The sequence below is a fragment of the Abramis brama genome (genome assembly GCF_963993115.1).
Source record: "Abramis brama genome assembly, chromosome: 8".
NCBI classification, from domain to species: domain Eukaryota; kingdom Metazoa; phylum Chordata; class Actinopteri; order Cypriniformes; family Leuciscidae; genus Abramis; species Abramis brama.
This window is the reverse complement of record NC_139970.1, coordinates 25,754,846-25,860,167: the sequence shown is the minus strand read 5'-3', so window position 1 is coordinate 25,860,167 and position 105,322 is coordinate 25,754,846. Positions and strand designations below refer to the sequence as shown.

General features: G+C 36.7%; 2 protein-coding genes across 2 annotated transcripts; both read right to left on the bottom strand.

Annotated features, from left to right (window-relative positions):
- Nucleotides 1-3,300: 3,300 nt before the first annotated feature.
- On the bottom strand, nucleotides 3,301-4,239 carry tas2r203 (taste receptor, type 2, member 203; the record flags this gene model as incomplete). Its single annotated transcript, XM_084121333.1, has 1 exon — nucleotides 3,301-4,239. The coding sequence occupies one exon, from the start codon at nucleotides 4,237-4,239 to the stop codon at nucleotides 3,301-3,303; it is 939 nt and encodes a 312-aa protein (XP_083977459.1).
- A 1,775-nt stretch (nucleotides 4,240-6,014) lies between these two features.
- On the bottom strand, nucleotides 6,015-90,145 carry cntnap5a (contactin associated protein family member 5a). The gene is made up of 24 exons (XM_084121396.1): nucleotides 89,979-90,145; nucleotides 69,413-69,523; nucleotides 67,980-68,173; nucleotides 58,332-58,479; nucleotides 49,123-49,326; nucleotides 48,599-48,783; nucleotides 46,491-46,634; nucleotides 41,693-41,966; nucleotides 39,544-39,687; nucleotides 38,682-38,853; nucleotides 30,464-30,570; nucleotides 29,917-30,036; nucleotides 24,262-24,462; nucleotides 19,338-19,494; nucleotides 18,203-18,330; nucleotides 17,850-18,020; nucleotides 15,321-15,539; nucleotides 14,902-15,141; nucleotides 13,138-13,362; nucleotides 11,211-11,344; nucleotides 10,864-10,948; nucleotides 10,183-10,386; nucleotides 9,422-9,496; nucleotides 6,015-8,293 (listed from the first exon to the last, which is right to left on the bottom strand). The coding sequence occupies exons 1-24, from the start codon at nucleotides 90,058-90,060 to the stop codon at nucleotides 8,097-8,099; spliced, it is 3,921 nt and encodes a 1,306-aa protein (XP_083977522.1). The 5' UTR covers nucleotides 90,061-90,145; the 3' UTR covers nucleotides 6,015-8,096.
- Nucleotides 90,146-105,322: the final 15,177 nt, after the last annotated feature.

Sequence of the window (105,322 nt, the reverse complement as noted above, 5' to 3'; positions counted from 1 at the left end):
AAAACCGCCCAAAATTGTACTGCCAAAATAATGTGATATAATTTCATTACCATGTCATTCAAGGTTGATAAGCACAATTTGTATCTCCTTAAAACAAAATAACGATGATAAAATAAAATAAAAAATAAATAAATTTTCCAGGAAAACAGATCAAAACAGGCCAATAATTAAGTAGAATTAGCCAATATGACTAAAATGTCCAGGTGGACACTGTCAAAACGGCAATCAAGAAATGAACCGATGACTTTAACCCTCGGAAGTACACATTGCAGAACATAACGCAGCAGTCAAAACAGATTCCTCGTTGATTCAAACCTTTTTCAGCAGCTGTCAGGGTCGAGTGCATGCAGTCTGGATGGTGTAAAAGTTGCAGATGTCTGGTTAGGCTAGTGTCAGAGGTGTAAAGTCCAGGTTCAGAAAGTAAAAGTCCTCCTCAGTATTTTGTTCCAATCACCTGGATTTGCTAATTCAGACAGGAGAGAGAACTAATTAGTGAAATCAGCTGACTGAGTTCATGGGTGGAATAAACACATGGCAGGACTTTTACTTTCTGACCCCTGGACTATACAACTCTGGCTAGTGTGCACATGACCATGGACAGGAGTTGTCCCATATTTGATTTCAAGTCATTCAACTGTGCTCTCCTCTCAGAGTTAGTCACCATCGATATCTCCCACCACGTGTATGTTTTTAGAGTTGCTCACTATCTCACTCTTTACTGCAGATACAACTTACTGTATAGTAGGCTATATCACTTTGGCATTAGCGATCACTTTGAATATACAGCTACAACTTATCACGTTCAATCGCATCTGCCTGCGGATTGCTGATTGGCTAAAAGTGCGTGCTCGTCGGTGATGTCAACACCAATGCCAGCTGACTCTGCATGGGTGTGTGTACAGTAATGTCATGATGACTGAGTTTAAAGACTACATGCACACTTTAGTTTAGTTTTTTAACCAATTAGACTTTAAAATGTAGATGTTTGAAAACCGCCGAACTGACCCCAAACCAGCCCAAATTTTGTCCACCCGCCCAAACCCTTTTTTACCCGCACAATCAAATTCAAAACCACCCAATTGGGCGGGAACCCGCCCAATCTGACAATAGCGGAAGTGGCTTACTGGAAATCTAACACATAATATAAAAAACTGCGGCGCCCGCTCTTACATGAAAAATAAGGTGAATACCCTCATGCTTCCCACTTTCACCAAACGAATCCAAACCCTGCTGATCTAACATCGGTTGAGCCTAATTCATTAAAAGCAGATTACTAAAAACAACTTTCCGCATCTCCCCTTGATCTACATTCAGAGTTACAGTAATTACCTGCTGTGTTTGTGCACTCCTTAGTGGCCACTGACTCATGTGAAATTAGATAAAGATATTCTTCAGGAGAGAGAAAAGTAATCATTGTCACTGACAGTTTTATTGTCGAGTGCTTGGCTGCACTGCATTATTGGTCTCAAAGGACAGATCATGATAAAGCCAAATGTGCTCTTCAGCTGTTTCATAATCAGGTGTGGAAATATTTTTTCTCCATAAAACCATTTATTTTATTTTATTTTATTTTTTTTTTTTTTTTTTTTTTTATTAACCAATCATGAAAAGCAGATTACTTAAAGATTAAAGATTACTTCTTTAATTCTTCAAGCATTCTAAAGCAGACTGAATGAGAGACTGTAGTATTTCCTGTTTCCCAAGTTATATTTGGAGTTTAAATGGTTTACTGAGTGTTAGGACCCAGAGGGAATAATTATAGAGTTTTATTGGATCGTCACTGGGAAGGGATAAGGCAGATAATTAGATAAAATGCCAAAATTGTCCTTCAAGCTACAGTATTTAACCAGGGGTTTATAAAATGAAGACGTCTTCATCAGCCATCCCTGCATAATTAGCTTCAAGAGAAATGTTGGTCATCACTTATTTAACAGATAAGTTTAAATGTTTTTTTGTTTTTTTTAGACAAGGTACATTTTTGGAATTCGCAAAAATGGGACCAGTTAGATATACAGACATATAAAACAAAAATAAAAACAATGAGATTTATCAATATTTGCAATCAATGCCTTCACCATTTTAATTGTTAAATTAAATGATTAAAGGATTTGAGAATCTGAAGCCGTCAGCCAGAAAACAATATGCCCAGCCAAGTGCAATGAATTTTATAGTTCACTATAAATTCAATAATGGCTGCACACTATTGTAACAAACTCCTGAGGAAATTGGTGAAACTTCTGATCTTAGATTATCCTTAATAACGAGTCATGTGTACAGTAGTGGTTTAGAAAACATAAAATATTCCATTGTAAAATAACAATGTGAATCTTCATGAGTGATGAGTTGTCTGGAATAGCTCAAATCAAACATGCATGAAAACAAGACACTTCCACATTTCGTCATGCTATAGTACACTGAACATCTTTAGACATATACATTATTATGGAGGTTTAATGGTTAATTTAACCCTAAACTCTCTCCCTCGACTGAAATAAAGCTATACAGGCTAAATCACAGGCTGTTCAGCAAAACATGTGCTACACACACCCCCATCACAGTTAATGAGGCATAAAGCAGGTGTAGTGAATGCAAATTCTTCTCTCTTTGAAGGGGCAGTCATGGATTTCACTATACATTTCAATCAAATTGAATGGTTAGATTGAATTCAGAGGTTACCGTGTGCAGGATCTGATACACAGTAAATGTTCCATAAAGGACATTTTGCAGATGCAAATAAAGGGGCGTCAGCGCTTTCCTGGCAATCCTGACCATTCAGAGAGAACAGCAGTATTTTCCAAGATAGGTAAACATATGCTGCAATTGTACGACATGCCACATACATTGTCTGTATTTGTTGCTTGCTTTCAGTGGTTGTTCAATGAAAATGTTATTTTATTTAATTAAAATTAAAATTAAATAGAAGGTTGCTTATCACAATATATTTTATGCACAACATTTAAAACATCCCCATTTTCTAGTGTTACAAAACAAAAACACTAAAGCTAATGGTTACCACTGTAGGTTACAACAACAGCTCTTAATCTTGACATTAAGATTTTTAAACTAATTTGAAGCAGACAGATATGGGAATATTATATAAAATCTTGATATATATAGCACAAAAAACACAGCTAGACATTTAAATGAAATCTGTTCTAACAATATTTTCACACATTTCTTATTTTTACCTTACTAGCATATGATTATAAGGGTAGAGTCTGCATGCTTGAAGCATATATTTGTTTACATCAGATATAATATAATGATATCAAAATATACTGATTATAAACAGCAAGAATCCTAACACAAGGCATTCATCTTTATTCCCCTGAGTTTGTTAATCACACTTACAATTCCATGGCGAAACACAGACTGGGAGAATCCAAAACAAAGTATATTTCCCAAGCTGGATGCTGAGCAAAATGACATTGTGATAAATCTATGAGGATCCACTTTTTGGAAGTGGTCTGTTAAGTATAAGACAGAAACTGCTACAGTCCACAGGCTGCTGGGCAGGAACAGGGTGGCCTGTACCATGCCTGTTACTGTGACCCGCATCTGGCTCTTCTGCTGGGGCTGGGAATAAGATTCACTGCTCTGTCCCATCTTCTTCATATGTTCACGCAGATAAACAAAGGTTTTGCCCCAAGAGATTAATAACGTGATCATTGGACAGGTGCAATATAGCAAATACAAAAAGTTTGCCAAATTAAATAAATACAGGTCTGCCTCGAAGCTTTCTGCTAGTGATGTTGTGTTCAGTTCATGTGAGGTAAAATTATCTGGGAAGGGCTCAAGCAAAAAATATGCTACTGTTCCCAAAGACAAAGAAAATAGAAGCACTATCTGATTCAGAACGAAGCCGACATATAATATGGCTCTAATATTCCTCTTAATCCAGATAAAGATGGCACGATGTTGAGGAACAATTGACATGTAGTAGAAAATGCTGATCCAGGCATTGCATGAGAAGTTGCCGCAGAAAAATTGATAAATCAAAGCTCTGCATAGCGTTTGAAGCCAGAAAGGTGATTCAAAAAACAGCGTAATAATGGTAATTGCAGTGACCAGTTGCTGAAACGTTGAATTGATTAACACAACAATTAACAGAAAGCGCAGTGGATTGCGAAGCGTCACTCCAGAGACTGGTCGCATTAGGCAAAAAAAGAAGATGATGCTGAAAACGGTGGCTGTGAGGCAAAGGGGACTGGAGATCAAAACAAATAGCCATGGCTCCATCTTCAATGTTGCCTCCAATCAGTTGTGTGCAGCAAATGTCCTGCTCTTCCTGATACACCAAGGCTTTTATTACGACATTGCCAACAAATAAGGTGAAATTAAAATATGTTGGTAGATTTAATGTGGCTCAACGGCCAGCCATAAGCAAATCACACTCTTCTTGGAGTGTTACGTAATCAGTGCAATTGCAAAAATTATTGTTTGAACTCTCAATACTTTATATATAAAACTGGCTTTCACTTTATTTTGATGGTCCCTTTAACACATTCTGTTGACTGTAAGTGATGTTGTTCCTACATGTCTACTAACTCTCATTAGAGTGTTATTAGAGTATTAGTAGACTGGTAGGGTTAGGGTTAGAATAAGTTGATGTAGTTGCAAAGTTACTTATAGTCAGTGGAATGTCTGTTGGAGGACCATCACAATAAAGAGTTAGCAGATATTAAGCAGATACTCTAAGTTAGTTGACATGTAGTTGCAAAGTTACACTGTAATTTTTTTGTTTTCTTTTGTCAAATCAACTTAGATAATTTATGTGGTTCAGATAACAATATTTTGAGTTTCTGTTGATCTCCATTGTATTAACAATTTTTTTTAAATTTCAATGAACTCTACATTTTAAGGCAACCAGGTTACTTAAAGTTAAACTAACAATATATTTTTTACAGTATACTTAGTCAACAGAATGTTCAAAAGGGACCATCAAAATAAAATGTTACCTAAAACAGCTTATAAATATTGTATACTGCAGATTGAATCTTGTCCCATAGTTACCGAAGAATGACCGATTTTATCTCCAAAATGTCATCTGATGATCTGACATTCTGTGATATTCTGATAACCAGATGTTGAGATTGCATTATTTAATTAGTGGTGTTTATAATAACTGCAGTTACAACAGGTATAGGGATTTGAACAAGTCTCTAAAATAAAATACTAGGTCAATATACATATGATTTCTGCCTGGTGGACAAAATACATTTACATTGAAAAAGGGACCTAAGCCATACTGTACCTTAGATGGATTACAGCATCTTGTGGGTTGGCTCTGGCCAATTAGTAACCACATAGCAAGCAGCTTATAGTAGTGGTAAGTTTTGCTCAGGTAAGCACAACAATGTCCACCACTGTAAAACCTTAAGTAAATGTTCATTATTGTAACTCACTGTTCACTTTTGCATATGTATGATGCAGCCGGGCTCCTGTATTAAAGTGTTTAATTAACCATGACAAGATTATGCAAACCTTTATGTGATATTTACATTAGTTAGGATGTTGCATGCTATGTGAAAGACAATAATGACTTTAATAAAAGGTCTACATTGGCACAAAGGCCCATTGAAGTTAAACATGGAAAAAATGCTGAACCATTGTCTAATCTGGCAATTCTTTTGATAAACTATTTAGTTTATTCTGTGATATTAAAAGGGGGGGGGGGGGGGGGGGGGGTACATTATCTCTCCTCGTGTGAATGAAGGAAATTAATAGTGAATAAATAAAGCAATCGAAATAATTATAATTAAAATAATACAGTGACAGCCATAATGTGAAATGAGACTAAACTACATTACCGACTAGAGGTTTTAAAACCATTATTTTCACATCAAGTGTTTCACTTAATGCTCTTGGACTTATCCTCTTCTTAAATTTCACAAGTAATACTGTAATTGTAAAGTACTTATATCTGTTGAATAAAAAAATAAAAATAAATTCTAAACATCTGACTTAATAAATAAAACTATAGTAATGAGTACTTGCACAAAAATGTGGCTCAATTATGAAAAAAGTCTTTTTTTTTATTAAACATGTATTTACAATATAGCTGTACATTTACATTCATACAAAACAGCCCCTAAAATAATTAATATCAATAGAAGTACAAAAGAGTTTAAGATAAATATTTCAAAGGACACTTCAGTTTCCAAAGAGAAAGATAAAGATCTGTCAGACCAGTCCAACATAATACAACCACTTTTTGTGTTAGCTGGGAAGAAAGAATAATTATCTAAAAAAAAAAAAAAAAATGCCACTTACATTACAATGGTTATCTTGTGTATTGGAGTAGAGAACATATAATATCTGTTGTGTTCATTTAATAGACTTTTAAGGAAGTGGTTAACCACAGGTAAAAATGTATAAGCATGACAAAATCTTTTATTCAGAGTCAATACTGATTTTGTATCACAGGCAAATATTAAAGGACTAACTGCTACCGTTACGACCTACTCAGAATTGTCTGTGAAGATTCTCAGTTATCCAGATCATTGAAGGATGTCTAGAGTTATTCTTGTCATTTAGACACTGTGAACTGATCATGAAATTCAGTGATACGACACCTGATATTATTCTCCGTCTCAGGTGATCTGATGTCCCAACATATGATTCAATTTCAAAGGAATGTTCTCTGATTTTTAGAGTAGAGCTCAAAGTTATTTTAGTCAAACTTCAGATGTACTTCTGTGTCACTGCATGCTAATGTTGGACCTTCAGAAACAGATGTAAATGGGGTCAGATTGTCTCAGGGAGGGGTGGATGGCCTGTGAAACCGGTTTTGCCCCAATTCACATCTGTGATCGTGATTAACATCGTTAGTGTAATACAGAAATTCACACGTCCTGTAACGTTACTGTGTGCGATGAGGTTAAATGCTGGGGAATTTCCATCATCAGTTCACATATTCATAATGTCAAGAGAGAAACATGTCAAGGTAACCTAGAACAACTCAGCCAATCCAGAATCACACTACTGTTCAAAAGCTTGGGGTTGGTACGATTTTTTTTTTTTTTTTTATGTTTTTGAAAGAAGTCTCATATGCTCTCAAGGCTGCATTTATTTGATAAAAAAAAAGACAGTCAGAACAGTAATATTGTGAGATATTATTAGAAACTAAAATAACTGTTTTCTATTTTAATTTATTTTCAGCAGCAAGGATTCTTTGATGAATAGAAAATTCAAAAGAAGAGCATTTATTTGAAATAAAAAAAAAATTTTTTTACTGTCTTTACTGTAGCTTTTGGATAATTGAATGCATTCTTGCTGAATAAAAACATTAATTAAAAAAATCTTACTGACCCATTAGGATTTATCCATTATCAATATGGCAGATATTTCACATCATAACACAGATGGGTAATGTTACATTAGACAGCATCATGTTTTAACCTACAATATTTCTGCGCATCTTTTCAATTTATAAATTAAGTCACTTTACTGAATGAGTTTGGTCTCTGTTAGCAGGTTCTTTGTGAAACAAAAATAATTTCCTAAGGACCGTTTTTAATTGCCCAGCATGTTTACACAAACTCCTTTCCTCCTTAACAATGCTAAGGCAAAATAATGTAAAATTGTTAGCCAGGTTTGGATAAGCTACTGTCCTCAACTTGAAGCACTGTACTATTCAAACAGTGAACCAGGACTTCCTCTCACAATGTTGCCACTTCAAAGATATTTCTGGCAACCTTAAAAAATTCTCTGTGACTTATATGTGTTTAGTTTGTCATTTTGTTTAGAGTATAATTAACACTTCAGAATCTGCATTCATGCACTAAAAATGACAGTGTCATTCTCCATTCCAGTTTCTATCCAGAGGGCATATTATTAAATGAATGCAAACACCTCCTAACACACCACTCACATCCCATAAATGACCTAATGTTGATTGATCCAACACTTGGGGCAAGCACTGTTAAAACTACAAGCTACTACTTACACAGATCAGAAGATTCCGCTGTTCCCAAAGCAAGGAAATCTCCAACTAACGATCCTTACTGGATAGAAAGCGCCTCACGACACGTTTGCTGAAGGAGACACTGGAGGAACTGATAGCTGAACTGAAAACTACAGGGTCGGATTGTCCATCAGATGTAGTACTCTTGCATGCTGTCTCTCATGGAGTTGTGAAGGTGGAACTCTGCCCTGTAAGCAGCTTCAAGGCTACGTTGGTGCTCCTTTTCTTGGAGACTTGCAGTTCTTTGAGCTTGTCGATGTTGGTAAAGGAAACGGGTCATCACTGCCAGCACACAGAGTGTACTAAAAACTGCAGCTGTCACCACACCTGCGAATCAGATCGGACACTCAGCTTATTTGTGTTTTGAATTGGAAAAGGGGCTGTTCACATATAGGACTCGTTCTTGAATTCATAAAAAAAGATAAATGAGACCAATGGAACAGAAGAAAAGGCAGGTTTCTCATGGCACAATTTTCAATTAAAAAAATAAATATTAAAAGGGTTGCATCCTTTGTGAAAGGCCACGAAATACTTCAAGCGAAATCGAAGAATGAACTGATGTGACGTCATTTCAAACAAAATCAGGCCAAAATGAAGTTCTTTTGGAGTTCGTTTTGGGAGTTCGAAACAGCTTTCCAAAGTGAACTTTCCGGAAAAGTTCGCTTCGGCTGGTAAACACCTTTGTACTACCATTGGTCTGTCATGATTCTTTAATAGGTAAGTTCATTTCTCCTCACGAGTCCTTCAACATCAGACGCCCGAGAGTAAAAACTTGAACACACTGGAGAGCCACTTTACAAGAGAAAATGAAGTTGTACTTCAGATGAAACGAGACACTGATACCATTTTTCATGTTTAATACAGTAAAGCTGCTTGATTTTAAGATATCTATTGCATAATGCATAGATGTTCACAAACAGTATATCGCTGCTCACATATTTTGAAATTTGTTTTATCCCTAAACGAAGAATGAAAAAGAACTTCGCCGTGAGTACTGTATATCGGGGCCTTTACCCGTTAAAAGAACATTCCATGTTTAAGTTCATCTTAATAGGCAGCATAATGTCCATTACAGCAGAAATTAAGTAGGATAATTATATAAATATAATATAAAATAAAATAAAATAATAAAATAAATTGCAATGACAATAAATGTGCAAGTGAATGAATACTCACACATTCTACAAATTCTCTTTCTCCTTTAATGGAACATTTATGTTGCCGAGAAATATCTAACAGTCAACAATCCCCTGTGACAATTTTAATGGAGATTTTATCACCATAAGTTACTGCGCACAACAAATTACCAATACAAAGTCATTACCCGTTTCTGAAATAAAGACAGCAAAAAGAAAAGATGAACATAAACAATACGTGTGATAGTGAAAGCTCATTTCATACTTCACTGACTGTTACAAATGAAACAATGAAGCAGACTGAGGTGGTAAAACAAACCTCCGATTACAGCTGAATCAGGCTGGCTGTTGTCTTCACGAAGCTCGTTATCTTTTCCCACCTCCTCTCCATGATCTACAGGAAGCATCACACAGAAATACAGCACAGACTGAACTCTAAAGAGATCTGTTTTCTCTGATAGTGCAACATGTGTGCAAGATGCAGTTGCTTTACCTTTTAAGGGTTCAACCCTTTTGTTTTTCATAGTGCCCAATTAGACCTCCTTTTCATTATATTATTTCTTCTTTTAAAAATATCTAACATTCAATGGTGAAAAGTTATTTTTGTGTCTAAATTCATCTCAGTTACGACAGATTAGTGATTTTGTTGCTTGGCAACTCCATATAAAAATGTTTTAAAAATTCTGCACAGTTCTCTTCTAACATCACATTAGTTTTTATATGAAATGGGACAATGCTCATTGCTTCTTGCAACGGTTTTTAAGTGTTCGCATTTTAAATCGCATCTATTTTCTCCTAACTAACCCAGCCACGAGAAGTCTTTATCATGCCAATTGTACAGTAACTAAAGCCAGGTGACCCACTGTCATCACAATTACCATGGTGAATTAGGAGATGTTTCCCACCAAACACATCCTTTTTATTTGTTATTTAAGTGATGGATATGATGTCAGACAACATTCAATACCAAAAAAATTCCTTCAATTGCATTGCAACGAAATGCTACACATATGATTTGTCCACAAGAATTGTCCATTCTCAAACAGCAAGATCATTTCGTATTGATGTCTACGAACTTACCTAAACGAGATACAGAAGTTGAAAGGTCAGCTAATGCTCCGCAATTTGATTCCAGTAAATGTCCTCGTATGCTGACCAGAGAGCTACCTCTGTTCAATAACGCTGCCTTCAGTGGAGCAACGTGGTTATACTGGACAGATGAGAAGCAGCCGATGAATCCTTTGGACCCAGCATGAGCTACCTCATCATCCATTACATCACTTCCTGTTTGGAAAAAGTAAATAATAAATGTATAAACGTCAGAGATTGTTTCTGTCTCACACGTTTACAGTAATTATTCATTAAAAACGCTGCTTGCAGGTTTTGTGAGTGTTTATTTTAAAAGTTACAATTACAGACAGCCATGAACATATGAAGTTTCACTGTTTTCAAATCCCTGAATATTCCAGACACAATCACACTTCTGCTCATGTGTTTCATGATTGTTAGAAACCTTGAGTGACTGAAGGCTGACTTCAGTTTGAAACCTTTTTTATTTTTTCATTGTTGAATCACCCTTGTTTAAATGTCAGGAAAGGGGAAAATTCAAACCCATCAAGCATCATGACAGGTTCTTAATAGTCATGGCACTATGTAGCGGGAGGACTTCGGCTTGTATCAAAATACTTTTTTATCCATATTACAGATAATGTAAAGGATTTAATAAGTGTCTTTTTAAATAGGATCAATTAGATTCATTACCTGTGACTTTTCCCAGAGTCAGTGACTTCATAGTATTAAACGCTGCATCATATGAAAGTGTGTACTTCTTATTTTCATGGTCAACCTATAAAGAAAAACAAGGGCAGTTGAGTGAATACATGAGAATCATTTTCTAAGAGCTACAGTATAGATTAATCAAAAAGCAATATCCTAGAGAACTATTGTATATTGACTGCATTTCACCTGTACAGCTTTGTGTATTGATCTCACATCCAACAAAAACAAATTCAATGTAAAAAAGCAATTCAATCAACCATATTCCAGTTATGCAAAGTCTTTTGTGTTCCTACATTTGCTAACCATAGGTATGCAGCGAAATATAACACCTGAACAAACACGTCCTTTCCCTCCCGCTGGATGTGAACTCTATGCAGTCGTCCGTCTGCCAGGCTGCTCAGGATGGGGCTGAACACATCCGGTCTCTTCTCCTTATGCAGTTGGTACCAGATTTGTAAACTCCCTAAGAGGAACAGATGCATTAGCATATTTGGCAAAAGTTACTTATAGCTCTAGTCAGAGATGAATGATTTTGTTGTGAGCATGTTGTAAATCATTGTAAAAATCCATTTTATTATCCAGTTGGTACTTGGATTAGTCAAGCAAAAATTTAAACCATGTAACTCCAGTCATGGTGAATTATGTATGTTCCAATATAATAGTGAGTCATCCTGTAGCGTTCTTACAGAGCTCAGCATATGGACTTTACAGCTCCAGCTCCAGAGAAGAGTCTTGCATAAGTCTATAAGTCAATGTATTTATATATAGACTACGCAGGCAGCTACCTTAGCAGATGCTCTTTAAGCTTTATAAATATTAATTCCCTGGCAGCCTCTAGCCCTTTTTACTCTGTATTGAATTTGTCAATACACATTTATTTGTCCCTCCTACACACATATAGTGCAGATAAAGGGTCAGGATGCAGGTCGGTGCTGAGATTCCCTCACAAAGTTGGTACAGTTATATCTGAGACATCTCTTGACTTTCTTTATGTGCCAAAGATTACTGCACTTAACACTTTCATGTCAATATTTCTAAAAAGCATTGTGATTGGATTTAGCACAAAAAGAATGTGGGTGGTACTATTATGTAGGAATGAGTGTTGCACAATAAAAATTCACATTTTGGTAAGCTGGGTCAAGGCATGACTGATCTTAAAATAATAGCTCTTTAGGCATTTTACTGCCTCTTCCATGGAACACACAACTTAGTTTAGTGGGATTCTGCTCTTTTCCACACAATGAAAATTAATGGTGACCAAAAGGACAAAAAAAGTCTCATAAAAGCATTGCAAATCATAAATCGTCTCATATCATAAAATTTTTGAAATTTAAATATTTAGTTTCATGTTAGTTATGTTTCATGTTTTTATATATTCAAATATGGAGCATCAAGGTATCATTGATGACAAATGTTCTCATAATTTATCTATAAAACTATTATATGACTTAGGAAGACTTGGAATATAAAATAAGTAATTTGGACTACTGTTATGATATATTTGAGTTTTATATTATAGAGTTTATTAATGTTTTGAACAAGCTTTTAAATTTATATTTTCAGTTTTCATTTATTAAAATTATGGTTTCAAAAGTTTTAGTTTAATTTGTCATTTTATTCTATGATTAGCTTTAATTTAGTTTTATTTCAGTTTTAGTAATTTCAGTATTTCAGCTTTATTTTCATCTAATATTTTGTATAGTTTTATATTTAGTTAACAATAAAAACATATAGTTATGGTGCTTTTGTCATTGCTGGAGCTTGACGAAAGAATGACATATGGGTTTGAAACGACATGAGAACGAATAAATGACGACAGACTTTGCATTGTGATAGATGAGTGAACTATCTTGTTAGGACTTTTAATGTGACCTTGAAGGACAGCATGAAATTAGAAGCTTTGGTTATGTGAAAAAGCCTGATCAAGTTAGGCTGTTAATGTTTTGCTAGTTAATTGTGATTTACTGTTAATACGATTCGTACACCTTCCAGTGATCTACAAGGCTGTAAAACTGACAGTTAAAGAACCAATTCAGCAGGATTAATCAACAGCCGTGTGGCCTAAATCTAATTAGAGAAGAACACAATCAGAGAACTATAAATTTTTATGTTTCTTTAAATTCAATCTCGTAGTACAGTACCCAGATAATAGGGGACGCGAGTAATTAATTTAATACTGCAATATCCCTATTATAGACATATAAACCTTTCATAAACTAATATGATGTATGATAAAGGTTTGCACAGCCGTCTCACCGTTGCGTGCTAAGATGATGGCTACATACTGCTGACTGAGAGTGTTGACTGTGAGCAGCAGGGCAGGACTCTGAGTGGTCTGGAAACTCAGTGCCATGTTGTCTCTGGTCTTGCTATACTGAGAGGGGACAGGCAACACTGTGGCCGACCTGTTCTGAATGACAGAGAATGGCTCCTGAAATATGTAGGTGACCGACGCTCCTCTTTCAAAGGACATGGACACCTCTGTGGACACAAAAACACCAGATGGATATTGTCACTGGCTATAAATCAGACTACACCTGATTTCCTTCAAGTTTTGTTTAAACACATCAAACAGGGGGTATGTCAAGAAAAACTGTACAGCTTCAAACTCAACATGAAAGGCCATTTACAACTCACTTTTTTTCCCATAGTATGATGACACACAGAGACAGAAAGAAAAAGAGAAAGAAAGAAAGAAAAAAAAGAAAGACAGAAAGAAATAAAAGAAAGAAAAAGAAAAAAACAAAGAAGAAGAGAAAAAGAAAAAAAGAGAGACAGAAAAAGAAAAGAAAAAAGAGAAAGAAAGAAAAAAAGAACATAAAAGAAAGAAAGTAGGACTCAAAGTATATTTAACACAAAATTAAATATTCCAGATATTAAATATTCCGGATATCATAAAATGACTATGGCAGCAAGAATCAGAAGAAATACTTTGGCATTAATAACCATGTTTTCTTCTCTGTCTGTATTTGAACAATGTGCATCATCACAGTGACGAGCACTATTAGACACAGACTATCAGACAAGAGAACAGAACAGTCAGACTTTCTCATCTCGTCCTCGGCGCCTTTGATCAGATCCAACTAAAGAACGCACATCCGACTTTCTGATGTCTTCATGAATACAAATGTGTGGATTTTCTCCTCTTATTTACTGACAGATATTATACAACCAAGATTACATTATAAAACCTTGTATAACTACATTTCTGAAAAGGTATGTTTTCAAGTACGTCTGCCAGTATATCATAACTTTAATTAACAAGAAGCTAGAACATTCCACCCACACTAGAACAATGGCCAATTCAAACCTAGCAAGGTTATGATAAGCCAATATTGCTTTGTTGTTCTGTACTAATGGAAGGGCAGCTTTTCTGTGAACTGTTGGATACTTATGTAAAAAATAGCTTCGTTTCAAATTCTGTACATCAAGATGTTCAAAAATCCCACTCAACACGTACGCCTCCAAGACTTCTGTGCTTCACTGCTCATACAGGCAACATCAGAGCTCTTCAATCCAGCATCACACAGCCGTCGATAGAGCCCAGTTATTCAGTGACTGGCAGCGCTTTTGCCCACTGACATATGGAGCAATTATTTTTACAGTATTTTATGCAAATACATAGACGTCACTAAGTCATCCATGAATTCATGTTTCATATTACATGGCAGTTTCATCATGTCTGAGATAAAGATTATGCTGTTGGAAGTATTCATTATTGCATAATGACTGTCTGCAAAAACAATTCCAGGGTTTTAATTGTTAGATTGCATCTGATTATTAAAAAGGAAATGCATTTCATATTTCATTCATTTATTTATTTGATTATGTTTATTTGGTACTCACCAAGTCATAGCAAAAAGTAGATTCTATCAAATTAAGCATGTTATTAGTTATTTTGAAAAGTCTTTTTAAGTGCTTTCCTTTTTTCTTCTAGCTAATTGTCATTTTCTGTGTTTTGATTTAACGGTTATGAAAGGTTTCATTTATTGACATCACTAGTTCAATTTGGAATATTACCTTCTGTGCAAGAGGGTCCGCCGTAAGCGGAGTGAGTGCAGTCGCACATGTAACCGCTGCTCTTCTCGATGCATTTCCCCCGATTGTGGCAGAGCCGAGCTGAGCTGCTGCAGTGTCCCGCACACCCTGAACTCACTCCTGGTGTCACTTTGGCCCGTTCCTCCATGTCAAAATTCACTCCATTCATGTTTAATGCCCGAATACATCCAAGAAAGCCCCTTTGTCTTGTGGCTGTGCCCCCTGAGAGATGAGAGAGGAAATTATGAAGAAAAAAAAATCAGACATTTCAGTCTGACTAATCAGACATTTTTTTCAGAGGCAGATGCATGAAATGACAACTACTACTGGACTGAATGAAGAGTAACAAACGAATACAGCTCCTTTCTTTCTGTAATGCACTTTCAAAAGGTCAGTTTTACCAACAAACAGCTGGTTTCCAAGCTGAAGGCGAAGGTGTCCGTCAGGTGGTGTTTCTGTGATCCGCAGGGGCAGCTGGTCGACCTGCAGGCAGGACTCTTTCACATTGCGTTCGGCTCGAACCCAATGCCACTGCCTGTCGTTCAGCGGGACAGGAGATTTGACGGTCAGGACTACTGGCCCGTCGCCCGTATTAAAGGAGAAAGTCACAGCTGAGGGAGCTGGGTGCACAGGAACATGAGGATTTGAAAGCAGTCTGAACAAATAGAATAAATAACACTTCTAAAATGAGCCGGGATTCTCAACCCTGGCCCTCGAGATCCGCTTTCCTGCAGAGTTTAGCACCAACATTGATCACACTGACCTTCCTGTAACTTTAGTAATCCTGAAGACCTTGGTTAGCTTGATTTTAATTAACACTTATTAAGCAAAAATGCATTAAATTTATCAAAAGATTTTTAATATTACACAGAATTTCTATTTTAAATTCTGTTCTTTTGAAATAATAAGTATAAATATTTCTTGAAAAATTTTACCAACCTCAAACCTTTGAATAACAGTACATTAATACATTTTTAACATTTTAATTTGAATAAATTAACATTATTTTATGCATTATGGATAAAATCAGCCAATAATAGTTCAAGGCCCTGCTTCCTCTCAAATTTCTGTCCCCCCACTGACAGCTATGCAACTACCACTTTGACATCAAGTTCATAAAGAGATCGGAAAACTAATCCATTTGTATTGAGCGGTTAAGTCCAAATTTTCTGAAAAAACACTATACGCTGAACAGATTTTATTTAGGATTTTATTTACAGATAAACATTCAACACACACATCATTAATGATGAAAGGAAGCTCAAGCATGTTTACTTGACGTGCGAGAACCAATGAGGTTCATTCTCGTGTGTTATGCAGCACGTTTGAGCTTCTGCAAGAACCAATGAGGTTGTATGTCAAGCAGGTTCAGATGAGCTTGTTTATGTTCGCTGATCAATGCTTATATGTAAATAAAAGCCTACATTTAATCTGTTCATCATATAAAGTGATCATGTCTCTTCAGAAAATTTGGACTAAACTACTCAATTCATATGAATTACTTTTACGATCTTTTTATGCACTTTTTGAAGCGTCAAAGTGTCAGTTGTATAGCTGTCAATGGAGAGTACAGAACTGCTCAGATCTTTTTCAAAATATTTTAATTTGTGTTCCAAAGATGAATGCAAGTCTAACGGGTGTGGAATAACATAAGGGTGAGTAAATGATGACAGAATTTTATTTTTGTGGTGAACTAACCCTTTAATCTAAATTTGTGTTATATTAAAGGGAATGAATTGAGAAATCCAATTTTCAAGAAGATCAACACCTACTTCATCATCTCAACTTTCGTGTTAGTGAGATGACGAGGAGGGAAGAGCGATCAGGGGATCACTGGACTAAAAATCCAATTAGGACCTAAAGGATCCTAATGCTAGGAATGTGGTTATTTACTTTCAACAATGTGAATGTCTCAGTTGAGCATTATTTATTTTTATTCAGTACATTTCACTGTGTACTCTCAGTCGTAATTGTGGCACAGGCTTTTCAAACAGACTTTTACGATATGGACTCGACAGTAATGCCACAATATGCAAGTAACCGAGTTAATTCTAATATCTGAACAGTGACCAGTGATTTCTGATACATGTACAGTCAGATGTTCTTTGTCTCAAAATCGTTTGTAAAACCAGTGACTAAACGGTCAACTTTACATTGTTTCTCTTAGTAGGATGAAAATAATCTGTTATTTAAACTGTTATTAAATAATATATAGAAAATGATCAAAGAAACACTCCTGTTACAATCGCTGGAGCTGTCAATCAAACAGCGCGAGTTTATCAGTGACTGAGTTCTGGACTCCCGCCAAAACTCCCGTTACATTCAACGAATATTTTATTTACATCGTGTTTGCACTTAGTTATGATGAAAGCATTAGTTAGTGTGCAGAAATCGACTTGCAAAGACGAGATCACTGCATTCATGCGCTCAACATGTCTGTGATGGGCTACATGCTCATCACTGCAACCTTTCATGCCATGAACTAAATATAATGCTATAGATCTAAATATAATGCTGTAATCAACACTTTTCTTGATTAGTTAACTTTGAGAGCTGTAATAGTAAAAATGTGCCTAAAGTTTTCAAGAGTTCCACATGTACTAACACAGATCACAGCAGTGGGCGTTTACACTGAAGTCTCAGTGACAGACACGCACCTTCAAACAGAGTGTTTAAATCAAAGGCTAAAATCAGGGTAGGAAAAATACCTTTTATTTCTAAATTATGTCAATTTTTGATTTTTCTAAATTATGACAATTTTTTATTTAAAAATCATACTAACATTATAAGTGCACCCAAGGAAACATTATAAAATAATCAAATAATGCAGTTCATGACCCCTTTAAATTATTTGTGCAATTAGATTTCTAAAACAGAAACCTTAGTATGATATTTCTACAGTCTTAAAGATGTATGATAATGGGACTCACAGCTCAGCTCAACCCTGATAAAGTCTTGAATGCCCATGTTTTCCAGGAAGACCCCAGAGGGGGAAGCAGTCTTGAAGTAGAAGGAGACATCGAGGGAAAGCTCTGCCTGAAGAGCTGGGAACTGCAGACTTGAAGCCGCTTGATAAAAAGATACAGCATTCCACAAGGACTCTAACAGGGAGGAAGATAGATATGTGTCATATATTTGATAGTCTGTTCCTTTACCTGTTCCTTTTATACATAGCATTATCTGCTATCTGTCGTCTTTTTTCTTTTTCTTTTTCTTTTCTCTTTCAAACATCAAACCCTGTCATGTTTGACAACAGCAGAACAGATCATTTCAGTTCACGTACTGTCACCAGAGCACTGCAGGGGTCCTACGACATACATGGCTTCAGAGCCTAGTCTGTAAGTATCGCCAATCACAATCTCCTGCACTGGCAAGTGCTCCTTATATGAGAGGACACCAGTGTCATTCTCCCTGTAAACAAAAGCACAAATTCAAAACAGTCCTATCAATAAATGTATAAGGCAACAAAGAGACAGCATTTTGAAAAAAAAAAAAAAGACTGCACACAAATAGTCAATGGTTCGCATTCACTTATCCTTCATACGGTAGCCTATGCATATACTTGTGGGTAAAATGTTTAATGAAGAAAGCATGCAAAAATCATCAATCTACTCTATATTTATGATGCATTTTAGAATAAACTAATATGAATCATGGATATATTAGATATACACTACTGTACAAAATTTTGGGGTAGGTAAGATTTTATTTTTTGAGAGAAATTAATACTTTTATTTAGCAAGGATGCATTAAATTGATCAAACGTGTCAGTAAAGAATGTATACAAATTTTAAATAAATGCTGTTCTTTTGAATCTTCTAGTCATCAAAGAATCCTGAAAAAACGTATCACAGTGTCTACAAAAATATTTAGCAGTACAACTGCTAAATTTTCAAATGAGATAATAAAAATAAAAATGTTTCTTGAGCATCAAATCAGCATATTATAATGATTTCTGAAGGATCATGTGACACTGAAGACTGGAGTAATGCTGCTGAAAATTAAGCTTTGCATCACATAAATAACATTTTAAAATATATTAAAATTGAAAACAACATTTCCCAATATTACTGTTTTACTATAGTTTAAACAAATAAGTAAAACTTAAAAAATAAATATTTAAAATATAATATTTATATAATAATGAATAAATGTAATAAATTAGTGACCCAAAAATAAGTCTTATTTCAGAGTAAAAAAACCAAAACAAAACGGATCTGGCATCAATTCTAAATAAAAGTATTCTAGGCTTATATAAAAGGTGTTTACTGTTTTTCCATCAGGTTTTGAGCTTTGTCTGTGCACATAATTACGCATCTTGTGCGCAATTATCAGTGAATGAGACCTAGTGTTAGTAAAAGTAAGGTCCATCATCTCTGTAATCTAACAGACATAATGAGTTGCATTTGCCTTGTTACCATGACACTCTGTCTGCATCACAGTTGCAAAAGTAGTTGATGTCGACACAGTTCTCTTCCAGACCGCAGGAGCACTGCTGCACCCCTGGCTGGAATCCACCCCAGTAGGTCCTCTTCTCTCCTCTGCGGTCCACCCACCAGGACAGAGGGGTGCCATCTGCAACAACACCAGATTCAATCAAGTAATGGAGAACCTATATAAATGTAAGGCTCAAAAATGTAACATCGATATTGAATTAATGCACAACAAACTCATTGTTTCCATTTAAGACCTGTACAATTCAGTCCTCTACCTCCTCCCAAAATAATAGACAGTTTCAGGCATATTTTCGGTAATAGGCACAAATATTAAAAAACAAGGACAAAACAAAACCTTTTTTTAGCGTGTTAAATAATAATGTGGGCTATAGAGACATAATTTCATATGCAACTGACCAATTCACACATTGACATTAGTGTTTTTTACTTACTGTTACCCCACTTACAACTAGCCTATGCAGCCTAGGCATTATAAATGTAGCATCACATGACTTTATTTATTTATTTAATTATTTAATTTATTTAATAGGGACACGTGTGAACAATAAACCTGTACCACACTACAACATTTATAGCCAAGGCTAATTTGCAATGTCCGTCCCTAGAAGGGCTTTTCACATGCATACAGAGAGTACAAAAAATACATTTACATTTACAGTAACATTACTTAATTCTGACATTACATAAAGAATGTGCATTTGAGCGCAAACTAAAAATGATTGCACACTTGATCTCTTTTTAAAATACGCTTTAGTTCATTTTTAAAAGCCCCCAGATCTAAGTCCTGTTTCAGCTCGGTAGACAAGGAGTTCCAGAGTTTAGCACCCTGGACAGTAAAGGCCGACTGTCCGAAGGTCTTTTTTCTAACGGGCACTTTCACATTTCCATTAGCAGCTCCTCGTGTGATGGAGCCCACTGATCGAAGTGGGACTATGTGACGTCTGAGAACATCAGGGGCTTGATTGTGCAGACATTTATACATTAATTTCAAGTTACAAAATTTAATAAAATTTTCAAAGTTAAAAAAGTTTAACCTCTGCAATACTCCACAATGGTGTGTTCTGACAGATGTTTTATCTAATATTTTTAGTGCTCTGTTGTAAATCAGTCTTAAAGGCCTGATTGTTGTGGCAGTTGCCTGTGACCAGGAGGTTATACAATAACTGAGGTGAGAGAAAATTATTGCATGCATAAATGTATTTGCTGCATGAAATGGTAAACAGTCTCGTATGATTCTGAAACTATACAAGTTTGCCCTGGCTGTTCTAGTGATCTTTTTGACATGACTTTCAAATGATAAATGGGAGTCCAGGATTAGTCCCAGATATTTTACTTCTTTACCCTGGGCAATATTTTGACCATTAATTGTCAGATGCAGTTCTTCCAAGGGGTGTGATCTGGAAGCAAAACAAACTGACACAGTCTTACTCAGATTTAGGGTTAGTCCTGAGTTTTGAAACCATACTGACACAGAGTTAATGTGTTGCTGCAGCTGTGCAGTGATGGCCTCAACACTTTTGCCACTCACAAAAACAACTGTATCGTCTGCATACATTTGGAAACCTGCGCCCGGACAGATGTTTGGTAAATCATTTATGTACAATGTGAAAAGCAGAGGCCCAAGAATTGATCCTTGGGGGACACCTGTTTTCAGTGTTGTAAAGGATGACTTTTCATTGTTAATTATTACACATTGTTGTCTATGTTCCAAATATGTCTTGAACCACTGTAAAGTTGTTTTGTCAAAGTTCAACTGGGATAATTTCTGTAAAAGTACATTATGATTAAGTACGTCGAAGGCTTTTTTTATATCCCTGAAAACTGCTCCAACTATTTGACCTTTGTCAATTGCTAGTTTAAGTTGTTCAATAAAATAGCAATTGGCCGTTTCCGTCAAATATTGGGGCCGGAATCCAAATTGTAGAGGATGCAGTATGTCATTGAACTGTAAGAACATATAGCATGTAGACATATAGACTTAATTATGTTATACATTTTATTGACATAGGTAGTGATATATCAAAGATGTTAAGGTAAAATTTCAATAAGCAAATCAAAAATATGCCAAAAAATCTAAAACAATTATGTATGATCTTCCCTACTGTGGTCCATTTTGAACACGTGCAGAAATTAAAATAGAAACAAATTTGTTCAAACAGAGAGGAAAGGTGGCAGTAAAAGTGACAATAATTACTTGATAACAGTGACTGGGAAATATGATACCCCATTTGTGTTTGAAAAAAAAAGAAGAGTTTGCAGTCTCAAGTATAGACTTGGAAGAACTGACAGATCTTTAAACTGACAGTTTAATTTAGCACACTAAATCTGAACACTTGTGATAAGGTGTGGTACTGTAATAATGACTTCCAATAAATCTTTGGTCTGCACTGCATATTAACGCCAAGTGGAATTTAATCTGGGCAATAATTATAGTTTCAGACTGGGATGACTGCCAGACTGAAAATAAATATATGGATATTCTTTCATTCTCTGCTAGCTTATGAACTACAAGACATCTGTTACTTAAATAAAACTACTTTTGGGCTATATACATTTCAGCATTTGATCAAATCTATTGAGACCTGCCTCCTGAATGTGAGTGAGAAACACTCCCACGATATTATGCCACGATAATTACGTTACACCATGATAATTCACCCACTCCACTAAAATGAAATGAAAACCTTTGTCAAGACAACAACCCTCAAAATAAATATTTTAAATGTGTTAAATATGACAGAAAACAAGCAAGAAATTGTATTTTTAAGCCTTTAACATTAATATTTTACTGCTATATGTAGTTTAGATATCAAATAGACCATTTTCATCATGAAATACACTACTACTGTACTACTAATAATAATACTTCCAACATAACTCTATTACATCTTCAAAATTCAATCTTTTTTTGTATCTGTTAAGAAATATTTAAACGGAATGTTCAACTCATATAATTATCCATTTCAGTTTAATTTAAAGTGTTTTTTTTTTATTCTTCACATATGTAAATAAGTGCTGGGGAAAGATAATTTTAAAAGTAATGTGTTACAATATTGTGTTGCTATCTAAAAAAGTAACTAATTGCATTACTTAGTTACTCTTTATGGAAAGTGATGCTTTACTTTTTTTCACTTGGGCTGGGCTGGCTTGTTTGTTTGTTTTTAATATCAAACAAAACAAAAGTTATATTTTTGGCAAATGTAAAGGCCCTTTCACACCAGAAGTGTAAAATTCACACCTGTACAGTAGAGGCCGCAGCTCAAACAAACCTTTCTGCTGTGCTACCATTCTGGATTGCAGAAGAATATGATGCAGGAGAAGAAAGTTCAACACTCTTACTTCAGCAATTAAAAATAAAACATTGAAACACAAATGTGAAGTAATTTTTGCTTTTAGTCTATATTTAGTCTAGAACTACAATAGCCATAATGTTTACACAGCGAACCAAATGCCTCTGCACGTACTCCCGATTTCTCTCAACATGGGGACTGGAGAACTGTCAATAAATGGGAAAAGACAGCAACTTGCGTTACTTAGGCATTTGCCTACTTAGCTGACTTGTAACTAAGATATCACAATAGCAATAGCAAGAGAGGGACAGAGAGAAAACTAATATTTCAAAAGCAATAAAACAAATTATGCTTTTCATTCAAGACAGCTGGACCAGAAGAAAGAAAAAAAACATCTATTTTATGATACAGTATGTAGGGAATAATATTCTTGTTTATAGTCTGCAGGGATATGATATCTGTCTCAGGGGAACTGAGATGCATCATTTTTTCATTAACTGAGGAAAACTGCACATGACTCCCTTTAAGAGCTGCCCAAACTGAAATAACAGCTTTTCAAAATCTCTCTCTTCCTTCCTGCAGACACTGGATGACCATTATGACCTCTCTCACATACGTTTGGTGAGATGCTAATGAAGCATTTTTGCATGCCAATATTATCAAGTCATGCACTTTTATTTTCTCATGATGCTTTGACAGACCAAAATGTATTCATGCAAAATTCTCTTCAATTGGCATGTCTAATTTTGATTCATGTCACATCATAATTCAGAAAGAATAAAGAGAGGAAAGAAACATTATTGCTATTAGCTTAAACTAAAGTAACTGGCAAAATCAATCTATTATATGTAGCACTGATTGTTCTTTCAACAACATTGATGCATACTGATGGCCCTGTTTACATCTCGTATTAAGATGTGTTTTGGTCGATCGGATCACAAGTGGACGACACTAAATACAAAAGTAAACAGGGTCTAAAACTTTTTGAGCTTGTCCACTTTTGACCACTTCCAGAGGTAGTCGAAACCACATTCGACTGGATTACTTTCATGGTTTAGACCCTCATGTGGTCGAATGTGTTTGAACTGCCACAAAAGACCGCCTACTCTCCGCCTACTGACCTAACGCATGAACATTATGGGAAGCGTGCTAGCCAGGCAGGATTTAAACTTTGTTGGTTGAAGACCAAAGTTTGGTTTGAAGACGAAAACGTACCAAGCACAACGTTCTCTCACTATTACTGATTTCTAACACACAATCACTGTGTCTGTTGTGGTCTTGCGGCTGTCAGAGCAGAAACGAAAGCTGATACACTCTGTGTTTTCCGTCATCTCTGGGCGCGTTCATATGTAAATTGCACAAGCTTATTTTGTCGATTACATTGAAAGATTTGGAAAAAAAATCATTTACCCACCCATAGACCCTCACCTTGAAGAAATCAGGACAGAAGTGGTTGAAAGTGGACAAAAGAGACGGATTAAAACTAAAGGTGTAAACAGGAATGTGTTTCCCTCATCTACTTGTGGTCCGATCGACCAAAACGCATCTTAATGCCAGGTATAAACAGGGCCTGAGAGACTAAAACCAGCACTTACCCCAGGGGTTAAAGAGCCGTGACCTTCTACAGTGGTAGGTGACTCTCTGCTCACAGTGTTCTGACAGAGACACCAGGGCCTTCAGCTGTTCAGATGAGGCGCTATAATTGAACCATTCGACATGTGGCTTCTGCTGTGTAGAGCCTCGTACTCTGACTGCATTCGAGCTGTTGTGACGAACCACCGTCCACACTTTGTTCCCTACAAAATTTGACAAAACAAATTTGTGTTTTTTTATATACAATTTAAAAAATAGGAGTTATAGGGCCAAATTTACGAATAAGTTGCGCCAGCACAAACCCTCTTCCGGCATTAAAAAACTACTGTTAGGATTTTAATGCAGTGAAAACTTAGCAATGAAAAGGTATGGACATGGCGGCGATTAATGGAAATGAGCTGCTATGTCTGTGCTCTTTAATTAGTGCATTGTCAGTAGATCACCCACAGACCTTTCCACTCCCATCTGTCTCCCTCTAAGTTGCCGTTTAGTAAATCTGGCCCCTAGTGTCTTTCCAACAAATGCAGTGATATAAAATGTACAAGTATCACAGAATAATGATTCGGTTTATAAATAATAATAATTTATTCATATATACTTAAATACATGATACACACACACACACACACACACACACACACACACAAAATATAATCAGTTAAAATAAAACAAAAATATATAATAAAATACTCAAAGATGCAGAGAAATTATTCAAAAGATTATTGGTAATGTCTTAGTAGTCAAGTTAAATCTTGAAGAAGCATTGAGGGGCTGTTTACAAAACACAGTTTTCAATTAAAAACATCAAACTTTTTATGTGTTTTGGCCGTTCATTTACACGACAACGGGCGTTTTGGGTGCCTGAAAACGCAAACTTTTGAAAACGGGTTTCAAAGTGCAAGTTTTTGAAAACAAAAAAACCTGCAAATCTCTGAAAACAATGATGTCATGCACATTACGTGATTAATCTATTCATCGCCATCTAATGGCCTGGCAGCAGAATGCAGCGCTTTAGTCATTTTTGTGGATCTGTGTGAATGGGGATCGTTTTGAAAATGGTGCCGTTTTAAGCATATTGTTGTGGTACCCTTAGCATTTAGTAAAACTGTATACTATATCAAGTTTGGGGTGTATTTTATGTTGTATGTGATTAAAATTTAATTTATTTTATTTCATAATCAGGGAATTTGGCTAATAAATTATTAAGTTACCAGCCATTCAAAACTTCTGCTAAACAAAACAAAAATTTTAGAAATAAACCAGATTATCAAAATCACTGCTTAGATTTAAATATAGGAATTCTGAATCCTTGAATGGCTTGCAGTTTTACAACATCCAATCATTGTTGCAGAACACACACAAATAATATAAAATATAAATAAAAACAAAATTCTCAGTGACTTCTCTTATAAAACCGCATTTTTCATTGTAATTTCAGGCACACTCCAGAATTAATCTTTAATAGCAAAAGATTAGCCTTGACAGGCTGTCAATTCATAAAGTGATCAGCAGCAGTTTCCTCACAAAAGTCAGTGAACTGAATTCACTGTGTATTAAAGCCTCTCTTCCCTTGACATCCATTCAATACTCAGGACGAGTCATTCAGTAGGCTATTTGTCTTCTGAAGTTCAAGGCAGCAGTGAATATACAGAAAGCTCACTTCAGCAATGAGTTTGAATTTTACCCTCTACCACAGTGGTTCCCAATTCCAGTCCTCGTGACCCACTGCTCTGCACATTTTGTATGTCTCTCTTATCTGACACACTCAGTTCAGTCCATGGAGTCTCTCCTAATGAGCTGATGATCTGGTTCAGGTGTGTTAAATAAGAGAGACATACAAAATGTGCAGAGCAGTGGGTCACGAGGACTGGAATTGGGAACCACTGCTCTACCACATGGTGTTGCCATATGGCAACATACTCTTTGTTCATTTCCTTGCCACCGTCTCTTTAAGAAAACATTCTTGTGTTTTTTGTTGGAATGAGAAGACCTTAGTTTAGCCAATAATGTGCTTTGGTTAAGTCACATGACATGCAGTTTTTTTCTGTGGCGCGATTTATGACAGACTGCCATCTCTTGTCGGTAGTTGCTGAAAGCAAACTAAAACGAATTATAAAATTATAAACACAACACTTTTGTTTTTGCCCCCATTTTTCATGAGCTGAACTCAAAGATCTAAGACTTATTCTATGTACACAAAAGGCCTATTTCTCTCAAATATTGTTCACAAATCTGTCTAAATCTGTGTTAGTGAGCACTTCTCCTTTGCCGAGATAATCCATCCACCTCACAGGTGTGGCATGTCAAAATGCTGATTAGACAGCATGATTATTGCACAGGTGTGCCTTAGGCTGGCCACAATAAAAGGCCACTTTAAAATGTGCAGTTTTACTGTATTGGGGGTCCGGGTGGGGTCCGAAACCGGGTGTGGTCCGATGTTGATCGTGGCCTGTAGAATGTTGGTCCACTCCTCTTCAATGGCTGTGCGAAGTTGCTGGATATTGGCAGGACCTGGAACACGCTGTCGTATATGCCAATCCAGAGCATCCCAAACATGCTCAATGGGTGACATGTCCGGTGAGTATGCTGGCCATACAAGAACTGGGATGTTTTCAGCTTCCAGGAATTGTGTACAGATCCTTGCAACATGGGGCTGTGCATTATCATGCTGCAACATGAGGTGATGGTCGTGGATGTATGGCACAACAATGGGCCTCAGGATCTCGTCACGGTATCTCTGTGCATTCAAAATGCCAGCAGTAAAATGCACCTGTGTGCACCAGTGGTGTAGTCTATTTTTTTGTAGTGAGTATACTGTAATATACCCCCCCCCCCCCCCCCCCCGCCTCCTCATACTCACCCATCCCAGACCGTCACCCCATAAGCACCACCACACTCACTAATGCATACAGTATGCATCGACATGTAATTGAGAGCAGTATGAAATATTAGGTGTTATCAACATGTCAATTTATTATAAGCAACACAAGACTTTAACAGCCATTTACAGCTGGGGAGACTGGACTGATTTTCTACTGTTTAGTGTTAATCACCATCTAACTCAGCCAGTTACGAGCTACATTTAACCTTAGATGTTATATGAATATGGTCCCTGAAGCACAGGTTTTATCAGTTGACAATAAAAAAATTAAAAAAATGAAACATTATAGGCACAAATACAAATTTACTTTTAGAAATGGTGTTTTTGAAAAAAAAAATGGTGTTATTGTTTTGGCAAGTTTAGGCTACTCTTTAAATTAAAACATGTATGAAAACTTGTGTGATATTCCCTTAAAATAACGTTTTAATAGATTTTATTATTATTATTATTTTAAAATTCATTTTTACTTTTTAATTTCTTTGAGTTAGACCGAACTTTTATTTTGGTGGGTTGTAGACATTTGAGTTTCTGTGTGTTTTAATAAACTATTATTATTATTATTAGGCCTACTTGTATACTCTACTGTGCAATAGTAATATATTTCTGTTATAATTTCTTCAAGTTATACCGAACTTTTATTTTGACAGGTTGTCGTAAAGACATTACAGTTTCTATGTGTTTGTATATGAAACGAATGAATGACTTTTATCAAATGAAATGGTGAAATTCTCGTGAAGTGACTCTCTGCGATGAAGTGCACATGTAGCCTAGTAGCTCATGTCTCAATACAGTGAAACGCTGAAAACACCACGAGCGTGATCACGCGTGCTTCAGTGTGTGTGTGTGTGTGTGTGTGTGTAGTGGAGCACACATTGAGCGCTCATTCATTCCCAGAGACGCGTAGAACAATTGCAGTCTCTTTTAACTTTAATATTCACAGACACTAGTCCATATCGAGATTTGATTCATTGTACAGCCCTACTTTTGATTTATTCATTCAAAAATAGCCAAATTTGGTGACGTTCTGCTTAGCAAGCTCCATTTGTGACTGGATTCCGCGATTCGGTGTCGCTTCGCAAACACAGACGGGGTGAATTTATGAATGAAAGTGAAAGTTCTGACACAAAACGAAGTTGTTACGCATCCTCACGATTTTTTAAGTGGGTATACGGAAATCCTTGGCCTTTTCTAGTGGGTATATGGCATATACCTGCGTATCACGTAGACTACACCACTGGTGTGCACCCATAACCCCACCGCCACCATGGGCCACTCGATCCACAACGTTGACATCAGCAAACTGCTCACCCACACGACGCCATACATGCTTTCTGCCATCTTACATGTACAGTGTACATGTACATCATCCGTGAAGAGAACACCTCTCCAAAGTGCCAGATGCCATCGAAAGTGAGCATTTGCCCACTCAAGTCGGTTACGAAGACGAACTGCAGTCAGGTCGAGACCCCAATGAGGACGACGAGCATGCAGATGAGCTTCCTTTAGATGGTTTCTGACAGTTTGTGCAGAAATTCTTTGGTTATGCAAACTGATTGTTGCAGCAGCTGTCCGGGTGGCTGGTTTCAGATGATCTTGGAGGTGAAGATGCTGGATGTGGAGGTCCTGGGCTGGTGTGGTCTGTGGTTGTGAGGCTGGTTAGATGTACTGCCAAATTATCTTAAACGCCTTTGAAGACAGCTTATGGTACAGAAATGCACATTCAATTAACGGGCAACAGCTCTGGTGGACATTCCTGCAGTCAGCATGCCAATTGCACGCTCCCTCAAAACTTGCGACATCTGTGGCATTGTGCTGTGTGATAAAACTGCACATTTTAGAGTGGCCTTTTATTGTGGCCAGCCTAGGGCACACCTGTGCAATAATCATGCCGTCTAATCAGCATCTTGATATGCCACACCTGGTGGATGGATTATCTCAGCAAAGGAGAAGTGCTCACTAACACAGATTTAGACAGATTTGTGAACAATATTTGAGAGAAATAGATCTTTTGTGTACATAGAAGATGTCTTAGATCTTTGAGTTCAGCTCATGAAAAATGGGGGCAAAAACAAAAGTGTTGTGTTTATAATATTGTTCAGTGTTTTATGAAAAAAAATTAAATGGCAATTTTTTTTCTAAAAATTTCCACTATTGTATGTTGTTGCCGTATGGCAATATATCATAAAGTACCTTAAAATAATGAATTTTTTCCAAGTTTTTAAGTTAAGCCATTCTAAGAAAAGAGTCAAATATTTTTTTCTATTGGTCTATCATAATGCGTGCGGTAGAGGGTTAAGTGTTTGAAAAAACAACTGTGTAAACAGAACATGTATATTATCTTATTTCATATGAAGCATTTTTCAAGCCAGAATACTGAAAAAATGCACAATCTTCCAGCCTAGTCACAAATATTTGTCCCAAGCTGTTGATAATGTAATTTAATGTTTTAAAGACATGATGCTTCTTGTCCAAAGTATGACCCTCTTTACAGTTTGTTTTGCTAATGTTGGAAACTCCTGGTTCGAGGGCATAATCTTTGAATCATAAGCCACCAAATTGGCTAGCGAGTGTATTACCCGCCTGTCACCCGAGTGTATTAATCTGATTAATTAACCGGGTATCACCTGATTTTCAACTGCATTTGGTGGGTTGGCGGGTGTTAATTTCAAACCCTCTTTATAATGTATATATATAGTGCTTGTAAAACACGTGGGAAATATATAACAGTTTTGTCAAATAAAACATTTGAGATGGGGTGAGGACAGGAATAACTGACCTGTAATATTGCAGTAGACCTGAATGGGATTAAGAGGGCCGCTTCCATCAGGATCTACAGAGAAATATCCAGAAGTGCTTCCTGCAAGCCTGTAGTGTTCACATGAAGCTTCATAGACGGCTAGGAACACAAACAGAGAACAAAAGATTTCATTAAAGCACCTGAAACATTTCATAACCTAGATCAAGGCTATTGTTTGAATCTTCTCTGCTGTCTAGATGTATGCACTTTTAACAGACATTATCCAAAGATGATTCCTGTTAAAAACAGACTTTGAGGAAAAACAGGGATCTTCAAATACAATGTATTTGATAATGTCCATATATGTCATGTTAATTTCTGTATCGTCTGCATGTTTTAAAAGCATAAGCTCTAATTCAAATACCCAAAGGAAATGTTGATATGTGACCCACTAATTGTTACTATTTAGTTTAAAAAAGATAGGTGTTGTAAATAAAAACTTCCCAGAAATGTTGTGTGAACATTAAATCTCACATAATAAATAGACAGTGTGTTTGAAATGTAGGAATCCATTGTGCAGACCTACAGTTATGGCACGTAGCTCCACTGTATCCTGTACCAGTGCAGTCACAGGTGAAAGAAGACCACGTCTGGGAACACTGGCTGCCATGCTCACAGAAATTATACAGACACCTGTCAGGGAAATGGAAGAAACATAAACACACAAACATTTAGTACAATATAAATATACTGTGAAAAGAATGAGAACAAACCCAGTGTTACCAAAAGTTACAATGCAGACTTCATTTAAAGGGTCATGACACCCTAAACCAAAATTTCTGAGATTTTAACAGAGGTATGTGTGTTGAACACCATTGAAGACAAAGTTAGCATCTGTTAGATTTAATAGTAGGGGGAAAATGGTTAAATTTTAGTTTTTTTCCGCTATTTTCGTCTTCCGGGTTTAAGATCTTCATCGTGTCCACGTCACAGACTATGACGTGGCAGAGCACTATAGTACTCTGATGACTCATCGGTGTCTCATAATTATTAATGAGACTGAGTTTTTTATCCAATGAGAAGACACTTTCTATTAATTATTCATGACACCACGTGGATCTTTCCAATGACAGACATGTCAAACTATAGGCTTGTTCAACTTCATGCAGCTCTGCGCAGACCGATCGGCGGCTGACTTGGAGCAGTGCATGCCGGTTAGAAATTTTGTCCGACTTGATACAGCGCCGACGCCACGTGACTGTGACGTATGCCATCAAAGTACAGCGAGAGCAATTCGAGAGTAGCCGGAGAACTCAGCCAGCGCAGCTTCTCAACGTGTTTACACGACAGTTTCACATGTTTTGGCCCCTTTGGCCTTCCATAGCATCCAGCCGCAGCCGATGTCGAACACACCTAATGATATCGCCTATCGTGTAGTAGATGAGAGAGGTAATGATGGGACGCGCTTTTGTTTTCGTGGTGCAAAAGTTCCAGTGCATCTTTCCCCGCAATTCTGCCAGGGCTAGACTCTGACTGCGGGCGGCTGGTTGGCCATCAACCACGGACACATCTAAACTATGTACAACCGTACAACTGGAGAATGGTGGACTTCGACCTTTAAACAGAATATAAGCAGTCAGCATTTATTTTTAATAGGCTCATTTCGAATAAAAGTTGTCAGTCGACAGAGAACCTGCTACATGTCCATCTCAAGTCAAAATCTATTTTATGTCAGTATGTCAGTATACAATTAAGTTGTCGCCGGCGTTGAAAAAGACCTTAATGTGGCCTTGCCACTCAGACAGCATCGAACAGTCTGTTAAATCAAGAGAATAGTTGGGCGTTTGACGGAATATTTAATATCAAGTGCAGCTGGATCTAATTTAGAGAGGGTAAAATTAATACTTAGATTTTTGTGAGGAGAGTATCAGAGACAGGGCTGATGTGATTGTCGCTTGACTGGAGAAAATGAATTTCATTTCCAAGAATTTATTTGCTTTTCTATGAAAAGCACTGAGGTTTATAATCTGTAACAAAGGAAACCTTTTACAAATGAGAGAGCAAAAAACTAAACAAAAGCTCAAAGCTTACTCAATAGAAGCATTCAGTGTAATATTGGATAACAATAAATGCCATTTTACCAAGCATATACTATTTAAAAAATACTGTAGATGAACATTAATTTACAAAATAAAAATGTTTAGGATTTAGGATTTTATTAGGCCAATTTCAGCTCATTTCATCCCTTCTGTTTTCCTCAATGACAGTGCTAAACGAGCCCTAGATTTCTTCCTGACTGTTGTTTTATTGCAATGGCTTTCGATAAACTAACACAGAGACATGCAAAAAATTGATATGCTTTCAGGAGATGTGTTGATTAATAGCGCATTAATTTGTCTGCTTAACTTTCACAATTACCAGCCTTTTAGCCTGCATATATTATTTCACAGAGCTCAGTTTGCACGTCTGGTCCCTGAAGAGCCCACTTTACGAGGCCTCCACGTGCAATACAGCCATTCAAACAGCCATTAACCACTACAGGGAGAGTCAACTGCAGGCTGGATACTGTTTCAGGTGATGATTTCATTACCTCGGTGCTATTTCTAGTCATGCTTGGAAAAGGGCTTTGCTGGACCATAAAATTATGCCAACCAACGTGCAGAACTGCTCTGGAGCAATAAACCGCCCAGTGAAATTTTAGTGAGAGGTTGCTAGTAAGGGGACATTGTCTAAAGTAAAAGTCGATGACCTGAAAATTTGTTGTTAGGTTTGTGATGTGGAAAAAACAGGACACTATGTGTGTTTTCAATGAATGATGGACAGTCATTCTCCACTGGTGATTTTAACTGGTCATATAAGTCCCATTAAGTCACATAACGGTCACTTTAATACTTCAGTAACATAAAAAATTTAGAATAGCATTAATATTATTAGCAATTTAATGCAATAACTGTAATATAGATACATAAATCAAAGAACTAATGCATACATCAAAATGGGAATTAAAAGATAATTGTGACAAGATAATTAATGACCTTATTATCAATGGGACATGCACAGCAATGGTTAGGAATTTTGGGGGATTCCAAACTGATGCCAAGAATTACATTTTTTTAATTAATCGAGCACAGCGTTAGTTCAGACAGGCCACGTAGGCATAGGCTGGGATCAGCTGACGTGGTCAGCTGTCAAATTACTCCAACCACTACCGTTCTCCTATTAGACCGGAAGGATATATATACGCGGCATTTCCGCCTGGGAAATATGCTTAAACTGCTCGCAACCCCCCCCACCCTCACCACTATAAGTATCAAGCATATTTCTGTGCACCTTTTGGCTGTTGTCTTCTTTGTTTCAGATTATCAAGGCTTCCAAGTCCTAGAGTCACGGACATCATCGTGAGAGACACACCTTTCCTCATAGCAAGCTACAGTATAGACGTCCCGGACTTCACTGCTACGTCTACATGTTTAACCACGGCTTAAAGACATTACTAACTGTCTTAATCATCTGTATATTGCTCAAGCTGATGGTTCCATAGGGGGGTTAATGCCAAAGCTATGTATGTCATTTATTATGGAGCAAGAACCCCCATAAGGAACCATACCGCCAAAGATAAATTGTGTTCAATAAACTCAAGTAAACTTGCCAAAGTGGTCTTGTCTGAAATAATTTTATTCATCAAGGATTCATTAAATTGATCAAAAGTGACAGTAAAAACTTTGACATTGTTACAAAAAAATCTAATGAAAATGTATTGTGTTCTTTTGAAAGCAGCACAACCATTTTGAACTGTGATGATAAATGAAAACTGGAGAAATGGCTGCTGAAAATTCAGCTTTGCCATAACAGGAATAAACAACATTTATTTTAAATTGTAGTAATATTTCACAATATTAATGTGTTTACTGTATTTTTGATCAAATAAATGTACCCTGAACATTTCAAAAACCTTTAAAAATCTTCCCGACCCCAAACTTTGAATGGTAGTGTACTTTCATGCATAAAATGATTACTTACTAAAATCAGTACTAGTATAGATTACTATTTAAACTATGTGAAAAAATTATATTTAGTGATACAAAATCCTTTAATAGGCTCCAGCATCCCCAGGACCTTACATGACAAGCAGTTTGGACAATGGATTGACATTTCTATAGTATTTAACACATTTAGTTATTAAAAATATTAAATTAACAGCATATTTAAGATTAACTTTAAAAAATGCTGTCAATAGAATAAAGTAATTAAAATTACTTGTGAGTTCAATTTGAAAACCCCTGAACTAAACTTTACGTTACTAGCAAAAACAGTACCCCAAGTTATTAGGTAGAGGGAGGGGGGAATGACTTTATAAATATGCATTATATATATATTAACTATACTTTAATATTATTTACTGTATAAATCAACACAGAATTAAAGTTACAACATTGCCACTTTTAGTTAGTTTGCTCATTTGCAGATATCTCACCCTGAATCGGCTTCCCATGTGTCACCACCTTCAGACAAAATACGACTACATCATTAAAATAAAGAAATGGATGTCTTCCACTGAGGCTTCATTAAGTTCGAAAAATGTAAGTGCTTCACAAAAGGGAAAAAAACTGAACAAATTTGTCTCCATGGAGAAGCTCTCTTTGACAATATCCAAAACCCCAAAGAGGGCAAAGCATTGCAGGGGTCAGCTATTTTGGCACACGATTATCAGAGACAGTCTGAGGCTGCATACAGAGGGGGCAGAGACGGAGGAAAGGTTCAGTCTAGCAGCCGGGAGCATTCGCCCTCTGGCAGGCTCACAAAAACTGTCACATAGCTCACAGCGGAGCCTCTCAGACTATGACAGCTGCTCATGAATGATTTAGACTTGCCACTGATGGAGGGGTCTTGTCATGTTCATACAAGTTCACTATTAATAAAATCCCACTGTACAGACAAGCCAGAGGGACATGTCCCTGCCACCAAATGAAAACATACTGAGAGACTGAATTAAAGCTAGTACGGTGATCTGGTTGAAGGCAGGGTAGGTGATATGCTGGTTGAAAGTCTCTTCACATCCTGATAGCAATCACTAAGTTAAGTGGTCTAAATGTACACCGCGTTCCAAATTATTATGCAAATTATATTTTACACTGATTTTCCTAAATAGTCGATGCAAATAACAGTCAGTATAATTTCAAAAATTATTATTATTTTTTTTTTTTTTTTTTTACGAGTCACCAACCGTTAGGGTTTAAGTCAAATTTCATTGAACAAACCAACCAACGAAAACAGCATTTTTTTCAAAAATAAAAAAACTCAAAATGCACTGTTTCAGATTATTATGCACAACGGAGTTTGAAAACATTTTATAGGTTGTAAAGAACTGAAAATGGTCATTTGTTGAATTTGCAGCATTGGGAGGTCATATTCACTGAAATCAAAAGCTATTTCAATCAAACACATCTTAACAGGGCAAGTTACATGTTAACATAGGACCCCTTCTTTGATATCACCTTCATAATTCTTGCATCCACTGAACTTGTGAGTTTATGGAGAGGTTCTGCTTGAATTTCTTTGGAGGATGTCAGAATAGCCTCCCAGAGCTGCTGTTTTGATGCAAACTGCCTCCCACCCTCATAGATATTTTGGTTGAGGATGCTCCAAAGATTCTCAATTGGGTTGAGGTCAGGGGAGGATGGGGGCCACACCATGAGTTTCTCTCCTTTTATGCCCATAGCAGCCAATGACACAGAGGTATTCTTTGCAGCATGAGATGGTGCATTGTCATGCATGAAGATTATTTTGCTACGGAAGGCACGGTTCTCTAAGGCAGTGGTTCCCAATTCCAGTCCTCGTGACCCACTGCTCTGCACATTTTGTATGTCTCCCTTATTTAACACACCTGAACCAGATCATCAGCTCATTAGGCGAGACTCCATGAACTGAACTGAGTGTGTCAGATAAGAGAGACATACAAAATGTGCAGAGCAGTGGGTCACGAGGACTGGAATTGGGAACCACTGCTCTAAGGTACCCTAAAGGGGCCTACCAGCTCTCTCCTCATGATTCCAGCCCAAAACATGTCTCCACTACCTCCTTGCTGACATTGCAGCCTTTTTGGAACACGGTGGCCATCCGCCAACCATCCACTACTCCATCCATCTGGACCATCCAGGGTTGCACGGTACTCATCAGTAAACAAGTCTTCATGTATTTCTGGGCCCACTGCAACTGTTTCTGCTTGTGAGCACTGGTTAGGGGTGGCCGAATAGTAGGTTTATGCAGAACTGCAAGCCTCTGGAGAATCCTACACCTTGAAGTTCACGGGACTCCAGCACCAGCAGCTTCAAATACCTGTTTGCTGCTTTGTAATGGCATTTTAGCAGCTGCTCTCTTAATCCACTGAATTTGTCTGGCAGTAACCTTCCTCATTATGCCTTTATCTGCACAAACCCGTCTGTGCTCTGAATCAGCCTCAAATCTCTTTACAAGTACGATGATCAAGCTTAAGTTTTCGTGAAATATCTAATGTTTTCATACCTTGTCTAAGGCATTGCACTATTTGACGCTTTTCCGCAGCAGAGAGATCATTTTTCTTTCCCATATTGCTTGAAACCTGTGGCCTGCTTAATAATGTGGAACATCCTTCTTAATGGATTAGTTCACCTCAAAATAAAAATTTCCTGATAATTTACTCACCCCAATGCCATCCAAGATGTTCATGTCTTTCTTTCTTTCTTCAGTGGGAAATAAATTAAGTATTTTGAGGAAAACATTTCAGGATTTTTCTCCACACAATGGACTTCAATGGCAACCAGAATGTTGAAGTTCAAATCAATGCAGTTTCAAAGAGCTTTGAAGTGCGTCAAAGGGCTCTGCACGAACCCAGTCGAGAAATAAGGGTCTTGTCTGGCGAAACGATCTGTCATTTTCTAAAATTGTTTAAAAAAAAGTTGATATAGGCCTACTTTTTAACCACAATTGTTTGTCTTGTGCTGGTCTGCGACATGCCATGTATTACGTCATCACGTTGGAAAGGTCACGAAAAAAAGAAGAAGAAAATAATAAATTAAAACAAAGATGTCGGACGATTTTGAAGTTGGAAGAGAAAATGAGATGGAATTTTTCACCCTTCCCTACCTTTTTGAACTGGAGTACACAGACAAATAACTTAGATGACGTGACTCGTGACCTTTCCAACGTGATGGCGCAATGCGTGGCGTGTCGTAGACCAGCACAAGACAAACAATTGTGGTTAAAAAGTATATACTTTTTTTTATTTTATTTTTATGACCGATCGTTTCGCTAGATAAGACCCCATTCCTCAGCTGGGATCGTGCAGAGCCCTTTGAAGCACTTCAGAGCCCTTGGAAACTGCATTGATTTGAACTTCAACATTCCGGTTGCCATTGAAGTCCATTGTGTGTAGAAAAATCCTGAAATGTTTTCCTCAAAAAACTTAATTTCTTTTCCACTGAAGAAAGAAAGACATGGATGGCATTGGGGTTATCAGAAAATTATCAGGAAATTTTCATTTTGAGGTGAACTAATCCTTTAAGTAGTTTTCCTTTAATTGGGCTCACCTGGCAAACTAATTATCACAGGTATCTGAGATTTATTTCAGTGATCCAAAGAGCCCGGAGACACAATACCATCCATGAGTTTGATTAAAAAACTAAATATTTAAATGTTTATGACACTTAATTCCAATTTTCATTATAATTTGGAACGAGGTATATTATATGCATTTACATTGTCTGTGAAAGGCGTAGGACCATAAAATGTTCTTCCAATCATAGCTCGTTCCGAGGGCTACGATGAGATGTCCTACCTGCCAACGTATGTTTTTACATACCCTCACACACCGTTCGCGCAGACATTGCACGTCATCAGCGTGTGAGTTTTAAATGGCATCAATATACATTTATGTAGTTTATATACTTAATAAATTAATTTTGTGTCCAGTGGAAGAACTGATTTTATTTATAACTTTAGGTTTTCTACAGAATCTTTGAGGAGTGCTGTAAGTAACATTTGACACTACAGTTTGAAAATTTGAGGTCAGTAATTTTTTTGTTGTTCATAAATGTAATACTTTGATTCAGCAAGGACAGATTAAATTGATCAAATGTGACAGTAAATATATTGCAGAACAACTGTTTTCAACACTGATAATTTATTATTAATACCCTTTTAAATATATTAAAATAGAAAACAGTTATTTTAAATTGCAATAATATTTCACAATACTAATGTTTTACTCTATTTTTGTATTTCAAATAAATTTTGCCTTGGTGAGCATAAGAAACATTTATCTAAAAAAAATGACAAAATCTTACCGACCCCAAACATTTGTACATAAGTGTATATCCCCTTCATCTTCTACAGATCTATAACTAAAGATCCCACCATCTATTGTTGCCATTTATCTTGTTTACTCCAAAGAAACTTAACAAGGAGACAAGAGAAATCCCCCATTCTCCAAACAGGAGGCCTGTAGACCTGGGGATAGCAGGGGTCATGCGGCTCATGGTCGATGAGGGCTTTGATTCCAGTATGCAGTAATGAGAAGAAGTGCAGAACGCAGCACTGAGCTTGTTAGAGGGCCACAACCTTGATTACAAATGAACTTCCTCCATTTCTAATTAGGACTCTGCCAATAGCTCAGACAGCACAACCTGAGGCCTTAATAACAAAGAACAGCTCTGATATGTTCAAGTTTCCAAGGTGCCATGAATAAAATAAAATTCAATAGATATTTTTTTGGTAGACAAATGTAAAACAGCAAAAGAAATATGGATGAGGCATATGTTCAACTGCACCTGTCACGAATGCCACATAAGTCAAACTGTAGCTGACTGTAGCTTCCTAGATGGCCTTGCTGGACTGACAGAAGATCGACAGGTTGGTTGTTGACAAGGATGAGCTGGACGCAGCCTTGAAAGGCCATCGTGGGATTCAAGCAGCTGGATTTGTTTTGGGATACAGGACATCCTGAAAGAATAGATGAAAATATATCTGACTGTAGGTGTGAAATATGTCATTTATATCTTCCCAATTTTGCACATTATATTCTATGGTTTCATGTATGCCAACAAAATGCACAAAAGGCAAAATTAGGACCATTATGATTGCTATATATCATTATATATATATATATCTATATTAATGAATACATAAAAAAAACAAAATATTTAATACATAATTACATTTATCTATCATAATTCATCTTTAGCTCCTGATAGTGTGATTGTTAACTAAAACTAAAATTATTTAAAAAATAATTGTTTCTGGTAATTGATATAAAGCTGAAATAAAATACAAATATTAGATTATAAGAAATGCTGCCTTGGCAAATAACTCTTATAAAATAAGTTTAACTTGAACTACAACAGCTACTAAAAAGAAATAAAAATGAATTAAAGCTGAATAGAAATATAAAAACAACATCTAATAAAAAAGACAAAACAGCACAATAGCTAAAATTAAAATGAAAATACAAAAATAAAATGATTAATAAATACAATATTATATAAATAATATTAAAATGACACTGGCTTATCATCTGATTCAGTTTAATTTAAAATGTTTTAACTTTGTGAGTTTTTATGAATACAAATGTCGAATCTGTAACAGAAATGATCTTTTTTGGTCCTTTCTGGAAATATTTGCATATTCTTTTACCTCCAAAATAGTGTTTGTCTTTTGGTTCCAGGTAGTTGGTCAGCTGGATGGTGGATGCGGGCTCACTGTCCAGGGTCATGATGATCTGCTGACCTCTAGCATTGAGACTCACTGAATGCCACAAACCATCATTCACCCTTTGACCTGTCAATCAAAATCGCCATGTTTTAAGGAACACACCAAGTGTGTATGACCATGAAACACCTTTATTAAGTGAAACAACATACCACATTACAATGATGTTAAACAAACCACACACATACTATAAAGTCATCCAAGGCAACAATCAGTATGAACCATCAACTCTCACACAAAACAAAACTATGATGAAACAGAGAACTCGATATCACAATACAAAGTGCCAAGAAAGCTAATCTACTGGCAAAATAAAAAACCTGCCCCCTCGACCCCCATCCCCAAAAGATAAATTCTCTTTGAGGTTTGATTTAATTAATTCTGGCCATTATATGTGAAGGGCGCCCAAGCTGTGCGCAGCCACTGTGTGTCTACAGTCTCCCCTGTGCCAGCCATCTGTTTGTCGTTTGAGCTCAAGCGCTTCACTTCTTCTATTCCGGTAATTACAACACTCTCTATTTCTGCCAATGCTCCTATGACGAGAGTTAGACTCAAAAAAAAAAAAAAAAGGTTTCAGGTAGGATAAAACAGCAGCTTTAAAACAGACTGGCCCTGCACAACAGATGGAGAGTGCCCTCCTTCCCCCTGCTGCGTGTCGATTGTTGTTGAACATCAGGATTTCTCACTAGACTGAAACACACAACTGTTGGTCTCAGACACTAATCTTGTTTAGACCAGCATGTGTGTGTCCTTTGATCTTCTGTCCAGAACGCTGAACAAAAATGACGTTATTGCCTTTTTGGGTGACAAGATAAACTGTAAGTGTTGCCTTTCATACAGATGGTTTTGTTTTGCTCAAGCATCTCATTGGTGAGAAGAGGACCATAGAAAAAGCGTGTCATTCTGTGCTGTGAAAGTAATAGGATGCCTCTGCCATTGCCAGGCTGGCTGAAATGAAAAACAGAGACATTTATACTCTTGATCGTTATGTGCACATAATTGCTGAAACTGAGCAGCATTTCCAATTAGACTCCTTCAAAGCAGTAATTTCAGTGGCTAGAGTGTGTCATGCCTAGATAAAAGTGACAGTTCTACCATTTGATCACAGCTGCATTTCCATGTCACTTGCTGAAGCTTTATACCTTTTACAATTTGCCTGGTGCATTTTAAATTGCTGAGCTGAAGAATGAATGTTAAAAAAGAATAAACGCTATATCAATTACATGATTTAGCAACATAAGTGTTTGTTATACTATACTTTTGTTTTTAATCGTTTTTTTTATATACCAGCATTTAAAGAACAAAGTCTGGTTGTAAAATTATACCTAATCTGTGGGGGGTGGGGGGTGGGGGGGGGGGAACACCTTGCTGGTCTTAGCTGATTTAAACTGGTCTCCCAGCCTGGCCAGGCTGTTTTTTAGCTGGTTTAGCAGTTTAAATTAACTAGGTAGTCACAACTGTTTCGCAAAACAGTATTAACTTTGTCGCACATCTGTCACTTTAACCACATTTGTTCAACAATATAGAATTGTCGTTTATGACGTCACGCAGGTGGTGGAACAATAACTTCTACTTAGGTTTGGTTCGCGATAAAAGTAATGTCTGATTATTATTGTTGAAAATAATGAACATGGCATCTGCGGATTACATTGCTATTTTTGTTCCCTGTTGTTTTATTTATAGGAATGTACTGCATTTTAGCTTTCTTATTTTGTTTTAATCTATTTTAGTCCTAGCAGGTCATACTAACAAGAAACTATGCTTCAAACCACATGTTGAGAGCTGTAGTTCCAATCACACAAGTTTGCGATGCTGTTTGAGAAAGTTCATTTGAATTATGATATGTTGAACTGTGCTGCCAATGACGGACAATAGTTAACTAATGACGCTTTTGGGACATTCACCCCAGGCTGGGACACCAACTAAGTCTAGCAAACAAACTTGGGCTGGTTTAAGATGATTTTCCAGCAGGGTTTGCCTCAAAAGTTCTCTCAATGCAAGTATCTGAACTGTATTTTTGAGAGAACTGAGATTTAAAGTCAAGCTACAGAAGAGCCGAGATGGGTCTACTCACCAGCTGACACTTCTGACATCTTCAGAGTTGACGTCTGATGTGTGAGGTGGAGGCGCCCACTGCTGATCTGCAAAATCAGGTAATGTGGCTCCTGTCCAGAGATCAGTGGACTGGACAGCAGCAGGCCATCAGGGTTCCAGGTGCGAAATTGCAGGCGCACTGAAAGGCCCTCCAGGAATGGTGCAGGTGCTGGCAGCGACAGAAAGCTGCTGCTGGAGCTCCAAAATGTGGCGGCCACCAGCTGTGGTTCCGAACAGGAAAAGGTCACGTTGCCCTGTGAGAGAAGGGAGAACGCCAAAGCATCGGTTTACATGCAAGCAGGGAATGACCAAATGGCAATGCAGCCTGACCCAATTGCATATCTACTGTAGCTGATTGCATCTACTCAGATGACACTGCTGAGGCCAAAATCACGCAATCACAAGATAGTGTAAGAGATCCCATATAAGACTGTCCTTAAAAAAAGAAAAGGATAGCTCCTTTAAAAATCTACTTTTCATAAAAATGTAGAATTTGCATTCAGGACGGTTTCAAAAAAATATATTCAAGTTTCAAGAAAAGTTTAATTGACTCAAGCAAAAAGTAATAAAATGTTTGGTTAAAATATTTACTTTTGAATTTATGCACTTGCTCGTCATAGAGATGGTGTATTGAAAACATTGTGTATATGAACCTCAGTTGAAAAACTTAATGGAAAGAACAAAAAGAGTGTAAAAAAATGAGATGCAATTAAGAAACCTGGGAGCGGAAAAAAAAAGAAGAAAAAAAAGAAAGAGGAAACAAGCTGAAGGGTTTCATGAGGACTGGGGAGGCTGAGAGCCAGACAGGCTAAACCCACAAAGGCAGCAGGCGGTCTGGCTAAATGTCACCAGCGCAGATCCACAGAGAGCAACAGAAACACAGAGCGCACATCCGCAGGACAGAAGCTCACGTAGGCGTGAAAAGGTTACTGCAGTGTGAGGTGAACACCTCATTGATCCCTGTGCCACAGGGCTGTACAGACACCAGATCACTGAACTGAGGCCTCGGCAGACCTTCTCCCAACCTGACAGCCTTAAGCTGTGTAACGTCAGTGCTTAATTTGAGCCGGATCCCACCGGATCTTGTTCCCAGAAAATATCAGATTTTGGATTTTTGCTTTCCGGCATTTGTTTTGAAACAATCCGGCATTAACAAATGCATAACATTTTGACAGTGTGTGCGAGACACATAGCAAGAAAGTGTAAGCATAGGTTTATGTAAATTAATTTGGAGGTTTTGCTATTGGCCCTCAACATATATTTTTGACCAATCAGCTTTCTTAAGTTCAAAATCACTCTCATTGGTTGGTGCTTACAGCTAAGTGTTTTGCACGCAGTAAAGCTATGTACATGTAGTTAGAGCTGTGCAGAAACCTATGAATGATGCTCTTTTAGTTGTGCCATCACTGTTTACTGACGTCATTGACTGTACAACTTCAGTTTTTCTAGAACATACAGTGTCAATCACAGCACCTTTTAATTGCTATTTTTTACTGGCAATTATTCATTAAGCACTGTGTAACGTGAACACATATTTGTTTCTTACAGAGCTAGATGCAATATCATTCATCTCTCCTCTGAAGTGATTGAGTCATGGTTGTCTTGTCATTTTGATTTAGGGAAATAGACAGGAGTGTGATGTGATCATTCAAAAGATATTTCTGTCTTTCTAACAAGAAGCTTTTCAGCATGAAGACAGAACAAATATGATTTGTATTGAATGGTTCCCATTCTTTTTCAGAGACCATTTTCCAGGACATTTCACATTTCTTTAAAAAGGGAATAAAAGACATGCAAAGAATACAGATTCACGGCCTAAAGAATACATTCCTCTCTCTATAGAAGTCTTAAAGATATCACAATTGCATAAATTATGCTATTATGTTTAATGTTTTAAAATAATTAATTTTAATAGTAGAAAGGAAAGATACTTTTAAAAGTAAATTAAAGCTGACTGTGTGAATTAATTCTACCTGGCAGCATCTCTCTTTTTGTAACACGATGATCCAAGGAGGATGAAGAAGAAGATGAGGTAATACACTGGGTTTATTTAAACAACACAGAACAAGAAACTAAGCATGTGAGACAGTGTGCTATGCACAAACAATACAGGACAAGGAACAGAACAAAAGCAGGAACTTGAATACACAGTGATTATTAACTAAAAGACGAACAGCTGTGATGATTAGTGTTAGTGTCCATGATGACGGGATGATCAGTGGCGGGAAACTAGAACAAGGAATACATGTGATGAATGTAAACTAAACAGAAAGTCCAAGAACCTCAAATAAACTGAATGTGTCTGTGAAACTTTTAACAGTGAAGCTGTGGGCTTTAGTTCTTAAGAAATGTATGCTAGAACTTTTCATAAGCTATTTTATTGACAAATCACAGAACAGTGTTGACAATACATTTCTGCTGAATGTTTCTGTGTGCGCACGATCTGCACGTGATGTGGAGCTACTGTCTGTATGTGTGTGCGTTACAATGAAGCAGCGCATTAGTTCAGAACGGTGATTAAGCTGTTTAAAACATGCATTCACCCGATCAATTTTGAGCATCCAGATGGTATAATCAAACATATCTTGTGGAGCGCTCACAGTGTATGCATTTATTTGTCATTTTAAATGGAGCATTTAAGTGAACTTCAAAGATTTCTTATACTGTCGCGCACTCTATAGACCTTCTGCGCCAGAGAAACAAGCGCGCAGCCCTCTTTAGAATTTTGTCTTTGAACTTCCGTTTTTGCGGTAGCTCTGTATATTTCTATGGCATCATTGTCGAAGAGTAATTAGCTGGTGAAGTGGATTTACTAATGAAAGTTATCATGAGCATTGTAATGTTTGAAGCGGATGACAAATGTCAGTAGACCGGGAACATTTTAAAACGAGCGGTTCTTTCATAAATCCTTAAGATCTTACCTTCATGCTGTGGAAATACAAACCAGCAGACAGAACACAATGACCACAGCACTGAAAGGTAATGAGCATGAAGGCAAGATCTTACGGATTTATGAATGAACCGCTCGTTTAAATCTTCCTGGTCTAGTAACATTTGTTATGAGATCTGCTTCCAACATTACAATGCTCTAGAATAAGTAAATCCAATTCACTAGCTAATTACTCTTCGACAGCGCTGTCATAGAAATATACAGAGCTACCGCAAAAATGAAAGTTCATAGACAATGCTGTCATGCATGCTGTAGTTTGCCGACCCCTTGCATATACCGAATAAAAATTATTAGTTTGCAAGAATTAATATTAACAAAGTTAAACAAAATACATTTTGTTACCTTTACCCTTGCATTGCAAATAAGCAAAGACAGTCCAAACTGCATGCAAGCACAAGGTTTTACTGACAGTTTGAGGATCCAATGGAGTTATGAGGTTTAGTCACAACACAAGCTCTGTTTAATACTTTCTGTTGGTTAAATATTTGCAAAACCCACAGACAGATGTAAAGGATGACCAATAGCAATGGTTTATGAAAAAGAAAAAAGACGAAATATGGAGATACAAGGTTTCTGCCTGACAGAGACAATACTTTAAATTGTAAATTTTGTTAATTTATAAAGTAAATGTCTTATAGGTTTTAACATTAGGGTGATATAACAATAATAATAATAATTTAAAATATATATTATTTCGGTTACACTTTATTTTAAGGTGTCACTGTTACAGTGTAATTATACATTTAAGTACTGCAGTAATATTAATTAACTACATGTACTTACTATAGGGTTAGGGTAGGATTAGGATTTGGTTGAGGGATAGTTGCATGTAATTATGCATAATTTACTGTTATTACCATGGTAAGTGCATGTAACATATGTAACAGGACACTGTAAAATAAAGTGTTACCATTATTTCTCCTCATTGTAATTGGGCCCCCTGGACATGCGAGCATGGGCAAGTGTCGAAAGCCAATACATCACAGCGAGTTTAAAACAGTGAGTAATTCAAAACACTTCTCTCATGTGTCAAAACTGAACATAGCACTTTCTGCTACTAATGTTGCTTTGAACCAGTTGTAAACTGTTTGTTCTTCAATGAAAAAGAACACTTAAAAAAAGAAAGATTTTTACAGACAAAACAGATTTTTTATGTTTTCTCTCATTTTCCATGTGTTTTCCAGAACTGATAATTGGTCATTAATTTTCCAGGATTTCCAGGTTTTCCAGGACATGTGGGCCCTGATAAAGTGTGAAACTTGGCACAGTTTGTGCACACATTTGTGACCCTGGACAACAAAACCAGTCAAATGGGTACATTTTCTGAAATTGAGATGTATACATCATCTGAAAGCTGAATAAATAAGCTTTCCATTGATGTATGGTTTGTTTGGATGGGACAATATTTGGCTAAGATACAATTATTTGTAAATCTGGAATCTGAGGGTGCAAAAAATCGAAACATTGAGAAAATCGCCTTTAAAGTTGTGCATTTATGTTCACGATTGTGCTGCATTCACTCACAAAAATAAATATTTTATATATTTACGGTAGGAAATTAACTAAATATATTCATGGAACATGATCTTTACTGAATATCCTAATGATTTTTGGCATAAAAGAAAAATCAATCATTTTGACCCATACAATGTATTGTTGGCTTTTGCCACAAATAAACCCGTGCTACTTGTGACTGGTTTTGTGATCCAGGGTCACATTTAATGATTCTTGCTGATATTCAAGAGGCAGAAGTAACATGTCTGGAGTCTGGACATGATTAAACATCACTAGGTCAAAACCCATTTCTCATAATAAACCAGCTGCTTACCACACTGTATATCTGAGGCTTTCGTCGTTTAGCCAGGTCAATGACATTCACTCCATTGTAGTAGAGGTTCTCCATACAGCCATGAAAGTTACGTCGAATAAAGGTTCCAGGTTTCCCTGGCAGTGGGATCCCACCAAAGCTTAGCTGTTATAGAGAATGAATAAAACATATCTAATTTCAAAACATGAACAACATTAAATATGTTTCTTTTCTATATCTATATCTATCTATCTATCCATCCATCCATCCATCCATCCATCCATCCATATATATATATATATATATACACAATATTCTAAATATTATATATCTACATCAAATTTATATTTATTTATAAAATTTACACACACAACAGCCCATAAAATTAAACACTGCTTCTGACCATTGTCATGAGACTGGCACATTGTTGTGGTAAACAAAATGCCTGAAGTGTTTGGTATTTTGGACTGTCTTACATGATTTGTTTCAGGTCATGCCACAACATTTCAGTGGGTTTAAGGTCAGGACCTGACTTGGTTATTCCAAAAGAGCCATTTCTTCAGGCTTAGCCAGTACATTCATTCTGTGAAAATTCATTGTTATTCTGCTTGAGCCTCACTCTGTTAGGCTCCATCTCACATATGGACAATCTGACATGGTTCTATACAATTGATGAATACAGTCCAGAATTAATATTTCCATCAGTTACTCCGCTGTCCAGCACTGAATCTTGAATGCTTTAGATCAGGTTATTTTTTTAAACACTTTTCCTACATTCCCCAGTCCTGTGATGTTCCTTTGCAGAGAGCACTAGATTCCATTTAAAACAGTAGGATTGTAGGGGCTTACATTTAAAATTAAATGTATAAATGAACAAGACGATCAAGTAATTAGAAAGCATAAAACAACAACAGCAGTGTCCTTGCTGCTGAGGGGAATAAAGGTCAGTCTGTGGCCAGGCGGTCTCAGTGGCAGTCAAGCTACAGTATGTCATGTCATTCCTGGATCTTGAGGACACCTTTTCTGCTCATACACAGGACAGTGCCATCTCTCATAGGTGAGGTGAACTGCTGCATTTATAGTGCTATTAACTTCAGTGCACCTCATCAGCTGCACTCCAGTTAGCCTTTGACTGTTGTAAGTCTGGCTCTAGGACAGCCGATGGACGCCTGGGGAAACAGTGATACGAGGGGAGGCAGATATTCCATCACAGTGGATTTATGAACTACATTTTTCTTTCGATGATCAATAATGCATTTTCTTGTGGTAACCTAGCACCACATGGCTATTAAAAAAATCATTGTCCTAGGCCTCCCGAAAGCCAGACCTGTGTGATGAAGACAATACAAATACAAAAACTCTTTTTTTTTTTTCTGTGGTACTATTGTTATATTTAACCCAAACACCTGATATGCATCCCTTGGTTGGATCTTATTTGTATTGCCCTCTTTAAAACGATTACAGTAATTCAATAACATATTCAATTATGTGTTCAGTAAATTATTTAATTATTCTTAGACAATGGGTATTATTTCATTTCAAAATTATATCAGTGTGTTTTATAAACACTACTGTTCAAATGTTTGGGGTCAGTAAGATTTTTTTTTGTGTGTGTGTGTGTGTGTGTGCGTGCGTGCATGCACGTGTGTGTGTGTGTGTGTGTGTGTGTGTGTGTGTGTGTGTGTGTGTGTGTGTGTGTAAAGAATCAGTTTCCATAAAAATATTAAGCAGTACAACGGTTTTCAACAATAAGAAATGAGATGATAATAAGAAATATTATTGTTAGTGTGAGCACTAAATCAGCACATCAGAATAATTTCTGAAGGATCATATGAGACTGAAAATATTGTATTTTACTATATTGTATTTTATAAATATATCATTTTATTTATTTTTTTATTCAAATGAGACCCTTTTATCTCATTGTAGCTATATAAAAATCAACATACATCTAGGTCAAATGAATTTAGTATAACAGGCCATTTAAAAGAGCTGACAACATTTCTTGCACCCCATTTTAGACTCTACAACTTTGACCACACCAGACAAGTTGCATATGTGTAGAATTGACCACCTCAAAAGGCTTGTCATTTTCAAAAAGAGGAAAACAGGGGGTCCCAGAGACCTACCTCATAGTCGACCTCTAAGGAGACTCCATCACCCTTGGTCCTAAAGTGCTGAGTGTGTCTATCCAAAGTGAAGTTGACCTGCTTGTTAAAGCGTTCGATCAGAACAGAGTGCCAGTGCAGATCGTCCAGGAGACTTCCTAAGGTGACCACCATACGAGCACTGCTGGATCTCACCCGGCTGTCATCTGCCAATGATAAGTTTTTCCGTATATGTTAATAGCCATGAATAAATTCCAGTCATTAGCATGCACTACCGCTCAAAACTCTGGGGTTGGTAAAAAAAACTGCAATATTGTGAAACGTTATTAGAATTTAAAATAATTTATTAAAGTAATTTATTCCTATGATGGCAAAATAATTTTCAGCATCATTACTCTAGTCTTACATGATCCTTCAGAAATCACTCTTATATTCTGTACAAACAAACACTACAATAGTCTCCACTCCAAAATAAATATGGTTAAATATATGAATAATACTTCAACCCTTTGAAGTTGCTAGCTTCCCCCAGTACTGTAACTCACCCAGGTTTAGATGCAAGGCCAGCCTGCCACGATGAAGCTCCAGAGTGATATAATCCCCTCGCTGGCCTTCTCCATGCAGTAAAACACCTTCTGCCTGTCGACTCTTAAATCGCAGCGATATAACATCTTTCACTGTGCTCATAGACTTCTGGTTGAATCGGTAGAGCAAAGAGCTTCTGCCATCAAAATCAGCCACATATGATCCTATAGACACATGAGATTTTGTATGAAACACTTACTGGACACAATCTCATTGCACTTAAAATGTAAATAACAAATAAAATGACAGTACACAGAAAAACAAATTAACATTTAATTTCACATTAAATATTAAATAGACATTTAAAAAAATCATGATTAAACTAGATGATGATATTGGCTAAACTAATAACCCTAGGGATGAGACCACCTGAAACGACAAAAGACGAGGAGGACTCTATTTTTAGGTTTCTGGTATTCAAGAGAGATTTGCAGGTGCCTTGAATTTGCTGCTAGAAATGTGTCAGGAAACAATTTTTTGCAAACTTAAAATCCAAATTTACAATCCCAAATTAACCCAAGGCTGGAATACACCACAGAACTTCTGAATAACTCGTCCAACTTTGTAAATTTACATTTACATTTTACATTTAATCATTTAGCATACACTTTAATTTTTCATTTTAAAAACGTCTTGATTACATATGTAACCCTAGTTCCCTGAAGAGGGAACGAGACGCTGCGTCGAAACGCTGTGGGAACGCCTCTGCGTGATTGCGTCATGAAGCACGTATGAAATCAGTTCATTGGCATGACGGAACGTCATGTGACGTCATCGACCAGGAAACTATAAAGCACACCTGAACCAAACAGCGTCAGTTTCTGATAGGCTGAAGCAAGTCGATCACAGGTATGCTGGGAGTATGGCAGGGTGATGCAGGGTCTCATTCCCTCTTCAGGGAAGTAGGGTTACATACGTAACCGAGACATTCCCTTTTCAAGGGAACTCGAGCTGCGTCGAAACGCTGTGGGAATGCTAATGCCCACACCGCCATAAGAGCAAGTGTCCATCTGTGTGAAATCAATGCTCACATCCAAGGTCCGAAATTAACACCCGGCAAGCGCCAAATGCGGGTAGATTTTCCGTTTGGCGAGTAAATCTCAAAAGGCTATCCGCCACACTGGCGGGTGAATGTTCATACCAAAATAGGAAATATTCAGCACGCCCTTTTCAGCGCGCACGCACTCTTCTGCCTCTTAACGCTCTCATCTGTTGACGGCGCTGAGAAAAAAGGATATGTGAAGCTCCCACAACTGGAAGAAGCGGTCGCCGCCCATTTGTGTCCTCCCACTGCTGGCAGTTGGAGAGCAAAGGCCGCGCACATCTTCAGCACTCGCGGATCGTGCATACTCCGCCGCTGGCCAGGCTGCTTCTGCTTTACACACCATGGCCATTCTTTTCTCGAGAAAAGGAGTTTTCCCATAGCGTTTGCAACGCAATACTCGTTCCCTTATTTCTCAGTAAGTAACCGAGTACGTTCTGCCTTCCCTTCCACATGAGTCAGGTAACAAAACTGACAAAAAATGTTTTTATTTCACCCCAATGATAGTAATATTTCATATATTTCTCTCATTTTGATCAATATATAGATTTTTTTTATTATAGGCTACATTTCAAATTTTGCTCTGGACTATTTTTTATGTTTGTATTCAACATAATACCTTATTATCGCAATTAAATGTACTGAAATTAATGTATATGTGACAAAAAAGGCTGTTTATTATTTTGGCCGGTAAAAAATATGCCTGGCTGGTGGATTTTTTCATCTACCAGTCCCCCGTGGCAGGTGAGCCAAAAAGTTCATTTCGGACCCTGCGCACATCTAGGCGAAAGCGATTGGAGCCAAGGTCCAGCTAGTGAAGCCTCACAAATGTATGCGGTGAGGACTAGCCTGCCGCATTACAAACATCTTGGAGGGAAACTCTTCTCATTAATGCTTTGGAAGCAGCCATAGTCCTAGTGGAGTGGGCCCGTACAGCCAAAGGTTTGAACTGATTTCATACGTGCTTCATGACGCAATCAAAGGCTGACTGACTGACTCATAAGCAAGTGAGATGGCCTCGACCACCCACTTGCTCATCCTCTGCTTAGATGCCGGGCACCCCTTTGTGGGTACCCCAAAGCAAACGAACAGTGTTCAGACTTTCTCCACAGTTCTGTGGACTTAAGCATCTAAGGCCCTAATTGGGCAGAGCAGGTAAAGTTTCTCTAGGTCTGATGTCCGGAGGAGGACAGAAGGCCTGCAGAATTCTAGGTCTTACAGTATTAGTAGAAACCTTAGGAACATAACCTGGTCTTAGGGTGAAGAAAACCCTTTACCATACCAGGAGCAAATTCCATGCACGAAGGAGATACTGAAAGTGCTTGAATGTCTCCAATTCTCTTGAGAGATGAAATAGCAAGGAAAAAGAGATAAGAAATGTCTTTAGAGATATTCTCAGAAACTTCCTCAATGGGCTCGAATGGAGTTAGGGAGAGGCCTTCTAGTACAAGAAGTTCAAGTCCGATGTCGGCACCCTCGTGCGGACTGCTGGCCTCAGCCTCAAAGTGCCATAAAGGAAACGAGTTATTAGTGGGTGTCTCCCCAAAGATACTCCACTCAAATGGACGTGGTAAGCAGCTAGTGCTGCCACGTACACCTTCAGTGTGAAGGGGGATAACCCTGCGGAGAAGCGCTCCTGCAGAAACTCCAGCAGGAACTCCAGCACTGCACCCACTGGGCAGTTAACCGGGTCCAGCTGGTGCTCTCTACACCAGGAAGTGAAAAGTCTCCACTTCAAGGTATCCAGTTTCCTTGTGGATGGAGCTCTGGAGTGGAGAATGGTCTCAACAACCACGGTTGAGAGACCAGAACTTATGAGCTGGGCCCCCTCAGAGGTCAAGTCCACAGTTTCCACAGTTCTGGGCGGGGGTGAAGGATCAACCCACTCGCCTGAGAGAGTAGGTCCCTCCTGATCGGAATCTACAGGGGAGAGCCGTCGAGGAGAGACACTAGGTCCGCAAACCATACTCGGGCTGGCCAGAACGGGGCTACTAGCACTTGACTGACCCCATCCTGGCGAACCATTTCCAGAACTCCTGGGAGCAGAGTAATCAGGGGAAATGCGTATAGACATGACCACGGCCACGTCTGCAACATAGCATCAAACCCCAGAGACACTGGACCTGGCAGGTGAAGGCAGAGAAAGGGCGAAGCCCGTCTCTAACCCCTCTGCCAGATCCATTTGCGAACCCCGCGACTCGAGAGTGATTGGCCGGAGCACAGCGTTCTCAACTGTCTCACAATGCTCATATTCAGCCCCCTCGAGGCCTGACTGAGCGTGCTGCACTCCCAAACGAACAACACACAATACATGTGTATCCCCACCCACGATGTAGACTGGGTAGGGATGAACACACTATTGAAAATTTGGTCACTCGCCATTATAACGTTTTTTTATATATATATTTTTTTTATATATATTTATGGGTGAAAACTCCTGCCTAGCAAATTCTAAGACAGACAAAACACCAGGGACATAGATTCACAGAGCGCTTGCTGAAGACATAGAAGCTGACGCTGTTTGGTTCAGGTGTGCTTTATAGTTTCCTGGTCGATGACGTCACATGATGTTCCGTCATGCCATTGGACTGGTTTCATCCGTGCTTCATGACGCAATCACGCAGAGGCGTTCCCACAGCGTTTCGACGCAGCTCGAGTTCTTGAAAGGGAACTGGGCATCATACACTAAATGAATGAAGATCACACAGTCCCAGACTTCTTGTTCCGAACACAATAAATTCATGCAGAAACATGTGCCTCGTTGCTAGGAGACACATGACAAATAAGAATAATATGTGTTCTAAATAGGTATGCACCGATATGATAATTGTGACGATACGATAACTCTTTATATTTGAAACCCAATAGCCGATATATTGGCCGATAAATCTAAATCCAAATTTTTATATAATTTTTGAGAGCCTGATTACAAAAACAAAAGTCTAACCATTAAAGCCATGTCCCAAGCACACAATTTTAATGTTGTCATTATAATTTTATGTAGCTCATATGACAGCCTTGCGCTGCATATGTTGCACTTAACTGTATTTTCCTTTTCTGAAGTGATTCCGATCATATTTCAAGCAATTCAAAACCATCATGACGAACAGTGCGCATCTGAAGTGTATCAGCTGAAGGAAATAATCTATTATGTATCGGCTTTAATATACTGTATCAGCCAAATTTTTGTATCGGGCCGATAGCAATAACATTAAAAATGAACATATATCGGCTGATACCGATATGGTGGCTGATATATCGTGCATCCCTATTTCTAAAATTAGATCATAATATCAAACATTTTTGACATATCCTCAGACTGGATAAAATCAATCTGAAGCTAAAAAAAAAAAATCTGTGTCCATCATACACAATGAAATTTTCTGTGAAATCTGTCCACTCCGACTGTCTAAATTCTTCAGACTGATGGCTCTGACTTAGCCTGACGTCGTCATACTCAGATTCTAGTCAGAATGTGAGTCTGATACTCTGGAATAGTATTCACTGGAAGAGGGCGTGGTTACTCCCAGAGAAATATTGTATGTCCAATAAAATTAGAGAGGTACACTTTAAGATTCTTCATAATGTTTACCCAACCAACTCACAAATTGCCTCTTTTGTTGATCTCTCTGACCTGTGTGTATTTTGCAAAGTTGAGGAAGAAACATTGCTTCATTTATTCTACCACTGTAATCAAGTTAAGCCTCTTTGGGAGAGCTTGGGTTGTTATCTTTCTCACTTCATCAAATGTGATTTAAACTTTTCATTGAAGGACATATTCCTCTATTTTTCTGGGAGTGACTATGCTATTGATAATGTTGTTAATTTCTTTGTGTTGCATTGTACATTTTTAATTCACAAACACAAATTTCTCAAGACTTTGCCTAGATTTGACGTCTTTATTGCTGAGATTTCCCTTATTGTAAAATCTCTTAAACTCATTGATAACAGTAAGAACAACAAGTTTCTTAAGAACTATGTATGGTTTTTTCTTACTTGTTGAGGAGTCAGTTATTTTTTTTATTTATTTTTTTTGTTATTTTTTTGTTAATGTATTCAATGCAGTGCTGTTTCTTCTTTGTAAAAGAAATAATAATAATACAATAAAAAAAAAAAAGAGTCTGATACTGCTCCATTGGTCTGTGATTATGCGGCGTGTTTCAACCTTTTTTACAGTCTATGGTTTCAACCAAGCGGCAACCTCCCTGTCTCTCTCTTGAAACCAACACGGAAGTGAGTTAAACTGCAATTCATTGACTGGCCGCTTGAGGCTGGCTGCAAGTGAGTCAAATCTGTATCTCCCCCATGTTAAAATTACCAACTTTACAGCAAAAAAAAAAAAAAACATGTTTACAGCCTGGTTCTCTATGTGGCTTTGGTCTATACAGCTAATTTTGCCCTTCATAACAACTGTGAGGGGGGTGAATTTTTTTATAACTCATCCGTTTAGTTGATTAATATTTAAAGTTCTGCAGTGACAGGTGGATTCCCGCTGCTATCGTTAGTCATCATCATTAGCCGTGTGTCTGCTGTCTGTTAGCCGTCACGTTACCTCAGCTAATTTATCGTAAAAATAAATACATTCCAGCCAAACAACCATGACTCAATCACTTCAGAGGAGAGATGAATGATATTGCATTATTCAATGCAGCGCTGTTTCTTCTTTGTAAAAGAAATAATAATAATAATAAAAAAAAGAGTCTGATACTGCTCCATTGGGCTGTGATTATGGGGCGTGTTTCAACCAAACCAGGGAAGAAAATGCCTCTGCACTCAATTGGATAGACCTACAACCAATCAGAGCAACGGAGTAAGTGACGTATGTTTTTCATCCATGTTTCCGATCGACAAATGCCTTAATCGCGGTTCTCTGTTTCTCTTTTAAAATTAATGCGCTGTCGATATCTTCTATAACAGACGCGATGGCGGAATCAACACATGATGTTTCATAAACAAAGTTCAGGAGAAGCACGTTCAAATAATCAATCCAATCAACTTGTCATCAAACTATTACCATGTCTACCCTATCAGCATGAGAGGAAACATATATTTATTCACTCTGTCAACTCACCTAACATTCCTTGACAGTTTTCAGCATCCCTCCACTCACTCTCGGCTTGTTCTTCCACAGCCTGGAATACGGGGGGAGTACTTTGGGTTCGGGCCGAATACCGAGCCCGGAGCCCTCTCCTCGGACAGTACGCCTAATATGCATTTATTCTATCTGACTTATTTGTAAGTGTGAAATCTCAATTCTCCAGCGGCAGTCATCTTTGTTGTAAACGAATTTAACCCAAGCGCTCTTTGGTGACATGGATGATTACATTACTGTTGATCATCTGTCCATCATCGTATAAAGCCCGCCCTGACAATTTGATTGGTCCGAACAGCTCTGGTTAGGGCATAATAGCTCCACAACGGATCAAGTCCAGACCGAACTTACCCTAAAAATGTTGTGGGTGGGGCTAAGTTCGGCTGGCATCCAGGCTAGCTCTGACTTTGAAATGGGGCAAAAATCTGGGCAAAAGTCATGTAGTGTATTCCAGCCAAGAACTGGAGTTCTAATTGAGCTACTTAGAAAATGGGAGGCTATAAGAAAATGACTAACATTTCTGCAGATATTAGTAGAGTTCTTACAGGAGCACTGTTCCCCATTGAAGTTTTAATCGAGCAAGTTGATGGGGCTCAACAGCTCACAGCACAAACGATCAAGCGAATCAAGAGTTTCACTAATGTTTAAATCTAGTGTCTGAATGTCATAACATGTCAAGAGATCAAATGGGCAATTCCACGCAAAACTGTCACATCCATAACGCCAACACAATGCCATTGTATTTAGTTGGCGTTATGGATGTGAGTTTTGCGCGGAATTGCCCAAATGCTACATATTCTATATTACATACTGGTAAACAGAAATGTTTCTCAATTTTCAGATGACATACTTTGCTTAGAAAGTTAATGAAGTTTGTCTTGAGATAGTCAAAAAGGCATATGACCTGATGGAAAGCATCTGTTATGACTCAATTCTCTATTACGCCTTTGAGCAATGCATCCAGTGTGACCCATTGTTCCAAGATAGAAGTTTAAACATTGTTGTCTTTTATAAACATGACTTTTGAATTTTCTGATTTTCTGATTTTTTTTTTTTTTTTTACTTTTTGATACACCAAAACAGTCTAAATATTCTCAGGATCAAAACACAAAATGTTATTTTTCTCATGCTTGTTTGCAAAGTTGTTTTGCAGAAATCTCTATATCTGTGTTCCAGTTCAACTGTATAATGCCAATCATGAAGCAAAACCCCGCAGCCTACGGAAAAAAACGAACGAAGGGGTGAGTTTAAAAAATAGATCGAAAATGAATCTATTTTTCGGATTAGTGCAGCAAAGCAGAAAGCCTGTATATTTTCCAGCACTGAATATAATGACCTATTTTTGATAATAAGCAACCGCTCCATTTGGTGAAATAAGGATACTGTGAGCTATGAGGTACGTGGTCTGGTCATGGCAATCTTGCAGTCGTGATAATGACACATCTTGTATTGCACCATTCTCAGGTTCAGCTTGAGTTCACAACTGTCACAGCAGTCGGCTGATTAGCATTATGTGATATGTGGCTCAAGTTAATCTGAGCTGTTAGGTGCAATCACTGCACTTCCAGTGAGCACTAGCCGTCAAATCATGTATAATTAAAAGAACATTTATGCTCTTCTTTCAAGGTTATATTCAACACTCAAGATCCAGTGTACATAGTCAGACTAGTGCTCATAGATTCATTATATCGAAACTCTATGTTCAGATTTGTCATGGGATTCACAAGTGTCTGTGGTTGATTAGCCGAGACAGCTGAACGTTTATCTGCAAAGCACACATTCATCCGAGTTTAATACACGGATCATGCCACAGAATAATGAGGTACCTTTTTATAAATGTCTATGTAATTCAACAATTGATCCATTTTGTGGATCTCGGTATCATTAAAAGGCACATTTCTTTTTATTTATCTACCTAACACAGCCTGACTGGATAAGTGTCTTATATGTAGACATCTTTGTTCGGTTTTGGAAAAGCATTATCAAAGAAAGTCATCAAACGACCTTCATTTAAAGGAGAAAAGTGAAACTGCTGCCGTCATGCAGTGAATTATCTGTGTCACCTTAACTCAACACCTGTAAAAAATACTGTGTGACTGGAAAAGGACAAAGGACAGTAGGCATGTGAAGATCTGCAGCAAGAATTATGGGTAATGTTATCACCTTATATACTGTGCCACAACTATTTTATTACCCCTGCTACCAAGACTGCGGAAATGTGCTGTGTGAACTGCTATTGGATCTAGGATGCTTCTGTAATCTAATTCTGCAACACTTTTCTACTCTTTCCTTTTCAACTCTTACGAGTCTTGCCAAGCACAGAAATACTGCGTACCCTTAAATTGGTTGGTGGTTGAATATGATTTCACTTTTCTAACTTTAGTTGGTGTGTAATGTTGCTGTTTGAGCATAAACAACATCTGCAAAGTTACAACGCTCAAAGTTCAAAGCAGAGATATTTTATTTTAAAGAAATTGCTTTTTAAGGACTACAACAAACAGCTGGTAGGGACTACACAAGCTTCCTCCCGGGTTAGTGACATCACAAACCCTAAAATTTACATAAACCCCGCCCCCGGGAACTGTCCTGTTGCTTCTACATGTTGTCACTTCTTCTTGAGTCTCTCCATCATTGTCTGACTCCAGTTTGAACATAAAAGGCTAAAAGTTTTTGAAATTTTCAGTGCATGTCTGCGTGAGGTAAAAGGACACAACCTGTTGTAGCTCCGCCCCCTGTGCTGGGAGCAGCAGCTCGTTTGCATTTAAAGGAACAGACACAAAAACGGTGCGTTTTTGCTCACCCTCAAAAAGTAACAATTTTAACATGCTATATAAAAATATCTGTGGGGTATTTTGAGCTAAAACTTCACATACACACTCTGGGGACATCAAAGACTTATTTTACATCTTGTGAAAAGGGCATTATACCACCCCTTTAAAATTGAATGCAATAGATGTAACTGCTGTGTCTCAGAAAGTAAAACGCCTGCTGGTCATTTGTAATATATATTTTCAACATTAAATATTCTCACTCACGGTAAGCACAGCCGTACACAGCCACTCTGAGGCCCACCCGACCACTGGGGCTCCAGTCCAGAGGAACGAAGCGGAGGAAACGGGTTCTGATAGACTGGCTGAGTTTATGGTGGACCACACTGTCTGGATTCACGTTTCCCACAATCCTCTGGAAATAGAAAAAAAGGACAAAGTTTTCACTTTTTATGAATATGGTACACTTTGGAGTTTTTTTGAAGCATTAGAGACATAAATATCATGCATTAGAGACATAAATATCATGCATTTTGTTGTGAGAAGTATTACATACACACGCACACACACACACACACACACATATATATATATATATATAACGGTACACAAACATGAAGGTTCGGTTCGACCCTCAGTATTGAAGTGACGGTTTGGTACAGGTACAGCAGGGTGGAGTAAACTAAACCCAAATTGCTTCTTTTTTCTTCTTTTTTTTATTAAACAGTGGTTTATTGAACAAATTGTGTCTCTCTCTTTAAATAAATTATAATTAATTTATAATTAATTTAATTTTAGATAGTTTTAACAATCAACACTCAAAAAAGAAAAAAAAAACTTGGCAAATCAAGGCAGGTTTCACTCCAATTCATTTTTTAAATATAATCATTTACAGTTACTGTCACAACTTGTTTTCATGACAAATTTATTTAAACATATAATAACAATTAAGACATTAAAGTAAATATAATGAATATATAAGAGAGATTAGACGTAAACATAGAGATTAGAGAGATTAGACGTAAACATAGAGATTAGAGAGATTAGACGTAAACATAGAGATTAGAGAGATTAGACGTAAACATATATATATATATATATATATGCATAAATCGTCTGTTCTTCTCCACTTTTTTCTGATGTAACAGTTAACAAACAGCGTTGCATTACCACGCGCGCCCCATTCTGGATTGGGGTGTGAATAGCCTGTGGCTGACTGAATTCGTCATCTGAATGTATGCACCGAACAGTGATGCATAATTAAATCATTACAGTTAATAATGCTATGCTACCCATTGTTAAATTGTCCATTTATTTTAAAATAAAATCACACAAATCAAGGGTTTAAGCTATTGTAACGTCTGCTCCCTCCAACCAGCAGAGGGAGCCCTCACCTGAATACTGACATCACTCCATTTCTTCTACAGTCACTTCCTGTTTGTTAGATATAAAGAGCCATGCTTTCCACTAACACTTTATGAAGTATTGCCAGTTTTACCTGCCTTACTGAGTGTCCCATTGCCATTGTTTCTGCTTTTTGTTATGACCTTTTGCCTGCCTTTTGGATATCACGTTTTTGGATTACTGTTTTTGCCTTGGTTGCCTATTTGGACTATCTATTATTGTTCACTGAACCCAGCCTGTATCTTTGACCATTGCTTTGCCTGTCGATTTGGATTTTCTGCTTCAATAAACTTCTGCATATGGATTCTCAATAGACGCCAAGCCTGAGTTTGTTACAGATAACAAACAAAACAAAAGAAACATCACATTTCCATGTCTTATTTTATACCATATTTATGGAAAGTGCCTTATAATAATTTATAACATGCAGGTTGATCAGATGTTTTCTGCAGAATGCCATTTATGAATACACAAATCCAATTGAATCCAAAAAGCAGTATTTCTTTCAAAGGTCTCAACAGTTTATGTAAATGTCACCTCGTTTTCATCTGCTAGCACACATAATTTGACAGTAATTTGTGTCTGACTCACTTCACAGTTGAGACTTGTATGGAACATAAGAACCGATGACCAAAACATCACATTTACGGATGAATCACCAAGAGAAGATGTCAGCTTTTTTCAAAGATAGACTTTTCCATGTCCCTTTGAGATAAATAACATCAACAATATCATCACCTCCCTTGGTGAGACACTCACAGCCCACAAATGCTGTTATGATGCCAGCAAAAACATCAATCTTACGTTAGTGACTTTAAAGGTCCCGTTTTGTTTTCCTTGCAGACAGACTCGGAAGAAGAAACACTTGATTTTGTTCATTGGGAATTGACTGGATGGTTGGATGGTTGTGGTTTGCTATAGCTGTGATCTCATTTGAGTGACAGGTTGTCCCGCCTTCACGCCAAGAGGCAGGGGAAGTTATTTTTATTAAAGAGGGCACATTTTCTGCAAATCTTTTTTTTCATTGACTATACAAAGATACTCTGATTCAAATCAAACAGTTCAAGACTTTAAGATATGACTTCTTTTTCCTTTGTAAAGCAGTTTAGATATTGTTTTCCATTATTAAATGCATCAACATCAACCTGAGCATGTTTGTCATTACATCATCAACTCCTCATCGACACTCATCTGAGCACTCAATGACGACAACATCCTGTCCCTGACAGCTGCTTCCTCTCTCTCTTTCCCCCTCTGAGAGAAAAAAAAAGAAAACAATACATCCATCCAATTACCTATCAGCTCACCTCAGCCCAAGGGCACAGCGGAGCTCCCATCGGATCCGGGGAGATGCCCAGGTTACAGGCTGCCCACGTAAACAGCTCCTCTCTACACTTCATTAACTCTATTCCTGTATCGACTCCTGCTAGATCTCCTCCTCATTCATTAAGCCCCCGTGCACTACTGGCGTTATCATGGACTCTCCACGGACCGTTTCATCAGCCCTGTTACGTCTGCAACGGTTACATTCTCATGTGATTCACCAGTCATCGTTTCCTTAAACCCAGAGTGAATCCACAACAGAAAGAAAAGCTAGAGATGAGTTCAATTGGGGTGGGTTTTATATTTGCTATCTGGCAGGAAAACGCTTGTTGGTGCTTGCTACTGTATAGTGTATGTCTCTAATGAAGGACAGATTTCAATAGCAAACCAGGGTTATTATCATCAACTAAAACATAACTGAAATAATAACAATAAAGCTGAAATTAAATATAAATATTAGATGAAAACTGAAATCAGTTTAAGCTGAATCAATATAACTCACTGTAAATAACTAGAATAGAAAAAGCGCAAACATAACTAAAAATTAAGGTAAAATTAAAATGAAAACAGAAAAAAAGCTACTTCAAAATATAAATAAAAAACTATAATAGTATAAAATAATCCTAAAATAACACTGTAGCAAATGAATGCTACACAATTTAATGTCACTTTTCATCAACAGGAAGCGATTTCTGAGCTGCCCAAGTGTTGATCGGGCTTCCACTGACCCCTTCTAAACTAGAATTACACTCCGTCCCCGGAGAAGCAAGGGCCCGAGAGTGTCAGAAATAGACAGCACCTCAGTGCCTCAGTGACTGTTTAAACGAGAGCTAAGACAGCAAAACTGTCCCCAGGCAATAGACAAAGAGTCTCTTCTTTTCCTGCTTTCCTCTCTCACTGTCACCAATGTGCATTGCCTGCGCCTGGAAACATCATAAATGTTTTATTTACAATCGTTCAGCGGAGCAGAAAACAGACAAAATATCTAAAATATCCGAAGGCCTGGCAAGTGACAATTTCATCATTGTCTGAGAGCTGTAGGTGTGTTGCTAGCCAAGTGAGAAACTCACACCTGAGGTGATTTTTAGAACACTTCTACTGCGATTCTGATTCTGGCCTGTTACGGCTAAATGAGTAACAGACTTTTACTTCAGTTATACTTTATGGGACCCAAATGGGCCAGCAGGCTCATGCTTTAAGCAAGCTAATCTGACGAAACCATGGGCCCTCCTATCGATTGCTTATGGGGCTGCTCAAGCCGCCGTGTAATGTGAGACCTGGGAGGTATGGATGTGAAATGGAGGGAGAGAAAGAGAGATATAGAAAGAAATGAGTTAGTTAGCGCAACCAAATGAAGATGAACTGACAAGCAGAAACTATGCTGTTTTTTAGGGCTGTCAATCAATTAAAAATTATTACATAATATGCAGATTAATCAAACAAATAATCACTATTACATTATTAGCATATATTCATATTTTGCAGATAAAAGGCTTAAATTAAGACAATTACAAGACATTATTTTCTTGTTGCATATAAATGCATTGAACGCATTACAAAAAGTGACAAAGTCAAATGTGTTTGTTTAATTTCCATTTTTACACATGGATAAGGGGCATGATTAAATGAACAATAACACTATATTGACAGAACTAATATTTTCAAGATAAAAAAATAGCAAATATTTCCTTGCAAATAAGCGACTGAAAGAAAGAATTGGCTGTGTTTTATGGTTAGTGCAATGGATCATACCTAGTTCAAAAATATAATTGTACTGTATTTGTATCAATGATAAAAGCATAGAACATTTACTTAATGAGTTCAAAGACTTCATAGCACTTTATTGACAAGTTTTGAACCTTAGTTATTCAAGCACAACAACAGTTTTGCTGACATAAGGCAAAACCTTTATGGTATTGATCCAATGATCTGATTGAAAGAACTGCCAGGATTTCACAAAATCTGCCCCCTTGAGCAGGCTACATCCACTCCAGATAAAACCCCCCAAAAAACGTAAAGGTTTTGTGTCATTTCTGATTAAGGACTGTTATGCCTGTTTCATTACATATAGTTCATTAATGGACATAAATTAAAAGATTGTAACTAGAAGTTGTCTATTACGATTATTACAAACTTCATTGTCATAAAATTTAATTTACATTAACCATATTGTATTTTTTTTACCATATTTCACAGAGTTCAGAAAGCTACTTTATATGTGGCAAAAATAGGCACAGCACTAACACTCAGCTCACACCTACATTCCTGCTAAGTGGTACTGCTCCAGTCATGTTCGCAGTGTGAATACTGTAACCTGTTAATATGGCTGCAAAATTAAAAAAAAACTTTGTGTGTGGTGTGAAGCAGGCCTTGGCTTATACATTCATGGTGAGAATGTAAGCTTGTAATCTCTTCTGAAAGAAAAAAAAGGACAGAGGAGAAAAAAACTATTTCCCCACCATTGTTTTTTTTTTTTTTTTTTTTTTTTTTGCCAGCCACCACCATCATTTTTGATAAATTTTCACAAAATTTTCATGGCCTCCCAAATATTTTGTTGTATGAATATCTGAACATGCAATATATCAAAAATTAACAAAGCCTCTCCTTTTAAAAAAAAAAAAGAAAAAAAAAAAGCCTGTTTTATTCTAGCTTAATGCATTCTTTATTATCAACACTTGAATATATGTAAGTATCATTTAAAAAAAACAACATTTTGAGCAAAAAGCTGAGGAAGTTGCGTTTTTGTCAAAGACATACATCTAAATCTGGATCGGATTCAGAACGATGATCAAAACTTGAATGGAGTAGATCGAGTCCATCAACACCCCCAAAGCTTGCACAGTCCTGTAGCTCGTCCTGGGTCAACATTTCATTCAGTAACATTAAATGTTGTGCAATTGTTCTGGTTCAACTTTACACGATCAGCAAGGTGCGTGGAATAAAAACAAAATAAATTTTGGACTATACCATCGACACTTGTGACGTCAAGGGGTCAGAACAAACAAAAGATGCGGCTGAAAAAGTAATTTGTTTATTTATTTTGCCAACGAGTTTCGGCGCACAGGACATTCAGTAACATTAGGCAGTTTTGATTTATATGCGGTTTAATGTTGATGATCGCGTTATTTTACATATACATCTGCTTACATGCTATCGGGGAGAAAGGGGGAGAAGCGGGGAAAAAAAGGGGGGGGGGGGGTAAAAAGAAAAGAAAAAAAGAAAAAGGTCTTTATGTCATTACAGTGCTGCTTGAAAGCAAAATGATCCATCAGGTCTCCTGGATGTCTATATCAGCCAGTTTTAACATCTGTCATATTGTTAACATTTTCCAGTTTGATTCCTGTCATTCTAAAGAGCAGATCCTTCCTGTAAGATTCAGTCCTAGTAATTCTCCAGGTAACCTTCTCACATTACAGAGACACTTCTCTCACACGCAGACTGTCTGCGGAAAGAAAATGACAAAGGACAGCATGAACACAGCTCAGCAGCTCGAAGCCCCACAGGCTATAAGACGAAAGAAATGACCGTGGTGAGGCCTCCACAAAGCTTATGCAGTCAGCAATTTTCCATCAACGTAGGCGAATCCTGTTTCCCCGCAAGGAAATGATGGCAATACAAGATGAGAGAAGACGAAGACAAAGAATGAAATGTGTCAGGGAAACTCCAAAAAGATACATGTCGACAGCTATTACTGCTTTGAAGGCTAGTGCTAGTCTGTCTTCAGCTCACCAGGGCCACAATATTAAGACTTAATGTGACATAAGCTCTTGTTTGAATCTCAAATGTTTAACCAAATATCAGCACCTGGATAAAAATTCTCAACACAATCTTATGGCAATTCATAATATTTTACTTCTTGGCAATGGCAAACTGGTGGCTAATTCGTATGAATTCATATGATTTTATTCGTACGTTCTGGAGCTATCTGCTTACGGCCCAGTGACGTTATGTTTACTGGTGGCCCTTCACTTTTTTCAAAAAATCTTTTGTTTTTGTGTGATTCAGCACCTCGTAAAATAGTGATGTTTTCTTGTGAGATTGGCTAGAACATTCTCCGTTATTGACTACACGGTTATTGATTAAAGATATAAGAAATTCATGCTTTTACAAGACGTACTTGTTTCTTTCTCTCTATCCTCCTCGGTCTCACAGCAAACACTATTACGCATCACCAAACTCAACAGCAGCAGTGCTGACTGGAGAGAGCAATTATCCGTCACTTTGGGGAGCCCATTCGCACCTTCCTACAGGAAGACCTCTTCTGACATACAGCGGAGGCAAACTCTGCGGTTGTGCCGCCCTCTCAGCCCAAAACCTTTGGCAGCTTTCCTCACCACTTCTGATACAGTTATAGCACTCATTAAGACAAAGAACTAGTTTGACAGCAAATTAAGAGTGTTTTTCTTCCTATTCTTTTTATGGACAAGTCATTCTTTTCATTTATCAGACACTTTCTTTTCAAAACCTTTTCACATGAACATTGTGAACGTGAAACCTTGCTGTCTAAAACTCTTATTCTTTACTGTTGGCTTGTCACAACTCGCTAAAACAAGAAAAGTTTAGTCGGCAATGAAAGAAAGAAAGGAAAAAGCAGAAGATTCAGACATGCAGTTTTACATTTACATTACAACATCTTATCAAAAGAGGCTTACACTGCATTTCAAAGATGCTTTTATCTATGCATTTAGGAATGCTAATACAGGAGCGCTGAGGATCTGATGACAGGAAATATTTGTTCACTCTGTCTTTAAATTTTGCTGCTGGGAAAAATATCAGCCTAATGTACCATCTTTGCATAATGGGTTTTCACAATAATGCCTCAAGTATGAGAATATTATGTCGTCGTGATAGAAAAAAAATAAAATAAGTCAAGGCAGCTAGAGTATTAAACATACACTATTTTTCAAAAGTTTGGGGTCTGTAAGAATTTATTTATTTATTTTGAAAGAATGTCTAATGCTCATCAAGACTGCATGTCTTTGATCAATTAAAATACAGTAAAAAACATAACATTGTGAAATATCATTAACAAATAGCTACTTTCTATTTTTATATATTCTATTTAATATAATTTATTCCAGTAATGCACAGCTGAATTTTCAGCATCATTACTCCAGTCTTCAGTGTCACATGATCCTTCAGAAATCATTCAGATATGCTGATTTGCTGCTAAAGAAACGCTTTTTCTTATTATTAATGTTGAAAACACTTGTGCTGCTTAATATTTTTTTTAATTATTCCAATATTTTTTTATGAATAGAAAGTTAAAAAAACAACATTTATTTAAAATAGAAACCTTTTGTGACATGTTTGTCACTTTTGATCAATTTAATGCATGCTTGTGTGAAAATGTGTAGATTTTACTATATACATAATATTTAAACATAATCACTGCTTTGCTATAAATTCAAGTGGTGCAATTTATTACTACATGGATGTCTAAACTTGCATGATTACTATTGATTGCCATTGATGAAAATGTCTGTATATTCCCAATACCTCACTTGTAAGAATATATATTTATATTTTTTATATTTCTATTATACAGTATAATATAATACATTTTTAGATAGAAATGCCTTTTCTATAATGCTTGGATGTATTTATGTGTAAAAGGGAAAGGATCAAGCTTTTGAACCTATTGAATGACAATTTTTTGAAGAATGTAATTAAAATCAATCAACTGTACCAGTTGTATAAACATTTATATCAAAAGATTATTAAATCAATCCACTATGCATGAAGGCATATGGACCATTTCTGACTGTATATCATGTCAAACATTCAGAGCTTTATAATGAGCCAATTGTGTATCAAATAAAAGTGCCGGTGGAATATTAATAAAGCTGAGAGAGAGTCCTGACATTATTCATGTCCGATTAGAAAAAAAAAAACATGAGAGTCTGACTAGGTAGTACTGCTAAACCAAGCAAATCAAACCTGGAAAATGCAGAGAATTTATTACTGCATCACTTCACACTGCTGAGCATGTTACCCTTAGACTTCTGATCCACTTTATTCTACATTTCCACCACATTAAAAGCTAATTACATCTTACTCGACTGTAATCTTCTCTTTTCATTAAACACACTCTGAAAATGTCATTATATATTTTATTAAGCGGCAGTCTCATCGTTTGAATATAATTACAAAGCAGTGATATGAGACAATGAATATTTTTCGTCATCTACAGGCATTGTAAGTGTGGAGGCCAAGCCTGAGGACAAAGACAATATATGCATTGGTGGCATCAAGCTCTCTTTAAATACCTGTGATGATTGAGAGGCTCAAGGTTCAACATCATTAGTACATTGTATTTCAGGAATCTCAGAAATTGCTGGCAGCAATTCATATGTTTGTAACTGAATTCAAAGTTCAGTTAATGGGATCAGAACTATTCAGCTCATGAAAATAAGCTGCACTGAAGATGTTCAAAACAAGACAATCATTTCCCTCTGGAGCAGCACAGGTGATGCATAATCAATTAAATCAGTAAATATTCAGCCTCAAAAAGAGATTGTCAAAGGGGATAATGACTTCATATGCTTTTTTGAAAATGAATCCAAATAGGGTGATCAGAACCCAGACACAAAGCAAAAGAGTCTTGTATAACCCTGAAGGGGTTTATTTTGCACTAAAAATTTGGTGAATGTACATTATGCCACTTATTACTAACCAAATAAATAAATAAACTGACATGAAATATTGAGTTGAGTTGAAATTATTTGATTATGTGCAAAGAAGGAGACTGAGGAGTGGCACGAAAAGCACTGAACTACCACATTGTAGGAAATTGCTTGTCAAGGACAATGGTGAAATATACAGTTCAGCGATCATTACCAAAAAAAAATCAACTGCAGAATGCTGTGACTGACTAATCCCAATTTAGTATTCCAGAGCGCGGTGTAATAATTTTGTATAATGACCACTAAACTGTATAATCTTCCATTGCCCCAGACAGCTGATTTCCTATAGCTATGCTAGTTCAATATTACTCTGAGGTAATATTTCTTCCCACATAATATAGATAATTTAGAGCAAAATCAATATCTCATTTGCATTTCTTCATTTATTACGTAAGCGGCCAAGTGATAAGTGAGATAGCCTAATGCACAGACAGCCAGTCAATTTTACAAAATAAGGCCCTTCAGGGTGATACGGTAAATTGGTACCAAAACACACACTTACCCCAACACTGTCCTCCAACATGTACTGTTTCCAGACACGTCCAGTGTCACTGTACAGGAGCATGTAGGCACTGACCCAGTCCGTGCTGCCGTGACGACCTTGTGTGGCCACTGCTGTAACCTCCATTCGGTCCTGAAGGTCAACCTGCAGCCAGGGCGACCTGTCCGTCGACTCTGGGCTCCAACCACCTCCTCCTAGAGAACCCCATAAGACCTCTGTCAATGTCTATTAAAATCTTATTCAACTTTGAGTGTCATATAGTGTCCTTGCTCAAAAGCAAGACATACAGGAAAAGAAACTGGTAAAGGTTTTCATTTAAGAAACTACATAAAATGATAAAAACTGCTTTTCAGTTGGTTTTGTATTCATGGGGTGAGCTGGAGTCAATCAGCAGACGTCTTCCACTCCAAAACAAGCCAAGAGCCTCAACCTCTTGACCTCACTTAACATGTACAGCATTCACTTCGGATCAGAGAAGGCTGTCGGCACATGCGTTCCATTTAAAGATGCATTTCTGCCTCTACAATCCTCCAGCTCAGAACTGTATGGAGAAATTGGTCTGACTTGGGCAGAGAGGTTCATTACTCAAGCACAGCGGACACCACAGGAGCAGATCAAAGCGGAATTTTAAACCGGGGACCTCTGACTTGAAAGAAGCAGAGTTTACACAGACCCCCTAGAGAGAGGAATCATTTAGTTTGTTACAGATGCATGCAGGTAGAGTTTGGTCACATCTATAAATAGCTCAGGACATGCAGAGACAGGGCGAAAGCAAAAGCCCAATAATGTATCAAACCTACAACTTTCGGAAGTTGTAGTTTTTCTTTCATTTTTTGGGCATGAATTAATTGCACATGGATGCAGTAAATATTTAATAAGTGCTTTGCATCATTGCATCTTGTAAGGATTTTCTTCGCCTTATAATTTATTCATACGTTTTAAACAAAGATGGTGATGATGATGATCTTAAAAATATAATATAAAATATTTTAATTGCATAAAACATTGTATAATAATTGTATAAATATGAAGAATATTCTCGCACAATATACATAAATACATGAACATGTACACATGTAAACAAAAATGTTTTTGAAAGAAATATCTTAAGATTACCAAGGATTTATTACATTTATTTGATTAGAAATAAAGTAAAAACAACCATATTGTGAAATAGTATTACAACGTAAAATAACTGAATATATATATTTTTTTAAATATTAATTTATGTGATTATTAATCCAGTCTTCAGGGACACATTTTGAATGGGACTTTTGTATAATTAAGAGGTTTAAAGGGGTCATAAAAAAAAAAAAAAAAAAAAAAAAAACATGATTCTAAGAAGGATTACATTTTCTAGGTGTAATTTATGTTGTCTCCTTAACTGACACGGATATGAATGAATTAACAAACAAACAAGAACTTAAACTTACCATCTCTTTTGTTTAGCTTGGCAAAATATGCAGCCCGACTGTCTGAGAAATGAGAAGAGCACTGAAAGGAGGTTGCAGGCAGAAGAGATGCTAGAGATCCATCACAGCTGTCTGGATAACACAACAAATATACAACAGACAAATATTAGCTAATGTGAAAATAAACCCTTCTACTCACATTTTCTTCAGGCGAATTCCGTCAGACCGGTGAGATGGATCTCTTCACTAATAAATCTGTAAAATAATCCTGATAGTGTGAAACTTCACGGCAAATTCATGGTTTTATATTGATCATATCACACCTAGTTGTATGCTAGTCTACATATTGAGAGTCAGAGTGACTGAGTGAACCTTTTTCTTAATAAGTTCAGACCTGTAGATTTGAGGCACAACCTGAAAAAAAAAAAGGAAATCAAAGTACAGATCTCAGATGAAATTAAGTTTGAATAAAATCAAACAAATTAAAGTTTGGCATTGACATGGTCTTACATGTTTTAAATGTTGTATAATAGTTGTAATGAAAAAAATGGATAAGTGGTCAGAAGCTTAAAAATGAGATGGAGAGAAAACAGGTTTCTGGGTCAAGAAAGCAACTGCTGAAGGTTATCTCTATGGTAACAGCAAAATATACCTCCGTACTTTAGTGAAAGTGTCATAATTAGGGTTAAAACTCAGTAGGGGTCTTGACTTCACTGTTTGATAGAAAAGGGTAAGTGCTATATGTATCGTGTAAAGTTCACAGACAAGACAATAAATCACCTATTTATACTACTACGAAAAGAAAAAAAAACATTTCTAGCTTACAAAAAAAAAAAAAAAAAAAAAGATATAATACAAATCTTGCCTATAAACATGCTTTTGCAAGGACAATGAAAGTTGCCACTATGTCTGTCCTCAATGAGACCTCCAATGGCTTCAAGACACAAATACATTAAAACCTACAATTAAACACCACACATTTTGAACTGTAAAGACAACTGCATGTTTTTAATAAATGACTGAAAATCTAAATGAATTTAATTAGCATATTGACAAACCCATCTCGAACCTTCTCCTGGGTGTCTGCTAAAGACGCTCAGCTTCTTTCACTGTGGTTTTCATTACAGCTCCCAAATTATGTGAATTACTTCGCGTTGCAAGCAAAGGCCTCGAGGCAGGAAGAAAGATATGAAAGAGTATTATGTGATATGTGAATATAAGTGAGAGTCAAAGGCTTTGAAGGGCACTTAAATAAATTGATAGCTATAAACATAATGAAATGATAGTCACCAGTTGTTGTAAGTTCTCAGGGTCAGATACTATACAGTATGAATAAGTACTTTAATCACAAAAAGCATCACAGGCAAGTGCTGCACGCTCCAGATAACCCCTCCTTTTAAATTTAGACGACATATGTTTAGCTATTAACCTCCTGCTAAGCGCTAACCACTTTTGACCTTCATACATATGTGAAGTCACCGCAGTGTCTGAATCTCTTCTCTGTATCATATTCTTATGATATGCTCTCTTGACCTTTGCAGATTCCTAGTGAGACCAACAACAGCAGAAAACAAAATCTCTTTCCTGAAAGCTGTCATGAAACTTTAATCGTTTGGAAATGAGAAGCTCTTATTTAAGAAGACCTTACAATCTCTCGTTCTGCATGTATCCTAAGCAGTGATGGCGTCGATTCACCAAAATCCAAGGTATGGCAGACTCTGATGACGTCATCCAATCTCACTCCCTCGACGTGACAGTCCCACTTTCAAGTACTTCACACAACTTTTTCCAGCATTTCAAAGCTCAAAAGTCTGAATATTATTCAATTAAAATTTAATTTGTTAAAGTGATGACCAAAAACATTTGTTGTTCATCCTTCAAAGATTATCCTCATTTGTAAAAACTAAAAAGTGTCATGATTAAATTATTATTTATTTTTTTTAAATTCGAAAAATATTTTTTTTTATTCTAAGAAGATGTTAAATTACCACTATGGCCAGCAGCATAGTGACCACCAGCAAAGAAGTAATGAAAAACAAAAACGTTTCTTAAAATTGCAAATGAATTTAGACAGAGAGTAAAGAGCACTTCCTTTATAATCAATGAAGTTGTCAGTCAGTTCAGTACAAACTTATTGGGTGCGAAAACTTCCGTTTTAATCAATTAATCTGTCAAAACTGCACAACAAATATTTTATTTACATCGCGTCTCTGCATTGTTTGTTATAACAAGAGGATTTGCAGATCTTAGTAAACTTGCGCTAAACATAAATTCAGCATTTTGAGCTATACTGAGCGGATTCTCACTACCAGTAACTTAAACAACTTGTACATTAATTTTAACAGAAATCCCTGTGATTGGCTACAATGCTCAACGCTGAAAAATCTCATTATAAATAGACACATTGACAAACTCACATGACATGAATATAAAAACCAGATCGCTCTAATTTACTTACTTTTCTGTTTTATTAAACAATACAAATTACATTGTACACGTAGTAATATAACTCTGTTAATCCTGCAATAAAAACATATTACTTGCATATTATTATCTGTCCAATCTCCCTGCAGTATATATTCTCTGGCTCTGAATCTTACTTGTTCCCACATGAGCACCTGTACAAGTTAACTCCCCAACAACTACATAAATTCATCAACTAACCATTCAGAAACGCCCTGTTGCATTCTAAAAGTTACTTATTCTTGAGTCTCTAGTGTCCAACTCCGGTTTGAACATATAAGGCTGAACACCTCTACTGACAATTTCTGGCATTTTTGCTGTGTGAGATTCTCCAGTTTTCAGAGTACCCAAAGCAGGAGCTGTAAATGCTCAGACTATTCCTGGAAAGGGGGCGGGGAGCAGCAGCTCATTTTCATTTAAAGGTACACACACAAACCGCGTGTTTTTGCTAACACCCAAATAGTGGCAAATTGAACATGCTATAATAAATATCTGCGGGGTATTTTGAGCTGAAACTTCACCGACACATTCTGGGGACATCAGAGACTTACATTACATCTTGTAAAAAGGGGCATAATAGGTCCCCGTTAATACTTAATGGCGCTTTTCCACTGCATGGTACGGCTCGGATCGCTTTTCCACTGCGTGGTACGGCTCGGCACAGCACCGCTCGGCTCGCTTTGGCTTCAGCCATTTATTTGTTCAAGTTGTGTGTGACGGTCGTTTAAAGCAAGTCGTTTAAAAAAGTCGTGTGAACAAATGATACTGCGATGGCTGTTGCAAATCGCAAATCCAATGACGCTGGTAGTGACGATTCTCTCTGACCAATTAGTTATCTGCAGTGTTTACACGTCACATTTTAGTTTCGGTACAGCACGCTTGGAACCACAACTGGTACTATTTAAGCGAATACCATGCAGTACCGTACCATGCAGTGGAAAAGCGCCAAAAAGTGAGCCGTACCAAACCGTACCATACAGTAGAAAAGCGCCATAATAAAGCACTCTTAAGATCAGCGATTTGTAATTCATATAAATGTACACTATAATAAGTGCTTAATTTGTAAATTAATAATTGCAAGATACATTTTTTTTTAAAGGCGCTGTGACTGACATTGACTATACAACTTCAGTTTTTCCAGAACATACATTAATGTCACTAAATGGTGATGGCACAACTATAAGAGCATCATTCATAGTTTCTGCACAGCCCTACCTACATATAGCTACTGTAGGATTTGTGGGCAAACCAAACACAAATTAATCTTCCAGATGATTCGTTCAAGCATAATTTCACACAAAACTCAACCCCTCAGACCCCAAATCATCAATCCAGAACCATAAAATCCAGGCTCCAGCCAGTCTACGCCAACCAACGAAAACCCCCAGCTAAGAACTTTACAGCCAAGCAAGCTTCAAAGAGATGAGCCCAGCTAAAGGAAGAACGTTGTCAACGTTAGATAGTTTTTATGTGTTGGAATATTCAATAAAGTCTTGTTTGTATTTTAAAAATAAGTGTTCTTGTGTTTTGTGCTTACGAATTTAATGTCTTAAACTGCTGATCTAAGTTACATTGCTAATAAAGAGTGCTTTCACTAGTTTGGATATTTATATCCGCTGCAGAGCTGATTTACGGCCTGTTCAAATGAATGCTGGACGAGTCAATTGCTCGGCCTTATAAGTGATTCTTTCAAGATTTCCTATAAATGAATTACAGTTTTTCTCGATTGTTTACACACATTTTCTGAAAGCATGCCTCATATTCTCAGAACTCTACACACAAATCCAAAAACACACACACAATGGGCAAAACCACTCAATTCTCCTGCAAAATTAAACTTTACATTCAAAACAATGTTATTTCTTCTCAAAATGGTATTTTGTTTTCAAATGACACACACAAACCATCATATGAATAGACATTTATAAGAACCAGTTGAACACTGATGTGCTCAATGTAAAACACTATGATGAATGCAAAACACTTCTTGCTCGTCTCTCCCGCTATCCTGATTATAAGTAGTTAAATCTTCAGCTGGCCCCAATCTACCATCTGGGCAATCTGGGCACATGCCTAGGGGCCCTTGTGCAGAGAGGGGCCCTCCGTGATGGGAGTTTTTTTTTTTTTGTGTGTGCTACATAAAAATAGTATACACAAGGCTTGGCCTCAATCTTGACAATTATCCAATCAGAATAAAAAAATGAAGTATCGTGATTTTCTGTTTTATATGTCAGTTGGATGGCTGGACAGGTGATGATTGGAAGCAAGCCGCATGCACTGTGTAGATTGGCTAATGATAAAGGTGGGCGGGCATAGAGCAGGTTGTTTACATCGTACTGATTCAAGATCAGTTTTTTAAGAACAAGTTAAGATTAAAAGAGTGGAATTAATTTGTAACAGATTCACGGTCAGATTGGGTTGTATCAGCGAGTAAAAGTGTGGGGAAATTATCGGAAAGTTGGTGTTTGCAAAAAATGGACAGCAACCAAAAGCCCAGCAGGGCTGCCAAGAGAAAAAAAAAAGAAGGAAAAGGAAGAGAAAGAAGCGGCTGCTATTAAAAATGTTGAATAAATAGCTTTTTTAAAACAGCTAAGAATGATGAAGAGGAGGATGTCAAGGAGGATAACCACCATTAGCTTGGAAGAATCGCTGCCCTCTACCGGCTAAGCTCAGCCTCAGCTAACGGTAGCTAGCTTTAGCGAAGTTGTTGTGGAAAAAGACAGAGATGAGACCGGTCATCATCAGTAAACAGAACAAGGTAATGTTGTACATTGTACATGTTGTACACACCTTGTGGGCCTTAGTATTATTAATAATAATAGTAATTAGTAATTAATAGTAACTTATTTTTATTAGAATAAATCGTTAGATATGCACTCTCTCCCAACTTTATGCTTTACTTGCTCGCAAAACAATAAGCAGTGAGCAACAAACCAATGGTAGTAGTGATCACTGGGCACGTTTGTTGCAGTCCGAGTCTGCGCGTAATTATGCATAATTTACTGTTATTGCTATGGTAAGTACATGTTACATATGTAGTCTGAGAGTGCAAGTCTGAGAGTGCAAGTGCAAGTCTGCAGCCAGACCCAATTCTGCAGTAGAGTAGAGGACAATACAGGAGTAGAGGAGAATCTACGCATATTGTTTGTTTGGATTTAAACACTTTAAAATGGACCATATTCATAAAAATAATTTTGGTGTATGCACAATTTGCATGTAACTTATCTCTTATGGATTTGTAACTTTATTATGTATTATTTATTATGTAACTGTCTCTTATGGATAATTTCTCATAATATCTATAGATTATGAAGATATTTGATGTTGAGTTTTCTTACTGTCTGACACATAAAATAGATGGTGTCAAATATCTTGTAGTTTTGCAATGTAGTGTGGCACAATCTGGCTAATTTCTTGAATTTTGTGTCAAGCAAAGTGAACAACAGGAGTCTCAAATTAAATTTAGTGCGTATAATGTATATGTTTTCTATGAAGATAGACTTAAAAGAAGTTAGTGACAAAACGTCATGACATCCAGAAACATTCTCAAATAAAAAACATAAATATAAATAGCAACGTAAATAAAATATTACTAAAATTTATAATAGCTTATATACTGTATAAATAAATAATACTAAAATAACACTGGACTAATTAAGCTATTCTAAACTGTTTTTATAAGATTCATATAAGGTAAATATAAGATTCATATAAGGTTTTTCAAAAGGTACCCTTTTGAAAAAGTAGCTACCTCTAACAGAAATGTATAATGATATTATACAATCATATGCACAAGGCTAATTAGCCTTGGCATATTTGGATTTTGTCTATTCATCAATGCAAATTTACTGCAACTGCTGCTATGCAAATTTAATAGGATGTGGATACAAGTTATTATTATTGTATTTAATTAATAAAGTTATATTCATTAATTGTGTATTTATTATATAAATAATATACCTATTTTGTATAAATAAGGCTGTTCTATTTATTTATTTTTGCCCAAGCATGTATAAAGTTGTGAGGATTTGTGTAAATAATAATAGCAATAATGAATTCCCAAGTAAGGGAATGAAATGTAATGTAATGTCCATAAAAGTCAGAAACAGTCATCATGTTGATAGTGATCATTGATAGATGGCATGTAGTGCAAATTATTGAACAAATATGCACCTTTTGATGAAAGGAATAAAAACGTATAAGTTACAAGACACCACGTATAGTAGGCTAGGCTACTAAGTGCGATGACAAGAACCTTTTCGAGAAAGCCTATGGCGGCCCCGGCTCTCCCTGTGTGCTCGTTGAGCGTTTAGGATTACTGTGCCTCCAGCGTGGAGTGGCAGATTATGAGTACAGCGATCTGAGTGTGTCAGCACTCACAGGCCGCTGATCCGGGATAAGGCAGGGGAGCAGATCTGCCTGGACTCCAACTCTCTCCCCATTGTTCCACGTCTCCACGCCAGTGCACAGCAAGACACTCTAATCTGCCGTAGAGCAAGCGAGGACACAGTGAAAACTGTCCGCCAAGCGATTACAATAATCACTGCATTCCAGCCATCTGTGGGTCGAGAGTTGTGTTCATTTAGCGAATCCATTTGGTTTCAAATAGTGTCCACGACAGGCTAGAGGGAGCTGAACAATGTTTTCAGCTCGATGGAGAAAAAAAAGGATTGAGTGCAGATGAGGTAAAATATCATTTCATTGCGGTAAAACCCCTCTGTGTGACCTGGCTTGACTGCACTCATATCATGTATGTGAAACAGATGTCTGTAATACTGATTTAACAGCCAAATGAAGAGGATCAAGCTGTTTTCATACATCTGAGTCTTATTCGGCCATTACACATCAGCCGTAATACATCAGAACTCCTTAGGGATTATGCCGATGACACTGTCACACGCTTTAATGGCATAATTCAAGCCCTTTATGATTTAACCTTTTCATTCTTCCTGACAACGATCTCTATTCCTCTAATTTCTATCTACACCATACAGTCTCATTAGCTGTGAGAAATGTAATTCATATTATACCACTACACTTTAAGCATTTGAAATCAGAATCAGAAACTATATTTTTTATTAAATGTTTTATTTTGATTGTTTTTATTTTAAAATTGTATTTTATTTTATGATTTAATTACTTATTTGCTTCTCATTAAACTCACGAACCCCTGCAGTTCCATCACGAATGCCAGTCTAGGAAACGCTGACGCAGCCTAATAATATTTAATGCACTTCATGTTGAGAGTGGGATATATTTTCTTTCTCTTTCTCTTTGTTGTTTTTTTTTTTTATATCAATATGGTACAAGAAAATCCTATTCAAATTTATGTAATAAACGAGTTGTCAAAAGTATAAAAAGTAACCCACTGAGCAAAGGTATGTACAAAAGACGTCTTTTCGACATCTTTGTCACACACTCAAAAGACGTCCCCTGAAGAGCCAAAATATGTCAACAAAGTCCACATTTAAACTAGTTTTTTAACATTGTACAAAGGTCATATGGATGTTAATATCGGATGTTCAGAAGACGTCATAATAAGATGTAATAAAAACTTTCATTCTGGCTCTTCATGTATATCTTTTCAACACGTGGCAAAGACGTCTAAAAGACGTCTTTTGGACGTACCTTTGCTCAGTGGGAATCAAAAAGTAGTCCGAATACATTACCTAAAATTATTATTTTCATGTAACATGTAATTTGGAATCAGTAACTGACTACAGTTTGTAAGTAATCTACCCAGTACTGTTTATTTGAAAATAAATATTTTGGAAAATTCTACAGTAAATGTCTTTACTGTTACTTTTGTTCAGTTTAATGTGTATTTGCTGAATAAAAGCATTCATTTTGGTTTTGAACAGTAGTGTAATTTATAAATGAATCAAAGCTGTATTTTTGCTGTTTTTTTATATCAAAAAGGGACACATTTCTAAATAAAACAAAATACCCCAATTTACACAGTCAAACTTTAAAGATAGTACAGTGAGTCAAATCAGTTGAATCATTTTTGTTTATCTGTTCATTTGAAAAAAACTCACAAACAAACTGGTTCAATAGAAAGACTGAGAGGGGAGCACTACGCCGCAGCTTGGTGGAAGCTTTGTTTTTTGTTGTTGCTGGAAATAGGCAGATTTCTCTAAGGTTTTGACTTGTAGATGCAAACAGACATGCGCACATAAAATAAAATAAAAAACGGGAAAAAAAAGAGAACAACGTCTGACAATAAAGGTGTTTACACAGCAATAAAGATGTTTACGTGCAGACTGAAATATGTGTAATGGGCAAAAATCTGTGTGCTGAACATGTTTCACTCCAAGAATTTTCCATATTACACCAATTTCACTCCACATGTGCACACCTTTAACAGCTTTCTGATGGTTTATTCAGTGTCTCCATGTCTTGAATCCATGTGTGTTTGTGTTTTGACATTAAAACCAGAGAAAAACACATCGACTTCCAATTTTTATGTAAACATTGTAAATTCATGTGTGAATTACACTCTGTAATTCAAATCAGTCCCTTTCAGCTAGTACTTGTGCTTAGATCTGGTCTTCATTTACATGTTAGCTGGTAATTCAGGGTCTCTCTTGAACTCTGCTCTCATTTCTCATCATTTCTCTTCTAATCACCACAGGATGACCATTTTCGTTAAACTCAAGTGGCATTTGTTTTTGTTCTGCAATCAGTGTATTTGTGTTAGCAAAATATTAATTGTCAAAAACAGTCCCTTTGTGATAATATGTATTTAGTATCAATGTAATTGTATTATCCTGCTCTCAATGATAAGCATAAGATGCTTTCTCACTCCTACACTTGCTGGGAAATGAAAGCCTGATTCTATCCGCATCCGTCTAGAGCGAGCCATCCATCTTTAACATCATTGACTCCCACTGTCACAGACTGCAGCCCAAACAGATGCTGGCTGCATTAATTATAATTCACAATTGTCAGCAGATTAACGAGGACACTTGTGTTCGCCAGCATGTCATAAAGTGTCTTGACTCCGTCAAACTGTAACAATCTTTTGACCTTTGTAAGCATTCAATGTAGCCAAAAGGTCAACACACAATGGTAAGGCTTAAAAAAATAAAGTGAGAAAGTATACAGTAAAAAAACTAAAAACTAAATTCTTGTTTAGTTCTAGCGTACAACTGAGACTTACACTGCTGGCAGGTGAGCTGATTAGAGAAAGGAAAAGCTGACAGACTATCTGAGCTCAGTGTTTTTTTCCCACAGTCTCAGCACTGAAACGCAGGTTAAACAAAAGATGTTTGTGTGTGTGTGTGTGTGTGTGTGTGTGTGTGTGTGTGTGTGTATATGTATACATACAAACACACACACACACACACACACACACACACACATATATATATATATATATATATATATATATATATATACAATATACACAATATATTGCATCATACAAGTAAAAGAGCACCATTGCAGGAATATCTTTATGCATATTTTATATGCGCATTTATTATTAGCAGTGACCAGGGAAGGGACTGCATTGCTGGTGTCGGCAAAATAGCTTTAGTGTCACCAGTGAGGTGAATTGTGCAGCCACAGTGGCTTGGGAAATGTGGCCAAAAGCTTATATCTCATTGGTGTCACAGATTGTGATTTTTGTGTTCAGATTTACAGTTTGTTTTCGATCTGTTCTGTTCATGTCTGTTTCTAGATTAGTTTTCACTGCATGTGTTCAGTTCATGTTTCCCTGTGTGTGTCTGTATTCCTGTCACCTGTGTTTGGTTCAGTTCAGTTCAGTTGTCAGTTATACGTTGGTTTATGTTGGTTGTTCTGTTCCTGGTCCTGAGATTCTGTTTTGTGAAGTTGAGTTTATTTCTAAATAAAGACTGCTGCACTTAGATCCTGTTTCATCTCTGCTGCAACCAACCCTGACAATTGGTCAGTCAGGTTTTTTTTTTAATTGGATGAAAACAGTCTTTCGGTTCTCTCTGTCTGGGAGTGAAAAGGCCCTGAGATGGCCTTATGTTTTGGCAACATTCATGCTGGTTTTGGCATGGCTACACAGGTTGAAATGGTCTACCTGCAACAATAGCCAGCGTAACCAGCCTGTGCCAGTACCATACATTGTCTTATTCCAGTAACAGCTTGTGCAAGCTTGTGCCAGAAACAGAACAGCATCGCCCATCTGAAAAAAAGGTCCAAACTGTTTTTTCTTCCCTTTTTCTTGTCAGCAGTAGTGTGGGGACTGCCGTTAGTGGTGCGTGTGGTCTCTTTTTGAAAACGTGAGTAATATCCTAAAGCAGTAGCTCTGCATGCACACCGACCCAGGGATTTGCTGGCCCAGCAGTAAGCAAGAGAATACTGTTCCACAGACAAACCATATGAGAACTTGACCTTCCCATGCAGATTGGGCAGGAATACTTTTTTTTGTGACAGACATGCATCATGAAGCCTAATAGGAACATTACTCAATGCCTTGATACGTTATTCTCTCCAATGACTTTAAGTAGAAATTGTAGCCAGGCCTATGAAACATTAACCCTTCTTTCAAAGTCAATGATAACTACTATCCATTTATGCTCTGCAGATTTTTTTTAATCATCCCTTTAATACACAGCTGCAAAAAAATGCATTGCTTATTATGTGAAAAACCTTGATAGTGACAATACTGCTGCCTTCACTTAAAATAAAAGAGGTTCATGCTAATTCTGTGCATATTTGCCAGAAAACTATAGGGACCTTATTGCCAAGACAACTGCTAAACTGATCAAGAGAAGGTCACCCAGCAGGAAACCTAGCCAAGTTAATTTTTAACATCACCCAAGCTGTTGATGAGACTCAAGCTAAGGATGTAAAACAGCATGTTACACCCTGAGTGCACCATTGCTCATAATTAAAGGCAGCCAGACAAGACCCAGTATTTTACACAAGAGGAACCCCTAAGTGCAATACAATATATTGCAAAAAGCTTTTTTAACATCTTTAGTGCAATTTTTCATCTAATGGTTTTCTGGAATATGCCCAGGAGCTTTTTTTCAGTGACAGTTCTGACACATCTTCCTAAAAGACATCAGAGTCCAGTAGTGTAATATTATAGTGTGCATGGGGGTTGGGTACAAATCCTGATATAATATAGTCAATTTTTAGATAACACATTAGTTTGGGGACCAATTCTCACTATTAACTAGTTGCTTATTAGCTTGCATTTAGCATATTGGCTGTATATTAGTACTTATAAAGCACATATTAATGCCTTATTCTGCATTACCATATTCTACATCCCTTAATCCTACCCAATACCTAAACTTAACCACTACAACAATTACCTTACAAACTATAAATAAGCAGTAAATTAGGTGTTTATTGAGGCAAAAGCCATAGTTAATAGTGAATCTTTTTTCCTTAAACTAAAGAGTGGCCAATTTTGATAACAAACTAAACTCGCCTGCCAGTGATCGCCCTGGATTTTCATCTATGGAAGACAGCAGATTTGGCTTTTTGATAACTCTGTGTTGCATAGAAAAAAGAAAAAAAATTAAATTAAAAATAACTTGTTATTTTATATACACTAAGTTTTCACTGTAATCATTTCTGCAGTGTTTTCAGACTCAGTTATATATTGAATTATGAACCGAAGCCTGAAGAACATAGATTATTAACACCTTTATTGTTGCTATTACATAATGTTACAAATATTATAAGTGCTGCATCGATTCAGTCTCCATATATATATATATAACAACGTTAGCACTGGACACCGCAAGGCTAAACTGCACCTTATGTCTGCATTTGGAAATGCATATTGTGAATCAAAGGTCTTTCTCTAGTCCTTAACGCGCTGCACCTGGATATGGATATATAGCACAAATTAAATGGATATAAAATACATATCTCATTAAATGCTGAAACTCTTTGGTTGTGTTGTGTTGACAAATTAATATTTTGTAAAATTTTTGGATAGATTCTCCCAACCACCTGCATGCAAAACTCATCTTGCAAGATACACATAGGTTAAATGTCATTTTTGGCATCAAAACAGCAACATTCTCCAAAAGGTGACAACTTTGGGCCACTATGAATTTTGTCAGTAATCGTTGAACTTAATTATCAAATGTAAAAAAAATATATATTTATTTTTGGTCTTTTGGAAGTTGCATTCGAAACCTTGATTCCCTTGATTTGAATGGGCATGACGACTGAATATGCCTGGCCTTAATGTGATAATCTCAGAACAATTCATTACTAAATGAAATGTCTTCAATTAGACTCTCACCTGCCCATATTTTTTTGTTATCGCTGAACATACTGCAGTACATTGCTAAACGAATTAAAGCATGATATTTTTGTAACGTGAATTGATTATGATGAATGTCTATTGTCATTTTCCCACTTTCCACGCCTGTGAGATGAGTTTCGTTTTGGCTGCTCTGCCAGCTATCATTTTTCAGCATTATTGGTCAGCATTTCCTCCTAATAGCTTTTGAACAGCTGTTATTCGGTGGCCTCTGCATGTACGGGAGATTGGCATCACTCGGTCCCTAATTAGGCAGCCTGCACTTCACCAAAACAAACATTGCTCTACAAAGAGATCCGACTTAATAATGCCAACAAATTGCTTTCTGTCTCCCAGCAAAAATGTTTTCTGCCTCACGTCTCTGTCTGTGCCAGAATAAAATCAAATGCCTCAGGTAGGTGTGTTGTGTTTGAAACCTAAAAGAGAAAAGATTATTAGAAATTATAACTTTGCTCTAATGCAGAACATGATGAACTGGATGTTGAAAGATGGGTTTTTTGAAACAGAGCTGATGGTTTTGGTATATGAGATTAAATGAGTATACTGACATGCTTCTATAGAAGCTCTGAAGAGAAATGAATGAATTGAGGAGGCTTGCAACACAGGAAGATCAAGTAGCTCAAGGGTACATGGCAGAATGCAATCCGCTCTTCTATTATGAAGCACAGACCTTTTTATGGCAAGATCAGCCTTTTCTCCAATAAACACTGAGCATGAAAACCTATAGGAATGAAAATCACAGCTAGAAGGCAACATCAAGCATCATAGCACAAGGAAGAAAATAAAGATACAGAGGAGCATGAAGAAAAGACATGAACCACCAGACCAGAGATCATGATTGTATATCTATGATATTTTGTAAGAATGATGGGTAGTAAAAATGTCCCCTTGGCACACAATACCAGATTGAACACATGTGGAAAAAATAGTTAAAAGATATATCAAATTTAGTCAAAGGTTATTTAGACGGTGCCACACATTGGCTAAGTGACTTAAATCCTCTTCTGCTATTGATTCCTAGTCTGAAATTGGGAGTCTTGACTTCATGCAGTGCTAGATCATTGTTAACCGGTATGCTGGACAGAGTGAGGGAATGCCTGAGGTTACTGTCCTGTGAGCTTCTGGTGAATAGCACATGTGTCCGCTTCCATCCCATCAGCCCAGATGGTGGGGCACATGCTTTGCCCCCCAGCTGGCTCATGGAAATGTCACAAGATTGGCTAGCATTTAGTTCATTATGGGGGGGGGGGAGCAAAAATACAGGAGCAAAGGTGTAAGTTTTACTTTTGCTGATGTTCTTTCTTTCAATCTCTGTGTTATATACCTTTATAGAACATGACAATGTTACCACATCACAGTTCTTCAGCGTGACATACTTTGGATTCTAGAACGAAATAAGGTTTTAACAGGGAGAGGTTAAATCATTTGGAATGGGACACGATACGCTCTTCTTAAAAAAAAAAAAAAAAAAGTTTCAAAGCATGTTTTGGTAATCTTAACAATGGGAAGAATGTTCTTTGATGTGGTGTTTCCCATCGTGAAAATGTTTTTATTTTATTTTTTAACTCTCATCAGGTTCTTCAGCTTTACAAATGGAGTGAAACAAGTCTTTTGAAAATCATTCCACTGGGCGTTTGGTGAGACAGAGAGAGAGAGAGAGAGAGAGAGAGAGAGAGAGAGAGAGAGAGAGAGAGAGAGAGAGAGAGAGAGAGAGAAGCACTGAAGTGGCATATGCTAAATGCTTTTGACATTGCGTAAGCATACTGTTTAAAACAGTATCTGACTCTCTTCAAACGCCCACAGTGAGTTACAACACACTTAATCATACCACACTTCAATACAATCACTTAATACAATCACTTAAATGTGAATATAGTTATATACAAATAATTACATACTGTTTAAACATTTGGGGTCAGTAAGATTGTTTTAAAGAAAAAATGCTTCTATTCCGCAAGGATGCATTAAATTGATTAAAAGTTACAGTAAATACACTTATAATGTTACAAAAAAAATATTGTATTGTCAATGTATCATGTCAAAAATATTGTATTATCGCTGTTTTCAGCATTGATAATAAGAAATGTTTCTTAAGCATCAAATTAGCATATTAGAATGATTTCTGAAGGATCATGTGACACTGAAGACTGGAGTAATGCAATTAAATTGCATTTTAAAATAAAGAGAACAAAAACAGAAAGCAGGTCATGGATTTGATTCCCAAAGAATGCATGAACTGAGAAAAAAATATATATAGTCCTTGAATGTAAGCCGATTTGGATAAATACATAAATGTAGCTGTATCACAATTAAACCCAATTTAAGTTTAAAGATAAAAACAGTACTTTTTAAAGCTGGTATCTCAAGGTATGTGATTGGGGAAATAGCCAAATGTTGGGGGGATTTTAAAATGTTCAGAGGAAAGCTTTGGGATTAACATTCAGATGGAGCCATTGTTGTAATGTTACATTTTTGTTCTATTATTCCTGTGAACATCTTAGTACTGCAAACATACCGAGGCACTGTAATCAAAAGGCAAATGAAACAGTATCTAACGTTACTGACAAGTTCCACATTCATGTGTACATGTCTTATCTGCATGTGAATCATGTTTTAATTGGAGAGGGATACAGAATGCACTTGAAGGAAGGTTGATTGCATGCGTTATCATGCTGATATAATATAGCTGATATAATTCAACAACATTTACCAGAGTGCTGACTGTATGAAGATTTGAGATAGATTAATACCGGGAGCTCACTAGAGACAAATAATGGATAAAAGAATAGAGAACGCAAGATGTAAAGCATTGCAAACCACCATTTAATGTGCATTTCTCATCAATGATCTTCAAATAAATGAAACTAGACCAGCAACAGTGCCATCCTGCCAATAGCTCTCGTAAAGCCTGAGTGCAAAAGCCTCATTCATTTAGGACTGATTATTTTCCAGATTCTATCATCAAAAGATATCAGATGAAGGCAAACGAGATATAATGAGAGGCCACAGTCATGTTCTAGTTCCTTGTTTGTGCTCTTCTCAAACGGACAGTTCAGACAGTTTTCAAAGCATCGCTCTAAAAGAGTTTCTTTCGTATTAAAGTAGCTATTTCAAGCTTTACATTTAAGTAATATTTTGCACTGCATTGCGCCAGTTAATTCAGTTTAATTAAATTTCCAGAACCAAACAGAAGAATAAAAATACAAAATAACATTTGAACCTCTTTTTCTAGCTTGGATTTACATTTCTTTAAATATATTGATTAACTTTCCCAGAAGAAATTTTACACATGCCAATACTGTAAACATTTCAAGAGAAATATTTCGCCATACTCTAAAAAGAACAAGAGAACAGGCTCTGGTCGAACTCCTGGGAAACTATCCGTTATATATATTTTTTGTGCATTTGCACTGAGGGAAGAAAGTTATAGGAACAGTGTGATGGATTATCACACAGAGAACAAAAGGAGAGCCATATGTGTGCTAGTAACTGTAAATGATCTGTAATATCTGCAAGAGCAATTCATTCTTGTACCAAAAAGCCACAATGACTAAAAAGATTCATGATCCAAATTTTTTTTTCATCTAATCATAACAAATGAGTGATTCAGACAGCCTTTACAATGACTCTTATTTAATGGCTGAATGATTAATATGTTGACCACAATCCTCCTAAGAGGTCACAGCCCCACTGGGTATAGCTATATCTCAGATCATAGATAGATTATAGATGCATGATCCACAGTAAGGCAGTCTACAACTATCCATATGATGTAGGCACAGAAAAACTACTAAGCTACAATAATTGCAGACAGAGCACATGTGTGTCAATGTCAGCGTTTCAGGACAAGCACGGGTTAATAAAAAATGTATCTTTATAAGATTGCGAGCAGAATATATCTGCTGACTATCCACTAACCTGCAGTACCAAAAAAAAAAATCATAACTAGTTTGTCAGCATCAGAAATTCAGCAAAATCTGTCTCATTCTGGTACGTGTATCTCCTTTTACAGGTGTGAAGCAGGGGATGCAGTGATTTAGGCTGAATAAAGCCTTGATTAATCAATATTTTCATGCTCTGACACCCACACAGCATAAATCAGCATGGAGAATGAAGTCAAGTTTACAATATAGACAACACTGTCAATGCTCTTTGCCGCCTCTACCCTTTCAAGGTGATTTATGTGCTATAATCATAATGACATTCTCTCCATTGTCTCTTGTATGACTTTCCAAGATGAGTCAGTGCAATTTATTATCTTTTTACATAAGTTAAAACAGAAGCAAGTTAGTTGTGCATCAAAATTTCAAAGAAAATCTGAACAGGTGCTTTCTCATTTACGCAAACCCTAGTGCCAAACTATTATACAGGAAACGGGGAGGAAAATCCTCTAAAGATTCCCTCCCCTACAAAGCCCACAGGGAATCTGGTCAGCTCCACAGGAGAGCTCCCTTTAAAAAGCCTCCCGCTTTTGACCTCATAAGAAAGTTGAAATAAACGACTCTATCATGCTAATGCCTGACAAGTCTCGGCTCTCCCCCACTGAGAGGGGAGTTGTATTTAGAATGTTAAATCAATCCGCCTGCACCACAACAGCACTCTGACATGCGTTCAAGCTGAATAAATATCTGTGTCCTGTTTGGGTCAATGCACACATTTTGCTCTTCAAACTTGGAGTCAAACTTCAAAGAGAGAATTTAGACAACTTTTAGCTTTCTGTCAGTTATAGATGGGTTGATTGACAACACTGCATGATTTATTCACAGTCTTGTTCTAACAACAACAGCAAGCGATCTTAAAGTCGGAATTACATGAAAATTCAACTGTTTTCTAAATTTACTGTATGCCATTAATCTTATTGTGAACAATTTATTCATGCATGATTTTTTATCAAAATGTCATTCTTCTGGTCAAACGACAGACTTCTCTCTGGTGACGTACAGTATGTCGAACTTCTCCAATCATTGAGTCTTCTTGAATCCCAACCTTTTTTTTTACAATCAGTGCTGCCAAGTCCGCGGTTTTCCCGCAGAATTGAGCTACTTTTAAGTTGTTGCCGCGGATAAAAAAAAAATCTACAGGTTGATTTCCACCTGTACTATTTCAGTACTATTTAAGTACTATTTCGGCGCTCCAACACCAAATTCAGTGGAGAATTTGGTCGCCCGATGGAGAAAATCGCATTGAGCTATTTTTGGGCTGCTTTTGTTGCAGAGACCTGCCAACCATGCTTAAAATCGACTGCAAGCTCTCAGATCTGCCTCCATTGATTAGACCTGAATACAACCAGGTCGCCAGTTGTTTTTTGTTGTTGTTGTTGTTTTTCTTCAATTTTGATAATGCGTTTCATTGACGTTCTGATGTGCATCACAATATGCAAAAAAAACCATCTGTCACTCCGTCCATTTCATCGCAACTTTAAAGAAATAGTATGGGTCTAATACTATTTAACCCAGAATTCTCCATTCAAAATAAATCAATTATTTGTGAGAGTTCCATGAAGAACCTTTTACTAAATAAAAGTTCGGCATCTATATGGGTCCATAAGGAACCTTCAACAACCATGGAATCTTTGCATTGCACAAAAGGTTCTTTATAGTGGAAAACAGTTCCTTAGATTATTAAAAAGTTCTTCACACAAAGAAAAGCAGTTTTTTAAGAAATGCTTACTGGAAGGTTCTTTGGGGAACCCAAAATGGATCTGTTATTTTAAGAGTGTATGGAACCTTCACATTGCACAAAAGTTCTTTATAACAGAAAAATGTTCCATAAATTAGAAAATGTTTGCCATACTAATAATAAAAAAATATGGACCTTTCTTTGTGGAACCAAGAATGGTTATTATAGTGCAAAAAAAGGTACCATTATTTCTTAATGGAGTAATAGTAAATATATGGCAGCACAGTATGTTCTAGAGATGCTATTAAAACATGTTTGCATGTCTCACACTCAGAAGACCCAATGACTTAGATCAACTATTCTGCATTATCTCTACTTCTGTTCATTTTTTGAGGTAAAAAAAAAAAATGCTGGATATTTTTACTACAATCATGTCCACAGACAATGTCAAAAAACACTGAGCCTCTAGGTCTTGCCTCAGTTTGCCCTAGCCAGGTGAAACAAGGCTTTTATCTTGTGTCATGTTGAGACCATCCACTGTCCCAGTGGTCACAGTAAAAGGGATGTAGTTGTTCTTCCAGGGACACCAGATCTGAAAGGACATCCCCTTGTTATCCCTCTTTGAGAACCGAGCCAGGGGCTCCTGGGAGAGACAGAACCAACCATTATCTCTGTTACCTGACACAGATGACAAGGGCATGATGGATCTCCAGCTTTATTCTGGTACCCCTGTGGTAAATATGAGAATATCCTTTTGCATGTCCTCAGTAAGGATTCACTTCATCTGATCCAGATCCACAGAGCACATCTCATGCTGAGCAGAGCCATGAATGACTAAGGAAGTTTTTGTTTCATATCATGGTCACGATGCAAACAGACTCTGAATACATAGAAATGACAGATATCATTGCCTAGTGAAATCTACAGATACTTCCAGTAGCATAGTGTTTCTCATCTTAATAATACAGGAAAAGGTGTATCTATGGATATATGAGGGGAACAATGTGCTCTCCTGATTCATGCATTTATCTGAGAAGGCACTGTGAGAACGCTTTAAACACATCGAGCTTCACACATATGGTGATCATTCACAGTAATGAAAATAAAATAAAGTGTGTTGGGATGACACTGGAAATCATCCCGTTTGGGACACATAACTCAGCTACAACACTGAAATAGCATAGAGGAGAGCATAGAACAGGTAATTGTTAATTGTGAAATTGAATAATTTCACGCTAGGTATATACCGGTAATTTAATTTTGGGATGTCACTGCAAAATGGATGTTACATGACAGGACTGGAATCATTTGGATCAGAAGGTTATCTTGTTTAATCTGATATACATGTTATAACTAGAATAACTTGAAATATCATGTTTGAGCAGACGGGAGAGGTTGTAACACTTTTCAATGTACTTCAACTGGAAGAACACAAATTAAAACAAAATGGTACAGTATATGTTCCTACATGTCTGATTAACAGAACTGTTGTTTTTAGAGCTTTTTTTTCTCATTTTTAAATTTGTTATTTTGTTCCTAGCTGCTGTGACTGAAAATGCTTCATATACAATGTTTACTGGTAATCCATGGGGAACTTGCCACAATCAATTAATGCACAAAATGTAAAATGTGCTTTATTAGTGTTACAACCCATCCGGTATTGCATATACAGTATTTAAGCGGTCTCTGTACTTTATATTAATTTAGACAGTTTAGTAATAAGTAGTAGGTTTTTTAAACTACTTTATTTGGTAGCAGACACAAATGGGAATATCATATAAAAGTTAATACACAAATAAACAATGAGTTGCAGACGTTGAAACAAAATGTTACAACATTGCCCATCTCCTACTTTATCGAGAAATGATATAACCTGCAAATAACTGCTTTTTACGCCTCATTTTCCGTGATAACATTTGAAATGCACGATGTCTCACACCTGCTCCACTATCTTTTGGCAGATGCTTATGAGAAGTCGCATCGTGAAACGCGAATGCAGTCATCCAACATTGTTACAGGTTCACCAGATCCAGTAAAAGTTCACATTTGCAGGAATAGTCTTTAAATCCCCTGCATTCTTTCAATAATTTAATTAATTTAAGGATCTCCGATTGTATAGTATCAGTATGAAATCATTGGGTCTAATAAAGACGCATAAAAAAAAAAAAATAAAAAAAAATCACAAACCAAAGCAACTTTTAATGGGATACAGTGCTCAACGGCACTGCATGTACTTACAGTGACTGGCGCACATTGCCGAGCTGAGAACGGAGAACAGCGTCAAACTGACAGCAAAAGCCTGTGACTTTGGCGACTGCATCTTGTCCGGGTTTCCCGATGGCAGTATATCCTAAATGTGTATGAAAATAAACGTATTTCCAGTACGATGCGTGACTCTCTGTTCTCGTGAGTATTTCAGTGGCTCGTGCCTCTCTATCCTGACACTAGTGAGCAGCTGAAAGAAGCTCTTAAAGACACCCACAGCTCCCCAAACACCGTCATCGTCATCCCTCTAACGCGCACACACTTACACATCGCGCTCTCTCTTTTACCACGCGTCCCTCATTTTCCAAAACAAACACTGGTTGAGCTCCAAATGCATCATAAGTCAGTCCCATATGACGTATAAATTTGTTTTGGAGAAATAGAGGCGAACGATGTGGAAAAGTGTATGTGGCATATTCATCAGGGCATAGTGATTTCATCAGTGAATGGTGAGCGGTACGCTTTCAGCACCATGGACAGCTCCGCAGCTGCTTTCCCTGCTGGAGATGTTCAGGAAGATGCTAGCTGGTTTCTAGCTGGTCTAAGATAACCAATCCACTTAGCTGGTGCAAGTGAGTCATTAGTTGGTTGACCAGCACCAGTTAATGTCTAACTTAGAATATTTTAGCTAGAAACCAGATGTTTCAACACAAAGCTACCAGCTGTCCAGCAGGTTGAATTCCGATTGACATCAACAGCCAGTGAGTTAATTAAGCCTAGTTAGTGTTCTATAGTGTTCCAGGTGGTCTATAAAGGTGGATCTGAATATTTCCCACCCTTTCTCTGTTGTCTGTGTAATTATAGCAACAAGAATTTAAAAAAAATCAAGACATTTTTGTGAAAATATAATTTATTAATGCTAATGACTATTAGTATTAGTAGTGGCCACATTACTCATCATTAGATTATGAATGTCAAACCTGAATTTCATGAAAGGGAAATCTATGTAACTTAACAATATACAGTAAAGAAGTTGGCCATCAGTGCCAATGACCACTCAAAATTGTGAATAAAGATGGATGCTCAACATATTTTCAAAGTGTTTGCCATCCTGTGAGCCTATCCATTTAGTCATGTGCACTATTTATTTATTTATTTATTTATTTATTTATTTATTTATTTATTTATTTATTCTTGGGCTGGTGGTTGTAAACACTTTTGGATCTCATCCATCTTACTTTACTAGACAGCTGGTGACACCCATAGGCTTTAAATGGGATGACAACACCTGCCTACTGACTCAGACAACTGCTCCTCCATTTCCCTTTGTGAGGACTAAATGATTCACATGGAAAGAATAAACAGGAAGTGGAGTGAAAATCAATTAATTATGTTCAAATGCCATGAAAAAATACATAAAAAGCTTTAGTTTGGCACCTGATGCTTTTAAAGTCAAGAACCAAACTCAATAAAACCGGCTTCATTATCACATTTTTGGTCGCCTTTTCATCTTCATTTGGAGGTTATTCTCATCTGCTCACATTATCCTGACTGCATCACTGGCCAGATCAACAGCAGGTGAGTTAAACAACCTTAATCTAACCCAGTGACTGAAACTAAATCATCACAGGTGATGTGAAAGAGTCTTGCTCTAAATATAGCGGTCACATTTTTTCCAAGTGCAGTAAACAGATGCTGTTGAGTGACATTTATTTTTATTATGTACAATTCTACAGCATATTTAAGCATTCAAACTAATACCAAATAGTGGAATTAAGAGATATTAAATGGTTATACGATAGATAGATAGATAGATAGATAGATAGATAGATAGATAGATAGATAGATAGATAGATAGATAGATAGATAGATAGATAGATAGATAGATAGATAGATAGATAGAGACAGACATTGCAATGGAGGTTCAAACTGGTGTGGACAGTTGAATGATAAGTGTGTTTGTGCAACAGTGGCTTAATGTTGCGGTCAAGACTCCCACTGGGAAGAGTGATAAGCATGTTATCACATAAGAGAGTATAGACAGGCTTCACATGGGACAGAATGAAGAGGCAATAACATTAATATTTAAAGTTTTACCCTCTCAGTTCAGATGTCTGTTTCTCGTGGGTCAAAATACGAAAGATTTAAATATTAAGGAAGAAGTGAAGTCAAAGCCAGCACTTCAATATCTCTTTATCAATTATTTATTAACTGAAAACCATGCATGGTGATATGTCAGATAATGCGTATAGATCGTATTGCTCATGAAACGGTTTGCTTAAACAAATGCATGACCACGCTTGCAGTTTGCAATGAATTGATCTTATTCATGAGCTGTAACAGTTTTTTCTATATTTGCACTACTTCATATTACATGGATCAATACTGAATGCTTTGTAGATCATCAATTGTGTGCAATAAATATGCTTGTGGTCTGATTAGTGCAAAAAGATTCATGATCTCAATGCCACAAAGATGCTAGAATTACGCACTCTATATCTAATCTCCATATGAGGACTCTTCAACTGTGCATGCTAGTTCCTGTTTTCTTCTCCAGTGGTTGTGATGGAATTAGATTTTCAATGTGACAAGAGTCTCTAGAGAATATATTGCTGAAGTTATTGTTTGATAGACTGTCCAATTATAGAATCATTATACACTATTTAATTGATATTTAAAATAGTCTGTGTAAAACCACTTTAATGCTTTAGTAGTAGAAGTTGCATTGGACTATTTATTAATGCGCATAATGGGGAAAAAAAATGATTCATGTGCCTGCCTTCTACTGACGGCACTATTTCCACCATCTGCATAAATGCATTCAGTTCTCATTTATCTAGTAGCTCAATAGACTCCCCCTTAAGGTCTTAGCCTGAGCTTTTTCTTGTTGGATGTCAAGTTATGAGTCTGTACCGAATCGCCATTAAATTACAAGGCCGCTTTTGACACTTTCTTCCACCCATACAAATCCGATTCTGGTTGAACATCGCCTTCCTAAAGATTGAGAACCATGAAAAATGTATTATTTATTCTAAATTCTCAAAGGTTGCTGGATGTTAAATATTTCAAGATCTCTTACATCGCTACTCAGAAACGGATACAACCTCACACCAATGAAGAATATGTCTGCTTAAGGCTGTATACCAATCTTATCCAATGTCCAATGATGCTTCAGCTCTTAGGTAATTTCCATATGGTCTTTCATCCTGGGAATACAGAATTCAGAGGTTGAGATTCTGGTTTGATAGATTTATTTGGTGTACTATGGCTCAGCATTATTGCATTTAAAATGTTTATGTTTTTTCTCTGCACCAAACTCTAAAATATATATGAATACATTTTACACTTAGATCATCCTGAGCATTCACTGATATCCACAGTCAAAACTAACATTTGATTCATAAACTGTTTTTTTTTATTATATTTTTTTATACTCTGACCACAATGTTCTTATTGTAAGCAGACCTGGAGTGAAATGGAAAGATTCTCCTATAACTGTTTGGAGGGATGGATTTTGTCTGTTCTGGTCTCCTTCATTCGCGCTGCTTCATTACTCACACCTCTCCAGAAGAGTCTTCACCTTCACTGGCCCTATCAGCACTGAGTCAGATATGTGTGAGGCTCGGAACGACAGTACTCCAAATGGTAGATTTCCTTCATGAGACAGCTGTCTGTGTCTATCTACCTTTAAAGAGTGAACATTTGTTACAGAGTGCTTCAGGTCTTAGAATTTGTTTTGTTCAATTTAAATTTAACAGGAAATATGAAAATATAAACTACAAAGTCTTTAATCAAACTTGGTATCTTTATATAAAACTAGTGGATTTTATGAAACACAATTCAAGAGATATCCTCCAATAGAGGGCCTAAATATAGATACATTTATTCTGGGCATGACGATCTGAAAAGTCCCACACAACTCAGTTTTCTCTCCCGCTTAAATGAGTCACAGTGTGGATTCTGAATAAAACATTTTAGCATATTCAAACCAGTGCTGATATTGTTAACTAAAACTATTTAATTTTTAAAAAAAAAAAATCAAATAAGAAATACATATTAGATGACAGACTTAGACTTAAAATCTTAAATAAAAATTTGAAATTTTCCCTTGGCAGCTAACTGAAATAAATACATTTAAGTAGTAAAAATTTTAATAAAAAAAAAACAAATTAAAGCTACAAACAAATATTTAAAAAAGTAATACAAATGTGAAAAACACATCATAATTACTCATAAAGTCCATAAACATAATTACTAAAACTAAAATTGAGATGAAATCTGAAAATATAAAAAAAGCTCATTCAAATTAGTAATAAATAAATTATACTAAAAGGTTTATTTATTGTAAGGTGTCATTTACAGTGTGATTATATATTTAAGTACTGAGTAATTTTATATTAACAACATGTACTTACTAAAGGGTTAGGGTTTGGTTAAGGGTTAGTTGAATGTAGTTATGCATAATTTACTATGGTAAGTACATGTAACATGTAACATGAACACTATAAAATAAAGTGTTCACTACTAAAATAACAATGAAGCATTTATGAAGGCAAAGCCAATACATTTATAAATTTGTCAAGTTATTTGTGACCCTGGATCACAAAACCAGTCACATGTCGCACGGGTTTATTTGTGGCAATTACCAACAATCATTGTATGGGTCAAAATTATCGATTTTTCTTTTATGCCAAAAATCATTAGGATATTAAGTAAAGATCATGTTCCATGAAGATATTTTGTAAATTTCCTACTGTAAATATTTAAAACATTTATTTGTGTGAGTGAATGCAGCACAATCGCGAACATAAATGAACAACTTTAAAGGAGATTTTCTCAGTTTCGATTTTTTTGCACCCTCAGATTCCAGATTTACAATAGTTGTATCTCAACCAATATTGTCCTATCCTAACAAACCATACATCAATGGAAAGCTTATTTATTCAGCTTTCAGATGCTGTATAAAGCTCAATTTCAACAAATTTACCCATGTGACTGGTTTTGTTGTCCAGGGTCACATTTATTAACTACATATGTATTATTATTATTAGTAGTAGTAGTAGTAGTAGTAGTAGTAGTAGTAGTAGTAATAGTAGCATTGGATTTAGAATCGTGTTTGATATACTGCAATTATATTTCCATGTGGTAATGATGGGGAAAAAACAGACCTTTTGCCTAAAATTACTTTCATCACAAGTCACCTCAGGCTCTTGTGCTCTAGATCGGAGTCCATATGGCTCTGTGTAAGGACATATATTCCCACTACATAATAAACAAACTGAATCCATTAGGAGAGGATGAGTTTGTTGACTAACGTAATCCAGTCATTCTTCACTTGTGACTCTAGGTTAAAAAAATAGGAGAGAAATCAAACTCTCACTGGCAAATTTCAGGCAAGGACTCATCAGTTTGATTTATAGAAACGCCAGTGACACCCATCATTTCTGTAATAGCAGTTACTGACAGATAGCATCACACGAGACGGCCGATGTCAGGGTGAGAAAGAAGTAATGCTCAAACAATGCATTTGCTATTTCAGAGCGGAGACACATTTGTTACAGGCTGACACTAAATATTATGAATGGTCAGGCAGGAGATCGTGGCATTCTCAGGGGTTTCAGAGATACTTCTGGTGCAGAGTTCACTTGGATATGTGAATTATATGTCTGTGGTAACATTTAAAGGTGAACTAATTTAAAGGTGAATACACTGAATATACTGAATCATGCAACATTTGCCATATGCTATGGTAATTAATACAAGAAAGCAAGAAAAACTCCAGATTGGCCCTTTTAATATCTTTGTCTACAAGCCCATTTTCTGTCTTTTCTGTCATCAAAAATCATAAATCAGTATTTAAAGCTGCAGTCCACGGTTTTTCCTCTTTGTCGCCATCTCTGTTTGAAATCTGCAATTGCAGTTATTAGCGGAATTATCAACTTTACGTGCGTTGTGCCTCGGCAAAACTCAGCGCGGATGAATCCAATGTTTTGAGGAGAATGTGCGGCTGTCAATCACCGCTCTGATGGTGTGGATACTGGCATTCGGAATCACAGATTCTACTTTTTGGAAGTATGGACCATGTACGGAACATACGGAAAATGTAATCTGAACATGAAGTAAGTAACATCCACTTTTGTTCTGACCAACTAAGGGGAAAAAAGCATTGCAGTAAATCACGCCGATTAAATCTAACGATCGCTTATATCACGTCGAACCGTGCAAATTAAACTTGGTTCTCAAATTGTTAATGTTAACAACATCAGCATTGCGTGACTACATTGAATGCCCTTCCGATATTTGTCCTTGTTTTCGCATGGGCCCGGTTGCAGTCTCTTTTTTTCTCCGAAGTCCGAAGTCTTTTGCGTTTTACAACGGGTGAATCTCCAGTCGTCACTGGTGATGTCGTTTGAACCTTTCTGGATCCGCCATCAAATTGATAAGTTTAATTATATCAAGTTCTGTGAGAAAAGGCTATAAATCTCCACCTCCAACATCCTCACACTCATAGCCTACTAGCCGAGACTCCTTCTTTATGTACACAGATGTGACGTAATGACACAAAGACATGCTCGAATTTCCCACGGAAATCCACCAGTACCACTGGAATTAAAAACATTATTACAAGCTTACCGTTTTGAATCGAGCTAAGGCAAGCAGATAGATAAACAAAAATAAAAAAATATATTTTGGATCATTTTTAACCCAAAAAAGCTACGGACTGCAGCTTTAAAAAGTTGCCAGCACTTATCTCATTGCAAAAATAACTAATAAAAGAGATGTCTTTGAATTGTCTCTCTCTCCCTCCTGCTGTCCTCAAATTAAAGAAAATATCCAATCTTTGTCTTCACCAACAAAAGAAAAACTCCATGGAAACCTGACAAACCACAATCATCACTGTGTCTTATTGCTTATTTTCTGATGTAATTATCTCTAGAAAAGAATGACCCTGGCTAATATGCACTGACTAATGCTGCCATTAAATGACAAATGTACCATAACGTTTCTAGATGAAATTAAAGCTCTTCATTGCTTGCACAGCAGAAAAAGTAAATGATATGATAATTGAGCAATATCAAAAACATCACATAATAAAGATTGCTGTTGTTCCAAATATCACTACGACTTTGATTCAACCACAGTGAGGCCAGTAATCGGTCAACAGCACAACTAACTAACAATGTTTTACATTATACTCATATACAGCACATGTGAATTTGGCCCTTTTGGTCCTTCTATGCTCTCCATGAACTTGTTTCCCAAATGATGATCCCACAGTGATACAAATTCTATCATTATGGAACTAGAGTCATTCTGTCATTATGTCATTAGAGAATGTTCCTAGAACGTTATTATTTGGTTCTCAAAATATAACCAAACGGAAACCATATACTAACGATAGGGGATCGCTCTGTGTTTGCTGGGTTACTACTAGTTAATAGTAAATAATAACACGATTGAATGCTTTGCGCATCTTCCGAACAGCACACAATAGTGGCGTGTGTTTGGTCTCCGAATGAATCAGTGTTTTTATGGAATCGGTTAAATAAAGGAATCAATGACTCGATATTATTAATACAGACAAAACAACACCTCTCCTCATCACGGCTTGAAACGTGAGCGTTTAACCCTGTAAAGCCTGACATATTGATAATTATAGTCAGAAAAATATACTTGTTAGACATAATGTAAAAGAAAATCTTTAAAAACAAAAGTTTGCAAAAGTTTTTATGAAAAGCACAACTTTATTTTGCACTTAAAGAATATAGAATATACAAAAAGAATAAACATATAAATTGAACACACAGCCCACTGTAAACACACCAGCAAATCAGAAACAAGACACCATGAGCAATCACACATCAATGTTTGCAGAAGTGTTTGAATGTATGTTTGCAGAAGACTTTATTTAGCATATTTTTTACTTGTAAAATAAGTTAATTCAATCTAATGGAACTGTTACATTAAAGAGAAGAGGATTGCTCACAAGACCCGCCAAAACGTAAAAATGGTTTGCTCTTTTCAAACACCCTGGAATAATTTGAACACTTCTAAACGTGGAATTATCTGAATACACATGCTTGTTTTGTTTGCATTATGACTCAACAAAACCGAACTGCTATTCTTAAATGCAGCATCCATCTCTTCAGCCACCTGCTCACATACATCTGTGAAAGGCTTCCAAGTGTTTTAAAAACATTATGAAATAGGACAACATTTTATAAGTCAAAGCATTGTTGATTCCTCTATTTTCATCTCTCACAGAAGTTGAGTTGGGTGCGGGGGGACAGGTGGGCCGCCAGCTGTTCCTGCAGTACACAGCCATCACCCAGAAGAGCCAGATGGGAAATCTAAACACCTCAGAGAGAGGGCTCCCCTTTGAACGTGAAGGGCTCTCCGTGTCTGCAATGTGACAAATGGCTTTATTTATATGCTAAACTGAAAAGAAATATATTGGATCAGTTTTACCATGCTGAGGATGAGACCATCGCTAAAGGCAACCACGACATCATCCAGCACAGTGTTAGTGTTTTAGCAAGGTGCTGCTGGTGTATTAACTACAGTCAGATGTGACTATGAATGACAGCCACTTTCGTGCGTAATTGCAAAAGTGTGCACTGCATCCATGTTTCTTTTGAGATTATTAAACCATTAAGCCCTAACTGAAAAACAAATTTGCCGTTATCCAAAACAGCAGAAGCAGCAGCAGCAGAATGTATTGTTGTTGTGTGTGACCGGAGGATGTATTATAAAATTATCTTGCTTCCCACAACCCACAGTTCACAAGCGCCTCTTAATCAGGATATGCAATATGATAAATATGATTGAACTTCCCCCTCAGGATCTCACAGGCCTTGTGCGAATGATTTCTTATCTAATTACCACAATTATATTGAGAGAGAGGAATACTGTACATAATAATAATAATAATAATAATAATAATAAACTTTGCAAAGAATATTCAGAATTTAGCACCAGTGAACAAATGAGCCAAAAAAGTGGTAATTCTCTGAATCCTTACTCAGATGAACTAATTCGGGTTTGCTCTGTGGTTTTGCCTTTTCAGAACAATTTTACATTCATTTGGTGAAATGGATCTATGCCAGGGTAATTACAGTTCACAATTACATTAACAAAACAATCATTATACATTTATCAGGATCATTGCTCATTAGCCACAATTTTGCCCAGAAATGAATCAAGATGCCCTCTGCACTTCATAATTTGTCTTTTGCTTGAGGGCCCACCAACAACCATATTCACAAACAACATTAATATCACAATTCGTTCTTGGGTTTCATTTCCACTTGGGAAAAGGGCAGGATGTGGGGCATTTCCCATCCTCCAGCATAGTGTCCCATTAACATACCTTGTTTTAACTGTGACAATATGGCATTTCGGTCTGACCCTTAGAATAATGTTGATTTTACCTCTTGCTGTAACACTCGTGTTATTCTTCTGGACAGTAAGTTAACAAGAGGATGCTGTAAAGACTGGTTAGAAATACCAGTTGAAAGTTCATTTTAACCCCAAGAGAGCAACAGTTTAGATATCCTGACAGCACCTCTCTGGACACTATTAGCTGATCTGGATGTGAAGCGTAAAATGCCGCAAGCTGGGTTCGTCAGGAGACATTTGCTGAATCAGGTGTATGTTGTGGGCGACTCTAATGGATAAAGTACCTGGAGACATTTTGGGAATGAAACCACACAAGTGAAGGCTGGAGGGAAAACTCAGACTTTATAGACCTGAACAATGTCAGCGTAGCAAGCGCAATGTGAAACAACTCTTATCTCGACATGATGGCAGACATAAATCATGCTGCTGACAGCCATTTGACTGTATAGTGATTGTGCTTTGGGTATAAGTGTTGTACATCAGAGCAGTAGGTGTTGCTGCTCTATTATTGAGCTTTGTTAACTATAACTGCATGTCACTAAATGGTACTGACAGATGCTCCAGAAACAGTTGAATAAAGCTAAACTCGTTGCATACCAAACATTCCATTATTACTTCTGTCTGCATTTGTTACATAAAATAACAACAATAAATAAACAAAACAAAAGCTATATTTTAATCACAAAGTCAATCATTTCTGCTATTTATTCCTGGAAGAATATAAATAATTCTAATAAATCCCACATTTTACAAATGTCTAGTGCTTGTATTCAATTAATTTATATCGATTAATAAATGTCTTCTTTAATCTTAAAAATAAAACGTCTTTATTGTATCTTTGGTTTATTCCAGAAATTTCCATCATTATAAAAATTCAAAACATAATGACTAGTGATTTGTGATCTTGACACTGAATTCTCCAGTGGTGCATACATACTGTATTCACTGTTGGACATTGTTATGTATGAAAATTAGTTTTTAAGCATGTTTTATTTCTAAAAGTTGAAGCTGAGGTAACACCGAGCTCATTCTATATGCTACAGTACACACTATAAATACTACAACAGATTTGTCTGTTAAAAAACTCTGATGAGTACCCACTTCATTAAGCATCTTGATATTTTCTAAGTCTGTTGAGTGGATTTTTAAGTGCATCCAGATGTGGAATTGTGGAAGGGAATGACTGCATTCTGCCTTTAATAACCGCATTAGCATTTGTAAACCAAATCATCTCTCCAAGAATGGCGAAGTGGGTTTATGGCTAACTTATCAGCCACTTTTTGTTTAGCTCAGCACTGCACTCATCAAATTTACTTTTATTACTTCACTAAGTAAATTTCTATTGAACAAACAGTCTGACGAGGTCTCACAAGGCATGGTCCTGTCTAAAGGAGGCTTCAAACCTCCTCAGATCATTGGATGAGGAAATATAATTAATATTCATTGCTTCTGTCCACAATGACAGAGCTAGGATTCAAAATAGCACCACCAAAGCCTGAACTTGCACAACAGAATCGCTCCATTGTAACCTCGATGAAATAAAATAAAAACACACTCTCTCTGGCTTACTCTGTGTGTTTACAGTATATCAGATCTGGGTATTTCTGAATTAAAGTCCAAGGTCTATTTTATGTTTCATTCTTTAATCGATTTGTAGTTCTGGAAGTCTTTGAACCTCATCCTTGAAATTGATGTCATGTTTATGTGGATTTTGACTGAGGAACGTTTTTTTTTTTTTTTTCAGGTCAGATCTTTGCCTGAGAAAGCTTTAATTTTTCAAACTTTATATAACTTCCATTATATTATTAGGTAAAATAAGAACTGGTAATAAAAATGGTTTTAAAGCGAAAGTTCTAATTGGCTTGTTGTGCAAATATAGTTTTCAAATGACTGTCAAGTGGGAAAAAGCTGTTACTGACATACACACATGTGTAATCTTTAATTGCTGTAACTGTGTGGCTGTTATGCTAAAGCAAACAAATGCCCTCAAACAATTAGCAATCTTATCATATATTTCCGCATGACTCTGCACATATGTTTATAAACAGTAACTTAATTCTGGGGCTCGCAGGGCAATTTTTTAATTAGGAAGTGCCTAGTTTTAGCTTTAGACAAGGTTGATTTATCTTTACTGAAATGCACAGATTGTTTCAAGACGTCATAATGCCAAGGGCGTAAGTTTAATTCGAACAATTTAAAATAAATCAAATGTATAGATCCCATGTTTTCACACGGTGTAGTTGCCTTATATATCTGATAAGTTTTTCTTGTAAAGAAAATGTATATAATCATGTATCTGTCCACTACATTTTATATACTAAATGGTTCTTGTAGGGCTCTTATTCAAAGTAAAAATAAAGGCACTTTAATAGCATTTTGTTTAAATCCTAGCTCATTTCTTAATACGATATAATATGTTAAAGGAAACATCTTGATGATAAAATGTAAACTTGAGCCTCTTTTGCAAACTACTGAAACTTACAGGTTGATCTCATACTTTCTCTGTACTGCCCGCTGTAGTTTTGGAGAATATCACCACCTTCAATGAATCAAGAGTGAATCCATCAGGCATAAACAAGGCTTTAAATTGCACTTAAGTATTCGTCTATAAAGGGAAATTCAATACTTACATTTCATCAATGAAAACACAGAAGCGCATACTTACTTTGCATGATTGATTTGTCAATGCAAGATCGAGTGAACTCTAGCATAATGAAAGAACCTTGATAAGGGAATGTCCCTAAAGTCGCCACCAAGTCTCCACCACCATGCCTAATGCAAACAATATTTACATTATGATATGTGCAGTACAGAATCTCAAATCATTAATTTCTCAGTATATGTGTGTTTGAATCAAAATGACAGATGACCAGTTTCTGAATTGCAGCACTGTTACGTAAAGCAATGTTGTCCTTTATCATTTATCTCGGGGAGTACTTTGAGGGTTCATGATCTTTTTTAATTCTCAGATCACAGATGAGTGTTAGGACAGGCCGCTGTCACACAAGCACCACAACAGAAGAGCTGTCAGTCAAACGCAAACACAGTCTGTGACATCTGAGGCCGGCACTGACAGATGGTCAATAAAGCTCTAATACAACCTATCATGCTACATGACAAGAGCAGTGAATATGACACTGGCGGATTTTGTTTCCTAAAGGGCTCGTATCATAAGGAATCAAATCTGCCTTGATCTATTGAGATAAAAGAGTTCAGTGTATTATGAAAACATGCTGTAACTTTCAGAACTCCAATCTTCCTCCCCAGTGGAAAAAAAAAAAAAACAGTTTCACATGTTCACACTTACAAATAATCAGACAGAGTAAAGAGTATACGTATTTGGCGTGCTGTCCGGGGGAGAGCTCAGAGTTCAATATTTTGGCCCGAACATACTCCCCCCTGTATCCCCCTGGCTCTGATAAGAACCAGCCAAGTGTAAGGAGTCGGGGTGGCAGAGGGATGCTGAAAACTGTCGAGGAACATAGGTGAGTCGGCTGCCTGTATATATACAGTATCACCCATGCTGATTGGATAGATTATTTGAACGTGTTCCTCCCGAACATTTAGTGAAATCAAGATAAAAATAAAGAGATAAATACATACATAAATACATTTGAACCCATCATAAGCACAGATGACTGCCCACATTTTTGTTAATATAGTCTATTCAGCATTCAAAAACATGAAAGAAGCAGAAAGATATTATTACTTCTGTTAAACAACAGGGTAACACTTTATAATAACTGCACACTATTAATCATTAGTTAAGCATTACTAAACAGTTAATTCATCATTTATAAAGCATGAATAGGCATTAATAAGTAGTTTATAAATACAACTATAAATGCTTTATTCTTGATTTATAAGCATATCTATAATGTGTTTAATAATTGTATATTCCATACTTTATTAATGATCAATTTATCATTTCTAAATGAAGTATAGCATTATTTACAAACCAGTAACATTATTTACAAACTAGGTGTTGTCATTGATTAATAAGATCACTTAGAAAGTGTAAGTAAATGTAGTAACTTCAGGTAGTTATAAAGCATTTAGTAGTGGTCAGTTAACTATTTTTGTGAGCCCATCTAAAGTGAGGACTATTCATGCTTTGTAAATCATTTATAAAGGAGATTTAAAGACTCATTGATCTTCTAAACAGAAATAGGAAACAAACACACACAGTGATACAGAACATAAAAATATTTAACAGCCTTTAAATCTCCTTTATAAATGCTTTACGAGGCATAACTAGTCCTCACTTTAGATGAGCTCACAAAAATAGTTAACTGACCACTACTAAATGCTTTATAACTCCCTGAATTAACCATGAATTACAGTAGAAATACATGTTAATAAAGCATTTATTAACACACTAAGTAACTATTACTATATGTCTGAATAATAATATGTAAATCTGTAATCTGTAAATATGTTTATTAATCATTTACTTACACTTTCTAAGTGATCTTATGAACCACTGACAACTCCTAAATAACCGGTTTGTAAATAATGCTATACTTCATTTAGAAATGATAAATTGTTCATTAATAAAGTATGAAGACACAATTATTAAACACATTATAGATATGCTTATAAATCAAGAACAAAGCATTTATAACTGTATTTATAAACTGCTTATTAATGTATATTAATGCTTTATAAATGACAAATTAACTGTTTGCTAATGCTTAACTAATGATTAATAGCGTGTAGTTATTATAAAGTGTTACCAACAACGGAAGTAATGATAAAAGTAAAGACTGTTTTCACTTGCAAAAAACAAAAAACAATGCATTTGCTTACAAAACTGTTGAGTTTTTGGGGGCGAGCACAACGTTTCTCAGAGGAACGCAAAACTTTTGCAAGCGAACACAAAGTTTCTCAGGGGAATGCAAAAGTTTCACAAGTAAAGTTTTGTGGATGAATGCAAAACTTTTTCGATCAGACACAAAGTTTCAGAGGTGAACGCAAAAGCATTGAAATATAAAATTTCCTCCTATCTCTCTCTTTTTTTCATTTTTTTTCATTAGGGGTCCATAAAATGGTGCTAAAGGCACAGTCACACTAGGCTTTGAGTATGCAGAATTTCTACGGACATTGCAACAGTCTTAATATGTCATCACACGTCTTTTTATGAGCGTATTTTTATTCTACATATTATACATTATTCAAAATGTAAATAAAAAAATGCAATCTAATCCACTTCGATGCAACACTTCAATCCTGCAGATTTAAAGTTTGCTTTATTTTAATTCAGCTAAAAGGTCTCACCTTGACGTAATATGCTATTGGTCACACATCTTCATGTGACACAAATTCACTTGGCAGAGTTCACCAAACTTGAACTTTGGAACAGTGCGAAATTCGCATCTGTCTCCCTCATTCACATGCGTATAAATAAAAGTCAATAGAACGAAAAGTATAGTGTGACCGACCCTTGACAGAGGAACAAATGTTTAATGTATATCTAACAAAGCAAATTCTACATTTGACCAAATGCCACTGGATTCCTTGCTATCATTTTAAAAAGGCAAGTGTCAATCACCAGAAGATGTGAGCGCACAAGATTACATGAGAACCAATACAAGATTACACGAGAACCAACTTTATTGATTTAGTGCTGTTACACATGCAGCAGAGACACTCAGCTGCTGTCTGCCTACATGTAGAGCCTCAGAATAGTAAATGTAGGCAGGATTACATATATGCAAATCTGCCTAAACTGTGCACTGTATGCGGGAATATAAAACAAGGCACATTTGAAATGTGAATTTCTCATTGTTGATGAAAGGCCACTGATGGTCAAATTCCTTCCCACAAGGACAATGAGAGATCATCTGAGTGCTTCTTTGATGGTCCCATTGCAACTGTTTGGCATCTCATCTGTTACAAAGACAGCAAAAAGAAAAAGAGAGATAGATTCTGAGTTTTGGTATCTTCAATTGAATTCCAATTTGAAACATTCCACTAAT

Bases quoted from the DNA above. Each gene is read 5' to 3' on its own strand.
- cntnap5a (XM_084121396.1), bottom strand. From the start codon at position 90,060: ATGCAGTCGCCAAAGTCACAGGCTTTTGCTGTCAGTTTGACGCTGTTC. The intron at 30,037-30,463 runs GTAGGTCTGCAC...TTGTGTTCCTAG, and splicing joins TGGAGCTACGTGCCATAACT to CCGTCTATGAAGCTTCATGT. The intron at 15,142-15,320 runs GTAAAACTGACC...CTCATCTCTCAG, and splicing joins TGGAAACCAGCTGTTTGTTG to GGGGCACAGCCACAAGACAA.